Raw genomic sequence first — 144,179 nt, 5'->3', positions numbered from 1 at the left:
GTAGTCTATCAGAAAGCTGCAAAAAAATGGGGCTAGAACAGAGCTCATTGGGGATGGCTGGAATTCAAAGATTAGAAAGATTTGGGGTTTTGTTCTTGCAATGGTTTTGATGCAAGAACACTACCTTGTTTTATATTTTCCATAAAAAATAATTTCTAGCACAAATTCTAATACCACCAGATGTTTGCCTCCTAGTTAACTCTTCTGAGAAGTAATGTTATGCTTCCTCACAGAAGTAATAATGTGACTGATTTAAATCCTTGTCTCCTTTGTAGGTAGAGTTTTGTTTAGGCTTCATCCCCATGAGCTACCACAATGTTCCTTCTTGCACAGGCTACACCCCAAAGGAATTGTAAGCCAGCCATGTGGCTGAGCTTGGGAAGAGGAACATTAGGGTACTGACCATTATTCCCATGGGACACCATGAAAGTAAAATCACTGAGTTTCAGGGCATTTGGGTTTTCAACTTTGAAGACTTATCTTTATAAGAAATCTTTTACAAGAAAAATATCTTTAATCAGAAATCCAGCCTTGGTGAAAAAAAGTTCAGTGTAAATTCCACAAATATTTCTGTAAAAGAGATCTGGCAAGGTAAGAAATATCAAGACCTTGATGGTTTGAAATGGGAGGATGCTGGAGTCAATACCAGTGGCCAGGTTGTGTGGTTGATCAATGAGATGGCAGATGATGGAACCAGTGGCAGTGGGTAAACAGGTCTGGGGAGGAAGAGAATGAAGAGGAGGAGAAGGGGAAAAACTCAGCATTTCTTGTAGTGGAACTGGGTTCAGAAGAGAGGGTACAGGGCAAAGAGCTGTGAGCAAACCATTGTGACTTGAATGGGGTGCCAAGTGCAAAAGTTTTTTGTTTCCTTCTCTTCCTTTTCAAAAGCCAGATGATCCCACATCTCCAAGGCACCTAATCAGAGTTAAAAGGAAAATACTGGGAAAAAAATGAACGAAACAGGAAAAAAACCCAATAAATTCCATTCATGGATAAGCAAAGTTATGTCCTCCCATATCCACAGATCTATTTGTGTAGGTATTTTAATTCGATTTGATGTTTTGATCATAAATTCTCAATGTGGCATGAAAGTAATTAAAATAAAGGGGTCTGCGGAGGCATCAAATTCCATTTTCCCAGCTGTGTTGTGAAGCTTAAGGCTGGTTACATCTATAGACCAAGCACAAAAGTTTACTAGACATTTATTTCTTATCTATATTAAAAAAAAATATGCCTTTTTGTTACCCTCACAGAAAAAGGTCTTTGTGTCTAAGACTGCAAGTGGGATTCCTTTGAACCTAAACCCCTATTTTATCAACAATTTTTATTCATAATTGTAGCTATGGGGCCTGATCCTATTTTCACATTAGAAAATGCAGTCAATTTCAATCCAGCCAGTCGTGGTCAGACTTCTGTAAATGAGATTAGAATTGAGTCTATGTCAAACACTGTAGAGCCAGAAAAAGATTTATTTCTCTCATTGAACTGTTTGGGTGAGGGTTTGTCCAATTAAAATATATTATCTATTATACTTTGGACAGCATGGCAAAACAAAACTAACACTCAAAATGGGATGTTTGGAAGGGACAGGTTTCTGTTTTCCTTCTTCAATGTAAGATCATTTGAGAGCTTTTGTTGATCTGGGAATGTTTTTAACAGCCAAAGACACAATTTTGCAAAGATCAGGAGGACCTGCCCTAACACCTTTGGCAAAAGGCCTGGGCTGTGTCCCGAAGAAATGAGGGGGTGTTGTTCTGCAGGAGGCTCTGACCTAGAAGCTTGACACTCTTTTGTAGTCATTGATGCATTGGCTAGAAAATTCATTTCATTCCCTTGCCTTCAGGAGATCTGTGTTTGTGTGGTGAGCAGGGGCTGGTGTTTACATCAGGTTTGGGCAACTCATCTGCCAAATCTTGGCCTGATCCCCATTGAACAGTAATTAAAAAATCCCCTTTCTCTAGCACTAATGAGCCAAGAGATGTAGTCAAAACAACTAGCCTCACCCACAGGAGTGCATCTTCCCATCTTCCCTAAAGCCTAAAACTTACCACCACCAACTCTTGCAAACTTCCAGTGCCAGCCCCAAAATGTTCTTGGGTGAAACAATTTTGGACACAGTTTTCAATAACTGCACCTGTGTCTGCCAGCAATTTCCACTGAGGATTCTCTGGAGCCATGCTCCCATTGCTAGGCCTGTTTATGAATTTTCTTGTTTGACCTTGAAGATTTCCATTCTGTCTCTGAGGGAGGTGACTGTTGTGCATCCACAATTTACAATGGATAGTCGTGCCTGGACAATCCCAGTAAATGTCTAAAGTATTAAACATTTATAGGTACCTAAATGCCCAGAGAAATCCAGGAGACATGATTAGTTTCAAGGTATTCTAGACATCCAAATATCTTTGAGAGTTTGAGAGTGAGATTTTTTTCTTTCTTCATTTAATCTGTGTTGACCTTTATTACTTTCCCTTGGCTTTTCCTCTGTTCCTTTCATCTCTCGAGGTCTCTGTGATGCTCCAAATATTTGATCCTGCCTCTCAAAAGACACAAAAATCCTGATCCTATGGTGTTTCTCTGTCTTTTGCAGGTCCCTTCTGCTTCCACCGAAGTCTTAAAATAAAATTCCTTTTAATTACACTTTGGCATTAATTTTTGGATATGATATTAGGATAGTGGCAGTATTTACCAAAACTATAAAAAGAACATGAAAAGCTGATGTGATGAAGGAAGAAAATAAACAGCAACACAATACTCCTTAAACTAGACCCTTTTAAACTTAGATAATGCATTCTAAAGGTGCCAGCACTGCAGATAAAAAGGAATCACATCAAGAAATGTGAACCACAACCCTGTTCAAAGGACTGCTCTGTAATTAGGTTTTTCCCTCTTGGCAGACTCACTGAATAGCTGTTGAAAGAAGCATTGATGGCATTGGAAGCTGGCATCCAGAGCCCCTGCCACAACAGCACCATGGTCATCTTGAGACCCGACTGCAGGGCTCCCAGGTCACATCAATGCATTGATACCCACTCAGAAAGGTAGATTTTGGTGTGAAATCTGTCATTCTTATGTGGATCTAAGAATAGTTAAGGACGTCACTGAACCTCAAGCTCTCCGCTACCTATTCTAGCTGAGAAATGGTAAGGGATCATTAAAGCAGTCCTAAATCCATGCCAGTGCAACGTGAAACAGGTTTTATAAAGAAAACCTCTCAGTCTTTTCAGCCCATGTCTCACTCAAGTCAATTAAGAACCATTTTTCAGCACAGAGTAGGAAACAGCTCTTGAGGCTGATCGGGCTGAATGATGAGAGTCACCTCATTTACTGCTCACACACAGCCATCTGAGAGATGTACCTCAGATGATGGAACTGACAATTACTGCTGTCAGCTACCCTTTACAGGGCGGTTTTGTGACAGTCAGCCTTTGCATAGGCAAATATTAATTATTTATATCTCTGCAGCTTCAAGAAGATTAGTGCAGCTTTCTAGGCTATGCATCATGACTTCCAGATAAAAGCTAGAAATGGAGGAGGTCAGGAAATGCTGTTGGTTAGAAACGTAAATGGGCACTACCTGTGTTTAAATAGGATATATTACAGTATTGGTAGGCATTCATTATTAGTCATATGACATTTTTTAATCAGTATTTACAGGGATAATTAGTTTTTGACAGTTTACATTCACAATTCCATGTCTACCTGAGCAAGTGGTTAATTCATAGGGAAGAAATCTTAGCTAGTTTACCTGTGTTCAGAGGTAAAATTTGTGAAGCTTTCAGGATATCTGGGAATAGGCATCTCAGCCTAATCACAAGTTCAGTACCAGGGAATGGCAACTCAGCATAGAAACCTTCTCTTATTAGTGTATCACCTAGTATACCATCATCTGACTCTCTGTACAAGTTTCAGGTGAGTTTTGTATTAAACTATTTTAATATGTATGGGGTAACCGCAGACATTGGTTTTGTAAACAGTGTAAACAAGTGCATCTCATTCAAGCTTAATTTCTGATCAGTGTGGGAAAGAACCCAATACTTTACTTACTTTTTTAATATTCTTATTTCCCACATTTTCTCATGCTCTTTATTTCCTGATAAGTAGCAGCTTTTCCTTGACATTTTATCAAGCAATTTTCATATTGTTGTATTTGATGTTATGCAGCTGAAATGTTGAAGTATACTAAATGAGAATGGTTAAATGATAGGCTTGATACATTGAAGATGCATCACAAAGTTTACATGTACCATGTAGTTAAGAGCATTTAAAAAACAGAGAGCTAAAGCACAAAACTAGCCAGGTCTTCTCTGTCAGTGAGAAAGGGTTTCAAAAATACTTTATGTGGAAGCCTGCCTTGAGGCTGTTTGATGGAGACCATGTGGTCCTGCCTGGGCTGAATATGCATCCTGCTCTCATTGCTCGGGAGATGAACAATGTAGAACTCTATTAATCATAATAAGGATTGCAATAAATCATAACAAGGATTTTGTCCCAACCAAGGAATTAAGCAAACTCTGAATCTGAGGCTGAGTGTAGAGACAAGTTAATTCACCAGTGAACTGTCAACAAAGAATGTGCCTTAATCTTAATTACTGGTGGACTACCATGTTAGAGCCCTGAAATACGTCATACAAAGAGCGAACAAGGTGTCAGCATGGAGTGATGTGCTAATCTCCCATCCTGAGGTGATGCTGGATGCAAACAGCAATTCCGCCTAAATTTGCAGGCACCTCAGAGCTATCAAGCCCTCCTTGATGTATTTGCCCCAGAGGGAACAGAGGTAACATAGGAGGGAACAGAAAAGCACTTCTCTGCCTTCCATACTGGAAGCTTTGGGATCTCAGGATACTAAGGAAATGGTATTTTTTAATTTGTCTTTGTGCATGAGGGGGAGAACATGTGATTTCTTGTGCTCAGACGAGGTAATCTGTACAATCTTGTGGTCAGGCCTCTTGTGGGATATTAAGACAAATATAGCTGACAGCTGATGATTTTTATATGTGCCAGACCTGTCCAGATTCCCTTTATAATAATAGAGAAAGGATTAGATGCTTCTAAGCTGAAAGACATTTTATCCTAAGACAGACATTACATGATTAATTTCTTTAAAGTCCAGGGGAGGCCCCAAAGATGATCAGGGGACTGGAGCACGTCTCCTACAAAGACAGGCTGAGAGTTGTGTGTATTCAGCCAGAAGAGAAGACTCTGGGGACACCTCACTGCAGCCTTCCAGTTCTTAAAGAGAGCATGTGAAAGAGAGTGAGAGAAACTTTCTACACAGGTAGATAGTGATAGAATAAGGGGGAGTGGCATTAAACTGAAAGTGAAACCATTTAGATTAGATATTAGAAAGAAATTATTTACTCCGAATGTGCTGAGGCCCTGGCACAGGTTGCCCAGTGTTGTGTATGCCTCATCCCTGGAAGTGTTCCAGGCCAGGTTGGATGGGGGTCTGAGCAACCTGGGATAGTGGAAGGTGTCCCTGCCCATGGCAGGGGGATGGAATGAGATGATCTTTAAGATCTCTTCTAACTCAAACCATTCCATGAGTCTATGACAGTTTTTCTCCAAGTGAGTCTCCTCGATCTGTGATGCTGAATAAAGTTTTGCGACTTATCCAAAGATGAAAAAGCCATGAATTTGAGTGTGTTAAGTGCCTGACCTGTCACAGACACCAGCTAGTACTAGTTTCTGATCACATTTAAGAATGTTTACTTAAGAAAAAGTAAGAATTATTCAGTCAAAAACATTTTGTGCTTTCTTGCCAAGATCTTCACCTCCAAATAAGTGCCATCCTCAGCAGTGTATTGTCAATGTCATTTATTTCTTTGTCTAATTCCTATGCCAGAAACTTTTCTATCACTTCAGATTTTCATCTTCAAACGTATTCAAGCAATCTGTCTTTTCCTATAAATTTCTGCCATTGTTATTCCCCTCTTTTGGATATTAAATCCTGGAAGCTCATGCAAAGCAATTATTGCTCTTTTTCTAATTTGGCAGCTTTTTTTTGTAGTTCACAGTGTTTTCCTTTCAAACTTTTTTCGTCCCAAACTGTTTTCCTTCTTACTGCACTTCTTATTTTATTGGTGCCTGTGAGCTTTTCCTTTCTAAGGTGACCTGTGAAGGATTTTTTTTTTTTAATTGTACTTATACTTTGTCTCTTTCTGGAGTACAAAGATATTCTTTCATTTTGTTTGTTTATTCATAGCAATTATTTTTTCTTGGCTATTTCAGGAATGTCAGTACTGGCCTTTTCTGATTTTTCTGGATGCTACTTTGAATCTTCCCAAGGACAGTTATTATTAGCTCTTACATTGCAGCTGACTGGATATGGGTGTTGAAAGTTTAATCTGTTATCTCCATAAAATATAATTACTTGTACCCACCAACCTTGAAACAAGCCCATATTTATATAAAAAACCCTAACTATTTCTCAGTAAAGCAAAATTTACTAGCTACCTCATCCCTTCCTGAAATGTTCTCCAAAACTGCTTGCTTCATTAGATATATATCATCTTCCTTTAATCTCAGATAGGCTTGCTCATCTATGTGCATGTGCCTAATATTAATAAAGTAAAATCTTACAACCTCCCACTCCCTGTCCCAGGAAGAAACACATTGTACCTAATTTCCTTCAAAACTTCCCAAGTAAGATTTCACTGACACTGTGTAGTTCTCTAGTTTTTAGTTTCTTATCCCAATATTAGTGCTTAAAACTGGTTCAGGTGAATCAAACCTTAAATGTCTTTTTGCTCTTCTCTGAGTATAAAGACCAGTAACACTTACAGCAATACAAATTGCATCCCAAAGACAAATAAAATTGTTCGGCTCCATGTGTTGTTTCCATCCCCTGTTTTCCCTCCCTCTCTCATCCTTCCTGTGTTCCTCTCATCCCTCCTGAGCAAGGCTATGTGGTTTGCACTGGACCTCACACCATGTAAAGTACACAATAGATACTGGCCTCTGTGCTCCCAGGAGTAGCAGTTGACTTTTGCATGACCTTGAAAACTTCATGCACAGTTTATGCCTGGACCTACAGGGACCACATGCAATCTGCCACACTGGATCTCCAAAACACATGGCCAAGCAGTGACTTCTGCCAGCCCTAAGGGGCTGCAGCCTGAGCTGCAATGTACCTGTGCCACCACGATGAAGTACCACCTAAGAGAAAAGCTCGTCGTGCCTCTGTTGTTTACATTTTCCACAGCTGATTTTAAAACACTTTTTAGTGATTATCAGGGCCTTTATGTTAATTAGTTCTTCTCACTCCCCAGGTGTATGTTTTGCCCCAATGGATTCTCTCTCTCTCTCTCTTTTTCAGTTTGTTTTATTACGCTGTGTAGACCAAGATCATTTACTCCTCTCTTAACAGCAAAACCTTTTTCCTCTGATCTTCCTTGTAGACCTTAGTAATTTCTCTTCCTTTTTAATGCACAGCCAGGAGAGTATTAGATATAAGTCCTTTATAGGGCCTTTCTGCTGTGCCATTAATAAGAAATCCCTCTGGATACTAATACTTAACAGGTAGGAAACTAGACATCAGGAAATTCATAAGACTACTTCACTCTGTGAAATGTCTCTCCTCAAATTTTGCTATTATGGCTTTCATCACAAAACCATTTGGGTTGAAAAAGCCCCATAAGATCATTGAGTCCAACCACTGAGTCTGACTGTTGCCATTTGCTGGAATAAACAGCAATCCTGTGTTAAAATAAAGGGATCTGTGGTTTGAACACCAGTGAAGAGAAGTAGCTGTTGAATCGTGTCCTCTCCTGCTGTGGCCAACAAGCTCAATGACAGAGATAAATGTGTGTTGGCAGCATTAGTGGATCCATATTTTAAGCAAAAATTGAAGCCTTGCTTCTACAAAATGCTGACATGGCTGTCTGGAAAGATGAACCATTAAGTACAGGATCCATCCTCCCTCCCTTATCTGCGGTGCTGAGTGCTCTGCACGTTGGTATCTCACATATCAGTGGAAAGAGCCATCTGATGAAGCTAAGAAGCTCTTCTGAGTGGAAAAAATACCCTAGAATGAATCTCAGCCTGGTGTCCATGTTTTGGGTGTTCTATTTCATCTCGTACACCACTTATGTACTGAGAGGTGAGCTGATCCCCTCATGCACTGAGCTGCTAAGTGTAAACTGTTGGATGTATTCGTGTTCAGCTCAAGCTGAATCGCACCTTCGTACTTGGTCAGCTGAATCAACCCCACCTCCTGTTTGTGTCTTTGCAAGGGGAGGCTGTGGGCTGACCTGAAGGTGTGGAAGCAGGACAGGAGATTAAGGCTTCTGTGCTGGCCTCTTGAAGGACATAAACACAGTCCTTGAGACCAAAACATTGCCATTTATTGTTTCTTAATTACTTGGTCCTAACTGAAAGGAAACATAATTTGTTTCTATATAGCTCGGCAAATTATATTTGTGAACAAGACTCTGGTTACTTTAACCCTGTCTATTCCAAGAACAGGTTGATTAGAATATTACTCATTTTGTAAAATAATTTATTTCTGTTTTGCCTTAGCGATCCATCCATCCATCTGGAGCAATTCCCAGATTTGTTCTACATTTCCAGAATGTCTGACTTGAAGTGGTTGACTGCTACTTGATGACCACCTGTAGATGTCAGCATCTTCAGTCAGATATCTGAGTGATCAACTATTCTGAAAATTAGGCACATATTGTCTGATGGAGAAATTCCTACTTCCTGTGCATGAAATGCAATATCAGGATAGTCCTTGAGGCCATGTTTCCTATGCTTTTATCCCTATACCCACCATTTTCATGGAGGAGTTGGCCACATTTCATATGTGCTAGCTGTTCAATTGTTTATACAAATGGCAATGATTATATTAAATTATTTTGAAATGGCAAACTTATTTCACTGTTTAATATCACATTTAGGAAATCCCAGAAGAAAAAGTCTGGGGATTAATCTAAAGAAGTATCTTGATTAAACCTTTGTCTTGAATTAGAGTGGATTGGAGCTGTAGGGTTGATATAGCCACGATTTTCCAATATTTCCCAAAACCAATGTCCTTTTGTGCTGCCTGCTGCATGATTCTTCAGAATTATGTATTACCTTCAACTCTATTCAATTTTTTCCCATACGAGGGTTGTCTGACAACGACAAAAATGTGTGCTCTTAAAAGCGTAGCCATTATAGTACCTTCTTTTATTGTCTGGTGGTTACACTGTGTACTATTACATTACATGAAAAATAGAGTGTCTCCTCTCTGATTAGATGGAGAGAAAAGATGGGCGCTGTATTTTGTCAAAATTTACACCAAGTAATGGGGGTAAATGAATAAAATATTTTAAGTTAGTGTTTACCTTGTTTCTTCCTTTGCTGGCTACTGAGATCTCTTCATATTCTTTCCTTTTATATAACAACCTTATCCAGAAGCACATTTTTCTTTTTTTTCCTGATGTTCATCATTTTTTTAGTGGATGCTGGAACTTATGACAGTGATTCCAGGTCTTGCAGCAGATGGCAGTTTTCTGAGCGGGCTGGCAAGAGGATTTTTCTTGCACTCCCTGAAATGGGGCATTTAAATAAAAGAGTACAACTGATGGCTGGTGTTGGCCCCTAAAATCCTCTAAAATCAACACTGACTAAGAACTGTTTTCTCTTTTGCTCTGTTGTATGGAAGTGAAGAAGTTCTGTGATGGATAAATCTAAATCAAAACCTGCATTGAAGATTTTTCTCCCCAGAAGTTTAACCTTTAGTGCATGTTTCCCAGGAGGGTGGAGAGGTCTTTCACATGAAAGCTTTCACATAGGAAAACCAGCCTATGAGTGAAGAATTCCCATCTATTATTTAGTATCTATTACTAGCTCTACAAAAAACTATCCCAGTGGAAGACTATCATGGTCTGGATCTCTAAAGGAGGCTGGTACTTTTGAGGGGCCTAATTTTCAAAGTAATTAAGTTTCAAAAAAAGAAGGAAAATCCCCTTAGAGCCACTCTTGACAATTCACAGTCGAGTCATGCATCTTCCTTTTCTCGTGACAGATTTTTTTTTTTCTAAGCCTGAAAAAGAGAGATGACTTTGGAAGTTTGTGACATTTAGGAGAGAAGGGATTCCATTCATGCAAAGCAAAGAAAAATGAAACATTCCTCTATAAATGAGCCATAATCCATCTCCCATCCCCAATTAAGATGTCAATACATCTCTTGCCTGACTTATGTCTCTGTTCAAACTTGACATTGCTAAAACAACATTCCTAATCTCTATCCCTTCTCTGAACTTGCATTCTTCTCTCCATTTCAGTCATTCTGAAAAATAACACTGTTATGCTCATCAATCAAGCTTATCATTTGGACATAATATTTCCATGGATGGAATTCTCTCCATCACATCAAGCTGTTTCTAAACCCCACAGACACTTCCTGACCAAAAGATGCAAATATTCTAATCCATGTAATGAGTTAAATTGCATCCAGGCCCTTAGCACCTGATGTCTCAAGCCTCAACAAACATAGTTGTTCCCATTTCCTTTTCTTATCTCTTTTGCAATATCTATGAAAACACGGTAACATTCAGATTAGGTGGGTGCTGCAAACTACTCCCTGTAACATCATCAGTTTCTTTAAAACTGCCCTTTTTGCTTATCTATTAGAAATTACCTGCTTAAAGAGTTTTGAAGGAGTCACTTTTTCTTTTATATATGTACAACAGCTGTAGAGACTACAGTAAGATTAAAAAAAAGATGGCTATTACCTTTAAATGCAATTATTCAAACCATTTCTAAAAGTAAATGGCTTTTTAAAAAAATGCATTTAAACAGCTAGCTCAATCCTAGCCAAATATCTGAGTAATCTTGTGAGAGTCATCCCCATCTTTATTGAAAATAATGACCTAAAATAAAGGTAAATCTAAAAACATTTGGAGAGATCTTTCTCCATAAGAGTCCAAGGCACACATTTAAATGGGATCAGTGTTTACCTCTCATCTTTACTGAACTGATAATTTACTTTAAGAATTCTAGCTTGGTTACTCTACAAAATGAAGCTAATACCTTCTAATAATGGTTGGCACAGAACGCTGTGCTACTTGAACATGTTTACACAAATTTTACATAAATTAATAAGTAAAGTAATGTTGTCTGTCAGTGCAATATTTATCATTACTTACTGAATTGCAAGTGAATAGTTTGAAGGCCATAGCTTGGTAGCAATGAGAATCTGCAAAGGTTGCTCCAACAAATATAATTTTTTCTGTGGTTTTAGCTTCAGCTGCAACCTAGTGGCCAGCTGTATTAGCTGTGATTCAGCTGTCAGAAAAATAGAGCTGTGTCAGTGTAAAACACCTGCAGACTCACTGTTCTTCAGGGCTGTGTTACTGTAATCCTGTGCCAGCCCCATTCAGACGGTACAGCTGACTGGGGACCTTTGGAGACCTCCAGGAGGGAGATGCAGGAAGACACAGGTGTCCCATAGGATCCCTGTCACCTCTACCAGAGCCAGGTGGACGTTTCAGATGTTCTGGTGCATCTCTAAAGGATTAAAGTCTGATTGTGAGTTGTTGTCTTGGGGTGATTTTCTGGGTCATATGTAAACCTTCCTGCAGACACCTGCAATAGCTGTGAATCAAGACTGAAATACCATTCTAGATGTCTATGTTAGCATACACTGACAGACAGACAGACAGTGGGGACAGGGATATTCCCTGAAAATCAGCTCAGCTTAAGACACAGAGAATTAAATGATCCCTGAATATGCCTTAAAGATGATTTTGTCCAATTGGCCAGGCTAAATAATGTCATAACAGTTAGACTTATAAAGTTTGTGGAAATGATTCCTGTCCCAAAACAAAAAAAAAGGAAATAACAAAGAAATGGAGCTCATGATTTTTACATAATATAAGTCTGTCTGCTGAGACAGAAAATGGATTGAAGAGGGTGGTTCATCAGCACTGAAAGCACATGACCCTGTCAGAGGAGCTGCAGAAATAGCTCCTAAGGGTTGGTACAGATCAATCTGAATAGTCTGAGGTTGTGCTTTAGAAACATCCCTGCATCTGCCAAGCCCAAACATAATATGCCTGTATTTAGTTCTTATTGTTGAATTTACCATGTACTTGCAGATAGTCCCTCAGAACTGGGACTGAGGTTGAAAAGAAATCAGAATCACCTCACAACCCAGTCCTGACAGACTGAAAAGGTGAAAAATCAACTTTAAGGAGTTTATTTTTGAATCTACATGTGAAGAATTTGAGGATGAGAAAAATACCAAGATGAGCCCAGCAAGAGGTGACAGGAATTGGCAGCTGAACCAAACCCAAGCTCCAGGAAGGCAGTTAAACTCACTCCAGAGGAAAATGGTCTTACTAAGGATAGCCAACTCTCCACAGTTTTTTCTTTATTTGCAGTTTGCCTGTTTGCTGCTTTGTAACCAGAATAAGAGAGGTGGCACATCCCCCAGATCCCAGAGTGCTTTCAGGACATACTTCATAGGAATAAAGATAGATTCATAGGAATAAGGTTTCCTTTGACATATTTCCAAAGTGCTCAGACTGGTGTGGTGAAGGTTTCCATCCTTATGATGGGACGAAGGTCCTTTTCTTGCGTTACTTTGCAGATTCCCAACATTCTGTGCAACACCCCTACATCTGCATTCAGCCTTATCGCTCAGGTTTAAATTGGCTTAATTAGCAACATTGATTGAAGTGAGAATCATGGGAGTGGGGGGAACTTACGTAATAATTTTTCAATAATTTTTGCTAATTTAATTCTGAGTTGTCAGACTGGAATGACTGTCATGGGTACCCAGCCACAGAGTGGATATTGTGTTGGAACTTGGCTCAAGTTCTAACCTACCATGAGCTACTTCTGATATTAACTCAGGTAGTTAGGAAAACAGAAGCAATGTTTTAAAACAGTCCTATCTGAGCAGCTTGTTGTGATTGATGCATGAGAGCAATTCCTTATGGCTGCCTGAACTGGAGCCACCCTGGATGCAAGTCAGAGGCACATCGGATGCTGAGCTGTTCTCAGCTGGCCACTGAGAGGATGTTGGCATCCATTCCAAGCTTATCCCATCCCTATGACTTGGACTTGGTGAGGTTTTAGCAGATGATTCCTTCATATCAATAGATTTCACAGTGTCACTTCTTACCTACTAACAAAATCATCATGACTGAGTTTTTTTGAGCTCTAGGTTTCCAGCTTCAGTTCACACATGGAATGTGCCTGGGGCAGGATCTTGGTAGGTCACAATTCTCAGAGAGGGGATGCTAAAAAAGACTGACCCATCAACAGACTCTGTAATTTCCCTTGCATTCAAAATGACCTGTTCTGAGTTATTTTAATGGAGAGATCACATCCAGAGCTGAGATTTCATTACACAGTTTATCACACCCCTGAGTTTAAATCAGGAGTAACACTCCCCAGTGCTTATCATGGCCACTGTGCTGCATGTAAAACCTACAAAGCTCCTCCTCCATGAAGCGAAGAGGATCCACACAAACATCAGCAATCAAGGTGGCAGGCCCTCCTGTGCCTCAGTGTCCAGATTATATATATAATTGTATCTGTAATGTAGTTATAAATATATAAATATAACATTACATATCAATTAAATGCACTATAATATATAATTATAGCTATAATACAGCTGTATTGCATATATGATTCTATCTGTGCAAGAAAGAGTACAAGCTATGAGCATATAAATAAAAATCTTACCTTATGCTCTTTCATGCATAGGTAAGTACTAAATCTGGTCATGCTGTGTGTCTAACGAAATACAAATAATGCCTTCACCAGCTTTTCTATCAACTTACCTATACACTTCCTGTGTGCTCTGTTCCTGGACACCATTTGGGTGTGGGTGTAATCTTGACAAGGTATATGGCCTCCACTGCAGTGTGCAGCAGTTCCCTTCCACAGGGATTGCATTTTGGTTATGATTTTCACTCCGGATAACATGGGAAACATCCTATTTGAGACTCTCTGACTATTGCTTCCACAAGGAGCAGGATTGCAATGTCTGTATTTTTCCCAGTGATCCCTCAGGCAGCTGCAATCCCTTAAACACCTGGATGTTCCACATTATGCAGAGTGTTCTCTGTGAAGGGCTGCGATAAATGATGAGATTCAACTGCTGGGGGAGTAACCTAATCAACATACAAGGTCACATTCAAAAGCTTGAATGTTGCTTCCCAATTACAGCTATGTATGAGATGGAAAGCAAGGGATTAAATATTGCTGATTTTCTTCACTGGGCTAGTGATTTTTTTCAGGGAAGCAGTTACAGTTTCTCAACCTATATCCATGTGTCAGATGCATCTTCCACTAAGTATTTTTTTCTTTCCTTAAGTCAGAAAAGTAAATCTCAAATAAAATTTGAAAAAATGCCCTGCAGTGAGGACAAACTCAGAGGTGAGGGGTTTTTTTCCATTTTTCTTTCACACTGTGGATAGAAATGGCAAAGGTAATTGGCCACATTCCATTTCCAATTACCTCAGTTTCCTGATCCAAATTCTACTCTACTGATATCATTAGGGTTTGCATAGATACTGCAGAACAGAATTAAGTTCACACATGTTCAAGTCAGTAGGTGCTTCCAGGTGGTGTGTTGGTTGTTTGACCGGAGATGTTTCTGGATGAGATCCAGAGGGAACCTTGGTGCACTGAAACAGCTGAATCTGAGCACTGTGAGAGGTGTTCAGGACAAGGGAGCTGGATCATTGGCACTGAATAGGGCTTCTTCCCTCTTCTGCTTATAAAAAGTGGCATGGCAAAATATTTCAGTGACCAGAAGAGATTTTCAGCTGTGTCTTTCACAACAATGGTTTCAGGGCAGTAGCTGTCACCATGCTGTGCAGCCAGAAGCCTCTGTGCACCATTTCCCTATTTTGTGAATCACACAATTTCACAAATGGGTTGGAAGGGACATTAAAGGTCATCTAGTCATGAGCAGGGACATCTTTAACTACATCGGGCTGCCCAGCACCCCCTCCAACCTGACCTTAATTGTTCCTTACCCCTCTTACCAATGATTTATTGCCTTCTCAGCATCACACATTGTTCTGTAGAAGAATTGGGTGTAATTTTTCAGTCATTTGTAGACTCACTGTGCAAAGGCTCCAGAGCAGTTTGAAAGTTAGCGTACTATTTGGAGAACAATTTCTGACTACAAATGTTGACATTTAATTGAAACTCTTTCTTTTCAAATTGAAGCATTCACTCCCTCCCCCGATAAAATAATGGTCCCACATCACCTAGTCTTATCATAGAATCACAGAATAGTTTCTGTTGGAAGGGACCCTTAAAGGTCATCCAGTTCAACCCCTTGCAATGAGCAAAACTGGACCAGTTTGGACAGAGCTCAGACCCCCTTGAATGTTTCCAGGGATGGAACATCCACCACATCTCTGGGCACCGGTTCCAATGTTCTACCATCCTCATTGTCTAAAAATTCCATTTTATGCCTAATCTAAATCAAATATCTTTTAGTTTGAAATTATTACCCCTTGTTCTATTGCAATAGATCCTGATAAAATCTTTTTTATAGGCCCTCTGCAAGTCAAAAAGGCCATGCTAAGGTATCTTTGGAACCTTCTTCTCTTCAGGCTGAACAACTCCTTATGAGATGATCTGAAAGTACTGAAAGGAGAAAAAAAACCCAAACTAAAAGTTTCATGTCAAGGCCATCAAGGCCATCATGTCCTGAAAATACTTTGTTTGCAAGCTCCCGTTCTTTGCTTAGACTCTTAACCTTTCTTGATCACTGGATATTTTTGCTGCAATAACTGCCTCATTGTATAATTAATTTCACTGGAGAATTCATTCATACAGTTATTGCTTTGCATTTTTCAATAATTAATTCCCTGTAAGTAGGTTCATATTTTTTGCATTCCCCATATTATTCCTGACTTCTCTTTAAGGTTACTGAACCAATCTTCTCCCCAGACCTTCTCTCTGTCCTTTTCTTATCTCCTTCACCCTGTCCCTCAGTCCTGCAGCACCCTCCAGTCCTCACACAGCAATGACAGTCTTTGTTCCTTGCTTTGTGGCCAAATGAACCCAGTTTCAGGATACACAGAAGAAAAAAAATTAAAAGGATGGATGAGGCAGTTATAAGGCTTTTTGGAGAACAGTTCAAGATAATGCCTGGCTAACTCTGATCTTCTTGGCAGTGGTAGGGTGGTCCCAGGGACAGCAGGGTGGGCTGGAATTGGCCAGTAAGGGTTTGTGAGGTCTGAGGTTAAGGACTTGGAGGACTTTAGAGGACTTTATGAGGTTCCAAAGACCTGGAACATGTGAAAGGATCTGGGAGGAATGTCAAGGTGCCATGTGAGGGAAACATGGGATGAGGCCATTTGATGGTGTTTCAGAGGGGTTTTGGTAAAAGGAAGTAATTTCTGCCTTCTCGTTGTGAATAATGAATAGAGAAAATTTGGTGACCTCGCATCTCCTGGGAGTTTAAGTAAATATTCTGTGTATTTCTGGATCACAGCACTCAAGTCTTACTCCTCATTGTGGCTTTGTTTCAAAGGTTAACATTCACGAAGTTTGTGTTTCTTCCCAGGATGGTTTCTCAAATAGCACCTTGATGTCAATACCTGTTTCACAATTTCACTGAAAGTCATTGTTTATTAGTTGGTCTCCCCTCATTTGAGGTTTCTGGTCAAACAAATTAATGTTAGGGCAACAGTGCTTTGGGGTTTTTTTATCTGTGTTTTACACGATACTGATCACTGTTAATAAGTAAATGGCTTTTTGGTACAACTTTGGCTTTGCAAGACTGAACCTGACTCCAGACTTTTTAATCTTGGACAGGAGTTATGCCGCTGTTTCACAAAATGAACTTGTTATACCCCTTAGGTAGATACAGTCAGGTGAGATGGATCCTCCACACAGTCTCTTAGAAGAATTTCTTCTAAGAAGAAGAAGTGAATTTTTATGCTTCCAGGTTTGTAAATTTGCTGTTGGAAATATTTTGTTTCTTTTTTTCTTCCAAGTAAAATTTCTGCCACAAAGCTTAGTTACTCTCTAAAGGAGGTGAAAAAAGAAAACTCAAAAAAATTAGAGCAACATATTAGCTGGCTCCTTTACTCTCTTGAGAGGACGGAATCCAAACTTTCCTGATGACTTTGTTTGCCTTTGGATTAAGTTCTGACTGCAAAGTTTGGGTTTCAGGCAGGTTTCTGAAGCACAAAACACTGCTCAAATCACCAGCCCCAAAGGGATCTGTGCTTCAGGGGAAAGCACTCAGAGGACAATTAAATGGTGATGTCTGGATTTGTCAGGCTTCTCAAGACTTTTTGTGATGCCTTTTCCTAGTCTTAAAATTTAAGAGGCAAACACGGTTAGAAGGGGGAAAAGGGATTTTACCTTGGTATTTATTTTAAGGATCCTTAGGTGCACCACATTGAGGTTGAATGGACCGAAATGCACATCGCAATTCCCACCCCCCCCAAAAGATCTGATACAACATTATAGGTTTTACTAATTAGCAGATCTATCAAAAATTCCCCAGTGAGAGGCTTGAATGAGCCCCCCCTCCCCAAGGAACCTTCCCCTGGATAGTTCTATCTTAGTTTACAGAATGTGTTCTGGAGAGGACCTTGGGGTTTGGGACAGACTGATCCCTAACTACAAAGCCTCTAAAATGTTGAGTCTCCTAGCTGAGCAAACAAGTCCAAGAATGTAGGCAAAAAGCACTAAGAATACAGAAGTTGTAAAAAGGTATAACAGGGGTATAAAAGAAAAGGCAAAATTCATCATGGTATCATTTGTATCAGAGCAGAACTCACATCTTAATATGTCAGGGATCATCTACTTTAAATAGTCCATGATATTCCAAATATTAGGTTCTAAGTTCTATCTGAAATATTATCAGTAACAATTGTTAGAAAAGTGGTACACTCTTTAGGGATTAATCCAAATATCACCGGAGTTGTTAGGAGCTTTACTTTAAATACATTGGATTGGAGATACACCTGATTAATCCACTTTTAATCTGCTGATACCATGGCCTTTTTCAGCCTGGTATGATTTCACTCAACCCACAATCTGCAATGGCCAGAAGTTATTAATAATGGCAGCATGACACTGACTTTGAATTATGAAATATTTTTTCCCTGTGCAGCATCAGAGCCGGCTTTTCACTATCGTGACTCTGCAGCTTCTCCTCAGCTTGGAGTGTGGACACTGGAGGAGTTCAGGTGTGTGCACAGACCCTGAGATTGGCTCAGCTGGTCACAGCCTGGTGCTAAAAACACCAAGGCTCTGGGTTTAATCCCCATAAGGGCCATTTACTTAAGAGTTGGACACAGTGACCCTTGTGTATCCCTTCCAACTCAGAATATTCCATGAATCTCTGAATAAACCAGATCCTTGGCCCTATTAGAAGCACAAAACCTTTGCTGTTGGAGTTGCTTACGCAGGCATAGCACATCAGGATTAGCACATTAGATGGACTCAAGATGCTCAGAAACTGTGCCCTTGCTTATCCCTCATTAAAGCAAGATTTAATATGAACTTTATTTGAATTCATTAGCATACAGATATTACCATTATTCCTTAATATTTCATCATGAGAACATATTAAGATGGCTATATATGGGAACGGAGTTTCTGCTGGATGAAATTTGCCTGCATAATATGCTCACACAGGATTCAAGTTTTCCCTCATGCCTGCCAGCAGAAGGCATTGTTAATAATATTAAAATAAAATTTTAAAACTGTGAAGACAGAGGTGTACATGGCTCATTGTGATGGAAAAAGAAAGGAAATTTACAGTTCAGGGAAGTTAAATTTAAAAAAAAAAAAAGGAGAAAATAATTTTGATTTAACATTTCACTATGAAATGACAATTCTAAATTGAAAAAGTTATGAGTTATGTGATATGTTTCTTAAAATTTTCATCCTGGTTTAGGATGGAAACATTTTGGAAAATAGTTTCCTGTTGTGCCAGTCTCAGTGTTTACCTCGGGATGGAATTTCACGTTTGCTATTGAGTTGCAGCCTCCACAAATATTATGTACAAATTCTGGCAAAGACTCTGTCTTCCATCAGAGAAAAGAGAAACTATTCTCAGTTGGCTCAAGGTCGTCCTCCACACTCAGTGAATTCCTGCAAGAGATCTCCAGTTTCCGAGCATTTCTTGCTTCTTCTTCCTGCAACAACCTGTGGTCCATGTGTCCTGTATTCCTGACAAAGGTTTCTCCCATGAGCCTACTTTGTGAACCAGTAATGGTTTTAATTCTGATTATTAAGCTCAAACCTTGGAATGCAGTTTTCTGGTAGCATCCTAATAATGAAGAATAAATATGTGTAACTATGCTTTCCTTGTCATTTCAGAGAGACTTTTCAATGAGATTGAAACTCTAAACTAATGCACTTGACAAACTCATATCAGCTTTAATCTGAGAGGAGTGCAGAGGTTTCATGCTCAGCCATCTCTGTCATCAGTTGCTGCTACAGAATTTATGGACTCCATAGGTGCTTTCCTTCTTATATAGAGAAAACTATAGACTCTATAGAGCTGATAAACTTTGGATAAAGTTTTCTCCTCTAGATGAAACTTGTATTTTCATCAGCAATTTTGAAAGCCTGCTATTTTCGATAAAGAATTATTTTCTTCACAGAAATGGATTCCTGGGGCAGTCTGCATTAAGACTAATTCCATTTGATCATACATTATTTTTAACAAAGCTACATATTCCAAAGGAAATCTATCTTTCTTTTGATTTCTGAATAGCTTTCATGTCCAATTGTTCAATCTTCCTACCACTCAAACACACTGAATCTAGGAAGGGTAGCTGTGGCCTCCAAGAATATCAACACATGTTGCTGCTTTGTTATTAAAATAACCCAAACAAACACCCCCCTCAAAAAACCCCACAGCTGTTTACTTCTTGCTTTAGTTCACTTTCATTTGAGTGGTAGCTTATTAAGCTACGTTTTCAGAAGATGTAAAGAAAAATTACATTTTACACTCTTTGAGCCATTCTCCAGCACTTATTTCAAACAGTGATATTCCCTTTCCTCAGTTTTCTTTCTAGCTGACATCTTCCTGCTCTTCACTTGCCATCACAAGACAAATTCATGGGATTTTTTGCAGTTATGCTCAGCACCAAGTTATGAGAATATATTATGTTTACATTTTTGGCTAAGATACCCACATAATTTAACATCTGATATTTTTTGACATGTACTGATCTGTGAAACTTGGTGTTGATCTAATCATGCCAAAAACTTAAAAGAAACAGAGACTGGTGACCAAGAGCTAAATTGCTTTCTTCCACACCCTCCTCCACCAGATATGTTTTGCATTATGTATTAGGCTTTTTTTTTTTTTTTAATGCACGTACTCTTTAATGTCACTGGAAAGTTAGGGAGGAAGAAAAGGGAATGTGTTTCAATGTTGGATGCCAGCCAAACTTTCTTTGGCAGGTCTGAGTGAAAAAAGAAACAGTGAACTTTTCAGAAACCTCCTTTAAAGAGAGATCCTTACCAGAAAAAAAAATTAAATTGCCTTAGCATATTAAAAAACACTAAAAATTTCAGGAGCGAAATCCTGACTTCATTGAAATCCCTGGCAAAACTCCGACTTGTTTCAATGAGACAAAGGTGTTTGTTGTAAACTCTCTGATCTTGGAAGATTTTGGCTGATGGAAGTAATTGCAGATGATCAAATTTGGATGAGGAACAATCAATTAAATGGTGAGGGGTGTCACAACGTTCAGCAGCCCACTGTAGAAAAAAGTCTCAGCCTGAAAGATACCAAATATCAAGTCAGGCAGGGTTTACTATAAAGAACAGAATTAGACTCGTCCACCCTTTGTTCTTCAAACTCAGGCCTCTTCTCTGAGCTTGTCCAGGCTGAGATTCAGCTCCAGCTTTGGAGATCTCCATGCTGGCACCCACATCCAGGTGGAATCCTCAAAGTGTTTAAACTGCTATTAGGATCAGAGGGAAGCTGGTCAATGCTCTCAAGCAACCTGCAAAGCCTTTCGACTCATGCTACACTCAGTGTCAGGATGCTGTTCCCAGTCACTCGCAGAGGAAAATGCCCCTCTGGAGGGAAAATTTTCCATAGGTGGACTATGCTACCCTATAGGCCATGTGCCTCCTCACTGACCACAGAGCCCAGAAAATGAAAAATAATTGAGCTTGGGCTTCTGAATTGTCTTTGAGATAAAGGAATCTTGTAACAGGAGGGCTTTTGCAAATGTTTGTGGCAGGCTGACGTGTCAATCAAATTGATCCCTAATCATTACAGACATCTACTTGAGTCCAGCAGCTTCTTGGCAGATGGAGGATGGTGATGGGATAATTGCCCAGGCAAAAATTTCTGGCCAGAAAAAAAAAAAGTCAGAAAACTTCTGGCAATGAAACTTTGGGATCAATAAGGTGCTTGAAATTTCTGTGGAGGAAATACACGTGAATATTTTTACCAGCCTTGAACACCATCATCATGTAACGTTATACCTTCTGCATAAAAAATATGTCTTAGAACATTTTCCACTCTTGGCCTGAGACTTTTTTTTTGACATCTGACTCCTACTTAAGCATGAGTCCTTAGTGTGCTTCAGAAGGGAAGGTGGCTGAAAATAGAATCAATGCTGTTTTAAAAATAGGAAAGCTATTAAAAATAGGACACTACAGCTTGAAAAATGAGTGTTTTTATAAGTAAACACCATTGTGAGAAAAGCAATTCCAGGAGTCTAGCATTCACAAACTTAGAAAATAACAGGGATGTAGTGCAGAAAAGCTATGCATTTAGAACTGGAGATAAGGAAAAAATGTAAATTAGATAATTCTTACCTTGCCATTGGAAAACAGGACAGATGTTTACGTCTCTTATGGTGGCTCTACATAAGTGTTGTCTGATATCCATCAGGACCTGTGCCTACTTGCCAGAGTCAGGCAGGACTACAATGCCCTTAGTGTCAAACTTTCCCCTTCTGAAGGTACAGCTAAACAATTTGGAAGTTGTCAAATACCCTGAGGTACTGGAAAGTAGAAAGTATGGAGGCAACATGGCAAGATTGGCATCTCTGCAAGCAGGAGCAGCATGAAACCCTGAAGAAAAGAGACTGTAAAGCTGCCAAATTAACATCCACAGCCTCCTTACCAGGGCTGCACATCTTACACTAGAAATTCAGTCCCTCAGTGGGAAGTGTTCTTGTTAAAACTGAAAATATTGCCTCTGCTTCTAATGGACATCAAAATCCCAAACACAGAGCTTACATTCTCTGGGTGAAGGCTCACAGGAGGTCATTTTATAAATGAAATTGAACTAGTTGGTCAACATGCTGCTACGGACTCTCAGCACTGGAAAATATATCATCTTTCTATCCTGGGAACTGAGTCTGTGAATTTTATTAATTGGCTAACAAAAGGTTATGATCTCTGCTTTTCATGGATTCCTGTTTATTACACCATGAGAAATCATCAGGCTAACGACAAGGGTGGTCCTCATGGGTCTCTGGATAGAAAAATTATCAGTTCTTCTGAAACAATGCATCCTTGAGATACCGAGAAACTCTCTCTGTAGTTTCTTCCAGGAAGCACATCTTTCTTGAGTCATTAGCAAACTATAGACAGTGACTTTTCACTAGATCCACAATTTAATAAATGCTTCTTAAAGACTTTTAACTTTTTTCTCATATTGGAAACACTACAAAACATTATGGCAAGAATAAGAATAATTTTCCTGTTACTCTGGGTTGGTTTTGTTGGGAACTATATCTGGCCAATCTCAGAATCTTATGTCTTCACACAGAAGTAAATTGATGCAAATTAACAACGTGTTTTGTTTACATTCTATTTTAAAATTTAATTACTGGGCACATGGTTAGGATAATAATTCCCCATAAGATACATGGTATTACCAGGTTGCTCTCTTATTTGTTCCCAGGCACAGAAGATTAATTATTAGCATCCATGAGAGGCTGTAATTCTGCAGTGACACTTTGCTCCATGCCCTTCATGCATGCAGGAAGAAAGAAATAGGCCCCCTGTCAATCCATCTGCCAGGACTTTTCCCACTTCTTTACCGGGTAGCTGAACTGATCCATTCCATCAGCCTTGATGCAGCCCCATCACCTGTGTGTTCTAAGACCTGCCCTACTTTGCTTGGAGCCTTCAGTGGTGTGAGGCTGGGAATACTCACACAATTGTAAATTCAGTACCAAAATTTGCTTAAGCGATAATGTCAGTGCAATACAGTGCTGTGACAGGATAATGGTCTCCTGACACAATAAAACTGCCAAAAATAAGGCAAGCAGTTTATAGATAATAAATGTCAAACAGAGGTAGATGTTTATTTTCAGAACATCACAAGCCTATTATCCTGTCAGACACTCCTGTTTCGATTTCTTTATTTCCATTATGGTAAATGAATAAGGAACAGTAAGGAATGAGATGTCCTGCAGGCCAATCACAAGCTCGTTCAGCCTGAAGGCTCCCACAAGGCATTAGTTTACCTCAACGTATGTTTTCTTGAGCAGTTGCCTTGCTCTGGTTCACTGACACATGAACTTTGTCAGACAGAAATCCCTCCATCTCTTCCAGGAGGTTTTTGTGCTCCATTCTTGAAGTTCTCGCTGCTGTTAAACCTTTTAATCCTGTTAATCTTCATTCCAGTGAAGGGGGGCACATGGAGGGGAAACAAGGAGAAAACATTTGTTCCTGCGTCACACTGCTGGCATCTGAATCAGCTTGGCAGAGATGAGCATTAAATGGTCTTCAAAGGGGATAGATGAGGGTTGTGGGCAGAGTCAAAAAGGACATATTTCTGTAGGTATGATCACCATGAGTTTCTAGAAGTGCATAATGGGTATCTCCATTTTTGTCCATATTGCAAATAGATGTGGTTTGAGTAAATCCAATGTCATCTTTTATCACAGAATCACAGAAATCACAGAATGGTTGGAGTGGGAAGAGACCTTAAAGTTCCAAATTCCCTGCCATGGGCAGGGACACCTTCCACTAGACCAGCTTGTTCCAAGCCCTCTCCAACCTGGCCTTGAACACTTCCAGGGATGGGGCATCCACAGCTTCTCTGGGCAGCCTGTGCCTGGCCACACCACCTTCATAGTAAAGAATTTTTTTTGACATATGTTCCCTCAGATGAGCATTTTGCTCTCCTTACTCTTCTTTTGTTGTTGTTGTTGTTGTTATTGGTGGTGATGGTATTTATTAATTTTTAATTATCTATATATTCATATTTTATATTGGTGTTTAAGTATTAAATGATCACTTTATTATTATTAATTTTTATTAGCATTAAACAATAAGTATGGTAATAGTAAAAATAATCTGTGCCAAAAGATGGTACAGTCTGTTGCTGAACAAAAAAAAAGTATGCTGCTGCATATAACAAAATTCAGAGCTACTGTAGTGGGCAGGGTGTCATGAAGAGGCCATGCCAGAATGGTCTGGAGAATGGATAGAAAGGGAGGGAAGCAGAATTATCTGAAATGGGGTGGAAAGGGTGTTTCTAAAGGAAAATACGCTGAGAAGACCATCATGCGGGAAGAATGCTGTGGTGACATTTGATCTCACAAATATTATTTATTTTGTGTGCAGCTTTCCATTCACCATCTAAGTGAAGTCAAAAGGCCACCAGAAAAAAACAGCATGACTAAGGGAACTCTTGGCAGCTTTCCTGTGCAGAGAATGCCAAGGGCACAGTATTAACCTTCAGACTTCACTCTGGTCCCTTTCTCTTCTGTCACTGGTTTTCCTGAGATTGCTCCACTTTCTCTTGGGGGAATGGCATTGCATTAAGATGTTTTTACTCTCCTTCTTTCTTTATGGCTGAAAGAAAAGCATCCAAGACAAAACCCCTACACAAAGGAGTGTTGATCTGGACATGAGCCCTAGTATTCCATGAACAGCAGCCTGGACTAAATTTAGCACATATACTACCTAGGAATGACTGAACTTCCGATGGTCAGCATCTGAAAAAAGCACTTCCAGGGGGAAGATGGATTTGGGCATCAAGGGAAAGGCCAGAGTGTCATGATAAGGCTGTTTCAGGATTATCTCATGGTAGATGGATGCAGTTCTTTTTGCTTGCTGTGACTCTTAATTGCATCTATCCACAGAGCCTTGTTAATTAACATCAGTACAGAAGGGGAACAGATTTACTGAAACATTCCACAATTTCTGCCCATAGGGATCCTTCCATGCCCTTTCTGACTGGGTTTTTCATCCCAGTTGCAAGGAGAGATATCTTTGGTAAACAGCTTGGATGAATGATGGCACCTGATGACACAAGTGACACTTACCCCCTCTAAGAGTGCAGTCATCTCACCTGACTTCAACCACCCTTACACGGGCAGGTAGTGACAGGACAAGGGGGAATGTTTTAAACTAAAAGGGCAGATTTAGATTAGATTTTAGAAAAAATCTTTTACTGTAGAGGATGGTGAGGCCCTGGAACAGGCTGGCCAGAGAAGCTGTGGCTGCCCCATCCCTGGAAGCATCCAAGGCCAGGCTGGACGGGGCTTGGAGCAACCTGGGATAGTGGAAGGTATCCCTGCCCGTGGGAGGGGGTGGAATGAGATGATCTCTATGGTCCTTTTCCAACCCATTCTGTGATTCTCTGATCTGAAGGTCAGGGGTCTGGTCTGAACAAACTGTCAAGGAGCCATCAATAGTACCTGCAGACAGTCATGTCCAAAGGCTGTTTCATCCCCATCTAAAAAGAGTTAAAAGTCTAAGATGAACCTCCTGGTGAAGATGTCTTTTTGATGATTATTAAGAGACCTCTCTAACTTGATAAGACTAGGTACATATTTTTAAAGAGCCAAAGTTATGTGAGTTGTAGCCCATCCCATAAATGAATTTCATTACTTTCTATTGCATATTATTTCAGTAGTGCAATACAAAATACACTCTGCAAACTGAAATCACAGGAAAAATGAATAGGTGATAAAATTATGAAAGTTAATTATATCAGATGAAATGATGGGATTTTCAATTATGTTTTTATTTCGATATTAATATGTCCTTATATTTCGATATTATAATGTCCTTAATATTTAATTTTAAATTCTGACACCTCTGTTAACCTACTTAGAATAAGATGGGACTGAGATATTACTTATATTTATATAAATAATTTAAACTAATTTCAAGAAGTTCAGGGTTCCTACCGAAGTTATAAAAATGTGAAATCATTTAAACTGTGAAAAGCACTGAGCAAGTAGCAGGAAGCTGGAATTTAGGACTCAAAAAGGTGGGAAAATTTTTTATTTCTCTCTGGAAGGATGACATTTGCTATGGTGATGCAGTGATAAAATCTTATGGAGTTCTGAAACTATTTGTTCCATTTATTTGTACACATTATAGTTTAGCTTCATCACAGATGCAAATCATGTCATTAAAAGCTCTCCAACCCTGCTTATGCATCTAGGACATTTAAGATAATTTTATTTAACTAATAAAAATGATTTTTAAAACCCTTGGTTTCTGTACTTTAATTAAATTCCTGGATCCATGTGAAAGTCATTTGGCACCTACTATGTAGGGGGAGGAGAAGTTAATTACATCTCTAGAAAATAAGAAATTTGTCATTCACACTTTTTCAGCAAAACAGACATGAAAAAATAGAGAACCCAGATAAGGGTATTCTGTGTTATTCTGTATATTTTGTTAGGTAAATGCATAGAGGTAAAGAATATCCTATATCTGCAAAAGTGTGTCCCAGATTCTCACGACCACTGAAGGTGAACATAAGAACACATATATATATCCGTGTGTGTGTGTGTATGTGTGTGTGAAAAGTATTTTTTCCTTTCTCTTGGTGTTTTATGGAAAAAGGCCCACATCCATGTTTTCACTTTTTTTCATCCCTGAGGAGGGTAAGGCTGGAGAAATATGATCTGCTCCAAAGCTGATGAGTTTTGTATCCACAATTCAAGAGAAGAAATAGTAGGAAAGTCATAGCAGACTCCTAAAACCTTCTGATGGAGGTTGGGACCCTTCTCCAAGCAGCTGATGCCGGCACTTGCCTATTCTCTGTGTTAGAAGGTGTTGGTGCAATATCCGACAGCCTGCTTGCTGAAGTTTCATGTTATCCCAGTCGCCAAGGTCATGCAAAACATACTAATTCTTTCTTCTTTTAGATCTGCTTTCCATATATTCAAAAAAAACCCATCATGCCCCCTTTGTTCTTTGCCTCTGCATATGCATTCTGCGAAGAATATTCTCAGAGGGACCAGTACCATCCCAAGAGGATGGAAAATAGGTAAAGCATGAAGAACTGAGAAGTTTGCAGAGAGGAGATGATTTTGGATTACGGACAAGTCTCATAAACACTTGGGAAGGGGAAGGAGTGGGATATTGATGGTGAGACGCTGGCACAGGTTGCCCAGGGAAGCTGGGTATGCACCATCCCTGGGGGTGTTCAAGGCCAGGTTGACCAGGGCTTGAAGGAACCTGATCTAGTAGAAGGTGTCCCTGCCCATGGGAAGGAACCAGGAAGGTTCTTTAAGGTCGCTTCCAACCTAAACCATTCTGTGATTCTGTGATGATTCCGTGATTCTCAGAGTATCGCATCGTATTCAGTAAGTTGGTCCTAATACTCAAAGCTCTTCATGATCTTGGCATGGCATTCCTAAAAGAAAAATTAATTCATCTCCTTTTGGCAAGACAGAGCCATTCACAAAAAAGACAGGGCAATCAAGTTGACTTATAGCAGAGCTCTCTGCAATTAGTTTACTGAAATTCTGCTCCATAATCCCTCCCCATGGGAGAGTGTGTCACTGGAATCAGCAAAGATGAAAGAGGCTCTTCATGGGTTTCATAGCCATTTCAGCAGGGCAACTTGACTTCATGGGAGACAGAGATATTTAAACAGAGGTAAATTTGCTTTTGAAAACTTTTGTTTATCTTTTATTGCAACTTAATTAAAAGCCATTGATAGCAAATGATGAGGTTTCTGCTGCAGCAAGTTGCTCAGGCAATAATTTTCATGCTGATGATAACAGAATCTTGACGTCAAACCCAATAATTAAACTCAGCAAAGAACATCAGAGGAATATTATTGACTGAGGCATTAACTCATGGTTTGTTGAGGTAGGACATCTCGTGCCATGCAGTGCAACCTGCTTGTAGTGAAGTCCATTTGATATGTTTAGAGGCTGTTGCTTGGATAAATGGCATGAGACAAGTGGACAGTGATTCCTTGCTGTCATGCAGATATGAATTTGCAAGGGACATAGAAAGAGGACTGCAGTAATAGAATTCTCTCCACTCTCCTTATAGTTTTTCATGTATAAGCAACGGAAATGGTCCTTCAGCAAATTAAACAGGGGTGACCTTTTTTTGTCCAAAACTTAGAAATTAAAGTTTAGAGTACACTATCATAACACAGCATTGAGACAGGACCTTTCAAACAGCAACTTATCCTTGAACTGTTCACTCAAAATTAAAATTTCAACTCTGGACCACACTTGTCCAAATCAAGTCTATCTCTGGCTCATCGCTTTATAACTTTAAACAACACTGATGTTAAACCCATATCAAGCCTTAAAGGTGTAAGCAGCAGTATTAAGTGACAGGTCTTAGAGACACATTCCATGTGATGTTGGACTCCTTTGGAAACTACCCTATTTTTTTTTGAAACGTGCACAGATTGTGATGAAGTGAAAACTCATTCTCCCTATTTGATCATCCTCATAATTCAAACTACTTGGTAATACTAGACCAAAGAAAGAGTTTTGACAAATCTGCAACAGTACATCCATTTGGAAAATGAACCCATGCATGATAATTACTTTCAGGCAGTCATTTTCTAACCAGCTTTCCACCCATCTTACTTTAGATTTAGCATGACCATCTTTCTCCAGTTTGTTATTTGTGATAAAATAACATTAAATAATATTAGCAGGCATCCTACAGTCTTATATTTAATGACGGCTTTTAGCTATCCTGGAGCCTGTTGTAGAAAGAACTGACAATTTTTTTCTGTACAAAACCACATTCCTGCTCATTTCCTTCTGTGAGCTTTCAGATAGTTATTGTTTCATTACCTCTGGTTTACTGGTGAGTAGCCTTTGGCTTATTATTCCTCCTCTTTCTTTTCAAAAAACATCCACTTTATTTGCTTTATCCTATCTTATGGGACCTTACCTGACTTCTAGGAGTTCACAGACGCCTGACAAAAATTCCAAGATATTTTCCATTTGTTATCTGAGAATCCAATTTAAATTCATCCAAGTGTTCTCACAACCTCTTCTACTTCTGTTCTACTTTAATTTGTATTCCTCTGTTTCTGGCATCAATTTTTTAGCCATCTGATTTGATCACACCTTACCCTCTTGTTGAAAATAGAAGCAAAAACATTATCAAATATTTATACTACCTTGATGAAGAGTCAAGAGGATCCAGTCTAAGCAAATGTTAATTAGTGTGATATACCACAGTGTCCGTTCCCTCATGGAATGATCTAAACCATCAAATGCCTGAGGTGTTTGGTGGGGGTTAGGATCCATCATAGGCAGAAGAAGTTGCTTAAAGGAGACAGTTTTAGAGAGCACTAAACGCATATGGAGAAGGAAAGGAGAGGAGGGTGCATTTGGGCAATGAGGGAGACTGCACTGACAAACTTTCAGTGAACAGGTGAGGTTTGTATCAGGTCAGAATTGCCTGTTGATCTCCCTGTTCTGTACTAATTCTGACATTTCAAAATTAAAAGGTTCCTTTGGGACTGGGGCTTTTTTTTCCGCAGCTGCTACCGTTCTCCTTTCCTCTGTATTCCTCCCATCGAAGTTGCCTGAAATGACACCCCTGACACAGTTACTGAGCACAGTTACAAAAAAAAAGAGAGGCTCTGTGAAACAGGAAAATTTACATACAGGCTGAGGTATCTTGCGTAGTCAAGAGTTTCTAGAGGAGTGTTTTTCAAAAGGCCAGAATTCAGGGGATGTTCCAAAGGGTGGGAAGCCTTGTCAATAATACGTGTCAATAATAAACAACAAATATCTCCTGGGAAAGCTACAGCAGCATCAATAACGGAACTGATGCAGGGTAGGAGAGAAAGGCAAAATTAATGAAGAATAAATAAGTAAGAGGGAATGTAATTAATTAACACTAGTCACCAAAATTTTACAGAAAACACCTCATAAAACAAATGCAATTTAAATATTTGATGATTTTCCAAGAGTGGTTAATTAAGGTAATAACAAAGCTATAACCTATTTAGAGTTCAGTCTGGTGTTTGACTTTTTGCTGCATAACATTTTGATTAAAAAATTGGCTCCACATCATATTAATAAGGCAAATGATAGGAGATTAGGAAGAGGGTAATGCACAAACCTGCAAAAGAGTTTGTCAAAATGGGAAACTATGAGGGAGAGAGGATACTCTTAGTAGGGCTCTGCACGGACTATTGCCAGGTCTGGTGCTATCTCATGTTTCTGGAAGGCTGGTTGCAATTGCCATTGGTTGGACTCAATGATCTTAGTGGTCTTTTCCAATCTTAATGATTCTCTGATTGTTCTTATATATCTTTTCCTTAGGAGGGATCCACTTTAACGGGGGGTCCCTCTAACCAACAGCTGTGGTTTTGGCTCCTATCAGAGCAGTCCTACAGCAAGCACCCAAGTTCCCAGACAAGTAGTGATGACAGGTGCCTTGAAACCCTTGTAAAGATCCACTTTATCTAATTTAGGTGATTGAATTTAGGCAGGCAAGATATCTCCTTGAAGGCCTCCAGAGCACCCTATCTCTACTGACCATGTTGTGAACTTCAGCTCTTCTTTTGGGAGGAACTTGACACTGAGTCAGATAAACTGGATCACATCCCCTTGGATCACTTGGCCTATATAAATCTACAGTCTCAAATTATGGGGGACTCTGCATCATTCATTCAGCCTTTCTTGCTTTTAAATTCATTAAATTAGTCCAGTGCAACAAAAACCTGATACCACACATGGGAATCATCTTTACTCTCTATAGTGCATGTGCTGTGTCAAGAGCTAAGAACATCCAGAGTTTTCATTAAGGACAAAATATGACCTGAATAAAATTCTTGCTTTGCCAGGAATTTAGGGCATGAAAATTGAATTTCCAGCTGGTGTAAGCAGAGACAAAATCACAAATTTCCTGGTTTTATGAAGAAATAACTGTCTTTCCTTTTTCTAACACTCCGTTTTTCTTTTCTCTTTGCCTATGTCTTAGTTCCAGTCATTCAGAATCTGCTCTTCTATTTTTCTATTTTATAGCCATCCCACAAGAGTAACGTGAAATATAACCAATCAGTACTTGTAAAGCACTTTGAGGCTATCAGGTGGAAGGGAGTGTATAAAAGCAAATTGTTACGATTGCTCTTACACTGCTGCCAAGGGACCTGCAAACAGAATCAGGTCCCCATATATTCCGATCTACACAGATGTGACTTAGTCACATCTTGTGAAAGCAGGCAGAAGATACAAGCTGAGGAAGCATAAGAGGATAGAAGTTTAATAAAATATAGAAAAAGATAATTCAGGGATTGTTTATGAGTTCAAGACTGAATCACTGTTCTGTCACAGATTTTTGCTCAGTTTTGCTTCTAGCACTGACCCCAATACCTGGTTTTGGAATATTATCACACTGTGTTGTCTATACTGGTTTGTGTTGTTCATGATGCAGTGACCGGGTCCTTCTGGACTCCTCTTGCAGTCAGTGTAATCTAATACAGCTTTTATGGAACAATCCTCATGACTGTGGTTAGACATCCACTCAATGATGAGTAGATCTCATATGCTGAGACAAATTATGGCCAAGTGTTTCTCGTCATCAGCTATACATTGTCTGGGGTAGACCCAGACAACTGTCCCAGATGTTGGCATCTACATTTGATTAGGCAAATCCCATCCTATAATTACCTCTGTCAGTAGATTAAAAGCTGCCAGGGAACATTCCCAAGCACTGGAATGCAATCATCTGTATTCTTCAGTTTTAGAATGGTGCCTGGAAATATTTTGGCCCAAAACAACCAGCACTTTCCCAGTGCATTCCTGAGAGTGGCTCAGGATCCAGCACCAGCCAGGGACCATTCTGAGTGGCTGGTTTGGATGCAGCTATTCCAGAGACAAGGATATTTTATTGCTGTAGACACTGACAGGCTGTGCCAGCTGGACCCAGAGCTAGAAACTGGACCCTGGCACTGCTTGGTTTACCAGGAGAGTCATACCCACAGCTCGACACCCACCACAACTGTGACTGGGAGCATTCAGTGGTTCACAAAAATGTGTCCTGAGGTCCCAAGCTGACAGAACATTTACAGCCCTGATGGATCATTTTTGGTTTTGGTATGGGTTTGTTGATCTGGGTTTTTTTCAAATGTTGCATTACTCTGTAGAAGACAGAAAGAAAGAAGCTATGCTGATACATTTTGCATGGACTCATGACCATGTAGGTTTGCTATTCATGAAACAAGTTCTCTGGCTCGCTGTTATAAATATCTTAAAGCAATGCGGCTTTTAGGAGTAATAAAGTACTTTATCTTCAGCCTCCTTTCCTAGGTAAGAAATTAATTAGTTTCCATATTCCTTTTTACCTCTTATTGAAACCACCATGCCCTCATGATGTCTAACAGCCAACAATACCTGTAGGAGAGATTTATTGCATATCTCTTGATTTTGTGTCAGTCTAAAGGAATAAAATCCTAGATCTGGCTGCTCTTTGCTCCTCCTCATCAGTTTCTGTAGCAGCTTCTCTTACTACACTCATCCCTGCCCTCACAGGACTCACAGCAAAGGGCATTTCAGGCCGCTTTCTAAACAGGAGACTAAGGGGACAGAACGAGCAGAGGCAGCTTCAATAAAGGAGAAGCAAGAAGCCTCTTAGGAGGATGTTTTATGAAGGTGGTCTCTTCTACAAGATCTATGGAATTGCCTTTTAATCCTGAACCCACTTTTGTAAACAGAAAATAACGCTGCTGTGTGGCATCACCCTCTGATCTGGGCTAAAGGACAACACTGCCCCCCATCCTCCCTAAGGAGGTGAAATAAGGCAAGAATCCAAGATGTTGTCAGACCAAGAATTAATGCCATCTATTTCTTACTGGGATTCCTGTGCTTAGGAGAGGATTTCCGCCTTCCTCTGGAACCTCAACATTAAAAATACATTGCAGTACTTTCCCCAGTCAGTTTGAAACCTCACAACATAAATTTGGTGTCTGTGTAAAGCCCTCACAGAGAACTGGGTAGCAGGTACAATTGACAGAGCCACAGATCTCCATCTAGGGATGGGATGTAGCAGACACCTTTGTTTTCAAAGTACTTTTCCAAATAGACAGGGACATGAGAATCAAGTCATATGGTGACAGAAGAAATGAATATTCATTGTTTGCCTTTTATGATAGTAGGAAGCACAGCAGCAAGAGCTGAAAAGATGGGGTTTAATTTTTACAGAAGTGATAAGGAACACAAGTGGGAACGCATTTGTTTGATTTTTTCTCTCATCCGCAGTAGCTTCCTCAGTCATTTCCATTTTCTCCAGATGAATCAATATTTTCTCTCTAACAAAAGAAAACAAAACCACAACTTAACCTCCCCACCCACACAGAACATATTACTTAACTGCCTGCTGCTCCCAGCTATCTTCGCAAGCTGTGTTCTTGCAGCATTTTAATTTTTCAGCCCTCTCAAGAAATATAATAACATTAACATTATGCATTTTATGTTGCTTTTATTTGTTACAGGTCTTGCAGTTCTTTTCTAACACTGGGAGCTTTTATCAGGTTACAGTGTGAATTAGATATATAAGCTTAGAAAATGGCAAGGATGATTTTGCAATCAAAAAAAAAAACTAATCAGGAGAAAAACATGTCTGTGTCTTTCTAATAAATTTCCAAGAAAGCTTCTAATTTTTGGTTAAAACCCCTGAAATTTAATACGATTTTCAGAATTAATTGGGGAAAAAATATTTAAAATATATTCAAAAAAGCTGGATTTTTTAATTGACAATTTTTTCTTTTCAAAAGTAAAGTAACTTGTTGTAGGAGACGCAAAGCAATCTGCTCAATGTGCAGAATAAAGCACTGGGTTTACATCCAATATTTTTCAAATCTGCTTTTCATGTGTGAAAGGATTGGCCAAGTTTATCCAACAAATATTAACCCTTTGAAAACCCTGTCTTGCATTCTTTACTTATGTGAGCAGTATTTTAGCAACTTCTCCAACTGCTCTGCATCTACTTCAGGAAATAGAACCCAACACGGGGAATAAACTTATGTAATAAAGCTGAATACTTAAAAATATATCAATACATGATCCAGTACATTTTTCCTCCCATACCAGAGATTCAAAGGCTCTTTAGCTTTTACTTTTTTCCTGTTACCACTACAGCCTCCTGGGCCTCTTCTGACAGCCTGGCTGTCCATGCTTTTCAGCAGTGTCAGGTGTTTCTGTATAAAATCTCCAGTGACAATGGGTGCAGGTTTCTGGTCTTGCAGGGCCTGACATAAAAGGCACAGAAAAGGCACCTCAGTGTTTCATTCCCCCCCCCTTCTTCAGCTGGAAGGGTTTTCCCAACTATTTTCAAGACCACTACATAGCACAGGAACAAAACAGCCAATTCAACCGCAGTAACCACTGGTTTTGCTTTGTATTTTTTTCCCTGAAGGTCACCCCAGTTCTTACATCCTTTCTCCACTGCTGTCATCCCCCAGTAGAAACAAACCTCTTCTGTCTCCCCCTTCCCATCCCTGCCTTCCCTGTGCAGTGCTGGTCCTGCTGTTCAATGAAATCCAGAACTGAAATGAGAATTCCTAAGGGATTTTTTCTTATGATCCACATTTCTAAAACTAAACTCTATAGCACATTAGAGTTTTTCTTCCAGTTTGAGGTAGAAAATCATAAAAGTGTGTGAACATGAACTGCTTGTTGGTCTGAAGTTTGTTTTGTTCGTATGTACGCAGCCTCTGTCACTACTCTGAATTATCCCCCTGCATTATTTTTTCACTATTTAATGTCTCTTTATACCATTAATTTTTACTATATCCTCCCAGCTATTAAACCATAACAACTTAAAATCACTATGTCAATAGGACTGTTTGTGCCTTTACTTGTTTTTGAATCTCCATATGGCAATCTGGCTCCTGGACACCCAGCATACCTGTTTTCAGTACACCTATGCCACCCCCTCAAGCCTGTTGACAATTCTTATTTACACTATTTTGACTCAGTAGCCCTTTGAGCTGAACACAGTCCACCAGTGCAGCCTCATCAGAGAATCAGATGGACCATTCCCATCCTCCTTGCTTTAGGTTACCTGCAAGTAAATTTGATTTGCTTTGACTTTCTGCTCTTTTCCAAAGCCTTTTCCAAAACCATGTCTACTTTGCCCTGGGCTGTAATCCCGTTATTTTCTTTGTGCTGAATCAATTGTTTCCAAAATTGTCTCCTTTCTGGGAATAGGCAGCTTCAATTATTTTCCTCAGACAGATCTGCACTTTTCCAAGCTGAATCGTCTCAAATATTCCAGAGTGTTTTTAGTTTCTGTCTGTGGTTTGCTATTTCTCTGAGCTCCAGAGTCTGTGAACCATCACTCAGTTCCCCCAGCTAACATCCCTGACATGTCTGTTATTCCACTTTAAAGAGGATTCATTGGATAACACCAGGGAGGATATAAATATCAGCATATCCCAGCACCGTTCTCAGAAAAGGTGCTGATGCCCTGCTTGTTTCTGAGACGTACTTCAAGCTGACTTTTTAGATCCTCCATGGATTTTGCCATTTGGGATGACCAATATAATGCACTGCTCACTTTATCATCTACGTTACCTGTGGGGTAACACTTGCAGGCGCCTTCAGATCAGCAGTATCTAGGCCACTACACAAAAACAGCCTGGATTTGAAAGGCACGATGTGCTTGCAGCACCCATTCAAGTATCTAAAAATTAAGCCAGTTTTACTGGCCTTAGTGCTGGATTACACATTGTTACCATGTACTCCCAGGGACAGGCAAGACCAAATGGCAGTGCCCTTTGGCACTATTCTTTATCCTCCTGCTCAGGAAGGGAGCACCATGTACTCAGCCACACCTTTTGCTGCACAACTTTATTTGCCCCCTCTTTATACGGTCTTCATTTCAGCCATGCTGTGTTGGAATTCTCCACTGCAGCATCCTGGCAGTTCTTGTCCTGGTGCTGTCCAAGACCTCAAGAAGCTGCAGAAAAAAATCATCCTTTGCTGTATCTTATTCAGGCACTAGAGGGACCTGCCTATCCCAAGGTAGTCCAGTCAACTTGTGCTGTGTTCCTGAACTGCTCCTGTGGTCACCAGCTGTAATGAATCATCTCAATTACTGTCTGTGACCTAACAGGTCAATGGAGAATGGTTTTAAGGTCAAAAACCTGTAGATTTAGATTAGATATTAGGAAGAAATTCTTTACTGTGGTGGTGGTGAGTCATTGGAACAAGTTGTTCAGAGTTGTGGCTGCCCCATCCCTGGAAGTGTTCAAGGCTGTGTTGGATGGGACTTTGAGCAATCTGGCCTAGAGGAAGGTGTCCCTGCCCATGGCAGGGAGTTGGAACAAGATGTTCTTTAATGTCCTTTAGAACCCAAACCATTCTATCATTTTGTGATCTGGCCAAGCTCCCGAGCAATTATCAGCTCTGCGAAGGACCCACTGGGCAAGGCCACAGCAACCAAGAGAAGTGATTCCAGGTTTCTCCCTGTTAGGCCAGCTCCCAACTCCAACTCAGTCACAGGAGCAGTAAGTGCCAAGGATCCAAAGGCTCCAGGCCCATAGTGCTCAGGTATCTCTGCCACCCCAAGCTTAGACATGGTCACATACTCTGTCAAGGGCTGTTAGAAGCCTGAACGTGTAGAAATTAGGAATCAGGCTCTGGGCTCCCACTGAAGGTCTCACTTCTGTGTGTAAGTACAAAGGTTCGATAAAGCCTTTGCATTTAGACTTTATTCACTGGGAGCACTCAACCATTGGCATAACTACATCATAAAATAGACAAAGAGCTGTAATATGTACCAACGGAGATTAGCATTTCCTGGGGTTATTGAGGAAGGCAGTATCTTATGATGAGCAAATAGATGGCTGACAGGGTTTTTTCTACAGAACTTCCCACCTTAGACCTCTCCTTCATGTTGCCTGTAAGAACTCCAGTCCGCATTTGAAGATCAACAATATCTAGGCCACTAAATAAAAAAAGTCTGATTTTGAAAGCCATTATGTGCTTGCAGCACCCAATCAAATACCTAAAAACTAAGCCAGTTTTATTAAGGCAGTTGTTTCCACACTTCTGAAGGAGTTCAGGCTCCCAATCTGAATCCCTGTCTCTGCGCCCTAATGTAGGCCCTCCTAATCCGTCACAGATGGGCTCCTTCTCCTCCAGTCCTGTTCATCCACACAGAATCATAGAGTCAGAGGATGATTAAGGTTGGAAAAGACCTCAAAGATCATCAAGTCCAACCATTAGTAGCAGAAGAAGCATGTGTAGAAGGCATGTCAGCATGAAAGGGACTGCTGAATATGCTGTTTCTTCTCCAGAACACTGATAAACACTTCAAGCTGAGTGCAGCCTGCTGTTTGTGTAGTACTGAATCCGACAGCGGCTGATAACTGACATTTTTGGGCTCCCCAGTTTCCATTTACCCTCCTGTTTCTGTAGGGGTTTATTATGGAAGAGCTTTGTTCTCTCAGACTTTGCAGTGTCCTTGGTCCCATACCATAATAAATAATTTCTGCTTGACAAAACTTGCTAAAACATAACAGAAATTTGGTGAAAGGGGAGACACCAAGCAGAGATCTGCATTTTTGGGTTTTGCTTTTTAATTACATTTCTGGGATTTAGAATTAAAAGTATAAAGCCAGCCTGCCTTTCCTCCTGCCTTTCCTGTCAGCTCTGCTGGGGCTGGACCTGCTGTCCCGGGCAGTCCTGGCTTAGGCTCCCAGAGGAGCAGACCTTGCTGTCTGGAGAGTTGGTGGGCAGCTTGCCTGCTGCAAATGCATTTCTCTGCTGCTCTCCTTTGGTCCGAAGGAGCTGCAGAATCTTCCTCCTCTTATGTAATGGTCTGGTGGTGTCTTTGCTTGGAAAATCTCTTTTTCAGCTGGAGGGTGTCAAGAGATGTGTCCTACCTCCCCTGGGTCACTGCTGAGAGAGCAGCTGGCCAAGGGACATGTGTCAGGGTGTGGGGCAGCAGAAAGGAGCAGCTCCTCTCCCCTTCCTGCCCTTGTGTCCAGCATTTCCCAGGGTCACCCTCCTCCTCATAGGAGCACGGGGCAGCTCCGCCGGGGCGACCCCGGGCAGCACATGGGGAAAGGAGAAATTTGGGCTGGGAGTTTTGCCTGGAGCGGTGTGTGCCGTGTGTCGCGTGTCCCCCTACCCCCCGAGAACCACAGCGCGGATGGGGCAGAGCCGAGTGCGGGGAGGATGCGGTGGGACCGGGGAGTGAGAGCGGAGCGCGGCGGGGGGGATGCAGTGGGACAGCGGGATGAGAGCGGAGCTCCACGGGGGGGATGCGGTGGGACAGGGGGATGAGAGCGAAGCGCGGCGAGGAGATGCAGCAGCCGCGGAACCGGGGCATGGAGAGAGGAGTACGGCGTGGGGTTGCTGCAGCCGGGGGACGAGAGTGGAGCGCGGTGCCTGCTGCTGCTGCTGTGGGAAAGCGGATCGCCAAGTCTCCGGGCCGAGCTCTCCCTCCTCCGGCAACCGGCGGGGATGGGGAGGGAGAGCGAGGGAGGGGCACGGAGGGGTCGGGGGACGTTAAAATGCAGCATCATCCTCCGGCCCCGGCGAATTCCGTGCGTGTGTGTGTGCGAAGGGGCGGAGGGGGGAAAGTGGCAGCGCTGCCCGCACCTCCCGGAGCAGCGGGGCCGGGCGCGGGGCTACGCGCGGCGCGGAGCGGAGCGGGCACTGCGGAGCCGGCAGCGCTCCCGGTGCAACGCCCGAGCCTCGCCGGAGAAAGGGGGGCACCGGGCGGGAGGGGAGGGAGGGGAAGGGGAGCGGCGATGCTGCCTGGCTTGGGGGGAGGGAGGAGAGCGGGGGGAAAAAAAAAAAAGAGAGAAAGAGGGAAAAAAAAGCCCGGCCCCCCCCCCCCCCCTCCCTCCCCTGCCCGGTCCCTTCCATCTCCGGCACACACACACACACCCGCACGCACACACACACCCCATTGATCAATATTTGGCTGTCTTGCTGCAACTTGCTGCAGTCTTTTAAAGGAGTAGTAGAGAGAGAGGGAGAGAGAAAGGGAAACTGACAGGAAGGGGTAAGGAGCTACACATGTCACATGTGCTTTCTAAGACGGCCAGGAGCATCTGCAGGCTGGATCTGGTGGAGGATGCTGCGGCAGGTGATACACAGAGGGCTCCAGTCGTTTTTCTACAAGCTGGGCTTATTCGTGAGCAGGCATCCGGTGTTTTTCCTCACTGTGCCCGCAGTCCTGACCATCATCTTCGGCTTCAGCCTGCTCAACCGCTTCCAGCCTGACACTGACCTGGAGAGCCTGGTAGCCCCCAGCCACAGCCTGGCCAAGATCGAGAGGAGCTTAGCCAGCAGCCTTTTCTCCCTCGATCAATCCAAAAGCCAGCTGTATTCGGACTTGCACACCCCGGGGAGGTATGGCAGGGTGATTCTCCTCTCCAAACCCGGAGGCAATATTTTGCATCAGGCTGATGTGATCCTGCAGATCCACCGAGCCGTGCTGGAAATGAAGGTGAACTACAAAGGCTATAATTATACTTTTTCCCATCTGTGTGTGTTGAGAAATCAGGATAAGAAATGCGTGCTGGATGATATTATTTCAGTGCTAGAGGATCTGAGGCAGGCTGCCCTCTCCAATAAGACAACAGCCAGGGTGCAAGTGAGCTATCCCAACACTAAATTAAAGGTATGCTCTTACTGCATGCTTTTGCCAATTAAAGAGGCAGCACTTCATTTCTTGTCCTAAACAGCAAAGAGAAATATATTCATATCTATCTCTCTCTATCGAAATGTGTGTGATCTGGGCTTTCCTCGTGAAGCAGCTGAATCCGGTGCCTTGCTTTTGTTCTGGGCAAGGAGGGAGGGTGGGGGACTGGACGCTGCTGGAGCAGGACAAGAAGGGAGCGGAGAAGAGCCTGAGCGACGGGAGACCTTGCAATGCCTTGAAGGTTCAATACCTGCGGGAAAAGGGACAGGAGGTCGGTGGGGGGTTGAGAGCTGGTTTGCACAATCACCTTTTCCAGCCTCCCTGCTGTGGTGGAATAATTTGTCTTTAATGTGGCCAGAAAAATCTTTCCTCAAAGGCACAGTGAGGTCCTGTGTCTCCCTGCCCCTGCCAGTGCTGTAGGAGCAGCAGGAGGTTTGGGCCAGAAGCAATTTCAGGTGTCCTGCCTTCTTTACGTGCATGCAAAGAAGGTGAAGGGAAGTGGGTTGGTTTTTTTTTTCTCTCAGTGTGAAAATTATTAACTCTGTCACTGATGGATGGGATGGAGTTTTGGGATAGATCCCACCAGCTAGAGGCTTCCAGCAAAGTTGAAACAAGGTAAAAGGTGAAAGAAGTTTCAGTCCCCCAATTGAAAGAATAAACAATTTGGCACAAATTATCTCAGGACTATTTCCCTGGCACACAAGCACCCATCTGCTTTCCCTCCCATCTGGAGCAATTCCGCTCACCAGGATTAGCCTGCTGTGAGTAAATAAGGCACAAAGTTTGCAGGTGGCTCATGAAAGAAGTTTCTGTGGATTACCATATATCTGCCTGCTCCCCTGGGCATTGCACCAGAGGCAAGATTTATTTAACAGAGTGTAACAAACTCCCTAGTACACTATTTACTCATGACTCAGGTCATAGGGAAGAGGATATGCTCCTTCTTGTAAACCAGAGATCTCTGGGGTTGCCACTGCCCCTTTTTCAAAGAGTTCCTTGGGCATAAGGGGGTTGCTCTTGCAAGTACCAGTGCTAAGATCCCGAAGTTTAATTCGTTTCTTACTATATATTTACGAGAAAAAAAATCCCATGAAGTCATCCCTGTTCTGAAATCTGAAGCAGAGACATAGATTGATTTTATTGCTCTTTTTTCTTCAGTAAAAGTGCCAGGTGGAACAGCTTCGATTTGGTCCCGTGGCTGTAGATGTTACAGTAATTTCTTTGTACAGAGTTGTGGCTGCCTGAGTTGAGTGTGTGGAAATGAAAAGGTGTCCTTGCCACTGCTGGAAAGTCCTGAGTGCAAAGAGTGCTCAGAAAAAGAAGTTACTGTGGATTAAATATCCCTGAACAAGATTTATCTTCTAGTTTGCTGCAAAGGCAATTCCGCTATTGCAGAATTAAACTGTATCCTCTACATTTTGCTTATTTTTAAAATTAAGATTAAGGTAGTTCAGTGGAGAACACTGATAATCTGGACTAACAGTGTTATAAACCAGCTTTATTCAGAAATAGTCACCCTATTCTCTCAATCCAGATTAATTTTCTTCTGTAGGGAAACCCTAACTGAGCTTGTCAAAACTAGGATGCGGTCACTTGCAATGTGTTTTTTTAATTAGAAGATTGCCTACAGCTCCTGTTTTTGTAAAGAGAAAAGCAAAGGAAAAGATAATGTGGTCTGGGTTAGTTACTTATTGGATTTCCAGATAATTCACACTGAGAGAAATGTTTTCCCATAACACAGAAGTCTAACTCTGACCACTGCCAAACACCAGCCCAGCACCTTCAATCCCCCAAGGAGCTGTTGTGTATCATCTTCTGGGTGAGGGAATAAATGCCCTTAAGTATCTCAGTTTAAAGCTGGACAGAGCAGGCAGCTTTCTGCCTCCTTCCCAGTGAAAGAAGGTAAAGCTGCCGAAGTCTGTGACTGCACTTCAGAGAAAAGCCAGCAATTACAACCCATTTCTGTGGATAGGGAGAGTTCCTGCCTTTATTGAAAAAGAGAAACACACCTTGCACTATTTTCCTTCTTCTTATGTGGTAAGGGCTCTATTATGGAGCTGTGGTCAGTCCTGAACCTGGGCTGGTCTTCAGCAACAGTGTATCTGCAGAGACTCACCTTCTCAGGTCTCTTTGACTCCAGCTGCTGGGATTAAATTACTGTTTTGTATAAATTAGTTCACTAGTTCATCACTGTCATTTCTGTTGTCCCATCTACCAACAGTTAGAAAGTTGTAGGCAACATCTCATGATCTCCTACAATTATGGGTAAAATTTTGATTTAATCCCAGCTCCCACACTGTTTACTGGCCTTCCTCTCTTTGCAGCTCTGAGCAAAGGCTGTAGAAACTCAGGCCTGTATTTCTTGTTTTGAGGTGTCTCGTGTTTAACCAGAAACATCTCAGATGCTGCACCCACTTGGGTAGATAAACTTCTGTATGTTCAGAGAAGGGAAACAACCCCTGTGGCTGTATCTGTGGGTTTTTTTATTTCTTTGTACTTGAGTTGTGACACTAAGGAAAAGTTGTGGCTAAACCTCATGGTACTGCAAATAAGAGGGCCAAATCTGCCTGCCCTTATTCAGTGTGGGCCAGTGTTCACCACATTCACTGGTCCATGCCCTTGGAATTCTTCTCAGCTAAACTTTCTTGCACCCTTAAGACCCACCAGGATTTCTAGGTTACCTCATTTTTCCAAAGGTCACATTTGCTTTGTTAATACTGATAGGTTTTGCTCTGATTTGTTCTTTTGATAATGGCCTCAGACTGAGCAAAATTATTCTAAGAACCATATGGGAATTTACAAACCATGAAGGTGCCCCAGATGTGTTTAGTTTGCAGCTGCCATGGGTCAAGTGTCGAACTGTGCTGGTCTGGGAACCACAATGACAGTGTTGAGCTGTTCCACTCCTGCTCCATCTGGGAGCTGCAAAAATTTCTTCTAATTTTTTATTTCCCTCAACCTTGTGAGTAGCTTTCACTTTGTCTCTCTTCTCATCTCCTGATGGAGGCCGAATAGGTTCAAACATCTCAGGTGAGGCTGGCTGAAGTTCTTGGCAGGTTTCCCATGGGAACTTTGTGGGAAACACTCAAGCAGGTTTCAGCAAACTGCTCTGGCTTTGAAGCAGCTGTTACTGGGCTGCAAAATCTGATGAAGGTGCTTGACTTTTCCTGAGGAAATCTGGATGTGAAGGATAATTGTTTAACTGTTACTTGCTATAGTGTTGGAAGAACTTATAGCCCTAAATACTTCTACTTTCACTATCCCTCTGTAAGTCAGGAAGTTGGTGTCTCCACTCACCAGAGAAGGAGCAGAGACACAGCACTCACATTCAGAGCAGAGACTGAAGGCTGGTTTCCAATGCCTGAGATGGGTTTAAAGCCCACTCTGGCAACTCAGGGGTCGTTGAAGGCTAGTGCAGGTGAACCAGGCTATAGGAAAACACCAGCTCCCATTGCTTTGGGGACACAGTAGCCTGTTCACTGCAGTCTGCAGCCCAGCCAGAGAGTGACTTGCCCAAGGTCATGCAGATAGACTATGGCAGAGCAGGAAAACAAAGCTGGGTGCATGAAGCCTTGATGAAGACTTTTGAGATACTTCCTGGAGAAACACTGCCCATGCTTTCCTCATTTCAGGACATAAAAATGATGTTCCTGTGCTTGGGGTCTGGACTGTGCCCTAACTTGCATAGACTGGGCAAACCTACACTGAGCACTCACCATCAGTCATCAAACTGTTAAATCTCAAGTTTTGGCATATATCAACATTGTTTCTGTTAGTTGAGACTTCCAGAACAGTGACTGGGCATGACTTGGGAGACAGCATGGGAGCGAGCCACTCCGGGTTGGTAAATCTACTCCATCCTGCCGATAATGGTGCACAGTGTTCTTAGAAGTGAGCACATAGCGCCCTCAAAATGTGGTCTGAGGTACCATTTATTTGTTGGTATAAACAGAATTATTGATTACATGAGGATTATTTCTCATGTACCATGAAATATGAGGGAAGAGATTGCTTTTTGACCCTGATTTGCCTATAACCTCAGAAAATTTGCTGTCCTGTTCCAGAAAAAACCAAAAAAACTGCAAACAAAAATACTGAAAATTATTTATGAACAGAGTCCTTATCTGGAAGGGGAAAAAAAAGCATAAAAACATTATTTCAGGCATTTCATCTTTACTGTTTCTTTATTTCTTTTCATGTTTATTTGCTAGTGTGTCTGAGAAAGATAATAACTGAGAACTTGCCTGTCTGAGATCAAAATAAATATGTCAACTGCTGGTTTAAAGGGACCTTTGTCAGCAGATTGGTTTCTGTAATACTGCCTTCAATTAATTAAGTATCAGTCATTTATGAACACTAGGTGAAATAGCAGCCAATAAACCAGAAATCTCTATTACCACATTTGTGATAAACACATCAGCTGGATATTGAATCTGCTCTCGCTTAAGCTGAAGCATTACTTGCATTCACTTAACATCTTGAAACCGCTAATTGCAGTTTTGCTACTGGCCAGATTCTCAATTTTTCTCACATTAACAGCTGCATTTTTAAATGAGTCTTTCTCCATTCACATTTGCAGAGTCTTTCTGGCTGCTCTAAGATTAATCCCTCCTTAGATGTCCCTGAGGCACAGGCCATCTCCATGGGACGGGGAAGACATGAAACCAGAGCCCACCTACATCAGCGTAGGCATCTATGCACCAATAATAAAACACCCTGATTATTCCTTCAGTAAAATCAGTTAGAGTGTAAGATTGCCCTAACTCCAATGAGCAGATGCTTCCTTAGAGGCAGTGTGGCTCTGCACCCATTTGTGATACCTCCCGTCCCAATCCAAGCATGTGGCTCAGAATCTTGTGCTCTGTGGCTGGAAAAAGCTACCAAGTCAAAGCAAAATAATGAAACGTGCAGGGAGAAGATCAGATGAGGGAGGCTGGAGGCTGCAGATAGTTTTCATCTCAGCCTCTCAGATGAAGACAGGATGGGGCAGGCTGAGCTCGGAATAGCTGCTCAGTAACATGAAAGCAAGTGGAAAATGTTTGAAGGCTAGTAGCATCTTCTGGCTCACAGATTGGGAAACTAATTTGGGGGGAAAAAAGACCCTTTTACTCTTCCAGCTGTGTTTCCGTACTGTTCAGCAGCACTGGGGAGGGCTCCTGACCCTCCTCACTTGGATGGGCTAGTGGAGCTGTGCCTTTGCTGGGAGATGTCTCTGCAGATATCAGTTCTTGAGCATGTGATCAGGCAGCCTGTCTGCTCAGTGTGGGCAAGAAGTTAAGCTTTTCCTTGCGTTTTTAGGAGAATTCTCCACTCCTTCCTTTGCTTAGTACATTAGAAAAGGTCTCTTCCTTGGCTTCGATAGACCAAGTGTTAAGATAATTCTGCTTTGTAAAAGCAAGGCCAGACTATGAGTCCTGGCTGCACCAGGGACATGAAACTAGGTTAACCTGTACCATGATAAGCTATTCCAACATAAACAAACAGCAGAAAGGCAGCAGAGACCTATCAAAGCAAGAACGAGTGTTTGGGTGGTCTTTTCACTGCCGTTCTTCTGTTTGGAACTTAACTTTCCTTGTCAGTCTCTGAGGGAAATTCCACCTTCAGCTGACCAGGGGTGTAGACAGAAAGTTCCTTGGGTGTGGGGCTCATTCTTTCGCATCCAGCAGTCGAGAGCAGTGGCCATATAGAAGACTGCAAAGAAAATATTCTCCATTGACCTTTTGGATGACCTTGGTCGTCTGCTTCCTGCCTTTCCCTCCCAGCTATTCCACTTTTTAGTTTTGTCAGCACTTGCAGGGGGACACGGCCTTTTGTGCAATGCCAGGCCTTGATGTGAATAATAATAAAGAAGCAATTGGAAGGTTGTTTAGGAGGAGAGAAGAGCAAGATGCAATTACAAATCCCTTCTGCTAGTAACAATGGCTCATCCCTGTGGATCTGGGATGGATGTCATCTGCTTGCCAAAGGGAGAAAGTCCAGTAGAACTTTACTTTCTTCATAAAAAAGATAGTCCTCTGTGGACATAAAAACCCATTTATTTCCTTTACTAAATATTTGGTTAATGCTTGCCAATGTTTCTACACTGACATGGTATCTTCTTATAACAGCCATCTCTGTGTTATCCCAAAATGTCTTTGTAGCCCCTTACTCTACTGGCTGTGGGAGCTGTTGGAGGGCTCTGAACTTCTCTCTTCAGATTTACAACAAATGGATATTCTTGGTATCTGTAACAAGAATTAAAACAAATTCAGATACCACCATGCTAGCAAGGCAAGGGAATAAAATGGATTAGAAGATGTGACATATTCGGAGAGGAGAGGAGAGGAGAGGAGAGGAGAGGAGAGGAGAGGAGATTCTCAAATACGTTCCATGGTAAAAGTGAGAGGAACTTTGTAAGCACAAAATTAGATTGATAAATACGGCCAAAAAGAAGTTCTTAAATTATTTAGCATCCTTTATGCATGTGTGGGTATGCATTTATATACATATTCTAGTTGGCAAACAATGAGGTAGATAAGGCTGGGCTAGGCATTTGGAAAATAATAATCTAAGAGCAAAACCCGTATTAAACCTCTTCAGACATTGAGATAAAAGACCTCTATGCACTCTGTGCAGTGGTTTTTACAGAAGTCACAATCAAAATACCTGCTGACTGGTTTTCCAGGAGAAGTGAATTGAGTTGGGGAAACCGTGATCTCGCATTTGTACTGAAGGCTTTTAATTTATGCAGGCCCCACATCCACTGCCCCTTCACACTGCAAACAGTGAGACGTGGCTGGGACTTGAGCAGTAAAACAGCTTTAAATACAAATGAAAGTCTTCAACAATGTAGGAAAGCTGATGCTGTGTGTGATGGAAAGGAGAAGGGAGGACAATGAGAGGCCAAAGGAGCAAGCTATAAAGTCTTTTATACCTCTTTTTCTCACTGTATTTGTCTTGTTCTCTGTTTTCCTACCTACCAAGGTGCAAGGTGCTCATGTAAATAGGCAGGAAAGGAAGTTCTTGGAAGTGAGGCTGTGAAGCATCCTACAAAGGGAGAGAGCAGTGACCGAGCTCCTGAGCATTGCAGAGACGATCACATGCAGTGGCACATGTCATTGCCCTAGCCCTGGACTCGCTGGGTGAGAATTAGCCTCACTTTTACACTGGTCAGGCCACTTGGGAGCAGGAGCTTAAGGTGAGGTACTGAAGATCTTTGATGACACTAGCAAGGGTGAGCTGGTGGCGGCAGGAAGATTTCCAGCTAAAAAGATTTACTGTGGAATCAGCTCAAGGGCAAACTGGCAATCATTTTTTTGGTGGCAGCTCTGGTATGAAATTTTGCTGAAGTCTTTTCTTCTCCGTAGCACCACTCATACATTGGTAGGCAACTCCTACACAACAGCATTTCTGCATGCCCTGTGATACTCTGCGAGACACCAGACAGCACTCACAGCTGTGAGCTGGCCAGATCAGCTTTTCTCCCCGGTTTCATGCTTTGCCACCAAACACACCTTCCTCCAGTCCACTCTTGCCAGCAAACTGGCATCACGGCCAGTGAACTGCTGGGTGATCATGGGTTGAGAGACTGGCATGTCACTAGCTGGCTAATTTGCAGAAAGTTTTGGTCTGATAAAGGTCTACAGCTAAAAAAACGAGTTGGCACCACATGTGTGTAATGTTTCCTGAGTACATATGATGGCAAATATTTGGTTTGCGGAAAAATTCTTCTTTACAAATTTCACAAGCCCTAAAGCCTGCTTGTCTGTGCTGAGGGCATCTGAGAAGGTAAAGGGGAGTCCTGCCTTTCTGCCCCACACCTTTGAAGGCAACACACACCACTGAGACTCTTAGTGCAGTGCAGTGTAAGCAAGGGTATGAAGGGGGATTAAAGATGTCTCCAGTCTGCCACAGTCATTGCCTTGTGCTAATGGTAGGAGGCCTGAGAGGCCCCATTAAATTCTTCCACAGGGAAGCCCAAACAGCAGACATGTAGCCTCTCACAATATGTAAAGAAAAAGATCACCTACAGGGCCTGTTCAGGGGGCATCCAAACCTCATGCCCAAGTCTGGCACTGAAACAAGACAGAAAATCTGCCCTCATATAAGACAGGGTCTTGCTTTCCTTACAACTCCTGTAATTGTTTCCCCCAGCATTACATGAGTGTTGTCAGTCTGATGGGCAGGTGTTATTCTTACCACATGCATACTGCATTTTTGCATGTGTCAACAGCTTCTTAAAGGGTGCTACAATTCAGAGTTGACCATGGAGGGTTTTGCTGCTTCTGTTCTAAATGCTGCATTACCTGGACTAAAGCATGCATGACCTGGCTGGCCCAAAAATCTTCAGCTGAATCTTTTTCCATCTGAAGTTACAGTACTCTTGAAACCAAAAGCATTTTTGAAACAATGTCCACACTGCCCCTGATTTCATTTTGGAGGATGGAAAGGGATTCCCACAGTTTCATTTTGACATGCCCCTAACAAAATGTTCCAATATTTTTTTGTATTAAAGTTGTTTCTAGGTACTCTTTCAAAATTATTCCAAAAATATTTTTCTCACGTGTTATACCTTAGATTAGAAAATAAAGGAGGAAAAAAACAAAGTCACTTTAAGAGGAAGTGTTTTCCCATGTTCAAACTTTAGGGAAGGAAAATCGCAGCAAAATAAAGTCACCCAACTGGCTGAGGACACAGCCCAGTCCCCCTGCACACAAATTTACCCCCCAGGAGAGTGCTCTGGCTCTTGTTAATGCAGTTTTACACTGGAGACCAAGGCACTGTATTGATGGGACAAGTGATCCTGGCTTCCATTTCCAAGCCAGTTTAGTTTGTGAAAAATGGTGCAGTTCATTAAGAAGAAAGATGTTAGCAGTATTTCATGATGCAATTCCATCTCTTTGTCAGAATCTGTAACTTAAATATAAATCACCTTTTTCCTAAACATTTTCCAGGATGATTTCTTAGTGCAGATTTTAATACATTAACTAAGTACATTAACACAGTGCTGAGTAGATGCAACATGGAAATATTCATGAGCATATTTCCCCTACAATCCACAGTTCAGTTTGTTCATGCTCTTGACTCCTTGAGTAAGGTTTTATTCACAGTTAAGCATAAAAAATTCCCTGAGAGATTTCACCATGTAGACTTTTGCATCCAGATGACAAACCCACTTCTCTTCAGGAGTGGCTGGAATGTCTGTCAGTAAATATTCTAACAGTGGTGTTTCTTTGTTAACTAACCTTAATTTTCCTGCCCATAACTGATTTCCCAACTGCATGTAGAAAACACTGGTCAGCCAGTTGGTGCACAACAGATTTTTCATTGTAAATTGCATAGAAATTTGGGACACCAGCAGAGAAATGTGAACATTTCTGAAGATTTACAAATGTCTCTCCACTCCTTTCTTTCCCCAGGCTTTGAGATTAGCACAAGCATTAGGTTTTGGGTATATACCCTAAAATAAATTTCACAACCTTGACAAGCTTAAGAGCTCCCCTGATCTCATAAAGCATTTGATGTTTTGATTTGGGGAATTCAATTTTAAAGAAAAGGGTGGCTTTTTTTTTCCTTTTTTTTTTTTTTTTTTAACTCCTAGAAGAGTAAAGCTTGTATCATTACAACTTTTACCATCTTCTTGCCTCAAATATCAAATATTGGAAGGGGGAGAAAGAGGATGTCCATGAAGGGAAATTTGTCTTATATAAGTGCCAAATGCTGTAATTGCATAAGATCCATGGTCTTTTCATCACAATATTCACCTTAAAAGGCAAGTTAAAACAAGTCATTTCTCACTACTTAACAGATCTGAACAAAGCTCCTTTAGGAACTATTCTCATACTTTTGTTGTGGAGAACTCAATTACATTTTGAAGTAGCAAAAATAACAAAGAAAAATAAGGCAGAATGGGATGTGCTTTCATTTCCTTTAGAGCAGCTAGAAAAAGGTAACCAGGATAGGGAATTGCCCAGGATGAAGCTCAAAAAACTCAGATTCACACCTAAACCATTTGAATTGGCTTTTCCCACAGCCTCTTCAATAAGGATACACTGGACACAAGGGACAACATTTCAGATGTTGTTTGTTTGTAAAGGAGCAGTCTGGGGTGTGGGATGGTGGTTTTGGTGTAGGGCTATGCCTTCAAGAATTCATATTCTGCTGTGATTTCTCCTTTACATTGATTTTTCCTATCATAAGGGAGAGCTGTGGTGCTGCTGGAGAAATCCAAAGAGCTGTTGCAGTTTTATGACCCTCTTCTGTGTAACATCAAGAGGTCAAAGACATAAAAGTTTTATAAGGTCAGTCTAACCCATTCCCTGGCCTGTGCAGGATTATGAGGAAACCTTAATAGGGAAATTAATTCAGATTGGCTTGGGTGGGAAATCAGTCATGTGGGTTGGAAACTGGCTGAAAGATTGTAAATGAGGAATCATGATAAATGATAATGTAACAAGTTTACGGAAGGTATCTTGCAGGGTATCTGGAGAATTTGTGTTAGGTCTGGTCTCATCTAACATCTCTATTAATTATCGGGAAACGGAATTGAATTGCACAGGAGTGAAGTTCACAGATAATATTAAGCAAGGAGGACATGTCAGCAGCAGCTGAGTCACAGAATTTACACAGACAGATCCAGAGCAGTTGGAAAGCTGAGCAGAAAATAATATCATTTTCTGAAGAGCTTTGTTTGCATTCTGGTGTCCAAAGGGCAAAGTAGGGTCCTCTCTTGGAACTGATTCCTGTTAGCTGAGTTCTGCAGATCTCAAAGTGAAGGTGCAGCACTGAAATGACATGACCAAGGTCAAACACAAAGTTGATTGAAGTTGGAGTTTTGCAGCCCCCAGAGAAAAGGCACTTTTACTTCTGATTCTGATACTGCTTTGCAAATACAGACACTTCAGTACTCGATGTTCTCCTTCCTCCTTCACCTTCTTGCAGATCAAGCTCAGCAGGATACACACAGTTCCCTGTGTAGGGCTTGAACAGTGCTTTGGAGGCTGCAGAGGATGTGTTAAATTATCAGGGAAGCCTTGACGGAATGTTTCTTTTCTTTGGTCCTTTTGTTCTCTTTCTAGAATGAAACAAGTCCTCTTCTGGAGTTTTGTGCTGACTGTGGATTTTTGATGGGTGATTTGATTTGGATTTGGATGATTTCTAAAAGTCCTTTTGCCATGTTGTGCATTGTTTGATTGGTCCCCAGCACTTCAAATTTGAAAATCCTCATACCCCTAATGTCAGAAATTGGCTCTGTTTTGTCCCTCTTGAATTTTGTCATTTCTTAATTGTATTCTGGTTGTGCCAGGGAAGAATTAGCAGATAGTCCTAAAACTTAGTTGAACAGGATAGTTATGAAATATTCAGCTGGATCATTCCTACTGTTTCTTGTCCAACTTCAGCATGGTTGCAGACCAAGTGTCTAGGAAATGGCTGGTGATGTTTTTGAAAAGAATTGTGGAGTCAGGCCGTTTCTTCTCCTCTTTTTGTCCACAACATCAGGACCTTTGCTGCAGTGGATGGGACCTGGTCTTGTTTTCAAAATCAGGCTGTGACCCTGCCACTGAGGGTCCGTGATGGAGCAGTCTGTGGGTGCTCATGCAGAGGGTCATGATAGGAACACATCTGTTTCCTCTGATTTGAGCCCTTTTCTATTCAGCATCTAATCTAAAGTGGGCCCAATGTGCATAAGAGGATAGAAGGGTGAACCTCCAGGAGTAATTCATTTTAGTTTTTCTAAACGTTTGAATTAGGACAGGATAAACTCACCATTCAAAAACATCATGGACCAGATAAATAATATTCATATTATGCATTAACCTTTCAGATGGTTAAAATTAGGTGAGCTGAATGCCACTATATGTTTATTTCAAATCACCCAAAAAAGAAAGTTCCATGAAATGTCTGCAAGCATGAGGATATGCTAAATCTAGAGATCTTTAGAGAAAAGGCTCATGTCAGGTGAAGCACTTCCAAAAATCCTAGGGAATAATCTGTGTTTGCACTGACATGAGAAAAAACCTCCCAGAATAACCATGGTGAAAATCTAGGGTCCTTCTCAAGTCCACTGCAACTTTTTCTCACTCTAAGTCTCTGACAGGACTTTGAAAATCTCTTTTTGGAAATTATTATTAGACAGTTTCAAAAGAACTAAAATACATTAATCTGAATAAGGAATTAGCTCCCACTGAAGGAACTGGAATTAAATGCCATCCTCTTCCAAAACAGATTGCCAGATATTGGCAGTTTATTGCAGCAGGGAGACAGAGATTTTGCAGAGTACTCAGAAGACAAATGCTGGAATTCTATCATCTGGAAGTGCTTTACCATCTGATTATTCTTTGGCTTACTCTATCAGAATTTTTTCCCTAAATATTTGCTTGAAATCCAAAGGTGGCTAGATACCACAAGGTCCCACCATCTGCAGCATTTTTGTTTTAAAATTAAAAGTCCAATCCTTCCTGTTCTGCCAGAACCAAAACCTTTCCAAACAGACTATGCTAATATAAAATTGAAAAATCACTCTGCACAGCAGGTGATTTTGAAAAGCCTTTTTTGTTTTTTAACATCTATTGCATTAAAGTAATTGTAAAATGTATATTTGGGAAGAAAAGCTTTAATGCATTGCAGAGAAACATCTGAAACAAGTTGAAAAGATGGTTGTTAATACTATTATTATTTACAGAGTATATTCTGCATTTCTCCAGAAGTGCTTATACACAGTAATTAAATATTCATCTTACTTTGTATCTTGAGCTCATTCTTAACAGCAGCACTACATTAACATATACATCTAGGAACACATATAGCCTAACTTCAAGCATTTTATGAAGGTGCCTAAACTAGGCTTTGGGGCATCACAGGATTTATGAGGGCTAAAATCCCTAAGAATGAGGTTCAATCCATTTAAGATCAAAGTTGCCCTCCATGGGTGCCCTGTTCTCTTTTCCTGGAGCAGGCAGTGCAGTAGTCCTGACATTTTCACAGTAGTCCTGACATTTCCAAGCTGACGCTTTGGTTAGGCAGCCTGACTCAGGACCTCAGAGCCTAAATTTTGACTTCTCATGTTTTGAGCTTTGTTCTGGCTGAAGAGGCACATCCAAATCAGAAACTCTCCTTGAAAATAATAGGGATTGTGTACCCAGAGTGAGGACAAATACTCAGCTGTGAAATACAGCCACCTTGAGGATGGAGCTGTTCAGGTGTGGCACAGCTGATATCTCCACCAGACTGGGGGGTCTGAGCAGAGATGTTAAAGAAACCTTCTGCCAGATGGCAGCAAGGAGGGGATGAGGGGATTAAATACTTGGTTTTTCTTTTTTTTTTTTTCCCCTCCTGTTCAGTTTGTATAAACCTGGATTTTACCACATAAGCAGCTGCTCACAAGCTTGGCAGGCAGGAGATGCAAGCTTAGGACAAAGAGGGAAGGGACCTCTCCTTTGGCAGCATCACCAGTTCACACTGTGAAATACAGCAAATAAAGAAAGTCCAGCACCAGAATGGGAAGATTTGTGGAGGATGGGCAGCTTCTCCAGCTGTGTGTTTCCACAGCACCTTGCACACTGCGGTCCTGGGCCCTGCCAGAACCTCACTGGGGACCAGTGATTGTGGTCTGAACCGAGACGTCAGCATCTGCTGGACTTCGTTTGTGTCCTCCCAGTCCTCCACAGCACAGAGGCTGCATCGAGATAATTTTCCAGGCATGCAGAGCTTGTTCAGTGGCAGCCCCTGCAATCTCTAGGTGAAGGGTTTGGGATGGTGCAAAATTTCCTGGTTGTCTCATGCTGTTGTTTAACACTTGTTTATCTTTGCAATGTGCCCTGTGCTGACCTTGCAAAGATACCCTCTTGCCCTGCAAGACACCCTCTCCCACAGAGTATGACTGAGGAAACACAGAAATCCAGCCCTGACAGTGTCAGTGAACTTGCGGTGTAAGAGCTCTGCAGTGAGGAGAGGCAATGGGAAGCCCAAAGAGGAGAATCATAGAATCATCTATGTTGGAAAGATCACTGAGTCCAACAATTAACCCAGTGCTGGCAAGCCCAGCACTAAACCATGTCCCCAAACACCACATCTGCATGTGTTTGAACAATTCCAGATGATGCCATGGGCTTTACTGTGGAATAAGTGGAATAAGAATTAAAGACCTGTCAGAGGATCGCACATGACAACATCTTCATCACTATGGGCTACTAAGAACACAGGATTTTACCATAAAGGGCACACATTACAAGGTGATCTTGAGACAGAATTTACAAATATAAAAGCTACCTGCTGATGTTCATGCGTGGGTGTCAAAAATCTCTTTGAATGTACTGAATTCAAAAGTACCCTGGGCGGGAGTCAGCAGAACCCCAGCTTTAGTTAGATTTTAATGCATAAACACAGGCCTACTTAAATGCCTCCTTCTCACTTCCCCTTCCTAGATTCTTGTCCAGCACCATGAAAAAAAAGAAAAAAGAATAAAAAAGGAAAATGTCTGAAACTAGACATTTTTTTGGCTCTCTCCATCTAACAAATGGCCAAACTCATTAAAAACCAGTGTGTGCTGGAGAGAAGGGAGGGATGCTTCACGGCAGAGAAATTGCTTCACAATGCCAAATTTCAGAATAATAAAAAAGAGGGGAAACTGATTAATTATCTCTTAGAAAAGAAGAATTTTCAACTATGAGTGTTAAGTGTCCTCAACTGTATCTGCTTTGTGCAGTGCCTTGTCATATCTTACTGAGCATTGTGAGAGTAGAAGTCCCTGCTAGGACTTGGATAAGAGCACAGCAGCATCTTGTATTCAAAGTCTGGGTTTAGCTAATCCAGTTTAGCTGTAAATTAACCTCAGAACCACTCTAGTCCCAAAATCTTGCCACATCATACTTGGCTCTGTCTGATTCTCAGTTACTTCTTTTCTTCCTGCCTTTGATAGAACATTTTTGCAGTGTTTCAGTACTTTGGCTGCTGGTCCCTGGAGAAAATAGAATGAGCAGAGACAGATAAAATTAAAGAGATATTTACCAACATAGAACATAATTTTAAAAGAAAAAACCCACCCTTTTCTGTGTCATTATTGAAACTTCAGATTGTAAGAGCTTAAATGATTCCTGTGGATCTGCTTTACTGCTCACTTTTTAGTCTCTGCGGTTTGTTTTTTTAATATTTCCTTTAAATGAAGTAATAAAACCAGGCAAATCCAATCCCTTTTGCTTTCTGGTAGGTTTTCTTCCTATTTCTTCTGTGTATTGGACTTCAAGTGGTGTAGGGAAAGCAATTAGAAGAGTCACACAGTGGGATGCTCACAAAGCAAGAGAACCGACAAATATATCAGTGAAAACCTGTGTCCTCTCTTTAGAATCTCCTGGCAGGGATAGTCATTGGATCCCATTCTCACTCACCCAAAGCTCTTCAGCTTGGGCTTATGGAGTATGTGATGAAATTTTGCAAGGCAGTTTTATGTCTTCTGCTTTTCTGATACAAAAAGCAGACAAGAAAGAGGGTTTTCTATACTTTTGGTGCATTCTGCTGTCTTTTTAAATTTAGTAATTAGAATCTTGTTTAACCTATATCTCCATGGATCTCAAGAAATCTTAAGATTAAATATTCTCAAGAGATAGAAAGAATGTTGGTCAAATGTTGTCCTGTTTACTCAATTTGGAGAAAGTCAGGACCCTCTTGAGATAACAAAACTGTCTTGGATTTCACTGGGGTACAAGATAGCTTTAATTCATTACTTTGCATACTTTTTGTTGCTAATATAATTTAAATCACTGCATTTAGGAGAAGGATTATTCTATTTAAAAAATTGAACAGTTCCATTCCTTCTTCTTCCAAGCAGCTCATTTCATTTCTTTTTTGTTGAAGATCTGGGAAATCAACAATATTCTGAAAGTCCCAAAGGCATCTTCCATCTGTGTTGTGGAAGACACTGTCTTGGTGCATCGTGGTTTAGAAATGGACAGGGACTGAAAATTTGGCTGGGTGGACCACTGGTCTGACTGAAAAAACATTTCTTATATTTTTAATGCTCTTTGCAATTTTCTTCCTTTCCTTTGAACATTTTTAATATTGTGCTTGAGCTGTGGAGGAAATCAGAATTAATATGGAGCATTCATTGATTAAAAGTATTCATGGTATAGATTCACAGAGACTGCCAAATATGAGAGATGGTAAATGCATTCTTCAAACACATTCCTGCATATATCAGTGAGAGTGTTTAACTGTATATATCCAAATATTGGTGTTTTGTGCAATTCCCTTGAGGCATTGCTGTCAGTGATTCATTCCTGTGTTTCTCCTTGGCACAAACAAAATCTTTTGGGATGAACAGTAGCTGTGAACAAGACCACAGAGACAAGCACCTTTTCCTTTTTTTAATTGTACCTGAGCATTTTTCATGGCTTAGCAACTGGCAGAGACTTAGATGTTGTCCCAGGTTGGATAGGTTCTGTTCCAGTTGAAAACAAGATGGTTGTGTTTTAATGCCTGACCTGGTAGATTTTCACACCCAGGGTAACCTACGACTTCAGAGGTCCTGCTGACATGGATCTCCTGTGGCAGGTGAACTTGTGTCACCTACAACAAACTTTGCTGAGCCACCCATCTTCCTTCTGAGAGAGCCACTCCAGCATCCCCAGGTTGCTGGGCATCCAAAGCAAGCTGTGCCCTTCACCCCTGCAACCATCTCATGTGGCTGGGGTGCAGACATCAGCTCACCTCCCCGAACTGTCTATGCCAAAGCTGTTTCATTGCGGGGCCTGTGTCCTGCTCCTGATGGAAGGCAGAGAGAGAAGCTGTGCCACAAAATGATCTCCCAGTGCTTCAGTTCCCTTTGTGTTTTCTGTGGCTGCCGCTGTCTTCCAGCACCCTTCCCACCGAGGGAGGTGAGTGATCACAGCCCACGTGGGTATTGCTCATCAGCTTCAAGGACATCACTGTGTCCTTCGGTGCACGGGTGCTGTTCAGGACAGCTGGGGACAAAGCTCTGGCGGGCAGTTAATCTGTTCCTCTTTTCCAAGAGGAACTGGGACGGGATCTGAGATGGACCAAATGGGAATCTGACCTTGTGAGTGAAGGGGTCAGTTGAACAACGAAGAGCTGGAAGATAGAACAAAGAATGAAGGAGGGTTGGAAAGGATGTAAATGTGAAATACAGTCTAGGAAGGAAGTGGAGTAGAGCTGGTCTAGGAGGGAGAGGGCTTATCTCATATTTTCATCCCAGAGGGATGTGCAAGAGAAGGAAGAAGGTGAAGTTAGAGACTTTTCTCCTTCCCTCTGTCCTTCCCTTGCCTTGACAGAGATGTCCCTTGAGGGCGGTGAAACCCCGCAACAACTTGTCCAAAGAAATGGTGGATGCCCCATCCCTGGAAATACTCATGTCCAGGTTGGACATGGCTGAGCAACCTGATCTAGTCGAAGATGTTCCTGCTCATTGCAGGTGGTTGGACCAGGTGACCTTCAAAGGTGCTTTCCAACCCTGACCACACTATGATTCTCAGAAAACCTGAGGGGGTGATACTGAAGGAACAAAGTGAGGAGAGCCACTCAGAAACAGCCTGTCCACTGCCAGAAGCTCATCCAAAGAGAAGCTCTCTAACAGCAGTCACACTTTGCTATTGCACCCTTATGAATTCTTCCATAATTTGATTTAGTCCTAGGGACATTTCTCTTATTCTCTGTTATTAATACTACAATATATAAGTCTCTTGGAGCACTTCTCACCTGTTCTTGTCTCTTTTATCAAAAATAGAAACCCAAAGCTGTTGAGGATAGGAGCACAGGCCCAGAGTCATCAGAAAGAGGTGCCAAATGGTTATGGTTCCCTATTGGATACTCTATGTAATCTCTTTCACATAAAAATCACACTAGTGGTCCATGGTTTCCCTGGGAAGGGGATGAATGTCTGTGGGTTTGTTAACCTGCAGGACATGTCTGTGAAGGGGCCAGCTTGAGTCAAGAATGACAAGGCAGATCAGGCAGTTTTCAGCATGATAAAATCTGGGGTCTAGTCTTAAGTAATCTCATGCCTCTGCCTTAAATGGTGAGAGACAGGCAACTGCAGAGAACAAATCTGCTTCTGACCTGTACCTCAGGATGGAGCAGATCATCCTTTGGATGTGCCTGACTCTTCTCAGTGACTATAAACCAAATTTGCTTGACCAGCTGGTGAGCTGAGCCTCATCATTGCTGGGTAGCTGGAAATAACTGAATTCTTCTTTATTGCAGCAGAGAGTTAGACAATTACTTCTTGGATAACTTCTCATGGCCACTTTCATACATTTCATTTTTGCTGTATGAACAGACCCCTTGGCCATCACTGTGTCCCTGTTCCCAGCCATCCAAGGTGCAGCTCTACCTCAAATGTGCTGCCCTCAGTGCTCACCTGCTCTGGACACTCCCTCCATCCTTCATCCATACAGAACAGCTGCACAGCGCAGGGGCAGGAAAACTGCTACATAAAAATTTATGGGAAAATGCTGACATGAATCAGCATTACGTGCTTTGTGCTGGAAAGGAATGCTGCAAGAATTTTTGGTAATTGGTGGCTGTTTAACAGGGATCAACTGCTACAAGATCTCCGTGCATAATTGTACCATGGTCAGGGACAGAAAAATGAGTTTGATTGAGGAGGAAAAACCTCCCTCTAAAGTTTTGCAGTGAGGCTGAGGGGAACATGAGCAGCCCAATATGTTAAACTTTAAAGGAAAGGGGATTTAAATTTTTTTTTTTTTTTTTTACCTTGAAAACAGTCAGCTGGCTGAAAAGCAACTTGCTTCATCCTAACCTCTGTGGTTTTTGCTTAATATTTACTGTGACCTACAATAGAGTAGGAATGTCCTTATCAGAGGGAGAAACAACTGCACTGATTTCACTAGGATGTTTACCACACAATGTATTTCAACAGACATTCCTGGTTGCCCTCTGTTGATCACTTTAAGCTTTTAAATAGCATGCAACCAGGATGGCATGCTTTATCCTAACATTTCTGTAATATAGCTTGATAATGAACCACCACTCCAGCTGATGAGAGGTAGCAGTTAAAGAAAAGTAGAAATAGAGGTAAATTTGCTGGCAAATGTCCTGTAGCTGTACTTGAATGAGTGATCAAGCAGTAGGGAACAAGGGCTCCTTTCCTCCTTGCCAGGGATCTGAAATGAGTTTTAAAAACCTCACCAGCCCAACCTCTGCTGAGAGGGGCACTAAGAAGGCAGAAGCCACGTCCTCTCAAAAATACCTCAAATCCTCCCTTTTTCCTATGAGAAGGAACCCAGTGGAGGCTGATGCCATTAAAAGCAGAGATGAATGAGAGTATAATTTATGTTGGAAAAGACCTCTAAGATCACTGAGTCCAGCCACTGACTTACCACTGCCAGCCCACCACTAAACCACGTCCCTCAGTGCCAATCCCCACAGCTGGCTCTCCCTTTGCTGCAGTGACTACAGTCCTGATTTCTTTCTAACTTAATGCGATCTTGGACAAAGAAAATACCCCAGCAGATGATAAGGCCCTGCCCTGGGCTGGTGCTGCAGTGACCACACAGAACCCCCAGGTGGGAGCTGGGCCTGCAGCAGCTGCACTGAAAATATTAAGGAAACCCAAAGAAAGGTCACAGGTAATTTTAGTAGTGAGGGAGTATTTCTAGCGTCCCTCTGGGCTGCATGCTGAGAGGATCTGTGCCTACTACTATTATCACTAGCAAAAGATATTTAGCTCAGTAGGAGCAGCTGGTTTTCTCTGAGAGGCCTTCAGCTCCAGAGCAAGTCAAACTTCCCATGCCACTTACATATCTTCTTAGGAAATTAAGGGTCCAAGCATCCTTTACAGATAAGTTTCCAGCCTGAACCATGGTAGGGGTTTATTCTGTATCCATCCATTCACACTTAGTGAATTTTACTGCTGAAAATACAAGGAGTTTGGATTTTCAACCACATGCAAGGTCAGGTCTGCATAAACACAGGTGGCAAATTCCATCATGCTGGGGGAAAAGGAGTGTGAACCTTTTCATGCCTGTCATCTTAGTTCTTATTCTCCTCCCTTTCAGAATCTAAATATATCAAATGGCTTTGGGGCATCTAGAAAAGGAGAAGGGAGAACACAAAAAACAATTTAATAGTGTCCATTGAAGCATAGAATTTTGCTTGGCCCTTGTTTTAGATGAAATATAACATGCTCCAGCAGGTGATTTATTTTTCATTGCATCTTTAAAGATGGTCAGATCTGGAGAGAATTACTTGCCATCAGAATCTGGGAGAAAAGACACTGTTAAGTTTTCATCAGACATTTAAAAAAAACTCAAAAAGGAAAAAGAAAGACACATAGACACAGACCGGGAATCTGAAACAAGATTCCAACCATGCAAGTGACCTTGCTAAAGATAGTTAGCATCTTCTGTTGTAGAATCTCTGGAGATACATGGGTATAAAATCATGTACAACCAATAACTGTTATTATTACTTTTTTTTTGGGGGGGGCAGGTGTTTTTCTGCATATAGGATCAGAGAGTAGCAGCAGATGTAGGTAAAAGGTGTAAGGAGTCAGTAGTCTGAAACATTAAACTATTGCGATGAATTAAAAAGAGCAGCATGTAAGCATATACCAGGAAGGACGTGGTAGTTATCAGCAGAAAGCACCTTTTTTCATGAAGGACTCTGTGGAATCTTGTTCAAAACCTGCCTGGATCTTCAGACAACATTTATACAAGTCATTGTGGCCACATTTTGTTTCCCATACCTTAGGCTTAGTTCAGGAGTTTAGCCATTCATGACTCGTTCTTTCATTAAATTTGTCCTGGAGGACAACAGAGAACTTGGGGCAGTGAATAACTCCCCTGAAGCTCCCATGAGACTCCAAGTAGGTAGGTCCCTGGCTTGGACTCTGGGAGATGCTGAAAGTCATGTTGGCAGCACTGGGTCTCGATTTTTTCACACATCAGTTGCCATCCATAAAATGGGATAAATGAAAGACTGTTTTTCCCCATATTTCTTCTGTTTTCCTTGCTAAGGTTGTAACAACTGCAGAGATGCTGTGGCTGCCCCAGCCCTGGGCATGGTCAAGGACAGGTTGGACAGGGTCTGTAGCAATCTGGACTAGTGGAAGGTGTTCCTTCCCATGGCAGGGGGCTTGGAATGAGATGAACTTTAAGGACCATTCCAATCCAAGCCATTCTATGATTCTCCAAGAGCTGTATTAGAGAAGACCCCCATTTTCCCAATATCTGTGGTGCCAGGTTCATGTTTGCACACTGTAACAGCAGCAAAGGCAAAACCCTTGCTTAGATAGGAAACAATCTGCCTCCAGAAGGAAGGGAATGGACAAAGTGTCCTCACAGCAAGCGCCTGCAATTTCCTCGATTCCATCTGAAAGCTTACTCTCTATTTTGCTGACATATGAGCTGGGTGCCCTATTGTACATCAGTGTAAAAAATAGCTGTTATCTGCTGTTTCATGGGAGATATGGCAGAACATGATTTATTTGTTCCTGCTCTGCTGCCTCCTTTGAAACGTTGCCATTGCTCGCTGCACCCTTCGCAGGGGAAGGCAGATGGTCATCACAAAGTTTCCCATAACCTTGCCATGCCTGCTGCATAGTGAATCAATGAAACCTGAATTACAGCGCTTTGCCTGGGCTGGGAGCTGTGCTACTAAAGCATCCTGCAGTGTCTGCAAGCCTCTGAACGTCAGCACTGTCCAGACACTGAGGAAATGTGAAATTTCTCTCCAAAATTTCAAAGCGGTGCCAAGTGGGGATTTTTAGCTGCAAAGTTGCATCCGATGTAAGCCAGGACTGCATTGCTCAAGCCTTAATTGCCAGCTTGGAAATGAATTTTTTGTGAGTGTGTGAGTGTTAGGTATGACCTCTCCTTAGAAAGAGTAGAAATAAAAAATCCAAACAGGATTCGAGCATGAAATTCTGGGGACAAGGATTTTTTGGAGTCTGAACAGCAGCAGCTGCCCCTCTGTGATAGCTGTCTCTGCTTATGTGACATTTGCAATGAGGCTCCAGGTGATTTGGGAAGCTGGCACTACACTGCGGTCCACCTTTCATGTCAGCTTGTGCCAGGATACCCTTGCCAGAAGCCACTGTTTTGGTGGGAAATAACAACTGGGAATAGGGAAAAAAATGAATTTCTGAAAAGCACTTTGTCATGTTCCCTGGGCTGTGGCAGGCAAATGCTGGGAACAGTGTGAGCTCCTGCCATTAAAGTAGGCATAGGCAGAAATTTCTCAGCGGGAGGATTACCTCCTTTACATACCTGATTGAAGGCAAGGTGAGTACATAAAATATTTTCAACACTGTCTCCCAATTTCTGATATTTACAATATCAGTCAACATGCTGGAAGATATCTATGTTTCATAAAGCCTCATTTCACTGATTTTTCCTTAGGATGGGATCATTACTACTATCTAGCAATTTCAGATAATGACCTGCATGCAGCACAGGTGCTTCTAGAAATGGTTAATGCTGGATGTAATAGATGTTTAAATGTCTCCCCCAAAAGGTTCTGGCCTTTTGCAGATGACTGCTTCCATGTGTGCATGTGGAGAGCAGAGCCTCTCCCAAATTCAAGCTGTCAGCTCATTCCAGTAGTGCGCCTAGGCAAAGAATGTTATCTAATGTGAACTCACTGCTGCAAGGTGGTTTAGACATCAACTGCCTTGATCATTTTGTGTTTTTATTGAATACAAGAGGAAATAAATCTGAACATTTATAATCCAATTTATATGGGGGAGAAAGCAAAATGTTATTTGGTGTGCAATAGACACTTAATCCCTGGATTTAGACTTTTTGATCAAGGAGATTACTTGTGCTGGGACAATTTTATTCACTGAGTCTTCTTCCTCAGTTTGCAACTGGATTTGATCTTCTAAACCCACACAAGCTTCCCCTGTCTTGGAAGGGGCACATACAGTTATCCCACAGCCAGTGGCTTCAGAGCAAGGACCTTTCTTACAGGACCTTTCTTATTAAATCCATCTTACAACAGCAGAAAACAACCCCAAATGAATATTTCAATGGGGTCAGATAACTTTACAGAAAAAGGCCTGGTCTTGTTAACAGACAGAGGCTGATCCTGAGTGGGCCTGATGTGTCCTTTACTGATTGTCATGGAGTTTTATATGTCCTAGCATTTACTGAAATAATTGAGACCAGAATAAGGTTTATACTCTTGAAATGTATAAAAAAACAAATCCTGGTTAGATTGAGGTGTTAAGGTAGATTCTTTTCTCTGTGCCACTGATATTAATCCATCAAATCTCAAATAAACTATTCAAAAAGTCTGATTTTAATTATATTTTTCTGGAGACAGAGTAGCTATTAAACTTTGTGGATCTGTCTGTATACTGAGGAATCAGGCTTCATTTCTGTACACATCCAACTTCTAAAAATCATTTCCAAAGTGTCAAGAAATCACAAATCTTCCAGAAATTAATCTTCACCTCAAACTTTTCATAGTAATTGGAGATTTGTCATTGCCCATCACTTAAGTGTGGGAGGTCATTCTCTCCCATGGGGTGAGGAGCTTGCATGCAATGTTTTGGATGATCCTGGACATCTGGGAACATCTGAGGCTGCAACGAGTATCTGAGCAGTCCCTGAACTGCAGCACAGAAATGCAAATGAGCCTATAATGAGTAAGACGGAGTTGTGGCAGGGAGCAGGGACAGATCCCAGAGCTCACTGAGGTGAATGGCAAGGCTCCTGTTGAGTGCAGTGGTGTTTGAGCAGAGCTCTCGGCATGTCTGTGAGAGGAGACAGAGTCTATCACTGCATCACGGCATATGCACGATAACCACACGCTCATCTTTTCTGCTTTCTCTCCCAGGATGGAAGGAGCAGTTTCATTGGCCACCAGCTTGGAGGGGTCATGGAAGTGCCAAACAGCAAGGACCAGAGAGTCAAATCAGCCAGAGCCATCCAAATCACTTACTACCTCCAAACATATGGCTCTGTCACCCAGGACCTCATTGGGGAGAAGTGGGAGAGCGAATTCTGTAAACTGATGCACAAGATGCAGCTGGATCACCAGGATCTGCAGCTCTACTCACTAGCATCCTTTAGCCTCTGGAAGGACTTCCACCAGACCAGTCTCTTGGCCAGGGGCAAGATTTTGGTGAGCCTAATGCTGATTCTCCTGACTGCTACCCTCTCGAGCTCCATGAAGGACTGCCTGCGTAGCAAACCTTTCCTGGGACTCCTGGGAGTACTCACTATCTGTATTTCCAGTGTCACTGCGGCAGGGATATTTTTCATTACTGATGGAAAATATAATTCTACTCTGTTGGGAATCCCTTTCTTCGCTATGGGTAATTATTTATCTTCATAATAATAGGATTAACAGAGTTTAATGACAGGATTGTAAATTACATCCTCAGTTATAAAGTGCAGATTTTACTTTGAGTGAAAGTCTAAGTCATTTTCATCTTGCTAAATTGATCTGTGCCTTGCCAAAAAAAAAAAAAAAAAGAAAACAGAAAGAAAAATGGAAACAAAACAAAGCAGTAGCTACAACAAAAAGCAAATGACATTCCTGGAATCTCAGCCAATATGAGAGAGGGGCAGTTTTATTGATCTCTGTTACAGAATGAAGGAGAAATTGTTATTGAAAACTAGTTGGCTCAGCAGACAACATGGATATGTGTTGACCTGACTCTGATGGGAGGACAGCCAAAAGAGTAAGTTAAACAGGAGGGTACCAAGCAAAGGCAGATTTTAACATCTTTCCCAAGGAGGGCTTTTCTTCAAGCTCTGCCTGAGGGGCAGAGTGGGACAGGTTGGTGTAAGAATAAGATTGATGGACTTTATCTCAAAGAGGAGATTACAGTTGTGTTTGCCAGGCTGTGAGCACAGGAGCCTATCAGGATCTGTGGTGCATAATCCCCTGGTTTGTGAAATCCCAGATCAGCTGCTGAGATTTCTTTTGTGCTGCACCCAGACAGGAGAAGGTGCAGAAGAAGAACAAACGTAAAACCCAGCTCTTTAGGCAGAAGAATTGCTGTCATTCCTTCTGTTACTGTTTGGTTCCAAGCACTTTTAGTGCATCCATGTGGTTGATGAGTTTGCTGGGAAGTTGCATTGGAAAGGCAGAAGGAAAGGTGCCCAGCTCAGTTATGGAGGCAGTGTTGTTTGGTGCCCTCACATCCGTTTGTCAGAGTTTTGCCATACCATGAGTCTGAACCCCAGGGATTACCCTGTGCAAAATCTCAGTGGTGGCAGCCCAGACCTAAATATTTTCATACTGGATTTTTAGTGGTAGGGAATCTTACCTGTGGCCAGAGCACTGCATTCTTACAGCTAATTGCTTAAGTTACATTCATGCTTCTAGTTCTCAAGACCAAGTACAGTATGGTAAGAGACAACTAAACATGGAAAGCCACAAGCTCGAGTCAAGGTTTGAAGAAGGGTCTTATACTTTTCTTAAAACCTCAACCTCCCAAAAGACCACATTTTCTTATCTTCCCCTAAGAAAACTCCTCATATTTAATCCATCCCCTAATAATGCCTGTGTGTCGCTAAACAAAACGGCTGAGCTGTGGTGTCATCAGTCCTGATTTCAAAATTTCTGGAGCAGTTACTTGAGGTGGGAAGGAGTGGAATAGAGGGGTTGGTCAAGATTCCAAAAGAGAAAGGGAAGAGTGAGGCAAAAAACCCCAAGGACATGCACATTTGGTTCAGCCTCATTAATAGTGATAAACAAGGCTGTGCCAAAGACCCTAATTCAGTCATCTGCCCTGCTAAATTGTGACAATGGCCCCTAGCATGGGCTGCCCTGTGCCAGCTCTTCAGATGTTGTGCATGGCTCTGTGATGTCAGGGGAGTTGATGGAAAGAAAGTGCTGAGATGGGGAAAGGGAAAACAGTCAGCAGAGAACATGCCAGGCTGTGACAGGAACGGTTCCTGACCTGTGCGAGGGGTGGGCTCAGGAAACAAAGAACAGAGGATGACAATGAAGAAGAACAAAGGATGACAGTGAAGAAGAGGGGTTATGGTTGTTATCAGATTTTGGCAGCCTTTTCCTGGTGTGTCAGGAGGTGCATATCAAAGCAGGAACCAAAGGGCACTGCCTTGCTTGTGCATCAAGTTGAAGTAAAGACAAAAGGCTCCTGTAGGGATGAAAAGCACCTTCCCTAAATTGTACATTCCTCTGTTGGTGTCTCTTTTTAGATGGTTGGAGATATGGGTAGCACATTCTCTTTGCTTGACAGGTCCCAAACTTTTCACTCCCAAGGAGCTCCTCAATTTATACCTTCCCTGCAGCCCCAGGGTGAGACAGAGGTGAGAATTTCTGAGTGCCTCAGTTTCCCACCTCAATAGTCCATGATTTTGTTTGCTGTCTTAGGAAAAGTGACATTTATAACTTTCTGTTGTGTTTTGCGCTGTCATTCTTGTCACAGCCACTGCCAAGAGCAAAAGGAAAGGAAAAAACAACCTCTCTTGAAGTGAGATGTTTGCAAGGATTGTTTCTATAATATTATATTGAATGCAATTCAGGTTGCAAAAGAAAGCATTTATGTAACTCTTCTTCAGAAATTTCATTCAGGAGACTCAAACCGAATTGAAAAATTGAAAATATCATTAGAGAACAGCTTGCAGTGCTTGGGAACTGCTGCTTGTAAATATTAGGCAACACTTTTACAGTTTAATGAAGGAAAAGACAGGAAGAATGTCTTACCAAGATCTAAGGGGTTTACATTCTGCAAAGTATCGTGTGCCTTTAGTCCCTTAAGGGACACTGCCACCTAATGAGACCTTGCTCTTCCCAGAACACCCCCAGGGTCTCACAGACCTGGGCCCTCACTGGGCAGTTTTCTGCTGGACCTGGAGTCTGACACCAGAGTAGATACAGTGAAGACCCCAAGACTGTTGATTCTGTTGGTCAATAAAAAACCTTGGCCCATGCTGTACCAGTGTCCCTTGCTGCTGGCACAGCAGAAAGCAAATAGCACATCAAGTAATAATTGAGTGAATACAGAAGAAAAAGTACACAAGGTGGGGTTTCCCTGAACTGAAAATGCCAGATTTGCAAGTCAAACTTTCAAATTCAAGTTACTTAGGTTAAAAAAAAGATAAAACCAGGCAATAACAGTGACACAGACCCTGCAATTACAATGCAGAGTACACAGGCAGCATTAATTCTGGCAGCTCCCAACTTTGGAACACTTCAACCTGACATTTGCAAACCATCCATTTAAAACACACTTGTTTGGTCAAAAATATGCAGTTTCCTCTAACATTCACTTTTCAAAGGATTAATTTTAATGGAAATTTTGTGATATTCTGGGCTTGTCCTTTTTCCTGCAAGGGTGGCAGGATGCTGCCATCTGAATGACATGAATAACCCTGGATGTTTAGATTCACAATTCCTCTTGCAGTGCAGAGCGGCTCTGGGTTTCAGTAGGTGACAGAAGCCTACAGAAAAGTGAAATGCTTAATATTTTTCTAAATTTAGACTGAATGACCTCTACCATAATTATTTACCACAGTCCTGCAGTGAAGGAATGGTCTGCTGGGATAAAACACATCTCTGCTGAACTGGGGGAAGAGTGTTAGCTCAGATTGGCTTTTCTCCTCTTTATCATTGAAGGTGAAAAATTTCAGTCTTAAGTTAGGCATGAGGACAGTGGTGGAAAATCTTCCCTCTTCCCAACACCACAGTTTCTTCAGACAGCTGCCTCAGGAAAAAGTTTCCTCAGTACAGTGTCTACCACTGCATTTTTGAAGTCATTCAGGAGAAACTCTTCAGAAAGGTCCCCTACAAATAATTCTTTGGCTGCCAGGATCTCCTGCAGACAGGAGCAAGGGATCCTGATTTTTACCTGTTCATACCCCAGGCAAAAGGATAAATGTTGTGAGTTGATGAAAAGGTGCTTCTTTAGTCTCAGAGCCTCCTTGTTTATTAAGTAACTGGGCCTAGATGTTTTAGTTGTCTTTTTTTTAATCAGAATTTAGTAACCTCTATGTGAAATCAGAATAGGGGACAGTTCTACCTTGCTTTTCTCTTCTGAACAAATAAAACTTGCAGTTTCTTCTACAAATTTAACATCAGCAGAGCTGTCATGACTGGCTGTGTTTCAGACAGGAGATAGAGGGTCACATAATTAAGTTTCAGATTTGTTCTGGCCCTGGTTAGATGTTCACATCCGCCTTTTGTGTTTGGATTCATATGCAATTTCAAAGGGGTGTTATGTACGTGACATAATTATGGTTTCCCATGCCTAATCATCACTAATTAATAAAACCAGAAGGTTAACTACATAATTGAGATATTATTGCTCCCATGATCTGCTTTTTAATGCACAGGAACCAGACTGATATCATCAGGGAGATAATTACTTAACTCAGCTGAGGTCCTGACTGTGTATTTTTAAATGCAGGTGTACCAATTACATCATTTTACATTGTAATTATTTTTGGCCAGTCCATGAAGTGCTTCATTATATAGATTAGTGGAAATCTTATGATAAAAACCATATACAATGTAATTATAGTGTAATTATGCTTTTTGTACTATAAAGGGTAAGTGTTTCTTAGAAGGCTGGATTCACAGTGGATGTGAGAAGCAGTTCCTGTCATTTGTAAGGCCAGACGATGAAGTCCATAAGATATTTGTGGGAACAGCTGTTTGTGACTGACTGTGTAAAGAACATCTCAGTGGGTGCTCTACCCAACATTGCTGCCATTCCTGCCAGTAACCACACTGTTGGTAGAGATGTAGTAAACAGATACAAAACCTTTAAGAACCAATAGGCTACATGTATTCAGCAGTAGCCCCATGACTGATGTAAGAGCTCAAGATGGATGGCTGAGATCGTACTTTCAGTGCAGACTTTTCTGTTAAAATTTCCCATTATTCTTTCCCTGGACTTATTCAAATGGAAGGAGGAATCAAGGCAATAGCAGACAAGACTCCGGGCAGTTATTAGCATTTCAGATAGAAGCCATCTAACCTTTTTCGGATGGCAGTTGTTGAAATAATGACTGGTGATCACCTTTCAGTAAATTTGAGATGTCACAGTGTTATATTAGCGGCAGAGTCATGGAAAATTGCAGAAAAAAAGTCCTAGTTCAGATGAGAAATTATTTTTTTCAAACCTCAGAAGACAAATGTGAGAGCCAGAGTACAGGCTGTCACCAGTTTACCTGTACATGAAGTATCTCAGTATTCTAACCTTTCCTTCAAGCAATGGACTTCCTGATTACAAATGTGACAGAAACATTTCACAAGTGACTCAGACTTTGGGTTTGTCCTTTTGATGCAGCAGTAAAGCAAATCCCATATGAATCTCATGTTATATGATCACCTGCTATCTGGATGAAGAGCAAGAGAACGACCCTTTAGAGAAAAGAGACCTCCTGACATAAACCCCTACCTGTCCACGACTCAGAAATGCAGTGAATCTCTCATTTAGATGTAACAGCAGTTCATGTCCCTACTCATTCAGCAAGTCATTAAGGGCTTGGAAGCACCTTGTCCTTAATTATAAAATTCTGTTCTTGACTTTTACAGAGGAAAATGGGAATTAAAAAAAAAAAGAGTCAGCAGGGAAAAAAATTAGAAGATTTAAAAATGTTTAAGATTACTTATTTTTTGGATGGACATCCAACACAAATAATTCATATGAATGGGTTTAGAAACTATCCATATTTGTAAAGTTGATTTCCCCATAACATCGTGTACTTCCTGTCAAGTTTTTAATTTCTATAGGAAAGGTTAACAGCCCAAGAACAGTCTTTCCTGGAATTTGAGTAGAAGACTAAAGCCATCCTGGGGTAATCTGCTGCACTTGCACCATGCAGCCTGGTCCTGCAACTATGTCCTGCAGTGGTGATGGTTAGGGAGAGGCAACTGGACTGGGACTGTCCTCTCCTCAAACACATCTGAGGGGAGATTATCTCTGACCAAGTCCTTTGGGCCTTCTCACACCCAGCAGAAAGGGATGTACAAAGCAGTCCAGCCAGCCCCAGTCCCAGCAGTGGGGTTTGTAGCAACCAATTCATGTGTCCCAAATATTCCCCCCTTAACTGAGTGACACAATCTCAATTTCCTTTGCAGCCAATAGGGAGAAATAGGAAACTCCACAGCTATTTGGACAAGTTGGGATAAGATGTGTTAATCTCTGGAAGGTTCTATCCATCTCTGAAAAAGTGTGACTTCTTAGACTTCAACGCCTGAGGTTTTGTGGGTTTTGGGTGGTAAAACAGGCTAATTCCTAGAGTGGGTTATTTAAGGTTCTTTATTGGATGCACTTTTTCTGCGTGTTGATCTCATTTAGGTTGGATATGAAGAAGACTTTCTTCACAGAAAGGGAGATTAGACACTGGAACAGGCCCAAGGAGGTGGTGGAGTCACCATCCTGGAGGCGTTTAAGGAATGACTGGATGAGGCACTCAGGTCTACTCGACATGGTGATGTTGAGTCACAGGCTGGACTCAAAATCTCAGAGGTCTTTTCCAACCTAACTGACTTGGTGACTCTGTGATTCTGTGATTCTGTTATATACATAAACTCTAAGACATAGATATGTGGTTGCATATACAGCAGATATGCACAGACTGCCTCGAATCCCTTAGAGATGGAATTCTGGTCCATCTTTTCCTGTAGAGACTCTTCAGAAGCTCTCTTATCAACACAAATGTCATCCTCCAGGGAGGGTGGGGCTGCAGGACTGCAGGGCTGCAGGTCAGTGACCCTGAGGCTCCGCATAGGTTGAAGCATTCACCCGTGGACCACTGCCCAAGCACAGACCATCCCTGCCAGATCTGTAATGACAGAACAAGTACAAAATACATTCTCTGGGTTTGTTTCTTGAAAAAAGTCAGGTAAACTCTTCCTCCTTCTGACTCTAATTGGAACTCGATTAACCCATTTATCCCAAGATAAGTCTTCAAACACTGTTGTTTGTTATTGTTATTAATAAAACATCTTCTTCAGCTCTCCATCTGTGGCTAACAGGCTGGTAGCTGTCACTTGAACTGCTTCTAATTTGTTGCAAGCATTTCTAAAATCCTTGGGAGAAAGTGGTTTGACAAAAGAAGAGAGAATGATTTAACCTAAAAAGTCAAAAGCTGAAAAGAATGGTATGTTTTTGCACTTCAAATGTATGATTACTACTGAATCAATATACCAATTCAGTTCTGATAGAAAAGGATATTTCCTCCTCAGTTGCTCCACACATTTGTCTGAACACCTCTTGCTTTCATTTTTCTACCTTTTCATGGCAATGTTCATTCCTGCAACTGGGTTATTTAAGGTTCTTTATTGGCTGCACCTTTTCTGCATGTTGATCTCATTAAAGCAGGAGTCTCATTCCTCGTGCTTAGTATGTATCGATGCACATCACATTTACATTTGGTAATTTGGGCTGGAAAGGAGCTGCATCATGGAAAAAATTTAGCTCCACATGTATCATCCTTAATAGGGCACTGATAAATCCAGCCTCGAATAGCACCAACAGCAATTCCACAACCTGCCTTGACAGCTTCTTCCAGGGCTTAAAAATCCACACATTTATAAAGGTATTTCTTAACATTTCCACTGCTGCAGTTTGCACCTATAACTCCAGGGTCTGTCTGGCCCGACTGTGGAGTGTAATTTTTCACAGTATCTATGTTTATGCAAATACTTTTAGGATATTTTATATGTAGGGTTGTGCTTATTTCAGGTTGGATAAAATTTCCTGCCAGATCTTTTCTCCCAGATATTTTACTATTAGTTCATACTTTCCTGTGAGCTCCATACACAAGGAAGATTGATGGTGGCTTCTGGTCTCTGCAGGAGCATGGTGGATCTGCAGGAAAGAGCAGCTGTGGGGTAGGCTGAGGATGTGTCCTGTGTTCTTTGGTGTGTTTTGGAAAAATTCAGTCTTGCACTGCTGTTTCTTTTCAGCTGGGAAGGAAAGGTGGACTCAGGTACCCAAGGAAGCACAGAGTGAATACTCTATGCTCCATCAAGCAGGCTCTCTGCCTGCATTAGATACTGTGATCCTCTGCAGGGAAATCCAAAATTGTGCCTCTGGGTTTTGGGCAAAAATGAAAGGCAGCAAATGCATTTGTTTTTCTCCTGGAATACATTTTGTGTGCAAATCATTACTGGAATTCACTGTTGTGAGATATGGTTGTGGCTCAAAATTCAGCCTGATGAAGAAAAGTTTGGATTTTTACGCAGCTAGCTAAAACATCTTCATTATTTTGAATAATATTACAACACTAAACCATAACCATAAGGAAGAAGCATAAAAATTAATGACCATGCTAAAAAACCTAGTTCAGAAACGGGTACAAAGGAATTTCACTTGTGAAGAAATTTTCCCATAGCTGCCTTCTTTTAGTCTGATAATTTTCCCCTGAAGAGTTTGAAAAAGGATACAGAACTCAATAGACCATTTGCCAAATGTTCTAAATCAATATTTATCTGCTATATTCATCTACAATATTAAAAACTTTGCATAGAATCAAAGGCTTAAGGAGTCTATTGCAAATACCAAACGAACTAAAAAGACCTTACTCAGTATTGTATCATTTATATGTCCTTTGTGCAGCCACTAGCTAGTTGAGCTTTTAATAATTCAGTTTTATCTTTCCATTTCTGATCCTTTTTCACTCCATTTCCTTCCCATGAAGTGACTTCTCCTCTCTGGTGGGATAACTGCCTGCAGTCACATCCAGCATGCAGGATCCACATTGGCTCAGGGCTCACTTGTCCATGAGCAGTAAAAAATGACAGCAGCAGCCCATGTTATTCATGCCACCGTCATGTGCCTGTGTTCCTGGCCTTTCAGAGAAAAGTATTGCCAGGTATGACAACTGTAACTTTCCATGTGCTGGTCCTGCTGCATGTGGAGAAACGGGTCACATTTCATCCACACTCATCTGATGGTGGGGTGAGGAAGGAGATGCTATTTTGGATGCCCAAAGTGGCAGGGAGAGCTGCAGCAGCTGAAGATGCGGGCACAGGGCTGAATAGGGTGAAAACCTCAGGTCTTTGCCGCTGTGGATCACTAAAAATGCTCTTTAGGTTTTGTTATGCAAGAGTGAGCACACTGTCCCCACTGTCTTGGCTGGTTTTCAGTGAGGATAATTGCATTTGTCTCTTCCTCCGATTCCTCCTGCTGTGCAGGTCAGATGCAGCGCTGGTGAGCACTGCCTGGCTCCAAGCACTGTGCAGGTGCTGCTCTGGTAAGCAGATGCTGGCTTTTACCCAGACGTGGCTGTATTTCACTGGCGAATGCAATGGCCACATTATGTGGCTCAGCAGTCTCTAAAATCATTCTGAGTTCCCTGAGAACATGTAGCTGTGCCTCGGCACATTGTCCTTGCATTTTCCTGCAGTCATCCCTGGCATTTCAGCACTAGGAAATTTTTTGCTCATACTCTGTATTCCTAGAGTCCAAGGAGGAAAAGTATTCCTCTACAACCTGAAATGACACAGACCTGCCCTACCCACATATCCCAATCCATATTCAAATGCAAATTTGCCCTGGAAATGTTAAATACCATAGACTTTCCTCATGTCATGAACTCCACTGCTGTTGATATTCTGCTTTTAAAGAAAACTATTTTGCTAGCATTGCCATGAAACCATTTAGTACTATAGTATTCTGCAAACCTTGCACTAACTCAGAAACCACAGCTATAACCTACTAGAGGGAGTACTTGCATTGCTTTATAAAGGGGGACCTAGTGGCAGATTACTGCACCTGGTGACACCCTAGAGGGTGAAAAATTCTGTTTCTTTGAGGTTCTAGTTGATACTTTTGCTGTTACTGTTGAGAAATTATTATCCTCCAGGGAGGACATAGAGTTGCAAGAAGCTGAAGGCAGGGAGGTGTTCTGTATACTGAGTGCAGAGCAATGAAACCTTCTGTCCTTCTACCATAAGTGGAAACTGTTTAACACAACGTTTTCTGTTAATGCAATTTAAACCTTCTAAAACTAGACTGGGAGACCTGGGAACAAAAAGCCTGTTTGTGCTTAGAGTAGGTATCACTGCAAAAGAAAACTGTGAAAAGAGCAAAACCCAAACCCATTCAAAGAGCAATCTTCTCATGGCAGAAGCTGAAAGAGAAGGCTCCAAAGGAGAGATGCTGACTAGTCTGCTGAAAGCATTACCAGGAAGTGCATGTTGGAGCTGTACAAAAACTGAGTATTGTGGAAGAAGAACCACCAGTGCAAACATCCCTCCCATCACACTCACAGTCAACTTCAAGACACCATTTTTTGGAGTGGGAGCTGCTGGACTCACCTCATCTTCTACCGCAAAAGTAGAACCAAAGAATCACAGGATGGTTTGGATTGGAAGGAACCTTAAGGATTATCTAGTTCCAATTCGTTTGCCATGACCAGGGACACCTTCCACTAGACCAGATTGCTCCAATCCCCGTCCAACTCAACCTTAACACTTTGCAGGGATGGGGCAACGACAGCTTCCCTGGGCAACCTGTGCCAGGGCCTCACCACCCTCACAGGGAAGAATTTCTTTCTACCATCTAACTCCACCCTCTTTCAGTTTAAAGCCATTCCCCCTTGTCCTGTCACATGCACTTGTCAAAATCCCTCTCCAAGCAGCTCTGTGCCTTTTGTATTCCTTTATGTGGACTTTCAGTGTCTCCCATCAGAGCTAAGAAACAGCAAGAACTTTATCGTGCAGTTAGCCTGCTTTTAAATGAATAACCTTGGTAGGATATTGAAGTAGGGGAGGCTTTACTAATCATAGATGGAGATGTTCTAACTCTTTCTCAGGTTATTTGGAGTCAGGCAACGCAGTTAATGAAGCAAGTCTCAAAAGATTTCTCTTACGTGGATTTTGACCTCTAAAATACTCATTCTTTGCCTGAAGGGAAAGTAATAGATAGTATCCCTTTATGGACTATTAAAAAAAAAAATAGTGTAGATATTTATGATGATTTTAAAGTTGGTCAGGAGGTGTTAAAGTAATTGGTGGTCAAGGACAGACAAAGAAGACCAACTGCATAAACATAGAAAACTGGGCAAAAGAAGGCAAAAATGTCAATCCATTTATTTAATATTAAAAATGTCAAAAACTGTATATGTGGTTCAGTTTTATAGCAATGAAATTGATAAATCTTAACCGCTTGGGAGTTTTGTTCACAAGTGGAAAAAGACACTTATCAGCTTTTCAATTTCTAGAACATTGTCAGTGCTCCAGGAGACCTTTTCTTGTCTTTTGTGACCTCCTTTACTAGACCCTGTCATGTTTGCATTCCACTTCCCTAGGACCTGGCAGTGTATTGCCAAATGCACAGCAAATAATGCATTCCTTAGGAAATCTTATATTTTAGCTACTGGTAAATTCTCCTTGGACTTCATTCAATGTTTATTTGAAAAGATGAACATATTTTTAATTTCATCAACCAGTGACGCAAATGGCCTGTTCAATGTCTTTTCCTGGAGCAAACTGCAAGGTTTTTAATTTCTAGAGGGGGTTGTTTTACCTGATATTAGTAAGGAAAAGTGAAAGCAGCATGGAAATTGTTGAATAATAGAGAGTTTTTTAACCTGCAGATCAGGTTCTTTCACTTTTCCCTCAGCAGTGTGTGGAACTGTGAACTGATCCACTGTTAGCTTAAATAGCCAAATGGAGTACACAGGTTGTATTGGAAATGCCTCAGACCTCAGGTGCTCCTCAAAAGAGGTGCTTTCCAGCTTTTACACCATCTCCTCTGAATTAATTAAATTGCCTTAAAGTTTTCAATTCAAATATCACCAGGTTCCAGCAAAATTAGACAGTTATTTCTCATAAATTCCTTTGAAAACAAATGGTCAAGAATTATGTCAGTAGTTCAAGTGTAGTAAGCCTATTGTTTCCTAGGAAAAAGAAGTGATAAATTTCTAGTTTTCGTAATTTTCAAATTCTTTACTTTCCAATCTAAAATATCACTTTATATTTTCTCTGAGGGGAAAAAAGGAAATGGAGAAAAAAGGGCAAGAAAAAAGCCAGGGTGTGAGGAAATGAATAAAGGGAAGCATCCAGTAGCTCCTTTCTCTTTTTAAATTGTCAACACAAATGAAAGAAAACAATACATTTTGTTAGATAAAAGATTTAAGCACAAAAGTTCCAACAACTTTATTTTCAAAAATCTTACTGCAAAATACAATGTCAACAGATGTTTTAACACCCTAAAGCAAACATCCATCTAGAAAAAAAATATTAAATTTTATGCCATAAAATTATTTTTAAGTGTGCATGATATTATGGGAAATATGTTTTATTAGATAAACCTGATTTTTAAAAATCAGTCTGCAAGCTTACAGGAGAAAAGAAACCATGCTGGTATAGTCTATTTAAATAATGGTAATTTGATTTACTCCTGCACAACATTTTGATACATGCACGTATTTGTATTACATTAAATCATAGTAGCTTATATTAAATATAATAATGAAATATTAAATCGTAAATGCACGCTCTTCCTGCTGGAAAGACATAAATAACTGAGGAAAAAAAATTCTGCTATGGTATTCGACATCTTTCCCCATGTTCTGGAATGAAAAAGAAATCAATAGTAGTAAACTTCTTAGACAATGCAAGGTTTGGCAGCTAAAAAATAATGAAAACGCAGCCCCAGCACATCGTTAAGCAGCTCATTTTGTCAACATGTGTTCCATCACAGTTAAGTGCTGGAATATGCATCTAGAAACAAAGAATGTATTCACATTTGCAAGATGAACAATTGCATCCCCAGAACAAAAACAATGAGATCACAGTAGATAACACGATGAATATGAATTCCCAGTGTGATGCTGCTGTTAACATGGGAGGAAAAAATGGGGAAAGTCTGCTAGGGAAAGAAGGGGAAGGTGACATCAGTTAGGAAAACAACTTTAGGAAGATGTTGGTTGGCATTTTGTGTGGGCTCACCTGATGAAATGCAGGTGTCTGTCATGTATGCAGCATCTCTGTGGCACTGCTGAGCCATTCCTAGAGTACATTTCAAAACAGACCGGAAAACTGGAGTTCACTGGGAGGAATGGGATGTTCATGTAGCACTCAACAGCCGTGCAGGACAGGTGGAGATGGCATAGCAGGAGCCCCATGTCTGGAAGCTGCAGGAAAACCACTTCATATGAGAATAAGGACACAATTCTTTTACATGGAAAGCATTTCATCACTGGGACAGTTCTTCTGGGCTTGACAGACTTTATGAGTAAAAAAATTAAGACTAAGACTTCATTTTGTAGTGTACAGGTTAGACCTCAAAACTGTGATTTTGATGCAGAAATGAAAGGTTGAAGTGATTTGGCATATGATCAAAATAGTTTTCCCAAGTCTCAAAATCCATGAATTTTCTGTTATGGAAGAACATGAATTTTGTCTTCTGTCTGTGTAACAAATCAGATTTGCTTATGCTCAGCCTAAATTTTCAGCTTCTCAACCTTATCTCACTATTCCTATTTTATGCTCGCCTTTAGGGAACTCTGGATAATTGTCTTTACTCACCAGACTCCTACAAATATTCTTGCAGAATAATCTTATGCTTATATCTCTGTTGCATATCCTTTGTTTTGCAAGACTAATAATAAAAAGCCCTCTGCTATTTCATGGCATTTTGTAAGACTGTCAAGTTACAACCAAAATCCAAATTAACTTCCAAACCCTTTCTTCTTAGAAAATTTTGAGTGCACAAGGTCCACTGGCCACTTGATACACACAAATGTTTGGTGGTTTACTTCATTTGTTCTAGAAAATTTCTAGTTCACACAACAAACTCTTCCAGGCCTACATGTTTTTTATTCATATGAATTCAATATGTGCAGAAAATACTGGAAAGCTGTTATTGTTCATATGCCTCACTGGCTTTTGATCACATTTTCCTGAACTCATACAACAAACAGTAGGACTCCATGAGATGTTGCATCACAGGGATTTTCTCTAATGAAGACATACTTTGTCTTCTATTGGTTTCTGTTTTCATATCACTTCCTGCTACCCATTGGTCTTAAAAACTTTGCTCTTCCATAAACCCTTCCAGTGTTCTACCTTGTGGCTGTCCCAACAGAGAGCTGGTGGATGCTCGTGTGTGTAATAAACCATGTGTTGCCTCTCAGCACAGAGATTGATTTCACCTACTTCCCTTATCTGGTACCTCGTTAATGATATTGCTCTTTTATACTGATATTTGCTTTTTCCTAGACATGAAAGTCGGTTTTTGTGGTTAGCAATTGCTGCACTCTACCTCTTAGGGTCAACAGAATGATTAGTTCTTCACATCTTCAGTCCTTTGACACCCTTTTTTATGTCTTTCCAGTACAAACTGGCAGTGATTCAGTGACGCTGGCCCTTCACACTGCTATGGTACATGAGAAGGCTGAGTATTTCAGATTTATGAAATACAGTGAAGGAATAAGTCTCAGTAAGAGCTCAAATTCAAGCTCTTCCTCATCAAAATTGAAGCACTTACTTCTTAACACACTTGCTGGTTCTATGATCATCACAACCAGGATTTCACAACAGATTTGAACCCATATGCAGAGACTCAGATTTTAACGCAGGGCAGGAATAGTCGACTGAAAGTTTTCTCTCATCGCAGCTCACCCTTTATGGCTTTCTTTTGGTAGCTTGCATTCCTCAGATCAGTGCTGAGTACTGGATTTCCAGTATAAAAGATTAAGTCAATATCCAAACCATTTGGGAACCTAGTACTTTCTGGAAATCAGAAACTGCTTCTTAGTGCAGTCTATCTTTAGAACTACTTGCAGTAGAGAGCAGTTTCAAAGGGAAATGGAAATAAAGCAGTTATATTACTTTTTTTTCCTTTTTATCCCTGTTATGGCCATTTTGCTTGCTGCTGACCACTTCCTAGAGATATGGTCATATTTTTTCCCTGCTTCCACAGATTCCTGTAGTCATACCTTTTTTTCCACAGTTTGTTTTTGCCTTCTGTACTCCAGGCTTCCCCTGGTCGATGCAGTTCATCTAATATTCTTCCTTTGTCCTTTCTTCCCACAACCTTGTATGTCCTTAGCTTCTTAGAACGAAGCTGTAGTCTTTCTTTTTTCTGTTTTCAGTTACAGCATTTGATTCCTATTTGCATCAAGTGTATGACATGGTACTATGAGCCTCCTCAAACTGCTTTGCAAATCACTTCTTTGGTTTTCCTAAGGAACTCAGGATAACAGTGTTTCCCCACACTTCTTACAGGCAGCATCCTTGTAAATCCCTCTGTGCCAGCTGCCTGCTGCCTGTGCTGGTAATCCCCACATGAGGTGACATTGTCAAACCATAATCCATAGTCTCCTTGTTGCCTCTTCCTATTTGCTAACACTGTTCTTTTAATAGTCAAACACAATAATCTTCCAAGTGACAACTAAGGCCTCAGCTTATCTGCATGGAGCAGCAGAGGATCCTAGCAGTCAGTGAGGCTAGAAGAGGAATTTGCTTCCAGCCCCATCCCAGCAATTCTGGGAGACGTGCTGCCTGCTCACCCACGGCCTGGTTTGTAATGTCTGCCCACACCAGCTCCAAGGATCTGGGAAAACTCAGTTTCGTGTGAGGGATGGGAGTAGGACTGTTGTGAGGAGCACTAAAGGACCTGACTGGCTAGAAGGTACTTGGTTCTCAGCATCCTGACCCCTTTTCCTACATCTCTTGAAATTTTCTCATTGCTCTTCAGATAATGTAATTGGTAAAATGAGCCTAGCTACACTGTTCATCTGCACTTTACTTTTTGGGTTTTGAGGGGTGAAAACCTACCATGGGCTGCAGCAGTTGTGTTCCTGATTGCCCAGGTGGAGTCTGCTCCTCCTCCTTCAGGCAGAGTCCAGCTCACAGGTTTTACCTGTCTCTCAGACCCCCATCTTATCTGATCCCAGGTAAACAAGGGTCTACAGGAAGGTCCTCCATTGGCTGGACTGAGCTCTGGAGAGTCCCACAATGCCTTTGTCTGGACAGACTTGCTAGTTTGGTCCTGGTAAGAGCAGAGAAATGGCAGCAGCATGAAACAGAAGAGCTCCTTGTACCAGATACTCCAAAATACTTGATTAAAATGTATCTGTATTTTTTGTATTAGAAAAAAAATATATTGCTGGCTTTGTTGTCAGGCAAAATATGTATGTGGTGTGACAGAGAAGGGATTCCTATACTTCATCCTTCATCAATCTTTTGCCTTCCCAAAAACTCTTCTCAACAAATCAGTGTGGAAATGGCAGAAATCATGCCCTTTTCACACTGGCTTCTCATCGTTATGGTTGAATTCACAGGATAAGTCCATCAAAGTCAATGGAATTGCCTCAGAAATTAATTTTTCTGGGATATCTTGCAGGAGATGTGCTGTTGGCTTCTGCTTTTATTATTGCTGTGCTTGTAGCATGTCCCTGTTGTGTGAGATCCACTCCAGGCTCTGAGGACCCTGCAACACAAAATCCTTCTGGAGTCTGAGAGAAAGGAAAACTGAAAGGTTTCATCAATGTCACAGAGGAGACCAGGCTTTAGAAATTTAACATGTCCCTTGTGACTCCCTTGCATGGTATGGTTTAGGACCACACCATCCAAGGGCTACAAAAGCTGGGTGGGAGTAACCACAGAGGAAGCCAGATATCTGCTTGGGAAGGTGCCCAGGGCCTGCCACCACTGCATAAAATGAGAGAAGAAGCCACTAAAACTACTTTGTAATTTGATTTACTTGTGGTTGAAATATTTTCTCTCACTATAAAGCATTTGTTTGAGACAGATGCAGCTGAACTGGTCTGTATTGAGGCCATGCATTACTTGGCTGAGGAGGGTGTTGCTGCAGAGGTGGAGGTGCATTGCACCACTGAGGTAGAGCTGTTTCCTTCATGTTTGGCTGTAAGCCACCACCAAAACTCTGTCAGGAGGACTGAGACAGCTGCTCTAATGCTATGTATGTCTGTACTATGCACTCTGGGACCTCCATTCAAGGGCAGATTAGCATTTAAAGAGTATAACGAAGGGTAGCAGCTGGCTCATCTGCTGGTCTACACCCAGACAGGCTCACCCAAAGAGCTACAAGTAAGAAAGAATAACCATATCCACTTTGGAGAGCCATAATGATATTGGGAAGGTCAGAGTATTGCTGGAAATACCTCAGACACACTAGACATTGGCTAATAAAGGGGAGTAGAGGAAAACTCTTTTGCTCAATAAAAAGATAAGTGAGAAAGAGATCAGCCCCAGTGCCAGCAGAACTGCTACTGGCACCCGCTTCACCAGAGAAGTAGCAACAGCAATGGCAAATAGTTTCATAATCCCTAGCTGATATCAGCATCCTTCTGTTCGAGTCTCCAACTGAAGTCACAGAATAATTAACCTTGCCTGTGTTATAAGATCAGCAATGTCCTGAAGAGACTTGCACTGAAAGGATATTTACTGTCACATATATGAGTGGGAAAATCACATCAAATTCTTATCAGAAAGTTGGCATACGGCATTTCACAGATAAACGAGCGTTTATCTAAAGGTGAGATATAAGGGCTGAGGCTTTGTAAAAGAACTCTCTTTTTCATCTCAGGGATAGGTGCAAAATGCATCCAGAGTCACCAGTGGGATGAGGCCCCCAGGGGAGTAGTGCATTATGGAACTATGGCTGTCCAGGTACCACGGATTTGCTGTATTCCTCGTTAACACACAGTTCCACTGCCATGTGCCTTCACACCAGGCAAGGCACTGCTTCCCCAGAAAACACCAGCAGGCAGTTTTGTACAGCTGTTCCTGCCTCATATAGTGATTTTATGAAGAGACTCTCATTTTTTGGCTTAGTGGCTGCCAGCACATCTGGGATGGGCAAACAGGAGCCGTCATTGCAAGACTGTTGATAAGGCTTTATCCTGTTTCATCCTCCAGCATTGCAATGTATTTAAGTAAGAAAAAACTCCAAAGTTACCACTTAAATATGGATTAAATACAGATTTTCTCCTTTAAGCATGTTTTTTTGAGTAGATAAGGAGGTTAAAACTTCTGGGTTTTTGATCTGAGAACTGAGCCTGAGAGACAGGGGAGGAAACAATAAGCTCCTTTATGCTCTTCTGCCAGTAATACCTCCTTGTATGAAAGTGAAGCATCTATCTAAGAGGGAGAAAGTGTGGTGAGAAATAATTTAGTTGAAAGGGTGTCCTTGAATGGGTGAAGATATTCAAGATGAAGCTCAGGAGAGGAAAGAAAAAAAAAAAGAAAAAGAAGAAGTACAAACAACCCCAAAAGAGACAACTTGAAATTTTTGTCTATTCTGATGAAGTTTTAATGTCTTTAATTTCTTCTTTGTGTTAGCTAAAATATTTTAAATATCTTTCTATAGAAATAAATTTCTACCCTGACAGAAGAAAAGGCACAAGTGATATATTCTCAGGAACAGCTACTATGATGGCACTGTAGGTATGATGAGACAATAATATTGCAGTTAACTTTGAGATAATTTTCATGCCCATTTTTCACATAACTGACATTTCACCTACATGATGGAGTTATCAAATTTTTTACTGTTTGTTTCTTGCTTAATAAACCAGTTTGTAGCATAGAAGAAGTAACAAAATAATTTTAGTCTAAAATACAGATATATGAAAACAGCTTAAAAATTACAGCATAATTAAAATTCTATTTCCCTCTACCGGCAGTTTTATATAATGAAGTGTACAGCTATGAATATATATTTGGAAACTTTTGAAGTGATCGTGTATGGTTACGAAGTGATCACATATTCTGGCAGATCTGGTGGGAAAACAAAGCCAGATATCTTAAATATCAGTGGACCTTCCTTCAGATGGCATTTCAGCTCCATGGAAGGGCCTGTGCTCAAAAGCTGCAGTTCACTCATTCTTATTTGTTCTAAATAAAATATTCAAAAATACAGATTAGTATACGGGATCTTGCTGCTTTGCTTATCTGAGGGTTTATTATAATATTTCAGCTTTGGCTTTCTGTCCTTCCAACATACCCTTAACTCCAGTATAAAAAGGAGCAAGCTGAAAGTGGGAATGAATCTTTGACTTATGATTTAAAATGTGAGTCTGATAATTAATGAATCACAATAGAAACATCACTGTCTATTTTAAGCCAAATGAAATAAAGAGACTAGGGGGATTCTTTAATAATAATAAACACGGAACTCTAATTTCTTTTTATACTCTGTGATCACATACAAAAGATCTAATATAAATAATTGCATTAGATGTCTTATTTTTGGAAAAATGCATAGCTAGTATTTAGGAAGACTCTTATTGCTCTGATTTATCTACTAATGAAGCAAAACCCAGTTAATTACCTAATTTGCATGTTACTTTGTATCCACATATATGGGGGGATGAGCACTTGGGAGAGGTTTTGCATCAATCAATTTTTAATAAGCTAATGAAGCTGGCTGGGCTGACACTGCAGATCAAACCATTGGATGTTTTTCCCTTGCTGGACTGAGAATTTGTGATCAAGGTACAGATCAAAAGAGCTTGTGAGCTGAGGCAAGACCTTTCCTCCTCCACTGCCAAGGTCCCGTTACTGAACTGTGAGTCAGGAACCTGTTTGATGTCCCTCACTCTTGTCCCAGAGCCTCGAGTGAGAAGAATATTGTAGCTTGTAGATTCTTGTCTCTTACCTTCTTCCCTGCCTTCTCCTCTGCCCCACTGCTCTGAGGCAGAACAGGACCCTGTAAACTGCCAGCCAGAGTCACTCATATCAAGGCAGAAAGTGGCAGGTCTGCTGCTGCTTTTGCACCCTTTTTACATCCCATCTTCATGCTCTGGGGTGTTTTTCCCTGTGCTTTGTCTGTCCCTAGTCTGTGCCCTTGTGTTGGGATGCCCTTTTCAACCTGTCTGTCCCCCCATGATCATGTCCTTGCTGCTGCTGCATCCCCTGTATCTGTCAGGAGCTGCAGCCTCAAGGAAAAAGAGACTTACACAGTTTTCCCTGAGGCTTTCCCAAGCCCTGTGCAGCAGAGGGTCTGATTTGCCATGTAAAGCAGATTTGTACAAGAATGTGTCTTCTCTAACATTAACCATTTAAAACCAAAGCATTTGGTTCTAAACCATATACTGGGTGTCCAGGCTGAGCCCGCCATGGCCAGGTAGAGCAGTACCCCCAGGGAATGCTCCTCCCCACACCCAGGTGGGAGTTGGAAACAGTTTTGAGCCCCCACTGATGTTCTCATCTCTCTGTGTTTGACAAGAGAGGGAGCTAAGGACAACAAGTTTTGTGTATAAACTAAACTCTGCGTGGCTAAAGTTGAGAGAGATTAATTTCATCCTCAGGGTCTTCTGAAATACTCTCACATGCTCTGTGCATGCACAGAGAAAGTGCTATTAAGCACAAAAACTCATGAAAAACACTAGGTCTTAAAATGCAAACATCTGCTACTGCAGAAATGAGGGGATTTGGCATAAAAGAGGTTTCCAAAGAACAGTCCAGAGTCTCCCAATTTCTGCTGCTTCAAGTAACAGCTACAACATATAAGCCATTTAATACTGAAAAGAGGGCAGGCTCATCACTGAGATAAATTGCTTGTTCTGGAGACTCAGCTACAGCACAAAAGTAACAACCAGCTGAAAAAAATATTGTCCTAATTACACTGGGTCATATATCGAAATATGGTAATTTGAGTGCTGAGTCATCAAGACCGCTGAGGAAAATTTTTTACTATAAAAAAAAATTGGTGAAGTCTGTGTTTTCTGGTTTTAAAGCCATCACTGGGAATAAGATAAATAAAACCACATCAGCTTTTGATCTAATCAATGCAATTTTGCTTGATTTGAATCCACCATTTTTAAAATACTTTCAGAGTTTTATTCAGATTTTTTTACCTTTGTGTCTAAGATGAATTTTAACAATTAACATGAGATTGAAGCTCAAACAGCAATTTGAGCTCCTTATTATACAGGGCAGAAAGATTTTAGACCCAGTGGAGAGTGGTAAATGCCTTCATAAAAGTTCATCTTAGCTATTCAAAACTTAGTTTTATAGACTAATTAATTGTCTTAACTCTTTTTATAATTGCTGTTACAAGCAGCTGCCCTAGAAAGTGATAAATCCTTCATATTTTACCTACCTAGTGCTATGGTCTCTATCAGCTGACCTTAGCTAGACTCTGACAACTGGTCTAGATCAGATGCACAACTTTCAGACCTCTAAAATTAGTGAGATCAATCCCATTTAGCTTGATGCAGTAGATGAACTTCCACATGCTCCTGAATTTAAAATCACATTGTGTTTAGAGCAGAGAAAGGATATATTTTTACTTCAATATTCTAAAGCACTCTATTCAAAGCTGGGGGGAAAAGGGAAGGGGTGATTTGTTTGAAATATTGTAGAGGAGGAGTTATGAAATCACAGGTTGGCAAGACATTGACATTTCTAGCTTGTTGACATTAAACATGAATGTCATTTAAAGATAACACCTGCCTGAAAGAGCTTGCAAATGGGGTTGTTTAATACCATTTAATAATGTTTAATAATGTGGAAGTGAGCAGAAAACCTATTAACTTCAATTAGTATTTACATCAGGACACCCATAGTTCAATGAAATGTCTCCCTTAATGAAAGTCTTTAGTACTGATATTAAATATGACAGAAGTCTCCTAAAGAAGAATGGGCTCAGCATATATTTAATGGCTGTGCTGAATTAAGGTGTTTTGGACAACACCAGAGGACAGGAGAACAATGAAATGACCATTCTCATGAAGAGATGATGCAACAGACCAAGGATATGCCTGAACTGCTTCTCACGCAGTCAGTGGGGAGAAGGACACAGCTGCAAGGGTCAGTCATCCTTCTTATGGTCTCAAGAGGATACAAAGCAGCTGCTGCTCCTTTGCTGCAAAGGAGAAGGCTGTCCTCAGCTTGGACATCTCACCCAGGGGTACCTGAGAGGGCAGAGTGCCACCTCCACCAGCAAGTGTTTGTGCTAACATCCCTATCATAAACATCTGGCCTCACTTTCCTGTTTGGATAGAGAGTTCCTCCCTCGATATTTTTACCTAAGCATCTTTTCTGGGTTTTACCTCCAGCAGTGTGTAGCCTGAATAACCTGGTTTGTACCAGGTCATTGTTCTTCTGCAACTTCTCTGAGAATAATGTGAGATCTGTGTAGCTTTCATGCTCATGAGACCATCCCCTCATGCCATGCCATGTAAACATTTGTAAGAGATAAAGATACAAATACAGGCTTTAAATGGATCTTGGCTGCATTGAAAAACGTCCTGGCAGCCTTGGTTTCCCTTGCATTGTACACAGGAGGACAAATGCCAGCTGATAACAAAGAAAGAAAACAAGATGATAAAATCTCAACTCAATTCTAAGAGTAATTGCAAACTTTATCTTCTAAATGCCTTCCTGAGCTTAGTCCAATTATTGCCTGTGGGCAATTTTGATATTTTTATCCGAATTTCCTCGTTGCCAGAGAGACAATGAAGCAGGGCTAGATCATGACAAATAGGCAAATGTAATCCAAAGGATTTCACTATCAGCTTAACTACAATTATACTAACATAGAAGACATAGCACAACATAGGGACACAAACTTCTGCAGCAATATGTCCATATCATCTTTCCTATTTTGAATTTTGGTGCTCTTGTGGAACAGTACAAAAATTTCCAATTCTATTAGGCTGGAATTTCCAGCTCAAAGTAGCACACAAATGTGTGGGGAAGTTTACATCAATCATACTTGGTTTGATGAAGCTTACCATGAATTCAGCTCTGCTGTTTTATCCAAGTATTTTTTCCCTGAGCATTATTTTCAGCCCTGGGTGATGCTCTGTTGGAACCCATTGCCTCACAAAGCACAGGCTTGTGGACCCAGTCACACAGAGCAGCACTGTGTCCATATACGCATCAGGATGGTATCACTACCCAGTATGGTGGGCTCAGTTTCCTAACCACAGTGCTGGACAAAACAGGTCATAGAAAAACTGTCTGTTCTAGAATTTAACAAGGAATCAGCTGGTGATTTAAGACACTTACTTTCAGGAAACAGATATATGAGAATAAGGACAGAAATTTATCCATACAGCCCTCTCCTCTCATTTTTTTCCTCCAAACATCTTTCTCTGTTTTCTTAGAAATCATTGTAAAAATCACCTCTAGGAATAACAGTCCAAGCATTCCAGAGTTTAAGCTCTGCTCGAGAGCAAAATAATGTGATTCGTCTTTAATTGCCATAAACATCCCCCTTAGTGGAACTAGATGTCAAAATTTTAAATTCCCTAATCAGACTGGCATTTAGTTACTTTATTCAATGAGATGGGAAAACAATCTTAAAATAGAAGTAACTATATAAATACAAGTTTGAAATTCTGAGGATAGAATTAAAGAGTTTTGTTTAATTTGTGAGAGCTTTGCAATTTTTTTTCTGCAGCTGAATCTGAGCTCTGACAAAGTAGGAACATGCTCTCTCAGCTGATTAAACCAAGCAAAAAGTGTTGGCAGAGGGGGACTGAAGGTCTCCTGATGCAGTAATGGTGCTCGCTCCACTCCCAAGAGGTGGGAGAGTATTATTTCAGGTTTGCTGGAAGCTGGGGTTTTTATGAATGTTTTTAATGCCACATTGCATTGGTGTGTGCTGAGAGATCCTTCCTCCATGAGGAAAAGCAGCTGACACTGGCAGTTTTCAAGCAAAACTCTTTGCAGGGCAGAATACCAAAAGCACCATTGTGTTTTTCTGATGTGACCTCCCTCCCAGGACTGACAATAGAAATTCTTGCATTTCTGGAACCGAGGGAATAAAGCAGGAAAAGAATGAAAGACAGAATGTTCTCATCCTCCTTGTGCTGTTGCTTACCTTAACTCCACTGAATTTGGTGTGAGCCCTTGATTCATGGCCCTTGCCAGAAGCACAGATTAAGATTTTTTCAAGATGGTACCCAAAAATAAGCGAAAACATCTGAAAATGTAGACTTCAATCTTATTGTTCTCCAAGGACACTGCATTGGGCCCAAGAGAAGGAAAACAGTAAATAGGCAGATGGTAGCTGGGAAGGAATGTGACTGCGAGGAATAAACACAGTCATGAGGAGGGGACGGGAGAAGCCCTGGCAGCAGGTAGAGTTCCTGTGAGCTTGTCAGTAATGACACTCCAAAGGAAACTTGGGTCTTGCAAAGAGGGAAAAAAAACAAAACAAAACAAAAAACAACAAAGCAAAACAAAATAGAGAAGGAACTTGCATAAAGAGGAGAAGGATAAGCCAAAGGGAAAGGAAGACTGAGTTTATTTAAGAACAGGCTATGATGCTTGAACAGATAGAGATGGAGGTGATGACAATGAGGAAAACACATTCCAGGCTTCTCACTACCTCAGAGCCTGTAACAGTGACAATCAACAGACACATGCTGAAAACCAAAATCCCACCTTTGTCATCACTGCTTGCATGTTTCCCCACTTTCAGCACCTGTTAGTACAACCATTCCCCCTGCAGACCTTGGGCTGCAGAGCGTGGCTGAGGCTGCAGGACATCCCAGTCATTGCTGGGAAATGCATTTCTTCTTTCTGCTGAGAGTTCATTTGTCATTAATTCCTGCTCACACAGCATTACACCTCACTGCTCTAATGATTACACAGCCCTTACTCAAACAGAAAAGCAACTCTTAAGTACTTCATCCCTGCACAGGGAAAAAAATGAGGGTGAAGTTAGTATGACTGGATATTGTTCCTTCCCTGATGCACATACTTTTTGATATTTGATATTTCTTTCCCTTTGCCTCATTTTTTATTTTCTTCAGAGCATGATACAGAAACTTCCTCCTTCACTGGGTTTTGAAGACAGAAAGTCATCAGGAACAGCCTCTGAATCAGACCCGTTTTTTCAGCCCATGGCTAGTTTCCATGAGATGGAAACGTATCATACGTATTCCACACCTTCCTCTGGTGCAGCCTGAGGCTCCACCTGCTCTCTCCTAACTTCAGACACTTACCTGAGATTCCTGCTTGCCCAAGGCTCTTTATAGCCAAAGGCAAAGAGGGATCCCCAGCCGGTGTTCCTGATCTCAGCAACCGCTCTTCCCAGTGATTACAAGGAAGACCAGTGCAAAAAATACTAATGTAGGTGCCTCTTAATTGCCTAAAATTGGGTAGGGTGAAGCCAGGAAGCAGCATATAAACTGAATGTCACACTCCATGCAGAAGTTATGCAGGTATTGTGCCCTTCCCATCCCTGGGCTAGTGCTGACCTAAATTGGATGAGCGTTTCTTTGCAACCATGCAATACAACCAATCACCTTCTAGATCTGGTCTCTTTCAGCATTAACCATCACTTGTTACTCCATCACTACTCGCACTGGTATCTGGATCTTGTCTTCCTTTTTTGTGATCAGATTGCTATTTTCCTAGCAAGTTTCACTGTGACTTCTTCTGTCCATGAAATAATTCTGTTGAGTTTTGCTGGTGGCATTTTTGAGACACAGTCAGCTCAGGCTAGAAGAAAACAGGCAGAAAAGAGATGATCTCCTTCACAGTGAGACAGAGCCCCCACCACTCCTGGTAAACTGAAGGTGATCTCTTATTCTTTGATCGCTCTAAAATGTTTTTCCTCTATTTTTGAATTAATTAATTATGTACAACTCTGAGAAATGAAGGTGGAACATGGGAGGCTAAAATATGAGAGAAAAGATTCATGTAATCTTTTCTGTAGAATTCTGTGATAAGTGCATTCAGCATCATTCACCACAAACAGGGAATATTCCATAATTTATCACTTTAATCCATTTCTTTCTTTAAAGTTTTTGCCAAAAGGAAAAAAAAAAAAATCTATGGATTAGCTATTTAACTGACTTGAATTGGAATACTTCTAGTTAACTGTAGGGTTAAGTTCTGTAACACCCTGAGGGGGATCTGGTGCTATTTATCTCTCATGGAAGAAGGTATAAATGCAGTGGACTAAAAAATACCTCAACACATCTGTGGTCTTGCAAAACAGCACAAGTTTTTGACTTCCATATAGTCAAATAACATTATTAGCAAAGGTACAATCCTTTATGTAGTTGATAATATTTATATAAAATTTCTTTATTTATTTTTTTTTATTTATGCCATACTTTGAAGGGCCAAGCAAAAATTTCACTTTTTTTGAGTTGAAAATTGGGATGGGAGTAATCAAATAACCTTAGCTGGCCTCGCAAGGGAAATTATCTTCTCTCTATTTAGTGCTAGTGAGAACTTGCCTTATTTGATTGTATCGTGCTAATTGAGGAAACCTAATTTAAGAAGGCTGGTCTGTAAAATCCTGCTGCTTTCTTTTAACTTCAAGGTGTTGTTGTTTCTCCTAAGAATGAAGCAGGCACATAAATTTATGCTGTTGTAATTTTATAACGGATATCTCTGGCAGATGGCACATTTTAACAAGGTTGAAAAATCCCTACGGGCTCAAAAGAAGAACTGAGAACATAACAAACATTTCATAAGGAAGCTAAAATTCAATATATTTAAAAACAAAAGAAGACTTTTTCAGTAGCCAACTTGTATATTGAATGTTTCTATTCTCAGGGGCTTTTAAAACAAAACAAACCCCAAACATTTTAAATTTGCTTGAAAATCTTTTTGCTCTCCTCTAGGTTGTTTTTCCTGAATGTTTTTACCTCTGGTTTCCACCATAGACATGCCTGAAGAGTTCTGTACAGAATTACTAAAAATGATAGTGTATTTATATTGTCTAAGGGATGTGACAGAAAAAAATCACCCTTTCCCTAATTTCCATCAGGACAGACATCCTTGGTGCAACTTCTTACATGGCTAGAGACCAACTTTGAATAAAATGAAGCTGAACCAATGGAGGTCTTATGCACAGGAGCGAATCCAAAGTAATTTAAGAAATTGTAGCAGATGTACTTGGGTTTAAGACAATATAATTGAAATGACAATTCAGAAAAGTATTTAAGCACAGACATAACTCCATCTCTGTTCATGCTTAGCTTTAAACATGCATTAAAATCCAATCACTTAAATACATGCTTAAATATTTCCCAACGGGATTCTTTCTTGAATCACAGCCTAGACTCTGGAGCGATGTTCATGTTTTATGATGTGCAGTACATTTAAGTAGTGCCACACTTCACAGGCATTCAGAATGGGAAAATTAAACTGGTAATAATGTTTTAGAACAACCTTCCTGTTTATTATGCAGATTTGGCTTATGTCTCTGTGTTTATGACTATTTTTAACTTTTCTACTAAAAATATAATTCAAGTTACTTATTTTCTTCCAGACAGCTTCAGTTACTTCACCCTGTGTTTTGAACTCTTAGTCAGTAGGTCTGAACAGCACCATGAAAGATAGTGAGGAAAATCAGGGCCTATAAAAAAGATGGAGGCAGATATTTTATGTTTGAGCAAGGAGTAATGGTTTTCAACTGAAAAAGGGCAGATTTAGATTAGATATAAGGAAGAAGTTTTTTAGAGTGAGGGTGGTAAAACACTAGAAGTGGTTGCACAGGGAGGTGGTGGATGCTCCATTCCTGCAAACATTCAAGGTCAGGTTGGACGGAGCTCTGAACAACTTGAGGTGGTTGAAGATGTTCCTGCTCATGGCAGGGGAGTGGATTAGACAACCCTTAAAAGTTCCTTCCAACCCAAACGATGCTGCATGGCGAACAATGTACACGGAATTTCAAAGCTCTGTTGGAATACCTTTTCAAGTCCAAAGTGTTATCTATTGAGATTGGCCACTTTTGTTCCACATCCAAGCATTTACAAAGCTCTCTCTTGAAACACAATGTCAATTTACTTCTTCTCAGACTCTGAACTGCAAGATTTGTGATAGTTTTAAATTTCAGATCTTGCCTACGCATCAGTGTTCACAAAAACTCTTTTGAAAGATTAAGTTCTTTAAGAAGATCAGCCATTACAGGGAAGAGAATGTGGAAAAATAATCTATACTCTACGTACTGTCTAGCCTGATTAAGGCTTTGGATATTATTTTGAACTAAATTAGCCATAATAATTATACAATCCCTTCTTAATATTTCTCAATAAAAAGATGTCCCTATATCAGCTATTTGGAGGGTCTCCTTTTTCTCTCCAGTGCTCAAAGAGAGAGCAGGGATGATCATTTGGAACTAGATTCCTCTTTTTTGGCTGAAGAAGGGATGATTACTCCCAACCCCCCTTGATGTTATCTTTGCCATGGATTTATCCATTACTGCAGTAAAGACCTCTCTATTTCCAGGCACTTCCAGATGCCCTGAGACCACAAGCTGAGCAAATGTGACATGAAGTCAGGCTGCATTATGGCATTTATGCAAGGCAGTTTGGGGATTTGCATTTATGTTCCTTCATTTTTTTTCTTTCTAAAGCCTCACTGATCAGAAAACAATTTGTTCAAAGCATACTCAGCTAAAGAATTTCTGTGTGAGAGCACACGCTTTTCCCCTGAGGGTAACGCTTGTTTGACAAAAACTAAAGAAAACAATTGACTCTGCTTTTCAGCAAACACTTGTTTTTAGGCAAACAAACAAAAAATCCATTTCGATTGTGAGACATCTGAAATTTTAACCAATCTGAGATTACTAAAAGTTCCAGTTACCTGAAACTGGAAACCATAAAGAGTTAAGGCATCTCTTGAAAAACTTACCAAAATATGAATTTTCTGATAGAAAATAGCTTGTTTTCTCTCGCTGACTCTGATAGTCTGAGATGTTATTTTTAAGCACAGCTTCTTGAAATACTGTGCAGTTTTATTCTGAATGAGATTTGCTGTGGGTGTGCATCTTATTTTGTGGAAACACATCTACTGTGTTCACCTTCACATATTTAGAGATAAGTTGGGTAAGAAAAGTGGGCTGGTACTTCTTCATGCTTCAGGCTCTTCTACACCCTCACATTTATGAACTGATGGCACTGCTGGTGCCACTACCACAACACTGCAGCTGAATACTCTTGGCTATTTTTGCAAATTAGACTTTTTTTTAGCTTAATGTCAGAGAAGAGAATTTCTTCCTTCCCCCGCATTCGAATCTCTTCAGAAAACATATAGTCTTTGAGCTATTAAGAACCTATGCTAATGTATCTCTAATCCTGACAAATGTCTTTGGACAATACTTTAGTAAAATATATTTACTGCCACATGGTTTTTCAAAGGTAATGGTCCATTGTTAAAAATGGTATTTCATGGTAATTTGAGTTCTTTCTTAATTTAAGACACTTCACCATGCAAGAATGTAACCTCATCAGAAAGAAAAATGAATTGCTATGAGTGGTATCCTGCTTTAGTTTTCATTTTACACCTTCTTGACCAGTACAACTTGATCTGTTTTTTCAGGAGTGATACCATGAAAATTTTTGCTTATTCTTTTTTACCCCTGTTATGCCCGTTATACCTTTTTACAGCTTCTGTATTCCTAGTACTTTTTGCCTACATTCTCAGACTTGTTTGTTAAGCTAAGAGACTGAACATTTTAGAAGTTTCGTAGCTAGGGATCAGTGTGCCCCAGACCCCAAGGTCCTCTCCAGAGCATATTCTCTAAACCAAGATAGAACCATCCAGGGGAAGGTTCCTTGGGGAGGGGGGGCTCACTTGAACCTCTCATTGGGGAATCTTTGATAGATATGCTAATTAGTAAAACCTATAATGTTATACCCAATGTTGGGGGGGATACACAAGAGGAGAAAGACAGAGACACAGGGAAAGACTCGGTGGGGTACATCTTGATGCATATGACCTGGACGTGTACACCTAAGGATCCTTAAAAACAAATACCAAGGTAAAATCCCTTTTCCCCTTCTAACCGTGTATGCCTCTTGATTTTAAGACCAGGAAAAGGCATCAGGAGAAACACACAGTGAAATGAAAAGTTGATTAAATCGGAGTGTTTTACAAACTGTTTTTATTAAATCTTGCAAAATGTTTGGCTGGTATTATATCTGAAAGAGAAATTCTTTGGGATTTCCCTATCTCCTCTTTTAAAAAAGATTGCTGGCAACCTGATCCAATGGAGTGGGAAAAGGGAAAAGCACAAGAGAGGCTACAAAGCTTTGCCTGCCTCATGTAACACCCGGCATACAGGGGTTGTACCTTGGTATTGGCAGGACATCCTTTGTCACCTCTGCTTCTCTCAGATGCCAACCCCCCCAGTAAATGTATGAGCTTTTGTGATTTGAACTCATCTTAAGCACACAACCACTCTAAGATGCCGTAAATTCTTCTCCAAGATGAAATTCAGGTTTAGATTAAAGTAAGACTTGCAGAAAATATGAAAAATTATGTTCCTTCAAATCTCCACCTCATCTTTGGAAAGATAGAAAGGAGAAAACATTGTTTGATCTCTTCTCTTCCACAGCTACAAATCAAGAAAAGTCTGAGTCTTCTGAATTAAACTTTTCAATTTATATTTACTTTTTTTGTTCTTCCTGATATATACAAGACTCTGCCAATGTTTGCTGACCTGACAAAAATGCTTTGCTGGATACTGATTGAAAACTTGACTCCCAGATACTTTAGTTAAGATAGATGCTATTTTTATTATAAGGCATACCCACTTTTAAAAAAAAATTCACCTTGGGACATTGTCATCTTGAACCAAGAACTTTCTATTGCAATAGCAGCTTATTCTTCCTAAGAATGTGTTGCAGTAAGAAAATTAATTCGGCAAGCTGAAGTGCAAGGTGCAGAAGGAAAGAGGTGGAGAACCTTCTTGCCTTTTGAGGAACAAGGCCAAATGTATTCATTTTCTCTGAACTGCAATAGTGGAGAGAGGCAGGCAGCAGCAGCAAACATCACCCATGAGTGGATAGGCTAAAGAAACATCACTTATGGAACCTGGTGCCTGCTCATGCTGCTAAGAGTGGCTTCCGAACACGTTCAGGTAGTCCCGCAAACCAGTGAGCCTTTGGATCATTCCAAACTTCTGGAAACAGAAGATCCAATTCTTGCCTCCACAGCTTTTTAATGTGGCATAAAAGAGAACATGACAAGATGAAAAACCCAATCACACTTACTTGTATTTCCTACTTGACAACCACTGCTGTCAATATTAACTTCTTACCTATTTTATCTGCTTCTACTCCTGGAACATTCTCTAGTCATTGTCAAATATTCATCTTACATATTTTTCTCTTCCTAAGAATTAAATCTACACATGGAGAGTACCTAAACCCCTCTGCTATGCCAAGTTTGTCACAGTAGCCCTGACAAGGAAGCTCAAACTCCAAGTAGGATCTTCCAGGAAGAAAGCTTTTATTTCTGTGAATGGTTTCCAATGGTTGAACAATCCCAACAGTTCAGCAGTATTAAATGATTCAGTCTGGTGCCAGGTCTGGCAATTAAAATATTCCAGGACTCTTAACGTCAAGCTGATTAGTGTTGGAATGCCTGAGTGTACATCAGAAAGTTTCACCTGACAGGGAGAGAACTTTGTATGGGGGTTCTGCTCCAGAAGAGTATCTGATGTTGGAGAACTGGAGAGGGTCTGTGGGGTTGTCTGGCATCCCAAGCAGCAGTTACACAGGACTTCATTGCCAGACCATGATATTGGTACGAAACAATTGACAAACTCCATTTGCGATCATTGAAAGAGAATCATGACCAACAAGGGAGGAGAAAAAAGTGAGAAAATGGGGTTGATGAGCCAGCTGAAACAAAGTAAGGTATTAAATGAGATTTGCATCTCTCCCCTCTATTTTAAAGGATAACAGGCAACTCCACCCATTGCAGGATATTGCAGCCTCCCTGAAGAGTTCATTTGTCTTTTTTTAAATTCTGCCAAGGGGTAGTGTATCCGCAAAGATGTTTATGCTTTGCCCATCCAGCAACATGAAAGAAAAACCTATGAATAAAACAAACATCTTCTCTAGACCTTCAAGTCAGAGAGGAAATGACTCTCAGCCCAGGAAAGATAACTGAATATAACAAAAACACAGAAACTCAAATGTATTTGGATATCTTAGCACACTGATAGGTGAGGGTTAAGTTTTTCTGCACCTTAAAATATTTAGGAAAAATCGGAGGCTTTTTTATTCATAAGACACCTCTACCAATCAGTTACAGGGAGAAAAAAGCACAGGATTACTGAACTGCATTAATTATTTATTCTGACAGTCTGAACAAGCAATTGACTTGAGATAGCTTGGGAGTCTCTGTTGACTAATAGGAGAGAAATATTCCAGAGTTTAAAGGCAAGGACTGAATTGAGAGTGAGTGTTTATTAATACATGATTGAATTTACTACTCTGAGGAGAAGTTTATGTTATAGCTCTTTGGTTCTCATCTACAGAAAAGAATAATTTGGGAAGGCCTTAGAATTGTTAGGCAGGCTCTGAAACATAAAATCATTAAGACAGTAAAAATATAGTGGGAAATTCTGAAGGAGAATAGGTAAGATGTACATTGGTCATACTTCCTATGCAAAGTGCAAACCAGAAAAAAAGGAAAGAAATAAGGTAACTGTATGAAGGAACTTTTTTTAATGAAGAGTAAAAAAGAATCACACAGCAAAAATCATTTATTATCACAGAAAACCTGAAATATAGCAGACTTATCCTGAGTTTGTTTTATTTTGTTTTAGTCTCTTGGTTTCAGTATTATGATGTCAACTAACTCTTGCTGAGCAGCAAAAGCTTTGTTTAAAAAAAAAAAACAAAACTAGAAGGCAAAATTGAAATTCTGAATCTCACAGACGGCAGAAGAAATAAGGGATGAGCTATACACAGTACAACTGTGTGAGATGGTTCCCTCAGCAGGTCACTGTAGGTTCTCTTTGTAGTCAATGTGATGAAATATGCACTGTTGAGTCATAATTCATCTGATCTGATTTAAAAGCCCTCCTAGACTGAAATGAATTGTCCCCTAAAAGCATTCGTCTTCTGTGGATAAAAAGAGTGTCTAAACAGCTCAGAGTTACATGTGTTCAGATGAACCTCACTCCAGATGTTTTGCAAATGCATGAAATTCCAAGGAAGAAAATGGAGTCTATTTGATTCTAAGTAGAACCTATATGTAGCAAGGAAACAAAAAAAAAAAAAAAAAGCAATAATTTGTAGCTTGGATTCACATTGTCTTAGAGTTTTATTCATCTTGCATCTTACATCTCTGAAAGCAATGGCTGTATCCATAGCAGTTAGCAAGGCTGTGCCACTGTTTATTCTTTATTCTGGAGGCCAGCTGGCATTGTCTGACAACATCCATATGTTTCAATTCTCATAGCCTTCAAAAGAGAGTGGCCAGATCCAAATTTCCTATTGGGAACAGTTCCTGGCCTATAATACATCCTCAGCTGTGCCTGGGAACTATTTATGAGAATATTACTTGGCCCAGATCAAACGCCTCTGACAATTAGAAATATGGCAAAGAGTTTTGGGGTGTCCATTCCAGGGCATTTGTTCATGTAATGATATAGAGGTACCCACTGAAAATGACTGCATAGCACAGCTTTGAAAACCTGGGATACAATAGCCTGCACATTCCAGTAGAGACAGTGGCAAAAAAATACCTCAGTGCCTGCTGGATTCAGGTCTGAGTTATCTTGTCTCCATTTTCAATAAAATATGAAAATATAGTTGGGAATTACAAAGGAAGGTGATAATATAGTGAGAATGACTGACAGCTGGTGCTGATAAAGGGGAATATATACTGGATAACCTGAGTATACATGAATATAGGAGATACAATCAATGGGAAATGGGCATTAAAGTGATCACTGTCAAAAAACTGAAATCAAAGCAGGCTGGAAGAACAGAAAATGAGTATATGATTTATTCCTGATCTCTTTATATAAGACATGAATCAATCACAACAACATTGGGCTACATTTATAGTTTATTTGTTAAGTCAAGAAGAGGATAAATCTCTAGCTCTACAGTATTGCATATTGAGCAGCAAGGGGTCCAGTCTAGCAATGGGTGCATCCTGACAACTCAGGCCCAGTCTCAGTGGGAATAGGTGGAATAGGAATGTCACCAACCATAACACGAACTAAATATCTTGATCAATGTGAAAAAATAGACTTTCAAGGAGAGTGCCAAGGAGATTGAAATCCAGATTGGGGAACAATGGACAAGACCTTCATTGTTACCACCTGGCTTTTCCTAACATCACCATGATTTGTAAGTCATACAGTAGGATTATTGCAAAATATAAGATTTCTTCATAGACGAATAGCATTAGAGCAAAAATTACATTTGAAAATGAAAAAAAAAAAAGCAAAAACGAGTTCTACTCTGAAACTGTAGATGTGTTTCTTGTGCAACAGAATTTGGTTCAGCTGCTTAAACAACTTGATTCAAGATAAGGCTTTCTTGGTTCCCATTGTATCAAGAGAGTTCAAAGCTGGGATTCATCTGCTTATTGCAGGTATCTTGTGTGGTTTAGAAAGCCCTGGGATATATTCTGTCTTGCTTTCAGCTGCCGAAAGAAAAGGACATGAAGAAACATGTATCAAAGTGTCCCAAATGTTAGTGAACATCCACATTTCCACCACTGGATTTCACCACTAGTAAACAAACATAGCCAAGAGAGATTTTCAGTTGATCAAACATATTCCACTTTTCCACAAATCTCTTCCACTTTCAGGACTCAGTACAATGTTCTAAAATTATGAATCTAATAGTATGAATTTTCTAAGAGTATGAATCTAAGAGTCATGTTTGGGTACCTTGAATACTCCAGTCCCAGTCACCATTGATTGGGCATCTGAATGGAGTCCCTGCTGATTTTGTGTAACCATATGTTGTCAGGTAAGAAAATGTCTCCAACCCAGCAGAGCCTGATGAAAATTAATTTCCAAAGGTTTGAGAGACTATCTCAAATAATCTTGCAAACTTTATCGATTATTCCCTTAGAATTCGTGGAGGGAGGTCCCAGAGGATGGGACTAGGGAAACATAACACTTATCTTTAAGTAGCAGCATAACCAGAAGGATCCAGAAACTTATAGACTGGCCAGCCTAACTGTGAAAGCCAGAAAGACAGAGAAGAAGGTTGTTAAACAATCAGTTTGCAAACACTGGCAGGATAATAAAGTGACAAGAAAGAATTAACATGAATTTCTTAAGAACAGGTCACATCCAATCAATTTGATATTCTTCCCTGATGAAGAAGCACAAAGTTGGCTGTAAAGACATATAAGGTGACTTATTTTAGTGGTTCTTCTATTTTCATTTTCCCATAAATAATGGATGCCAGATCATTAGTACCTCTTCATGAGCTTTTTATGTCTTGCATGTGTCAAATGCCTCTGTTTAATGTGTGGCACATTTCCCAGGAAAATGTCATATTTTTAATTGACACCCTGCAGTAGCTGCCATACCTTGGCAAGAACAAAATGAGACATTCATACCAGAATGTGTGATGGAAGTACTGCCACCATGAGAAATTATTCATGTGCTTGAGGGATTCCCCCTTCTTAAATCACAGTTCTGCACCTATGTCTATATGGGTAATATTTCCCAGTTAATCCCTGATGCAGTCAATCATTGATATTATCAGCCTGATTTCCACAACCCCTACACTGGCATTCAGAATGCTGTGATCATGAAACTACACTGATGTCAAAGAGGTACAGAAGAAAACACAAAGTGTCTTGATTTACAGAAAAAAACACAACATTCAAAAGCCCTATTTAGAGAAAAAAATAACTGTTCAGCAAAATGACTTATGAAGAACCAAAATCCTTAGGATTTAATATGAAAATTATTGACTAGAATTTGTGAAAGCCCAAAGACTTTAATATGAAGGTTATTGACCAGAATTTGTGAAAGCCCAAAGCCTCACTCTGAGTGCTTTTCTGTCAAAGGTATTATAAGATAAATGTCTGTAGTGTTCAAAGTTTTTTCCCACCTCAGAATTATCGTGGTGGACTTTTCAATATGGGCTTCTAATCATATTTTATTGCATGAAACCTGAAGCAAATTAGAGATGGCTGGCAGCAAATTTCTAAGCAGATAAAAAGATGCTTAAATACTAAACTTGCTCGGTGCACTCATCTTTCTCTGCATATATTCTATCAGTGCTTCTTCACCAGTTTCAGTTTAAAGAAATTCTCAAGAAAATTGTTAAGGTGACATTTGTGAAGCTGAGTGTAATAAAATTTCGAAAGTTTCTAAGGGAAAACTGTCAAATGTCAATATATCTACACATGCATACATAGTGCAATTTTCAAAATTGTCTTTGAGGTAGAAGGAGAAATTACTTAGATGTCTATCAGTCAGTTTAGATGTCTACATACATTTTTAATTTCCTCTTTAATGTTAAGAGTGACTAAAATGTCATCTCACCTGGAGTTATCAGCCTGAAAATTAAACTTCGAGACTCCCTCAACAGTCGGTGATGTGAAGTGGGTGTCCCCAGAGAACAATCCATCCCACCTATTTTAAGATCCAATTAATCATTTCTTTGTCTAAAGAGGAAACTCAGGGGCCTATCCTTGTCTTGGTGCCTTTGAAGAGTAAACAACAAATATCAGGATATACCATGTTCAGCCTTGCAGAGAAATCAGCTGGGGGTAGGAACTGAGGGACCATTGGGCTGTTTGCTTCCTGCTTTATTTAATTATGGACTGAAAAATGAATGTGAACAAACTGAGTATGTCAGATGTTGGAGTATGAATGTGTGTACTAAAGTACCTGGAATTCATGTGGAAGGGTTTACTGAAGCTGTTCTCTTACAGAGAAATGTCTAGGTTCTTCTCACAGTTCTCTAAATATTTCTTTGAATTTTTTTCAGTTTCTAAAGTCTACCAACTTACATTTAAGCACCTAGGGATTTTCTATAGGAAAAGTTCTTCATGCATTTATAAAATTCAGGTTCAAGTTGGAGTGTCTCAAGTTCGAAAAACTTGCATTCAACTCTCCATCCTTTTCTTGCCAGAAAAAGACAAGAAAAAAAAAGAGAATGGTTTAGACATAAAATGTTCAATTTGGCCTGAATCCCATTTTTAGACTCTTGGGGGAAAAAACAGCAAAGGAAATGAAAAAAACCCTACATTAACAAATGATGAAAAGTATCTCCTTCCTGTCAGTAGATCAATGGTAAGAGCGCCTACACTTGCTCAGATCCAGTTCCAGGGTTAATTCCCTGTCTGAGAGAATAAGTGCCCACTTGGTCCACACTCTCTTCATCACCATGCAGCAGGAGCACTCTGGGGGAGGCAGTGCCTATCCAGGCACTGTTATCCTGTCCTGGCAATACTTGTTAAATCAGTGATTGATTTGAGATGTCACTGGATTCAGTCCCAGATGAGTGACATAATCCCCAAACAAGACATTTTCTGCTCTCTCACTTTGTCTCATCTCACTTGGTTCAGGCATTTAAAGGCACTTTTAAAGCCAACTCCTAAGAACAGGAAAGGAAAGAATTATGTATTTCTACCAAAAAAAAAAAAAATTACTTGGCTACATTTGTACTCTGTAAATTTATAGCAGACCAAAACCAAACTTTATGGTGCAAGACAGCAACTTGTACCAGCAATAGTGTGGCAGCAGGACCAGGGCAGTGATTGTCCCCTGTGCTGGGCACTGGTGATGCCACACCTCAAATCCTGTGTTCAGTTTTGGTCTCCTGATGACAAGAAAGACATTGAGGGGCTGGAGTGTGTCCAGGGAAGGGAACGGAGCTGGGGAAGGGTCTGGAGCACAAGTCTGGTGAGGAGCAGCTGAGGGAGCTGGAGGGGCTCAGCCTGGAGAAAAGGAGGCTCAGGGGGAACCTTCTGGGTCTCCACAACTCCCTGACAGGAGGGTGCAGCCAGGTGGGAGTCAGAAACAAGACAAGAGAAAATGGCTTCAAGTTTCACTGGGGGAAGTTTAGATTGGATATTAGGAAAAATTTCTTCACTGAAAGGATGGTCAGGCATTGGAACAGGCTGCCAAAGGAAATGATGGGGTCACAATCCCCAGAAGTGTTCAAAAGTGTCTGGATGCAGTGTTAGAGGCATGGTTTAGTGGTGGACTTTGCAATGCTGTTAATGGTTGGACTTGATGATCTGAGAAGCCTTTCCCAACCTTACAAATTCTGTGATTCTAAAGTGAGATATAATTCAGTCCTGAAAGAATAAAGATAAAAAGAAAATCCCAGCAAGATTCCTCATTTTTCTAAATCTACTCTCCAATAAGACTAAGACACTCCTTTGGATGCTGCATATTTAGTAACAGGGCTAAAGAAATTCCTTCACTTTAATATAAAATATGAGGTATATGGGAAGGAGACATGAAGAGCACTGATAGAAATTGATGGATAACCACAAATATAACCACAATAAAAAGGTTTACAGTTATATAATTTTGATTATCTGCTTCTTCAAGTCAATATTCAAGTCAAATTGTGCCTGTTCAGGTTAGAGTCTCTCCAAAGTGCTTTTTCAAGGGATAGTGTTTGTGGTGTGAATGTGTGAACAAGTTCCCTGGCTAAGAAACTTGAGAGAGTAGGCTAAACAGGACCCCTGACTTAAAAACCTTCTATACCTATATTTTTTAGATTAGAATCTTCATCCTTGGGGTCCAAGAGCTTAAAATTGCTGCTTCCTTTGAACGAAAACGTGATTTTCATCAGAAGTTTGCCTTCTCTTCAAGGCAAGCTCAGGGCTAACTGACCATCATTAAATTTTTTTTGCTCTTGGAGACAAACAAGGGTCACAAAAGAAGTGAGATGATTCACTACAAGGCTGGATTGGGTTTTCTGACAAGCTGCAAGAATCAGGGGTACTCATCAAGCGCCAGGGATTGGACCCTAGAGAAGAAGAATATTACACCTGAATAAATAAATCTGCAAAAATAAATTGACAAAGGTGTGTCAACCACCTATGCTAAAAGAAAAAAGGAGAGAATAGGATCAATAGGAGAATGAGCATTTTGGGTTTTGGTCTACTTAGTTCATACCTGAGAGCTCAGAAAGCAGACAAGGAGGAGATGTATGAACATACCCTGCCTTCATCTGGGCTGCTGGCAAGTCTGCCTGGACATACTACCTCCCAGTCTGCTGTTCCAGAAGTAATAAAATCTGCCATCATCATTCTGCTAGAGACAAAGGCAAAGAAGAATTTTCTGCAGAACAGTTTGTGAGAAAATTAATTGACAACAGGCTTCTTGGCAGTTTGCAACCACAACATTTGTATGATCTGCTGATGCCACAGTTTTATTCCCTGCTAATCTGATATTACTCTCTTTCCTGTGCAAGGGCAGCTCTTGTAGCTGGTGTTGGCACGCAGAAGGCAGACCTCCTAACAGTAATAATTCCAACAACATCTTTCAGTTTATATCAGCACATATTGTCCCAGAATACGCCATGGAAGACAACCCCAACACACAGCAGCCAAAATGTGACCATATGCTTGATCACTTCATGATGTGGAAGTTCAGGTTTGCCAGCCACCTCCTTGGATCCAGTACAAAGCCCTACCTCACCAAAGGAGCCAATTCCTCAGAGATAATTGTGGTCTTTATGTACACACTCCTGGATTCATCCCACCTGGCATAACTGAGTTGTCAGCATCTGACCCTCTGTCTCCTTGGGCTTCCTCTGGGTCAATGAAAGGAGACAGACACCTGTATATCTCCAGACAGACAATTTAGGTTGTCTGAGATTTGAAGGGCAAGGGGGATAATATCTGCCCTGCACAGGACAATCTGTGGGATGGCAGGCCAGGGTTAGAGGGATTCAGTGCTATCCAGGACCCTCAGCTTGTTGATCTGAGATAAGCTGAGTACATTGGAGAACACTTGAAATCTTACAGAAATGAGCCAGAGTCCCCTGACGTAACAGAAGCAAAAGGGAAATATCAGGGAAATATCTCTAAGGAATTAAGAGGTGTTCCTCTAGGCAGCCCAGCTGAAGTGCATCTGCATGAAAGCTTCTACACCCAGCACAGGTAACACACAGGAGAGATTGGAAGCCACCATGCTGCTAGAAAGCTGTGACCTAGTAGCCATTCCTGAAACTTGGTGGGGTGAATCCCATGACCAGAGCATGGCTATCAATGGTTACAAGGGTGCTCAGAAGACACAAGGGAGGACGCAGAGATGGAGGAGATGTGGGTCAGATGAAGAGTCAAGGTAAGCCCCTGAAGTTTAGGAAAATAAACTTCCAGCTCTTCAAGGAACTAGTCCATACGACCCCACAGGAAACTGTCCTTTAAAGACGAGGGAGCAGAACAGACCTAGAGGATCTTTAAGGAAATCTTCCACAGAGCACAAGACCTGGCAATCCCCAGGAGCAAGAAATGGGAAAGGAAGGCAAGAGACCAGCATGGCTGAGTAGGGTCAAACTAAAAGACAAGAAGAAAATGTACAGGCAGTGGAAGCCAGGACAGGTATTCTGGAAAGATTATAGGACACACTTGGTTGTGTAAGGATGGGGTGAAGAAGACCAAGAGACACCTGGGCTGAACTTGGCTAGTGACACAGAGAGTAACAAGAAGTGCTTCTACAGGCATGTTGGCCAGAAAAAGAAGGTCAAAGAAGGCAGAACCCCCTGGTAAAAAAGGCTAGCAAACTGGTAACACCAGGCAAGGAGAAGGCTGAGGTACTCAGCAACATTTCTCCTGAGAAAACAGCACAGGACTGCAGTGATCTGATGCTAGAGCAGCAGAACTCCATGTACATGGCTATGCGAAGCTTTCATCTTTTCATTTAAAATGAAAAGATACTTATTATTAGCATTTCATATGAAATAACAATATTAAATCTAAAAAGAGGTTACAAACATGAAGATTGTGCAGCAATTTTTTAGTAGGAACATTTTCTGGGAACATTTTCTGTTTTCATTACTGTTTTTCTTGAAAAATACATTTCAGAATCATGGAATCATAGAATGGTTTGGGTTGGAAGGGACCTTAAAGATTTCCTAGTTCCAGCCCCCTGTCATGGGCAGGGGCACCTTTCCCTTTGCACACAGGGGATATTTTACAGGCCACAGATAAAACTGTTGTAAGAAAAGGAATTTTAATATTCTTTGCTAAAACATTTTTATATTTTGCTAGAGTGTTCTGATTTGTATTTAGCAATCTTTTAAGCTGTGCTGTTGGAGTCTTATGAATGAAAACACCATTATAACAACCATTTATCAGCTTGAGAGATATAGACAGAAACAATACAAATTTCTGGCTCAGTCTTATAATGATAACTCATGACAATATCTAAAAACATTTTTAGTTCTTTAAAACTGAAGGGAAAGAGCAATTTACTATGTCATCGCTGGGATGAATGGGCACCATTTTCAGAAGCAATCAACTAAAATAAACTGATATATAGGTTCCTGTCAGAGGCAAGTAATCTTAAAATCTCTTTCTAAAACAAAGCATAACTTTGCATTCTGTCCCACACTTAAATTGCAGTGATTTACAAATATATTTCATTTTATATTTATTGTTATTTGCCTTTCTGAGTAAATTCAAGGTACTGAGAGCACATCGTGAAGTGCTTCTTACAAAGCTTTGCTGACATAAAAGTAATAAAACAAAGCATTCCGTGAGATCAGTGATTCACTGGGAACAGTCAGCACCTTTCTTCTGGCGTAGATTGTAATTTTTTTTCTTCTGAGTTAAGCAAGCAAAACCTTCTTTTGGTAACAGACTTATGAGGCTGCTTCTTTCCACTTTTTTTACATCTCTCAGTTACATGTATCAAGCTATTAAATGACATCTGTGGTCTGGGTTTGGGTTATCTCTGCCTTACCCCCATGGAGATGACTGATAATGCAACATTTTAAAGTGTATCAAAAGCACTAAAAAACTGAGGGTTTAAAGTAGTTTGATCCAGCAGTTCCCTCATTCCCCTTTTTTCTTTCACAGCGCTGGGCTTCTTATAAGGGGTAAGCAGACTTTTTCGAGAGGAAGGGTAGCTGGAGCAGCATGTCAGATGGAAAGAGAGGCAGAGATCATCTCCCCAGTTCCTATTACCATGCTGGTTTTAATGGTCAGAGAAATTAATGAATGCAAACAGTAAAGCCAAGCCAGAGTGATGGGCTCAAAACAGCTGAGGGTTTGGTCCTAAAGCAGGAAGGACACACTGCTGAGTCAGTCACCCCATAGAGCAAGGCAGCCCCTGGCCCTCCCACCATACAGCTGTAAGGGCTTTCAACCAGTGAAGTCATTGCTATAAAAATGTGATAACCTGAATTAGCACACTCTGTTTTCTGTCATGTCCACAAAGGTATTAAATTTACAGACCCCACCAAGCTTATAAACATGGTACCTCAACAGAAAATGTGATTTTTTGCACTTGCAGTGGCAGAATAGCATCACCCTTTGGCTAAAGCCTTTACTAGAAAACAGAACAGAACCAGGGCTGTGACTGTATATACAATATTAAATGTTTTGCATGCTCCCTGGCATGCTTTTACTCTGTCTGTTGCACTTTCCCAAATAATTACCAGGTGCAAATTAACGTTTGTGCATGGCCACTCTGTTCTAAAGGTTAAAGGAGTAACATACCATGGTTTACATGCTTAGATTGCACCAGCTGGCCTTTGTGACAGAAAATTAACCCTAGAAATAATTAATTCATTAGAATGGATGCAGATTAGGAAACTCCAATGACCTCCATAGGGACGTATGCACAACAAAAGATTCATCAGAGAAGGCACTACTCCTCCAGGCTCCTTGATATGCTAGGAAAATACATCTTCAAACTAATTTCACTTTCAAAATTATTCCCATCTGAAACTATGGATATAAAAAATAATAATGGGAAAAGGTAGGGCAGCCAGCTGACTCACTGTTCCTGGTATTCCAAGCAAAAAGAACGCTCCCCAAAACAGACAGGCATCTCATATATTGTTCCAAGACTATAGTTTAGCCTTAAATTTTCAGACTGAGTTTAGCCAGAATAATAATTGAGTGAAAATCTTAATGATTCTCCCCCTGGGATGAACTGCTAAAGGTCAGGTTTCAGATACATTAATAAGCTGCTAAATGCTGCTAACTGGGAAAGGCTTTTTTTAAGCCCTGCACAAACCAACCTACTCATGTTTTTGATGGCAACACCAGGCACATCAGATGGCTGTGGGAGTTTTGCCATGAAACAAAATCTCCTGTCGTGCTTTATTTACAACCATTTCACCAGGGTTTATGAGGAGCAGCTTGAAGGTGAGGCCACACCCTACAAAACTGAGAAAGAGCTTTTAGGTCTAATTCCATCTCTTCATGAAGTCCTCTGGTCAGTGATTTGGGGAGTGAATCAGACCCATGTAGGGAAGGAGTCCTTCACTGGTGCCAGCTCTGACTCTTGGAGAGGCTGAAAAACAATGAGGAAAGGAGTCCTTCATTGGTGCCAGCTCTGACTTTTGGAGAGGCTGAAAAACAATGAGGGAAGGAGTCTAGGGCTTGCAGGAAAAGCAGCAGTCATGTGCTATCTTAAAAATTGGGAAAGAAACATATTTTAACAGATGTCTATGAGTTTGTATGGTTTACTTCTGTGTCTTGGTCCAATACCCAAGGTATTAATCCCCAAAGTAAGACATTTGCATATATTGATTGATATCAGACTTTAAGCACATAAATAGCAATAAAAATCCTGTGCTACATGAGAACAACAAGGCTGGTAAATGCCATGAGCTCACCGACGGATCCTTCTGATAGTTCAAAACTAGATAGTTTAAAGCCAGATAGTTTAAAACTAGATTTCATTTGCCTCGATTTCCCTGCCATGAAATTGGCATAATACCCATAACAGTCTCACAGATGTCATGACATTCATTCATATATGCAGTGCAGGAGGGAATCGATGCATGCACTGCTATATCATCCCACGGCAAAATAATCAATTTTTAATCATTGCTGTGCACAACTGCCAAGGGTAAATTGGAGCTGAGACCAGGCAGTAAAAGAGGCAAGTATTTGTATCAATTCAAAGACAAATTTCTAAATGGTATTGCTACAATACTAAAATTAGTAAAGTCAAAAACTTAAATGCCAGATTTAAGGTCCTGAAGAGCTGCACAACTTTAATTGATGCTTCTCATGCATTTGGATCTTAATGCAGTCAGCCCCATGAATACAAAGGAACACAAAATCATTCAGACTGACTCAGGCCAAAGGGTTTATCTAGCTCAGCATCCTATTTCTGATAGCAACCACTGGCAAGTGCTTTAAAAATGAGGATTTCAACAGGTCAAGCATCAAGTCATACTCTCCCAAAACACTCCCCCGGGCTCCTGCTGCTTCTTGGCTCATTGACTGTGCACCTAAATATGTTATCTCTGACTTTAATGACCCTTTCCATGCAATTTTCCTCCATGAATGTGTGCAATTTCTTACAACTTCCGGAATGGTCCATATTAGTGTAACAGGGTTTTGAACAAATTTGATACAAGTGTAGCTGCAAGCTGTGGAGCAGCAGGCAGAGCATCAATACGTTTTGCAGTTTTCATTTCTCAATAGAACTGCACAATGAAGTTTAAGGAGAATTATTTTATTCCAATCATCAGAATTCTCTCAGTCATTTCTTCTCTCTTTGGTTCATTTTGCTTTTAACCTCTTCTCTAGTGAGAGGAAGCCCTTAGATCCAAGGAAAGGCTTTGGGCCATGTAGAAGAGTGCTAAGCACCTTTATAACCATTTGATAGCTTGTCTGAATGAATTCCTGCATCTACAGCATTCCATCTAGGCATATTCTATAGCATATATACTGTTTATCACAGCACTGTCACTGCTGTGATAAACAGTATATATGTAACTTACACATCCTGTATTGGGAACCTGGCTAAATTTATTGGGACACGCTGGGAACATGGGAGAGGGCTGCTGTTCCCCCAGAGTGTTGCTGTGTGAGCAGCACAGTTTGTGTTTCACAGAGCAGGGCAGCAGCCACATCGCTGCTTGGCAGCTGCCTGTGACTCTGGAGCAGAAGGATGTGAGGATGCTTCCCAGCCTGAGCAGGACCACTGGTGGCACAGCCTGAGCCAGAGCCCTGGAGCTGCAATGATCCGAATGCTGTCCCAGGCTTGGCATTGGCAGTGGAGCAGCCTTCCTCCACGTTCCTATGCAGTGCAGGATTGGGGCTTTTTGGGAAGGGAGAGGAAGATTTAATACCTGTTTTTCAAATTGCTGAGTCAGTCCCTGTATTTCCTTCACTCCCAGCAAACAGAAGCAAAAGGCCAATGTCGCCGCCCTCTCTGCCTTCCAATCCCTTTTCTGAAGTAAACAAATGTCAGCAAACCCTGCACTAACAACTGTTAAAAATATCACCCTGTCAGCAGACAGGTTCATTCCTTTTGCTCTGAAGCTCTCTCTTCACTGCGGTAAAGGTGTGCTGTTACATCAAGATAGGCAGTCTAGGTGGAAATCTCAGTGACCAGGGGAGGAACAGAGGTGCTGTGCTCTGCACCACAGTGTCACCAGCTGGAGTAATTTCCAAATAGGAATTACTAGTGCAGGAATTTGACAGGATTTGAGTCGGTAACTATCAAGGTAGAAGTTAGCCCTGCTTTACTCAGCTAGAACTTGTCCCTGGTGTAGCAACTGAAAATGAGCTTCTTCAGCCAAGATGCAGCACTCACTCTCTTCAGTGTATTTCAAACCAAGTTAACCCCAGCACCAGCTCTATAGTCAGAGTGATAAGATGGTCCCCCATTAGATTTTAGGAATGTATGAAAAATATTCATGATCAGAGCAACTACGTCCCTTTCAACAGGAGCTAAATCCCCAGAGAGCTTTGCCCAGGTGATTTTCCATCTGCTCCAGGAAGGGGACGTTAGTAGTTAAATGAATAATTTCACTGGGGAAAGTGAAGAACAAACTTTTTCTGCTTATTGCTTGTTATGCCTGGAATCTTACAGTTCAGAAACTTCAGATTGTGCAGACAAATGTATCTTGTCACTGAAAGGTAAAAGTTTTCTCCTGTCACTACTGGGTCCCACCACTGATAACATTATACACTTGTCTCATGGGTAAAACTCCAGAAATTTGTCCCACTCCCTTCAAACACTCCTTCATTCTCTTCATTTGCTCAAACTTACAAATGCACTGATCATTTTTTGGACATATATTCTTTCACACCTTCTATTTACTCCAACTATTTAACCATTTTTCTGCTTTTCTTTAAAGAATCCGTTATTGCTCCATCTTTGAAAGAAAGCAGCAAATGACCAAACATATTGTTTCTATAATGATTCAAGTATAGATTACTTTTGCTGGATGCCAGAATCTACACTTAATCAATACATTTTCTTTTCTTGGGTCTCACTATTACCTTATTCTTTTGGATGTTACTGGATTACCAAATCCAGGTGATAAAGTGTTCTGATCAGTGTCACAAATCCATCCTATGCTTTTAGCATAAACAAGTATATAATAAATTCATTTAAGACTTAATCTAAATTCATTATCTTGTCTTCTATATGTCACTTAAACTCCCATCAATAAATAAGTTTCCATATGTGCAGTTCTTACTTACAATATTCATTATAAGGCTTAAATGAGAAACAGTGAAAAGCATTTTAATTCATTGCTAAGCACAGCAGAAAACTAAGCAAGATTCCAACTTTATGTACAATTTGCACAAATGTAATTTATATACATTAGCTCAAATGTAAATCTCCCTTAATGAGGTGTGCAGCCTGATTATTAATCACATCCATTGAAACATTCTCCATCTTCAGCTTTATTTCAATGCAGGGGGAGGTTGCTATTTGATATTTCTGTTCCTTTGAACAAGAAGAAGTGTTTCTAGGCATGAAAAGTTGTAAAATTCGACCTTAAAATGAACTTTAGCAAGTGAACCTTGAATACAAAGAGGTGTCATTACAGTTCAGTTAGAAACATGTTTGTGTCTAGACCAGCAGGTCTTTGGCTCATCTCCAGGGCTCATCCTGGGCTTCTACCCAGGGAAGCTTATGGGGAAGCTCTGGAAAGGTCCTTTCAATATAAAAGATCCAAAATTGGATAAGATTCAGAATCAGAGATGCCAAATTCTTGCCAGCATTAATTATTCTTAATTTAAATCAAGATCAAGGTCCCACTATGGTGGCCTCTGTGTAAACAGGGATAACAGTGTTTGCCTTGAGAGCCTGCAAAATGAGAGACAGAAACTGATGAAAGATCAAGGATGTGCCAAAGGGATGTGATGTGTAAGTAAATTATCTCCATGGCATTTAGCTCAGTTCCCATAGTTGCTTATGTTTGGGCTTCTGTGTGTTGTCTGGGACATTTATTTAGAGGTGAATTGGAAAGAGTAGAGTGAGGGGGCTGTCAAGGACTGTGGAACAAATTAACTCAAGAGGGAACATGAACTACCACTTTTAATCTGTGTTTCCAACAGATTGATGTTAATCTGATTTATAGGTTGGTGTTTCTTAGGATATTGGAAGGCAAGGGAGGAACTACAGCTGTGACTGCTACATCATCACACCATTTTCTTCTTGTACAGGCAGCTACAGCTGCGGCTGTGGTCGAGAATTTGGCAGGATTTCATGGGAGCAGTATTAGGCTGATACTGAGCTTTTCTGAAATGCAATTATACAGCCAGCTCCAGACAGAATCAAATGTCTGCCTCTCTCCTCACTGCTCTTCAGCCTCAATCATGGGGTTGCTGTCTGCCAGCCTCCACTGAAATGCCCATGAAGAGACCAACTCTTTTATGTTTTGGTCTCACTGGAAATGCCCAGAATTATTTAAAAGGCTTTCAGAAATGCTCATGCAAGCAGAAATAAATACAATTGCTCGGAGTACACATGAAGGCATAGTCTGTATATTTAACAGGAATGCCCCATGATGTACTGTTACTTTTTAAATGAAGTTCATATTGTAACGGGGATACACCAAAATTTGGAAGCTGGAAGTCATTGATGTGTTCAGGCCTATGGCAAAGTGGCCATAGTCTGACAGAAATATTTTTAAGGAAATCAAAATATCTATTAAATATAACTGACTTCCTTGATGATATTTGTGGCAGATTTAAGTGCATTTTCTATGTTTATCAGAAGCGCTAAAATCTAGCAATAATGAAGTCTCCTGTGCAGCACTGGGGATTTCCCTGAGGTGCTTGTCACTAAAGACGATGGCTCAGCTGGCTGAGGTTTCATTGCTCTTGGTTAAACATTCTTCCTATAAAACCCAGCTTTGTAAATTAGACAATTTATTATGATATGGATCTGTTACTTAAAAGAAGAATTTTACCCTGAACACTCTTCAAGAGAGAAAGGCACAGCAGTGTATAAAACCCCTCTGTCAGCATTTCTGCATAAATCTGGTTAGAGAACAAATTGTGCATGTAGTCGCCTCACAGGAGAATGGACTTGGAAAGGATTTAATTTCTGTGTTTAAATGCTTTTAAATATCACAAAATACCATGTACCAAATGAAATAAAGAAGTATAGGTTTAGTGAAAACAAAATTTCTGCAGGAGATTGAGCAGGAGATCTTGACTGGACTTTATGTAGTAGTTGCTGCAAGCTCTGTGACATTCAGAAGATGTAAATACTATAATACCACTGGAAATTCCGATGGCTCAAGGACGCTCCTCCCTTTGGACAATGCTACTCATCAGTGCATCACTTCCACAGTTAGACCCTCTATCCCCAAAGTCTGAACCATCCCAGGAATCTTACTGGTAGGATGAGGTCTGACTTCACCTCTAGTACTAAGATTCTGGAGAAAGAGTAAACCAGTGACCACTGTGAGAGTGGTTTGGTCCCTCAGCTGCCTCATCAGACCCTCCCAGTTACCACTAAAGCAGCACAACAGTCAAGGCAAAACTAAATGAAGAAGAAATGGTCAACAACCCAACTATATGAACAATTCAATTACAATCACTTTACAAGCACCTAGAAAGATGTGAAAGTAAAACCATTTTTTTCCTACCTACATTTTAGATTAGCTTTAAAAAATGTACTCTATCTTTTCCTTCTTCTTAATCAAGCTGGGAATTACTTTACTCAGAGTTGTGGTTAGGGTCCACTTCTTAGCTGGATGCATTGTCTGAGATTTACCTTTATGGAATGGGATCTAGATTAAGGTACACATTTCCTACTGCTACCTAAAGTATGATCGAGCTTCAATTATTCTTTGCATTCTGCATTCAAATCCCTAAGGATTTACTGACTCTTTATAAAGAAGTAGTTTAATAATTTTTTTCTATTGCTTCTTCCCTCCCTGAGATGCAGACAGTCCTTGGTGACTGTGATAAATTTGCTTAATCTCTGTGCTTCAGTTTTTAAATGTAAGTGGGGATACAAATATGAATGATACTAATATTAGTGATTTAGCACAAGAACAAATGCATTCTACACTGCAGTGTGTTGAGATGCAAAGTTTTTCCTCTGTAAAAAAAGTGATGATGTGAACCTAAACTCTCTAAAATGGCGTGTGTTTCCAAATCAATAAACCTGGGTAAGAGAGTGTAAAGAGCCAGCAACGTGCTCTAGAAGGTGTCCCTGCCCACGGAATGGGGTTGGAATTAAATAGTCTTTAAGGTCCCTTCCAATCCAAGCCATTCTATGATTCCATGATTCTGTACCTCAATACACTCCTAACGATCATGGTCCCTGCTATTATGGGGGATTTATTAGATAAATTAGACAAGTTTTTCTAGGACATGAATTGCCTATTCCCAGGGGGAAAAAAAAAAAAAAAAAACAGTTTTTCCTCTAGACAAAATAATGTAAAGTTTATTTCCAGTAGACTCATGGCAAAGAATTATTATGTAAAAATATACTTCCTTCCCACCACTATGATTTAAAAGAAAGCTGCCTGTTCATCCTTTGTATAAACAGCAAGTTACATGTGTGGATGTTAATGAAAACTGAATATAACACTTTCGTTTCTCAGTGCAGAAATCCTGAGTAAAGCTGTGCTATGGCACTTTTAAGACTTTTTTTTTGTTTGTTTGAAATACAATGTAGACACCAAGGTTATCACCACACTGACTGCAATCACCTATTTCAGCAAATAATCTTCTTTATGTCTTGATGCAAAAAAAGTGCAGAGTCATCCTGAACTTCCTTCCTAGAAAGTTTATAAAAGCTGGCAGCAGCTAGCAGCTCTCCTTCCAGCAGAGCCTCATGGCTTCAGACTGGGGTATCAGTGGGTACTATGTGGAGCTACAAATGCAGATCGAATTCCTATCCAAAGAAGCTGACTGATTGGGGCAGAAGCAACAGCTAAATGCTGAATGGGCATGCTTTGGTTAAGAAAACATCGAAGACAGATTGGTTTTCATGCTTAAAATTTCCAAACTATCTCAAGACAGAGTTAGGTATGATGGTACAAAAGTAAGAGACCTTAGAAATCTGAACAGAATCTGCCTCCCAGCACTGACAGGATCACAGAATCACAGAATCACCAGGTTGGAAGTAACCTTCAAGATCACCAAGTCCAACCCATGCCCTGACACCACTTCAACTTAATCATGGCACTGAGTGCCACATCCAATCTTTTTTTAAACACATCAAGAGATAGTGACTCCACCACCTCCCCAGGCAGAGGATTCCAGAACTTTGTCACTCTTTCAGTAAAAAACTCTTTCCTATCATCCAACCTAAATTTCCCTCGGCACAGCTTAAGACCGTGTCTTCTCGTTCTGTCAGTTGTTGCCTGGGAGAAGAGACCAACCTCCACCTTCCAGGAAGTTGTAGGGAGTGATAAGGTCACCTCTGAGTCTTCTTTTCTCCAGGCTAAACACCCCCAGCTCCTTCAGCCATTCCTCATAGTACTTGTGTTCCAAGCCCTTCACCAGCCTTGTTGCCCTTCTCTGGATGTGTTCAAGCGTCTCAATGTCCTTCCTGAGCTGAGGGGCCCAGAACTGGACACGGTTCTCGAGGTGTGTCCTCACCAGTGTCGAGTACAAGGGAAGAATGACTTCCCTGGTCCTGCTGGCCACACCATTCCTGACACAGGCCAGGATGCCGTTGGTCTTCTTGGCCACCAGGGCACACTGCTGGCTCGTGTTCAGTCCAATACCCCCAGGCCCCTTTCTGCCTGCACCTGGCACCTACATTAACATTTATTAATCTAACCTTTAGACTTGCAATGAAAACGACTTTACGGCCTTCTTAGATAGTGTGCTCCAGAGTTTAATGAAGCTTAAAGAGAGAAAGATTTTTTTTTCTCTGATATCTAATCTAAATGGTTTTTGGGGTATTTTTTGAAAATGAAACCAGTGATATCTTCTCTTTCACAAATAGAAATGAGATAGACTTGATTTCTGCCCTTATTATACCTTTTTTATATTGAATATTGTTGAGTCCTCACTGGCATTCCAGTCTATAAGGGGGAAAAGTCCAATTCATTCAGTTTCTCTTTATGCTTTTCATATACCAATAACAGGCCATCGTTTGCTGGTTTTATTCTCCAGGGCATTCACCCTATTTTTTTCCAATTTTTTTTTTAAATGTTGTCACCCACAGCAGCAGTCTGGAACTAGGTAATTTTAAAGGTCCTTTCCAATACAAATCTTTCTATGATTCAATTTAAAAAATCATGCCCCATTTCAAAACAGTGCCCCAGTTCTCCTTTTTGAAGATAGATACTTTGCTGCTTCTTTCCATTCTTCTTGGACCGTCCCATCTGCATTTATCCCCTGAGATGACTGTTAATTGTTCAGAGATTGTTTTGGCTTAACTTTTAATTGATTTCTCCAGGTTGAATGAATTTAACTCAATCAAGTGGTCTTTAATCTCTCATTTCACTGTTTTTGTTTCTATCCCTATTCTCTTCCAGTTTATTTTAAATATCTGCTAATAATTAATCTTTTGTTTTTAAATTTGAGGCAGAAAATGCATTATTTTTTTCCATCTTCTCTGCAGCCTCCCTTACTTGCTCTCCTACACTCACAAACAACGGGATAAAAATTTCTTGTCTCCTTTCCTTTAAAGCAGTCATAGGCCATTGCCTGTCCAGCAAATAAAAAATTGCTGTACTTCGTTCATGTCATGTTAGTACCAGAGAAACTTGGCAGTTTTGACCCAGAGCCAAAGACCCTCTGAACCTTCCTAGAACTGGTCAGTGAACTTAACTCCACTGTCAATGTTGTTGTGGCATTAGGAATGAAGCTGAAGGAACAGAATTTTATAGAGTGACTGTGTTGTCTGAATCCTGAGAACTGTTAGAAAACGTTCATGAAAAATAGATATGTATCCTTGTTGGGAGAAGTGAATAGACCTGCTTATCTGGGGAGAGCAACAGAGGCTGACTGGAAAACTTGGTATCAGAGTAATGACATGGGGAAACCGATCAGGCAAAGATTTCCTCTTATGTCAGCAAGGGAATTACCGCATTATATTCCCCAATACCCCTGTTTGTGTGATAGAACTGAAGTTACTTGTAAAAGGAGAATAAGGGGAAATTTGACATTGGTATAATAACAATCATGAGAAAATCAGTGCCAATTTTGATACTCAAAAAAGCTAAAATATCAATAATTTTTCCCTTAAGACACTATTTGTTTTATTTGCAAAAAAAGCCTAGAGCTTAATTACAGGATTTTAACTTTGAATGTTATCATGAATTTGGGCACTAGTGCATACTCTTGGGTAGTTCTCCACACATGTGTTTGGCAATAAAGCCCCTCTCTATAAATCATTGTGTACCTACCCCAAGGTTAAATGCACCCAGGTAGTCATCACTGAGAATGTGATATGCTAACACTTATAAATTAATAGCAATTGAAAAATGGCAAAGGTGCAACTGTGAACATGAACTTTCAGGAGGATAGATAAGTGAGATTTTGGAATAAGTCCATATTACTGTTAATTGTTGATAGAGCTGGTAGAACATTGCTTTACTCTTTCCAGTGCTGGAGCATGCCCAGAGAAGGGAACGGAGCTGGGGAAGGGTCTGGAGCACAAGTCTGATGAGGAGCAGCTGAGGGAGCTGAGGGGACTCAGCCTGGAGAAAAGGAGGCTCAGGGGGAACTTTTTCACTCTCTACAACTCCCTGACAGGAGGGTGCAGCCAGGTGGGGGTTGGTCTCTTTCCCCAGGTGACAAGCAATAGGACCAGAGGAAATGGCCTCAAGTTGCTCCAGGGCAGGTTTAGGTTGGGTATTAGAAAATTTTCTTCACAGAAAGGGTTGTCAGTCATTGTAACAGGCTGCCCAGGGAAGTGGTGGAATCACTGCCCCTGAAGGAATTTAAAGGCTGTGCAGATGTGGCACTGAGGGATATGGTTTAGTGGTGGGCTTGGCAGTGCTAGGTTAATGGTTGGGCTCAATGATCTTAAAGGTCACTTCCAACCTAAATGGTGCTGTGATTCCTGTACCATTAAATTAAGCCATGCCAGGACATATGCACTCAAAGTGGTGACCAGCCAGCCTGGGCCACACCCAGCAAGACACTTAAACACTTGCTATAAACATGTAAAAATTGTGTTCTAGTCACTTGGTTCTGCAGATTTGCTCAGATGAAGGAGCCAATCCTTTCTCCTTGATGGCCCAAAAATGACAGTGTACAAGACAGCTGTGCCTTGAGAATCTGAACAACTCACCCTAAACTTACCAGGGAATTCGAGGTCCCTCCTGAACTGAGATGCGGGTTCATAAGAAAGCAGCATTTCCACACAGGCCTTTTGCTAACTGCAAGGCTTCTGTAATACTGTGTGTTTATCTTGCACTGGGGACACAGATCTGCAGTAAAGCAGGTAACATTCACAGAACCTGACAGTTTATGCTGTAATATTCCCTGTCTAGAACAGCTGTCAGGAGTCTGCTTTGGGCAACATAAGCAGCTGTATGAATCCAAACAATTTAAATCTAAGGACAAGCTCAACAGACCCTTCGTTGCACACACTTTATTATTTGCAAATCTCCTGTTGTCATATTTCTGGGTTTGATACAAGAAAATTTGCTTCGTGCCTGCTTTGGTTCATGCAATTCTTTTACTACAGAGGGTGAAGGCCCACAGACAGAGGCAGAAGCATCTGCAATCTACTTCTTTTTCTGCTCAGTAGTATGTCTCCTTACATTGGCCAGAATTTTCTCAGGGCTAGATCCAATGTGCAGAGAATTTTGCACTTCCTGATCCAAATTAAAATTTGTGCTTTTAATTGTTTTAATTATTATTCGAAAGCCAAATTTAATTGTAATTTGAAAACCAAACCATTTTGGATGGATTTTTTTTGAATCTTAGCTTTTTTATTTTCCCCCAAGTTGAAATTCTCTAATGGTAAAAAAAAAAGAAAATAATGTGCACGTGTGTATATATTCTTTTCAACATACACATATGTGAATATGTACACATTACACATAACTTTTGTTTGTTAACCTTTTCCAGTAAGATTAGATTCCGTTTTACCGTTCTGTCATAAAGTTTAATAGCTGTAGACTTCCTAGAGTGTGATTGTGACAAATAAAATGAAAATGAGTCTGTATTACATTTTAGTTTGTTAAAAAATCATATCCCTAAAATACTTAGGAATGGAATACAAAGCCAGAACCTGTCATGGAACACTGACCACATCTGACTTTTTTGAGTGTCCTCTCACATGAGCTAAGGAAATTCCTTGTCACCAGGAGGAGCTCTGGATAGTAAAGAGAGAGACACAGACAACCAGAGAAAATAAACCCATACATTTTCTAGACAATTAATGTGGAACAATGGCTTAGCCAGTATTCTTCTCTCCATCACTTCCACCAACATGTCAATTTTCATACAGTGTGCAAAGTTATGTACTATCACTGAGAAGTTCCAATTTCACTCAGTAGGCAGAGAATAATGACACAAATTATTCTGGTTATTTGTACTTACAGCATAATTTTTCCTTTGTCCTGTATGAAGAGCCAAGTAGTCCCATTCTTGGTCACACCCATTCATTTCTCAAATAATCTTTATAAAATATACTCTTTGGAAGAAAATACTCTTTGTATTTTTAACTGTTTCAAGTTGAAGCCCTTAAACCTTGAAAGATGTAGTAGGATGACACAAGGAATTTCTAGAATGAACCCCAGACTTGAACCAAACTTCATGTTCTCCTTTATTTGCAGTCCATTTGGGAACTAATTCAATGTCCATTAAAATCAATTAGCGTCTTCATTTTTTTTTTGAGCATGGAGAGTCTCAGAATATCAGGCCTGTTAATTTAGGCACCTGCAGATGAATCTGCTATTTAGCTTTAGATAGACACTTCACAATTTTCCATTTGCTTAACTGGTGACAAAAACATAACAAATTTCAGCAGACAAAGTTTTTTTACTGCTGGAGGATGAAACACTTGGGGGATGATTGGACCCCCCCTTGATATATGCAGACATATAAACTTCATTTTCTCATTTTAGGTCATGGAACCAAAGGAGTGTTTGAACTCCTTTCAGGATGGCGTCGGACCAGAGAGAATCTGCCTTTCAAGGACAGAGTAGCAGATGCCTACTCAGACGTCATGGTCTCCTACACGATGACAAGCTCCTTGTATTTCATAGCCTTCGGCATGGGTGCAAGCCCCTTCACCAACATCGAAGCTGTAAAAGTCTTCTGCCAGAACATGTGTGTCTCCATCCTCCTGAACTACTTCTACATCTTCTCTTTCTTTGGCTCCTGCTTGGTTTTTGCTGGCCAGCTGGAGCAGAACCGGTACCACAGCATCTTCTGCTGTAAAATCCCCTCGGCAGAATACCTGGACCGGAAACCTGTGTGGTTCCAAACCATGATGAACGATGGCCATCAGCACACTTCTCACCACGAGACCAACCCGTACCAGCACCACTTTATCCAGCATTTCCTCCGAGAGCACTACAATGAGTGGATTACCAACATCTACGTCAAGCCATTTGTGGTGATACTGTATCTCATCTATGCCTCTTTCTCCTTTATGGGGTGCTTACAGATTAATGATGGAGCCAACATCATCAACCTTCTTGCCAGTGAGTCCCCAAGCGTCTCCTATGCCCTCATACAGCAGAAGTATTTCAGCAACTACAGCCCTGTGATAGGCTTCTACATCTATGAACCTCTGGAGTACTGGAATGGTACTGTGCAAGAAGACCTAAAAACACTCAGCCAGGGGTTCAACACCATGTCCTGGATTGAACAGTATTACCAATACCTTCGAGTGGGTAACATCAGTGCAACCAACAAAAGTGAGTTTATCAGCATCCTCCAGAGTTCTTTTCTAAAAAAGCCAGAGTTTCAGCACTTCAAAAATGACATCATTTTCTCCAAAGCTGGAGATGAGAACAACATAATTGCTTCTCGTTTGTACCTTGTGGCCAGGACTAGTGAAAACACACAGAGGGAAGCGGTGGAATTGCTGGAGAAGCTGAGGCCACTCTCTCTTATACAGAGCATCAAGTTCATTGTGTTCAACCCTACTTTTGTTTTCATGGACCACTATGGTTTATCAGTAACTATGCCTGTCCTGATTTCTGGTTTTGGCATCCTGCTGGTGTTAATACTGACCTTCTTCCTGGTTATTCACCCTCTGGGAAATTTCTGGTTAATTCTCAGTGTCACCTCAATAGAGCTGGGTGTCCTTGGCTTGATGACCTTATGGAATGTAGACATGGATTGCATCTCTATACTGTGCCTTATCTACACTTTGAATTTTGCCATAGATCACTGTGCACCCCTGCTTTATACATTTGTATTAGCTACTGAGCACACCCGAACTCAGTGCATAAAGAACTCCCTCCAAGAGCATGGGACAGCCATTTTGCAGAACGTTTCTTCCTTTCTTATTGGGTTGGTCCCCCTTCTCTTTGTGCCTTCAAACTTGACCTTCACACTGTTCAAATGCTTGCTGCTTGCCGGCAGTTGCACACTTCTGCACTGTTTTGTTATTTTGCCAGTCTTTCTAACCTTTTTCCCACCTTCCAAAAAGCACCACAAGAAAAAGAAAAGGGCCAAAAGGAAGGAACGAGAAGAGATCGAATGCATAGAGATTCAGGAGAATCCTGATCATGTTACAGCAGTCTGAAAGGCTTAGAAAAATATAATAGTATATCCTCTTTTTAAAAAAGTGTTGCACAGAGATGCAGGGAAAATAGAGCAAAGATCTCAGCTGCTTGTGCTGGCCAGGTCTGACAAGGCAAAGGAAGATCAAGAAGGGGTATTCATGACACCTCAAGGTGCAAACTTTTTTTAACAAAAATAATGAAAGCGAAATAATCTCAAATGTTTCCTTTGAATCCTCATTCTCCACCAGGGAAGAGTCTGTTGGCCATTAAGTATTCCTGAGTCTCAAACTGTAGCTCTAATGGGAATTGCTTAATATGTCATATGTAGGACTGAAGCAAAGGTGGAAAAAAGAGTCACCATTAAGTAAACATTAGGGGAAAAGGCAGATTTGTTCGAAAAATTGTCCATGGAAGAGAAAGAAACAATATTTCAAATCAGAAAATGTTACAAGACCAAGAGAGATTGAAAATGCCATGGTAATTTTTTATTTTCTTGAGGAAGTTAGTTAAGAAGAAACCTATGCACTTGGGAAGTAAATGTTTAAAACTATCTAAGCCAAAGTACTTCCCAAATCCAGAATACCTTGTATACCTGTAACACCACAATTAGAGCATTGTTGCAAATATGGGTGGCAAAGCTAAGGGATAGAGGTACTGTTTATATAGGAGAAGAAATTATCATAGCCATTTGGAAATTTAACACTTAGTTCCTTTAAATGTGACATATCACTGTTACCCCAAGAGGTCACAGCTGGTAGTTAATACCATACATATATTTTGGTATTTCTGAATTGTGAATTTCCCCTTGAGTGAACAGATCTCACAAAACTAGCCCAGGCCATCGCCACTGCAGCACTGTTTGCAGTTCCTGCAGTGTAACACTTCTGAATCCTAATTTATCGGTGTTGACATTAAATACTGAACATTAATCAAGCAGGCGCTTTAAATGTAATGATGGATTGCATTTCACAGGCACAACGTGACCGTGTAGCAGCTGAGTCAGCTCTGGAGCACCTGCGCAGTATTATCATTACATATTTGGTCCAAGGGACGAAGGGATATGTTTGCTGGTCCCTGCAATATGCTGGAGGAAGTGGGATTTTCCCCTTCTTTAAGCAAAATGTTATTCAAAACCTTGCCACACACAAAAAAAAACCCACCTTGTAAAGCTTTGCATGGGGCTGGATCAACACTTAGTTGTAAGAAGACAGATTGGTCCCCTGTGGGAAGGGGAGGGGAGGGTGAAATGTCTTTTTTATTGTTATTATTATTCCTAAATATTTGAGTGTTGATCATCTGCAACATAAAGCTTTGTTATGGCAGTTGAAATTTCACAGGGGAGTGCAGTAAATCCGCAGTTACTATGTGGCACTAGAAACTGTACTGTAAAGAACTATGAATGACTTTCTCTGCTTTGTAAACTACTCAGCTCAGTAGCCCAAGGGAAGGGATGAAAACAGATGTAGCCATTTCAGTTTGCTCTTGGCCCAGTTCTGCACTGGAGCTTGCCATGTCAATCTCTCCTTTCAGTATTTTAAAAGGGCTTGCTTTCTACTCTCTGGAATATGGTATAGCATCCTCCATGAGCAATGTCTTCCTGAACCTATAGTATCCATGGGGACACTACGTAAAGATATCACTATATGGAGCGTCTATGTCTACTTTGTATGTTTTACTTGTGGGTACATTTAAAAGATAATCTGGAAGCTGTTTGCCTTCCAAAATGTGTATACATGTCTATTTGTGGCTGATAACTCAGTCTCAAACCTTCAGAGTTTGCTGACAAGGGTGTGTACATATGTTTTACTAAAAAGCTCTCTGCAAGATGTTAATTCTTTGCTACGTGACATGTCTCACATCTTCCATGTTTCATGGTTATGGAGAGCCAGAAAAATTCACCTGCAGTACAAAAAAAAAGCCATTTGAATGCCAGTTCTAATGTTCATGAGCTGCTTCTGTTTCCAAGGAATGCAATTTCACCTCTTCTCTATACTTTCTGTACTTTGCCATTTATCATTTGCCAAAAATGACCTCTGTGTTTTAGGAGTGGTCAAAACTCTGGATTGTTCGAGGAAACTTTTGAGTGCAACATGTCTTAGAGAGAGAGAAACTTTCTAGACAGGCAAAGCTTCCAAAGTTTGAATTTGAAGCCTAAACTCCAGGGGTAGCTAGGTCAAGGTTGCTGGTTTGACCCAAAATATTCGAGGGCCAGACACGACTGATAGTTCAGTAAATAGTTCTGTAAGGTTTAGGAGCAGGAGATGTTTTAATGTTGGGTTATGGCTCAGATGTGTCTCTAACTGGGAAGGCTTTACTGACCTTGATTTGCATCTTGATGGCATTGTGCAATATCCATCCTATTTTGAACACTCCATTGTGAATGTCAAGCTTCCCATGCCTCTTTGTAGATTTCCTCCACTGCCCACACAAAACCTGAGTTGTTGCAGCACTGTGACCCTTGGCTATCACTTCTGGGGGTGTCACCTGGGAAATTCCTGGTCTTCTCTTGTACTGCCCATATGTATCCCAGGGCTGTCTGTCATGCATTGTATTGAGGGAAACAGCACTTTCCAAAGCCATCAAAGCCAGGATTCATCTCATCTAACTTCAGATACTAGCAATGGAGATATTTATATCTGAACTTCCTTTATGGCCATAAGAGAGTGACAGACACTTCTGATCCATTTTATAGTTGTGTATTAGGAGTAAATTAATGAGGTTTTTTAAAATGCAGATTTCTGTCCATTGGTGATCAAGGAAGCTCAGCGCAATCAGTCCAAACACAGCAGCAATGCAGATTCATCCAGACCTGGGGAGATTAACCCCACTTAAAATGACAAAATATCAAGAGAAAGAGAAAAGATTATAGCCATGCCTTCCAAGCTTCAATTTTAGAGATAAATCCCAGGAATAATTCAGCTCAAATTTTATATTTTGGTTATGAAGCTTTATTCAAAACAGATTGTTTAAAAATCTGGAATTCCCTTAGCAGAAGATAGTGAGCCAAGACATCAGAAGATGTCAATATTAAAGCTGGGCTCACACAAATGAACTAGAGTTTGATGAGGAGTCAAACCAACCCCTCTCAGTGTCACACATGTGCAATAGCACTTGTATAATAGGTACCAAATACATTGATCACACACTGGGACCAGAAGGTTTTTATTTCTATGTTGATACAGGAGTAAAGCAGAAAACAAACCAGATCTTCCATGGATGTCATTTTGTTATTTTTGTCAACCAGTTTCCACATCCACCAAAAAAGACCAGTGCAGCTTTTACTTCTGCAGATACATCAGTCTCTGTGGAGCAAGGAAAATTGGAATAATTTTGGGATGGAGAATCCACATTTTTTTAATTCTTCCACTTGATTTTGCTTATTTTTCTTTCAATTATTTTCAGTACATTATACCTTATTCTACAGCACCTTTTCAGTTCAACTGGAGCTGCATAAGCACCTGTGAAGAAAGCAACATAGCTCATGCCAAGCAATTTGACACTGATACATGCAGCATACTGGATCTTCATTACACACCTTTTTCCCCAGTTACCATAAATCCCCTGCAATATTGTGCATATTCCTTTACTGTCTGATTTTATATATGGTCTAGATAATCTTCCAAGAACCCTGTGTGTATCTCCTGCTTGGTTTGGTTTCATTCCCTCAAAGTATATTGCTTTGAATTCATTGTTTAGATAACTCTGTTGAAGTCAACAGATTTATTGCCATGATATATTTGACTTTGCATGTCTTCTGTCTGGTAAGAAGTGAAACCATGACAAATGAGCCTCTTACATTGTTGGTGTGCTTGTTGAACAATATATCTATCTATACTCTATAGCCATAGTTGCATGCTGCACTCGGGCGGCTGCAGTGAAGGTCTATTTCTTTACACCTTGCTTTGTGGGCTATTTTAACCTTAATCTATTCCTCTGTGTTTCCTTTTTTTACTACAGTTAAGTCTTCTCCTCTGTAGTCCATACTTGATGTAGGTTTAAATTGGATTTTAGGAAAATATTGTTTACTGTGAGGGTAGTGAGGGCCTGGCACAGGTTGCCCAGAGAAGTTGTGGCTGCCCCATCCCTGGTTGTGTCCCAGGTTGGGTTGGACAGGGCTTGGAGCAGCACACAGTGTGCTGCCCATTGCAGGTGGTTGGAACTAGATGGTCTTTAAGGTCCCTTCCAACTCAAACCATTCAATGTTTCACAAATTTATTTCCTAACAAAGCAGTGCACTTTTTAAGGTCAAGGTAGATACAGATGCACGGTACCTTGTGTGCATAATTTAAAGAGATGATCTTCAGGGTTATCATTCTCAACTTTTTACTTCAAACAATTTCTATTTAGAATGTAACCTGCCACGTGTTAATGTATATTTGAAGTTCCTTGAACAACTTTAGTTTTGAAATTCTCTCTGATGGGAAGGAAAAGAACCAGGGGGAAAGGAAGAATATGCAGTTAAGTGGTTGTGTAATCAGCATTCTTTTTTTCCCCCAAAGGCTTTCACTGCTCTACTCTTAATTAAGTCACACTGAGTAGTAACTCTAGCATAATTAAGATTTATTTCAAAGTAGTTATTCCATATTTCACTATGACAAGAGCCTGGCTTATTGTCTTTATGCAAGTACCATGCTAAGTCTCTGATTAATTTTTCAGTAATTATAAACTTTAATAAGTTATTTTTCATTGCAACACTAGGTTTTTGAGTACTTCAAGCTCCCATTTGATCTCCTAGGAAACACTGTAAGGAAGCAAAGTTAGGCAGTCAGTGAGCAAAAGATGTGTAGTGTTGCTGGGGAAAAGGGATTCTCCGCAAAGAGGCAGCTTCTCCTCCAACAAGGCTTTAAACGCTGATGATCAGGATATCTGAGAAAATTAAGGTGAAGTGGAAACCAAGTGAAACATTGTTTGGAGAGTATTGTAACCAAATTATTATAGACAGATAAGACTTTTATTCTTCTTTCATAATGTCTCACACAGGCAAAAGGAATTTGAACAGGAAAGCAAACTTGATATGGAAAGCAGCTCATCCATCACCTAAAATTATTCTTTTCACTGTAGTCTTGCGTGAACCATGCCACAGACTGAGTTAGTACAGGTTGTTCCACCTCAGTATGGGCCTCTCCATGGCCTGTTTTCCATGGACAGGGAGGGAGGGATTCCATGTTTGTTTTCACAAACCCTTGAGGAGAAGATTCTGAACTGTGTCCTTACCTGACAGAGCTGTGTGGGTGAGAGCTGAAATATGCAAGCACAGGTATTTCGTGCCCCACTTGTTCTCTCTCTGCCTTCTCATGAGCAGCAATACCATGAACCCCTGGTACCAACCCCACGCTGAGCGCTGGAATTCATCATTTCCCCAGGAGTAACTTGGAATTTGTGATCACAGCAGCTCACAGGCTAACACAAGCTGATACAACTCCAACCAAGATTTTAGGGGCTTTTTTAAGGTGTTCTTTGAGAGACTCCCACTTCTCACTACAGAGCCCTACACATCACCTCACCTGCCCAACAATGGAGAGGTGGAAATTCTTCTTCTGATATGGCAGTCAGGTAAAAGAAAATCTTCTGTAAGCCTTTCTTTTTCATCCTAGAGGCTTTTCCCAAATGCAATCTTTTTTTTTACTCAGTCACTTCTCCATCTCTTTCTACCTCCTTCATGGTTGAAAAGCAAAGGATCCAATGTGAAACTTGGATGCTCATCCTACCCCTAGCGATGCAAAATATCATTAACCACAAATTTGAGATGGGTTATGGATGTTCAGATCAAGCACAGGGAGCTGGCTTTCTTGCCCACACAGGCAATCAAAACCCTGCTGAAAACAAGTAAATGTGAAGCAGTTCATCTTTCCTAGCTCTCTTTGTTTCCCGCTTTGACATACCAGTGTGTCCACAACACTATTCTCATTTTCTTCCTGCTTCCTCATTAAAGCAGAGTTTCTCCTCCCCACTCTCTGAGGCTATCTTCCTTTTGCAGCTTAACTTATTTTGTACTTTATCCTTCTCTGTGTGCTCTCAACCTCTTCAAAATTTCCCTATTTATTTTTGAAAATTCTGGGAGCATAACTGTTGAAATAAATGGAAGATGCTTCAATGCTTCAAAGTACAGCCTGTGGTACAGACCTAACTAATTTATAACAGAGCCCAAACAGCTAAATACTTTCTTCAGACAGAAAAGTGTCTGTAATAAAACTCAGAAAAAAAATTAAGTCTATATTTCCATTTTTATGAGGTTTTTATCTCATAAACTTCTACTTCTTGTGATTCCTTTACTCTAGGCATTTATTTTTCAGCACACTTTTATCATAGAAATGCCTAGTTTTTCTCTGCTTTTCTGTCTCAGCAAAAAAAAAAAAAAAAAAAGGATATTTCCTCATGCCCTCAAAAAGAAATTATTACCCCCAATTGGAACAATTTTTTGTCAAATTTCTGTCCAGAGCACATTTTCCAGGCTAGTTGTACAAACCTCTGGAAACAAGTATTCTAGTGGAAATGCTGATACAGCCGTAACTACAGAAAAATGATTGGTACCTCAACAGTGTCCTGCTTAATTTCAACCCCTCTGCACCAGCCTGCTGGATTTCCAGGCAGTATTCCTAACATGGATTGATAATTGTCTCCTTCACCATGTAGGCAATATCAGCATGTCAGTGTCTACCCTGCTTACATAGCAAAATCATGAAGAGATTAGCCCAGCTTTTGCTGGAGCGAGGAAATATCCCAGGCTAAGGCAATGTGGCAGCCCTCTGCTCTAAGACTGATTCTCAGCTCCCCATCTATGTGTTGGATACTGCCTGAGTTCCTCTGTAAAGGACAAGAAGTATCACTTTTCTTTCCATAAGCAGTCTGAGAAAAGGACATGAACTATTTTAGATTTAGTCATGGATAGATATTTTTTACTTGGGAATTTGAATAGAGATGTCAATCAAATAGAGTAAAAGTCTCTATGAATAGAGAAATCTTAGTCCACAACATCTTGCAATTCTGACTTGATGCTTCTCTGATCTTATTTTCTTTCCTCAATAAGGACTGAACTTTTTTCACACTTATCACATTGAAGATAATCCCTGACCTACAAAAACACCCTGTCTGCCAGAAGCAGACATTCTCTTGGAGGAAATCCCATTGGTTTCAGTTCCATGTCAAGGGAGATTTTGCAGGATTTTGCCAAGCAGTGGTGTTAGTATGTACCTCCCCAGGCATAAGCCCTCATTCCCAACATGCAGACCCAAATACTAAATATGTAGGATTAGTGGGATGTGTGATTTTGCCTCTACTGAAAAAGAAGAGGTCATTGCAAAATTCAGTTCTGAATTCACCATGAGGTGGAAAAGCAAAGAGTATCCAAGGAGTCAGCCTTGCAGTTATTGTACCTGTGTGAGAATTTCAAAGAGGGCTCATCCATCTCTGAAAGCTTAAACAGGGACAGTATCATGCCCTGAACAAGAAGTCGTTCTCTACTCACTACCTCAGAGAGCCACACGGCTCCTGAACAGCATCATGGAGCCTGACCTAAGTCCTGGACATGATAAAGTTGAAGCACAGAACTTAGAGTGCACGTTCTTAAGACCAGGAGATTCCAGGTTTTGCAATGACACAGGTACTGGAATTTAATCTTCACAGCTATTAAGCACCTAGAGAAGTCCCTGGCACAGCTTTGCTCTGGAAAACGAGCTCTCTCCCCAGCAATCCCTGGGCACAGTCTGGCTGCTGCCATGTGCCAGGGACAATTCCCACCAGACAATTTATTTACACTTACCCAATTTTTAGACTACAGGACTGTTTTATAGTATGGACAGTGACAGACCACATCAGCCTCCTTCAGGGCTGCAGAGCAACCGTGACATTGCTTGATTTATTCTCAAAGTTATAACTTTAGACAGCAATGCAGCCTATGCTCATAGCGGTCTTTTACTTCTGAAGATCTTCATCTGGCAAAGTACTCAAGTAAACGATTTAGTTAATCAAATTCTAGAGTCTCATGGACTAGGACATCTTTAAATTTAAGCATATGTTTAAATACTGAGCTAAATAAGGATGCACTTACGTCTGTGCTTCAAGTTAAATAGGAGCTTTGCAGAAAAAGAGGCCTTAAAAGAAAAGGCCTTTTTTCCCATAACATAGTAAATTCTACAATTATAGTAGCAATTTCACAATATGTAGAAAAACCGTGCCAAGCACATATATTTTTCAGGGTTTCTATTTCCCTGATGTAAGACATCTCAGGGACATTTTAGTGATTTGTTACAGTCATACAACACTCAGGCAAGAACAAAGCCTTGCTGAGCACTTTTTCGGGAAAAAAAATAGCAAGATATTTGACTCAGAATGAGAATACAGTATTTTATGATGTTAAAGCTCATTTCTTAAATAAAAAATTTAAACTTTTTATTTAATGTAATTAATTGTTTCTTTCAAGTGACACACTAGAGAAGTGCTGGATATGCCTCTATTTTGAATGACAGGAATTGCTCAGTGAAGTTAAATTCAGCTTTGCAAATAAAAAAAGATAACACCCCCCACCAAAAAAAAAAAAAAAAAAAAAGCAGGCTTTGTGCCCAGTGTAAAATTTGTCACGACATTATCTGTTGCTTTTTAATTAAATATGAATGGTGACATAAATAGGACAGAAGTGGAGAATCACATGTCCTGGGGCTGCATCTGGTAAGGAACAGTTATGTACACCAGGAAAAGAAATCAAGTCTCCACATGTGCAAAAAACAAATGCAACTGCCAAGTCAAACATGGTGAATAATGCCATTGGCTTCAGTGGAGCCATCAGGATGCATATAAAGACATGAACATAAATCTTTTCCAGTCTGAGGACTGGGATAAACTGATATTCTGATCTGAAAAGGAAAGAGAACTTCTTAAGGTAGACATTTCCTCAAAGCCCTTAGAAAGATTCAGTGTAACTAATCTCTGTTTCTTCCAAGAACAATGTTTTTTGAAAAATTTTGCCTGAAAACATAAACTCAGTAGGTACACAGGCTCTATAAGCATTTAAGAGTCTAATGACAAACAGTGTCCTTTCATGAAGTAATTCTTCCCCTGGGATGTCTGTAGCAAATACTTTATGGGAGCACCATAAAGTGACCAGATGGAAAGGGACATGTAAAAATCAGATATTAAAGATGTCCCTTCCCAGGCTGCAGTCAAAGGAGAGAAACATGCACTGCAATTCCTTGAGCTGAGGTGGATACTTTAGGATGAGGGCCCTCGCACAAGGCTGGCAGCAGCTGCCGGAGCTGGGGAATAGTTTGGGATAACCAGTCCATAATCCTGAGGGTATGTGCATAAAATCAGACTCATCCCTCTGAGGCATCTCTGTTCATTGTAACTGCAATGAAAACGCTGAGAAGTAGCTTTGGGGTGATGGGCAGTAACCAGTTTGACTGTTCTATTTGTTTGGTGGGAATTAGGGTGGGCCATTGGGGCTCCAGGAGGGCAGCTCAGTGACTGGAGCAGCACAAACAAGGCAGCTGTGAGCAGCCAAGAGTCACTAAAACAAGGCCTGAATTAAGCAGGTTCTGTAAGGAAGATACAGGTCATTTTTTCCCTTTGTTTATTTCCACTTGCCCTTTTATTTTAATGCAATTCTTGTTTTGTTTTTTGGGTTTTTTTAAGCCCATAATGGTCAGCTTTCCTACCTCCCTTTAAGCTGCAGAATTTGGTTAACCTTTTTTTTTTCTTTTTTGGTATGAATTTAGATTAGATGTTTAATTACTGAGATTTCTCAGGTGTAGGTAACTTTACTATGCTACGGATAAACAGCATAAGTCAATATTGATTTTCCTCCCTTGTGAAGCTCCCTTGTTGCTGAAAACTGTTAACATTTTTCAACATTCTACCATGGCCATATTTGTATAACAGCCTTTTACTGAGCTTGAAATTCTATACCAAATACTTATGTCTTTTAAAGACTGAAATCTTCAATAAAATATGTTACTCGTAAATATTAGAATTTCCCCTTTCTTCAATAGGAAAATATTCAGTATTAATCCATATTACAGGACCATTTTGTCAGGTGCCTGTTGCCTTACATTTAGATTTAGAGGAAATGAACAGGTTTCTCTTAAAAGCAAATGTGGAGCTAAGACCTTGGGCAGCAGCAGGAACTGGCACCTCTGTCCTCACAAGATGTACAGGGCATTTCAGGACTTGGGAAGAGTGGGTCAGAGCCAGGGAACTGGCAACCCTGAGCTGGCATATGGTCCCTCACTGATTGTCTGCAGATAGGCAATTTACAGGTGCCCTGAAGCTGTGTGAAATGCAACCAAATGTTTCAATTTCCCAGACGGAGCTGGTGACATAATGGTCTCCCCAGAACATAATCAGGTTCCATTCCTCTCCAAACACTCCTGCCAACAGATCCTTTCTCACTGAGATCTCTCTTGCTTTCTCGTTCAGCCTTCTCCCCGCTCCTCACTACCCCAGCAGCTCTCAGCTCCTCTTCCCACAGTGGCAGAGTTGGAATTTCAAGCCCTTCCAGTGCAAAGGCATGGGGATATTCTTCCCAGGATTTCTTGACCATCTCTGGGAAGACCAAGTGGATCTGCCTACATTGCACCCAGAGCTGTGCCGTGGCTTGGAGGTCTGCCCCTGCTTCTGTGCTACCTCTTCTCTTGCTCTTGAAAGTGCAGGTGCATGAGCATGCCCTGGAGTTAACAGAGAGCTTCTAAAGACACATGAAATAATTCCCACATTCCCTTACATTTCCTCTACCCAGTGCAAATGGAAATCTTTGGGTTTTGCCTTCAAGTCTCTGTATCCTGAAGTCCTGGTCTGTGGTACCCCATCAAGAGGGAACGTACTGGGCTAAGATTATGTGTCTGGCTTCCTTTCAAATGGAAACAGGCAGAAAACAGAACACAGCAAGTTTCACCTGAGTGTGAGGAAGAACCTATTTACTGTGAGGGTGACTGAGCACTGAAACAGATTGTCCAGAGAGACGTTTTGGAATCTCTTTCTCTGGAGATATTCCAAAGTCATCTGAACATGATCCTGAGTAATATGCTCTAAGGGACCCTGATTGAGGGAGGTTGGACTAGATGTCCTCCAGTTGTCCTTTCCAACCTGAACCATTTTTGTTTCATTTAACTATGTGTGCATAAAGCACAAAATCTCTATTCTTCTTCTAACAGATTTATCTCAAGAGGAAAAAGAATTTTCCTCTATTACATCATAGCTATTAGCACAGGTTTACCTGGGAGAAGGTGTTGTCACCTGTCAAGGTGAATGAAGCAGAGAGCCAGTGATGCTTCAGAAGTGTTCAAGGCCAGGTTGGATGGGACTTGAAGCAACCTGGTCCAGTGGAAGTTGTCCCTGCCCATGGCAGGGGGGTTGGAACTAGGTGATTTTTAAGGTCTCTCCCACCCAAACCATTCCATGATTCTATGATTCTATTTCTCCTGTCCTGAGCTAGGTCCTGCCATTTCTGCTTGTATTGATTCTGTGCTAGTTTCATTTTCATGAGGGAGGATGCAGATTTCACCCAAAATTACAGAAGTACCCTAGAGAATGAAAAGGGTTTTTTCACTGTATTTCAAGGAATAGTTCAGAAACTCCATAAATTGTTATGACTAAGAAAAGGCAGCCCAGAACTATGGCATGAAATTCTCCTCTTTGTTGCCAAGGACATGGAAAACTTTGACCAAGTTTTCTGTGCATGTTGCAAATAAAACAATTAGAGTCTCATTCCAACCAGCAAGGCCCTAAACCTGCTGAGCTCCTAGAAACAGCGTAGTCTATGCCTGGCTATAAGAGAGAGATCCCAAGGGATTGAGGCTGCATGCAAGTTTGGTAGTAGCCATAATATGATGAGGGCTTTAGCAAATATACTTTCTATTAAAATTACAGGGAAAAAGACGTTCAATATGAGTTTTGCAAACAAATTTCACTGCCGGGAGTTGTCTCGCCATGGGTAGTTTCCCTCCTCCCCAACCTGGATTTGTTCTGGAAAATTTCAACAGTGAACTAAAATTAACGACAACAAATCTGTCTTTCAGAGGCAGGTCTGACCTGCTGGCTGCAGCATCTCTTGTTTGTAGCTGGCCACTGTAAAGAAGCAGCAATTACTGTTCTGGCAGAAAAAGTCACAGTCTAAGATACTGGGGTTTTGCTATTTTAGCTTATATTGGTACTTATGCTGCCCTCCAGTGATAAAGACTGTTGTTCCAACCTGTATTCTAGACTTCTGTAGCATTTTATTTCTGGTCTGCTCAATTTGCACTGGAAACTGCAGTTCTCATTCAGAATTTTAGCCAGTTCTTGTCTAAAAGTAATAATAATATAGGTCCAGTTAATTTTATTTGTAGGTTTTTAAAAACTAAAAGCAAATGCAGATCAACTTAATGTGAGAAATAAAATAAAAAGTAGCATCGATTTAAATATGAAAAAACACCCATAAATACATAATTTTGGACCTAATAAAGTTAAACTATCACAGTTAATGAGAGTTTCAATCAAGTAATTTTTCAGATAGAGATTGAAATTTTAGTTTTAGTTCTTCCAAAAAAAAATCCATGTTCATTGTTGTTATTATGCAAACAGCTCCTGCCTACTCGCACTACTGGATTTTGCTGGTGTTTTGATGGATGGATGTTAGATCTGTTCTGAGTTGCTGGTTCTCTCCCATGCACCTCAGAAGCCCATGAATAGTGTGAAAGTCAGGTGGCACTTTCCTCGCACCACACAGACAGACAAAGGATGCCGTGGCTGGTAGGGCTGAAGTTTCTATGAGCTCATAGTGCAACAAAAGGAATGTATATGTTCCTCAGCTCAAAGGATTGGCACAGCTTCTCGCAGCAAATGGAGTGTTCCAGAGGTATTATTGGTGCTGTAAGAGCCCATCACCTGCCAAGAAATGACCTGTATTTTGGTTGATTTTAGTGCCTGTAGAAATATCAGAGACTGGAAAAGCTTGAGCATATTCTGCTGTTTCATTCATGACCACTTTTGGATTTCTAGCTGTAATTTGCATTTCACTTGGGAATTATGTAGTTGTGCTGGTGGCTTTTTCTCTGTTTCTCCTTTACTTAGTGCTTTTTCTAGCATATATGTAGATATATGGTTGCAGGTCATGCAGGCATTTCTGAATTTTAGAGTATGGGATACAAACAAAATATTTATGAGAAGCTGTGTAAGTGCCTGAGTGAATGGTCCATGCTGCAGAAATCCCTGCTGCCCTCATTATCAGTAGTAACTTTGCTATTGCTCTTAAAACTGAATGAACCTTTGGCTCCCACACCCATTGTAGCACCCTGGCTTTGTACAGTGATCAGCAGGGCAGGACAGGTCAGAACAGAATTCCCGTGATCTGGACCTGAAAGAGTTGGCACAATCTTCCCTTGACAACCGACAGCTTAACCACCATTGACCACTTAAAGACCAATCACTTCTTCAGTGAGAGGAATTTTTTAGGCGTAGGATCGGTCCAGACTACGAAGTTTTTTCAGCTACAATGCAATGATCAGAGACCCACTGTGAGGTGATGGGTCCAGAAAATTCCACTATATAGAAAGAAATTATTTCTTGCCTTTTATTAGTCTGGGGTAGTAATTTTATGAATCCTTCTGGTCTAGACTTCCTTGTATTGAACAAGAGCTTGGACAGGGGTGTGTAGCATCCAGGCAGAAATCTTGCTGAACAGATCATACTGAAAGAGTTAATAACCAAAAGGGTTTGCAGAGTATCCTTAGGGCTTGCTGGATTTAGGTCTGGTTTTCAGCAGCCAGCTCAGGAAACAATTTTATGTAAACAGATGATGTGCCTGAAGGTAGCACTGAAGAACAGGCCCAGGGATGGAAAAATACAAGACCTCATACCACACCAGAAGTTTTTCATCCTTTACACTATTGGAGCTGCCCTCTTAATTATCTCAATCTGGGCCAGGTTAATTGGAGCCTTCCCTGACGTGAGTCAGTCTCACACATTTTCTGCATCTTTGCTAATTAAGACAATTTTCACCTTTTATAGTTGCTTTAGTATTCAGAGCAGTTTGCCATAGGCTAATTATAATTATTGAGTGATGGCTTTAAAATTTCGTGTTTGTGATGACATTTTATCACATTAAATTGGAATCCCATAATGCTTCTTGCTCTATGATAGACAAGGAGGTCATCTCTATTCTGGAAGTTATCTACTGTGTGATATTGTGCTGATATTGGCCATTTTCATTCAGAACCATTGCAATCTCTTCTACTCTTCAGCTGAAGACATTCAGCATCCAGCTGATTCCAAAGGAATACAAATATACTGAGTTCAGGATCCAAGGCACAATCCCTTTGCTTTCAGCCTAGAGATGCCCTTGCTCTGTGTGATTTGAGAGAACCAGATTTGCAAGTACTGAGGGGCTGGAAGGAAGAAGCCAAGGCAATATCTTCCTCTCCTCATTGCTCCTCTGTGTCCAAATCCATGGCATTTTGAAAGCATAATCACTGATGCAGACTGGAAATTCTTCCCCTGAGAATTTCAAGGTTCCCTTTGAGCCGCAGGAGCAAGTAGAACTCAGTCTCATCACGCAGTCATTGCTGCTTGCAATCAGTGCTGTGTCACAGCCTACAGCAGCTTCTCCCCACCACTTTGTGAAGGTGAAGGTTTCCTGCAGATGCTCTCAGGGGCTCCCCAGCACTGACACTTCCCTGGAGTAACTCTGAACAGTTCAAGGCTTGACACCAGGGTCCCAAAACACCCTCTTTGCTGCATGGCCATGGGTTTGCTGCTTGTCTCTCTGGCTGCAATCCCTTGGCTTTTCATGCAAGCTTGAAAAAGCTGTAAATAGCAAAATCAGGGCATAAAGTAGAAGAATTTGCGGATTAATGTAAGCATAGTTTACTTGGATTCATCCTATAGTGTGCAAGGGAATTTACTTACTGAATTCCAAATCTGTGCCAACCTACAGCCTTGCAGAGGGATTTTCTACACTGAGTAGTGCTGGGGTGGTGAGGAGACAAAGCAGTTTGCAAGCACAGATGCAGAGCTGTGTCAGCACAGCCCCGTGCTGGAGCTCGTCCCTCCAGTGTTGAAACAAGGCTGTCCTGTGAGTAACATACACCAGCACAACCATGCCATTTTCAAAATCAAACCAGTACCTTGGCTCAAATGCTCCACAACTAACCCTGGTGTCCATAGCCTGGAACAGCTTTATAAGCATAAATATTCCCACTTTCACCCATACCTTCCAAGTAATGTTCCCATCCTGCTGGTGTCTGTAGGAGAGAACATGTGCTTATGAGCTTTGTTCATTTAGTTCACGCAGGATTTGAAGACTTTATTGAACTGTAAGTAGATGGGTGTTTAATTCCATCTAAGGAAGGAATAAAGACCAGTTGCAAATGGGATTTGCTTTGTTCTTGGTTGAGGAAAAAAGCTACAAAGCTAAAAATTAAATTTAGTGATGCAAAGAAACTGCCACAGGATAGCTACGCTGTTGGTTCTTCTTGGCTTCTTGTTAGAAGACTAAATGCTTCTGTTTGCTAAAGTGCCATCTTTTCAGCTCACAAGATGCTGTAGCCTGTTTTACCAGATATTCAGATAGACTTGAAAATTTGTATCTAAGGTGTATTTTTTGCTGAAGAAATAATGTCAAATATAATGAATGAGTTTTATGGTTGTAAATTTGAAGCTAGTGATTTATGACTGATCATATAGATAAGGCTGTTATTTCTTCTATCTGCAGATAAGGTAAATATGGCTCATATCTCTCTGTTCTGTTGTGCTGTGCAGATCACAGTGTCTTCTAAGTAGCTGACAAAATGTAATCCCTTGAGTGTGTGTGGACCAGCTCAAATTTTACCTGATTTCTTTAGTTCTTGGTCAAAGCACCATGAGATTTTGGGAAGGTAATGGTGTTAGCAGAGGTAAGCAAAAACAGCACTGAAAAATACTGCTAAACGTTTGCTTTTTAGGACTACCCAATAAGTTGTGCACCTGTGGCAATACAGACCTTTTTTTCTAGAAAACCTCTCCAGGCTCCAGTGTTTTCAGAATAGTTTCAGAGTTACACAGAATTTTCTTTTGAAGATGCTTGCAAATATCTCTTAACAAATGGTTAGAAGTTCACAGTCCTAATCATTTTCCCAGAGTACATCTTAAAAGAGAGCATCTCTGAAGGAGTCCACAGCCCTCAGAGTATTAGTAAATCTGTAACAGCAGAAGGCAAGGGAAAATTCACTCCCCTCCTACATTTATAACGGCTAACACCAGTCCAAAAAAAAAAAAAAAAAAGTAAAAGGTTAATAGAAATTAAGATAGGAATAGATCTATTTTTAGTTTTAATTTTTTTTCTTTCCCTTCCTGGCAATTATCCATATTTTGGAGGTTTCAGTCATTTCTGTTGGCAGGAAAAATCAATAAAGAATTCAGCTATTTCTTCAGTATCCTCTTCTTTCACCTATGAGGCATGTGAAAGGCACAGCCTCCAGGCAGGAGGGACCAGCTTTTCTGGCTCAAAGAAAGTCCCCTCTACTCTCTGGATTCAAACCAAGAAGTCTCCCACAGGCCTTTTCAGGATTGTATTCCCACTCTGGGAATATATTTTTATACCTCCACTTCCCTGGTGTCTTCTACATCCTTCTTACCTGTCCTTCCAACTCAGAAGTTCAAGCCCCCCAAGCTCATCAAGTCACCCATTCCCACAAGGACCCCACACCATCTGGATGACACCACAGCCTTGTGATGGATGGAGATGTGAAGGTCCTGTCTCCGGGGGTGAGCTGCATATTTCATTTACCTCTCTTTGCCTTCTTTTACCCTTTCTCCCAAGGCATATCACAGGGTCACAGACTGGTTTGGGTGGCAGTGACCTTAAAGATCATCTAGTTCCAGTCCCCTGCCATGGGCAGGGACACCTTTCACTGAACCAGGTTTCTCCAAGCCCCATCCAGCCCAGCCTTGAACATTCCAGGGCTGGGGCATGCACAGCTTCTCTGAGCAATCCAATGCCTCACCACCCTCACAACCAAGAATTTCTTCCTAATGACAGCTCTGAAATATGACTGGAGGTAAGAAATGCAGCACCAGCGGCAGATCTAATGGCTGTCATCAGTGATGCTTGTGCTCAGCCACACTGCCCTTGCCTTTTAAATCAGTGGAGACCAGGGTTTGACCTCTGAGAACTCCAAATGAAGCTAAATTCAAGTTTTTATACTTACAGGCAGTTCAGACCAAGTACTGTCCTACATCCACCATGCAAAATAATTAGTCATTCACTGAAATCCTTTTTCCTGCTCTCAGCAATGTTTCGGCCTTTGCTGTAAATTAAGATTATAACTGTGATAATAAAAATGCAGTTACACTGGCACATATTCTCTATCCATATTCAGCCATGGAGATGACAGAGACCTTTCTAAACAGAAATGTATCCATTTCTGCACTGTAACATTAAAACTCTTCCCCAAATCAATTCGTACATGGATGGAATACAAATAAGATTATCCCATCATCTCTTTTGCTGACATCCCTATAATGGAAAAGCCTGGATTTAAAGAGAATGTAATTGGTAGCAACTGACAGCTTGGTAGCACATAAATTTTCTGTATTTCTGTATGTTATTTTTCTCTCATTTTTCAAGCATTTAATTCAATCCCTGACATTCAAACAACAGCGTTTTTCCCTAAGACTTCAATGTGACACTATACAGCAAGTTCTCTAAATAGTTTTTCCACATCATTTTGGCCATCCTGTTATAAATAGCTCCTCAGCATAAATTTGCACTTATGTTCTCAATCAGCCAACTTTCTATTTTTAATTCTTCAGAGGAATTCCCAGAGGAATAGCTCTTTTAAGACTGCAGAACTGTAAGGGATCTCCTGCTCATAAAATCTAACAAGTAGTCCCTTAACAGCTGGTTCCTGAAAAATGTGATTCATGTGCTGACTTGCTAAAAACAGATGTGGCTGAACCAAAATAAAGGTTCCAATGTAACAGAAACCCCCTTGAAACAGTGCCAAAAGTACAAGCAGCCTCCACAAAGCACTAATGACCCAAGGTGGCCAACATCTACAAAAGTCAGGAAACAAGGCAGAATATGTAAGAGATTCCTAAAGATGGTGCTTGGTTCCTGTTGAGGCTCAGTGCTTAGGATTTTTTTAAAATCTGGTAGAAATGCACTTTTATCATTGCAAAGGCTTTGAAAAGCCTGGCTGTACAGCAGCTTTGAGATTGCCTTGTTAGCAGAGCTCCCCAGACAGAGAACTTTAAGGAGGCCATTTTTCAGAGCTTGTACTTTCATCACTTTTGTACTCAGTAAGGGATATCTAATCAAGGACTCAAAAATCCTTAGATGTAATCGAATATCCTAGCCATCCTAGTGTTAATGGGAGAACCCAAAAATGTGAAATTGCCTAGAAATAGAACTGAAATAGAAAAAATAAATTTCACTGCTTTTGAAGAGTGTATTGCAGAAGGAAAGGGGAAGCAAAGCCAGTTAAAAATGCATTAATTTTTTAAAAAGTCATTCATTTTTAATAATGTAAGTTATAGGTTCCATTATTCACGCAGGTAAAGTCAACTTAAAGCAGCTTTTGCTAAAATCCTGCCAGAAACCCTTTGATGTCTTAACACTCTACCTTCATCAACAGGAATGAAAACCTGAATTCTGTTCCCTTGATCCAGACAGAGGCCCAGTGAAATCAGTCACATTGTATAGAGATCTCGCCAGGCTGACCCACTTGCATGATCAGCTCCTCAAAAACAATAAGTCTGTATTCTGCAAGATAAATCCAAGCAAAAATTAAATCCTTAATATTTTCACAGTTTAAGTGCTCAAAAAGAAAATACTTTGGGAATGTGCTGGGCAGTTCTGTGGAAATTGAATGTAGGTGGAGCAGAGGCAAGGGACAATACACAGTTGTGAAGGAAGCAGAGAACCTCTACAGACAAGGGGTTTTTAATATTGAGGCAGCACATTGCCCTCCTCCCCTCTGTTCTGCAGGTGGCCTGCACTGGCCTGATGTGTCTCAGGTCATCTGGAATTGTTTCACAGATCTCACTGTCTTAAGAGCATTCAGCATGAGCCATAATCTTTGGATTACACTTTGAAATGACAGAGTTGCTTATCCAAGAGATTATTCACACACATACTGTCATTTTAGGTCATTCCCAAGTGTACACAATCTGGACCTGGGGATTTGGCTTCATCCACAACAGGCTTTGGGATTTGGTATAAAACCATGCCCTCATATGGTCTGTACCTCTGCCTTCTGTTTGGAGGTTTGGGAACAGCTGTACCTGAACACTTTTTGTCAGAAGCTGAAAACCACATAAATAAAAGCAGAACAATGTCAAGTCACTGAGTACCTTTTAGCTGAGTAAGCCAAGAAATGGAGCAATTTTTTCCCTGTGACCCAAAACTTTATTAAGTAGAGCAAAGCAAAATGGGAACTTTTTAATCAGATAAAGCAGACAGAAGAGACAAAGTATTTTTCCACCAAGAGCCGCTGTCAAGAATATATTTTTACTGCATCCTAAATGAAAACCTTTGAAAAATGAGGGAACTGTGCAGACCACATGGAACAGAGAAACTTGATTCCACAATAAATACATCCATGTTGTCGTCAGGAATGGCAGAGAGAAAACTTTTTATGTGGTGTATTGCTCTTGGATTATTATGTCTGGACACCATTAATTTCCCTAAGATCAATAGGAACAAAAGATTTCAAAAATTCTAGAATGTGTGAGGAGCCAGATCTGAGGCTTTAGATAACGGCATACCAGAAATTTCTTTTTATGTCATCTTAGTAGCTGACAGACTGACATTCCTAGAAACATAATTCCTTGACAAGAGAGAGAGATAAAGCGTGAAATGTAAGATAAGGCAATGAAGAGTGTATTGAGGACGTGAAGGGAGATCCAGTAGATCAGAGCAGAATAGAAGGACATTGTTAATGTGTTAATCTGCATGAGCAGCTTCTTGAAGGCTCTGTAAGGGCGTTGCACTAAAGTTCATGGAATTATTTTGTCCTGTCAGAGATTCTGTCTCTTTGAAAGATATCCATGTGCTTCTCAGTGTGCACATCCCTCTGCTCTTACACCTTGCCTAGGGTGTTAACTTTGTGTGAAAGCTTTTGCATGGCTGTAAGTACATGAATACTCTGCTTGACTCTCAAACAAGCTTCTCCTGGACAAAGCAGGTTTGCTTTGGTACCTGTTGAAAACTTTTTCTGCATAGAAGGATGCAGTTATTTTCCTACTGGCAGTGTGGATATCTATTGCCCTGAAAGGGGCATGTAAACATTGTGTGAGTGTGTGTGTTTGCACATGGCCAAGGTCAATTCTTTGTGTAAAGAGGTGCTGACAGTTAAGTTTTTTGTGTAAGAGAAATTTACCATCATGTCCCTTCCAACCCAAGCCATTCTAGGATCCCACTGCACACAGCAACAAAATCTATCAAGTTTTTTCTGTGTAAATTTTGAAAAAATGTCAAGCAACTGAGTAGCCAAGGGTGGGAAGACTCCATGGTTGAGCTGCTGTCAAGTCCTCAAGGCAGCAGTGGAATTTCTGCTCCCCTTGAGGTTGTTAACCATGAGCTGGTAAGGTTTCCCAAACCACATGCCATAAACTGACTCCTCAGTATCAGCTCGATGTCAGACCCCATTTGCTGATGATTTTCAGTACCTTGAGGAGCTGTTGCACAAAGGTCTATCTGTCCACCACATATTATACTGGTCAGGCTCTACAGCCGAACAGCCCCTCCCATGAGCTGCCAGGGTGAGGGTCTATAAATCTCTCTAAGAAAGGGGCCATGGGAGCATTGAGTCCCATGGGAATTGTGCTGGCATTGAAAGAGCAGCAGCCCAGCCTTGAACCAGTCAGGATGCTGAAGCTCTAAGGCCTAAGAGGAGACAGTATGCCATGACAGGGAAATATAGCTTGATGTCACAAGGACTGAAGGACTGAAGGAATTTAAGTTCAACAAATAGAAACGTAATATTTTCAGGCAAAAATATTGAAATGCCTGATCCCATTTCAAACACACAAAAAGGAATAATTTATAAATCCATCTCTTTCAGGATTTAGGAATAAAATTAATTATAAAAATAATTACTAAATAGTCAAAACTAATAGTAAAACCCAACTTTTCATGCCATTTGTAAGAAAAGCAAGTGTTGATAAAACAGCATTTTCCAAGGACAAGGACAGGATAGAACTCACAGGGCTCTGATGCCTAAGATCTCTTGAAACAAAAGTGCTCAAAGATTGCACCCATGTTGCTACAGCTCTGAGGAGGGGAGGTGGAAAAAGACACACAGATTTAGGTCAAAAAAATAATGAGAAAGTCCTTGTGATAGTTGCCTATAAAAATTCCTATACTATCTTACCTATGTAATATTGCTCCACTATTGGTAAAATTTAACAGTTTTGCAGTGGATTTATTGTTCCAAAAAGTTAGCAGGAATTCAACCCTCACATCTTCCTCTTACTTTCATAATTATCTTCAGTTTTCTCTTGTGGCAGGTGAAATTAGATTATTCCCAACAAAAACAAACAAACAAATAAACAACAACAAAAAGACTCACAACAACAACAACAAAAAGCACCCAAAAAGACAGCAAAAATAAAGGAGCAAGATGCCATTTCTTCTCTGCTTGAAAGCCTGGGCAAGGAGTACCATGTGTTTTCCCATCTGTGCAGAAGTTTTTCTTATTGCTCTGGATCAAAATTTAAGGGAGGAGGGACTCCAGGGATTTTAGTTCAGAACAAAATGTTGTACAGCACAAGCAAGAAAAGTTTCAGTGAAATTTTGCATCCCTATTCTTGTTTTCTGCTGCAGGGATAAATAATGGATGAGCAACCTCATGTTTTATTGCCAAATGTAAATAAATGATTAATTTATGTGTGTGTATATATATTTTTTAAAAGCTGTTTGTAATCAAATGATAAATTTTACTAGCTCATGACCCAGAGTTCAGTTCATGGTCTGTGAGGATGAAAATTTACAGTATGAATCAGCAAAAGGTTCTGCTTTCTCAGCTCATGCATTGCAAAGGGCAATGTTTTGTGTACATTGCAAACAGAAAACTCCTCATTTTCTGTTTCTGTGCTCCAGCATTTCCCAATATTAGTTACCACTGAGCATTAAATGGTACAACATTTTGGTGAAATCATTTAGATTATGCTCTCCTAGGGGCAGTGTTGCTAATGAGCTATGTGAGAGACTCTTTGCATGCTTTGTGCCATGGCCATCACTAGAGTAGACGAACACCAAACATTTTGGGTACTGCAAAAGCTTACAAGAGGCTTTGTTATGTGACAGCTTTTGAGATTTGAGTCCTTTTGGAAAGAGGCTCCCACTTGGGCTCATTCTGTATTTCACTTCCTTGTACTGAGGGCTGTTCCACAGCCTTCTGGAACTGTTGGAAATACTTCCTTTGACTTCTGCAGGGTTTTTCATGAGTTTGTAGGGGGACAAGAGAAGGCTGTTTCCAAAATTATTGGTACAACTTGACTGGAACATATGTGACTGCAGCCCTTTATACAGAGGTTAATGGACTGAGCAGCAATACAAGAACAGATGTTAGAATAATACCCAGGGTAACACCAACCTTATATTTTTATTCTAAATCTTTCCCAGGATCCATTCAGTTAATAATGATGTTTTCAGGACAAAGAGGAGATAATGCCATGCTTTGTGAGCTGTTTCATTTTGGCCTTTCCTTGTTGCTTTTAAATTTCAGGACATAAATTAGGAAGGCAGACTGTGTTGCATTTGTTATACGAAGTTACCTTCTGAACTTAATTTCATGTTTGAAATTGAGCACCAGCTCAATGAAGTCCAAACTTCAGTGTCATTAACATCAAAAGTTTGAATATGTAAAATTTGTCTTACATTTTTTAAGTATACAGTACATGCAGTTATGAAATGTTCAGCATTTTGAAACGTGGAAGAGCTTGAAATGCATCCATGTGTTCAGCCAAACCACCTGCACATCATAATGATGATTCTTTTAATGATGATTAGTGACAAAAAAAAAAAAAAATAACTCAATTTCATTCTATTTTTTTGATAGAATCTCTGATCCAACTGTGTTTTCTTAGCTAAGACAAATTCATCCTCCAGCAAAACACATGGTTAGGAACCTCCGTGCAATTTCAGGGTGGCAGTTTCCTGAAAAGCGTCAAAATCAGACTTTTCAGTATGTTCAGGATAAACCACCTCATGGCTTCTGCAGTTGAACTTTGTCTGACCTTGGTCAGTGTTGACAAGTAAATCATGATTGGTTTTAAAACTTCCAAGCCAAGCATATAAGTATTAACCAAGACTCCAACATGAGACCCTGGAATCTTTCTGGCCAAAACAGGGACGTTTCTAGAGTCCATGTTTGGCCAAAAGACAGGAGCAGGCATTTCCTGGGCACAATCCATTGTGTCATAACAAAGGTCAAAAAAAGCCAGGAGAAATTAATTGTGCCCTAAAAGTACCTACTTCTTTCTGCTGATGAGGAAGGAAGCTTGGGAGCTCAAGTTCATGCACAGGTGAACTATCAGATGTTCTAGTTCATGCATAGATGCAGAGGTGAGGTGAGGTGAGTGTGATTCTGAAGGGATTTCTTTTGGAGTGAACCTTCTCTGATGACAGCCAACAGATGGAACAATGGGTACAGCCAAACATCAACAAACTTATTCCCAGGGAATAACAGGCAAACTACAAAGATCAAGTAAGGCACATTCTGAGACTTGCCTGAAGCCTAGAATCAAGAATATTTTTAT

At 40.7% G+C, this 144,179-nt stretch overlaps 1 protein-coding gene across 2 annotated transcripts; it reads left to right on the top strand.

Annotated features, from left to right (window-relative positions):
• The first annotated feature begins 39,019 nt into the window (after positions 1-39,019).
• PTCHD4 (patched domain containing 4) lies at positions 39,020-131,335 on the top strand. Of its 2 annotated transcripts, none has more exons than XM_042032902.1 (3): positions 39,020-39,636; positions 63,622-64,102; positions 118,857-131,335. In XM_042032902.1, the coding sequence occupies exons 1-3, from the start codon at positions 39,211-39,213 to the stop codon at positions 120,488-120,490; spliced, it is 2,541 nt and encodes an 846-aa protein (XP_041888836.1). In that variant the 5' UTR covers positions 39,020-39,210; the 3' UTR covers positions 120,491-131,335. The 2 variants fall into 2 exon arrangements, with proteins under 2 accessions (XP_041888836.1, XP_041888834.1); XM_042032900.1 differs by having other exon boundaries at positions 39,020-39,810.
• The last annotated feature ends 12,844 nt before the right edge of the window (positions 131,336-144,179 follow it).

This window comes from Corvus kubaryi, unplaced genomic scaffold (assembly GCF_017639235.1).
Source record: "Corvus kubaryi isolate FWS band 111438036 unplaced genomic scaffold, C.kubaryi_AGA036_p1.0 37354, whole genome shotgun sequence".
NCBI lineage: Eukaryota > Metazoa > Chordata > Aves > Passeriformes > Corvidae > Corvus > Corvus kubaryi.
Note: the sequence above shows the minus strand (reverse complement) of the source record. Positions and strands in the feature narration are given on the sequence as shown.

Excerpts from the sequence above, each read along its gene's own strand:
- PTCHD4 (XM_042032900.1), top strand. The coding sequence starts at position 39,211 with ATGTGCTTTCTAAGACGGCCAGGAGCATCTGCAGGCTGGATCTGGTGG. Across the intron at positions 39,811-63,621 it reads ATCCCAACACTAAATTAAAG|GATGGAAGGAGCAGTTTCAT; the intron begins GTATGCTCTTAC and ends TTTCTCTCCCAG. Across the intron at positions 64,103-118,856 it reads AATCCCTTTCTTCGCTATGG|GTCATGGAACCAAAGGAGTG; the intron begins GTAATTATTTAT and ends TTCTCATTTTAG.